This window comes from Salmo salar, chromosome ssa15, assembly GCF_905237065.1.
Source record: "Salmo salar chromosome ssa15, Ssal_v3.1, whole genome shotgun sequence".
In the NCBI taxonomy this organism is placed as follows: domain Eukaryota; kingdom Metazoa; phylum Chordata; class Actinopteri; order Salmoniformes; family Salmonidae; genus Salmo; species Salmo salar.
The window spans coordinates 13,863,300-14,004,952 of record NC_059456.1 but is presented as its reverse complement, the minus strand read 5'-3'; the positions used below and the strand labels follow the sequence as shown (position 1 = coordinate 14,004,952).

Genomic DNA, 141,653 nt, shown 5'->3' with positions numbered 1-141,653 from the left:
TCTATTAGTGGAAAACAGCCCAACCCTAACCCCCGACACTAACCCCCACGCCTAACCCCCACGCCTAACCCCAACACCATTATCAAAGTGACCGCAAATGCAATTATGCATTTAATGCTTTTATTATAAAGGTGAATTTTTATGGTGAAAATTATCTCTCCCCAAACTTGAAACTCACACACTGCTTATGTATGCAGTTAGGCTCTACACACCTTCTAAAGAGGATTAATGTGCTTCATTTTAAGAAGTTATTTGGCCACTTTAGTTGTGATACAAACCTTATTAAAACATATAGGCCTACAGGCTAGGCTACATGAGGTGTGTTCATTCTTTCTTATGCTGGGCATCATTCACAAGTGACAGGCTAATATTGTCACCCATCAGACTATTCTTGATTTAATCTTTACATATACTAAATAATATACAGTACCAGTCAAATGTTTATACAAGTTGAGAAATAAATATAGTAGGCCTAGCCTATAGAAAGCTGATGGGATCCTCCTCTTGTTAATAGAGGCCATCACTCTGTTTTCTCACACAATTGCATAGCCTATAGAAATGTTGTGTAACATGAGCTCATGGGCTCTCATGAAGTGTTTGATTATATTTTCGCTACATTTGCATTGATGTCAGAGTGACTAGAGTGACAATAGAGTGCTGAGTACCAGGCAGTTAGCAAGTTTGATAGGTTACGAATGACCAGCAGCAGCATCAGAGGTAGAGAAACCTAATTACCATAACTAAACGGTCATGTGGAATTTGACTGCCTTCATGACTTGACTGCCGGTGTGGCGGTAATACGATCACTGCAACAGCCCTAGTCACAACTCCTGCAGCATGCTCGTCTATAAATAGTCAATGGTAGGCTTCAAGCGTACTCTTAGGGTAAGTACACCTATAGCTCATCCGTTGGCAGTACTGTACTTTATCACTGACCTCAACCCAGAGTCTCTCAGTGTTCAGTCAGCCTACTGACACCCCCATCAGATCACAATCTACTTGAACAGAGCAATAATCAACCATGAGGCATCGAAGCCAAAGGAACTAGATACTATAAGAGATGCTATAGATGGAAGGAACCTATCAAAAACAATTGGACAACAACAAAACCAATACTTCCGAGACAATTTCCTGGACAAAATTTTCCAAATTAACGTACAACAGACCACGTATTCACCCTGCTCACCCTAATTGACAAACAAACAAACCAAAACAAGGGCAAAGTCTTCTCATGCTTTGTTGATTTAAAAAAAAGCCTTGACTCAATTTGGCATGAGGGTCTGCTATACAAATTGATGGAAAGCGGTGTTGGGGGAAAGCATATGAAATATTAAAATCAATATGCTTAAACAACAAGCAGTTAAATTTGGCAAAAAAACAGACACTTCCTTCCACAGGCCTGTGGGGTGAGACCGGGATGCAGCTTGAGCCCCACCCTCTTCAACATGTATATCAACAAATTGGCGAGAGCACTAAAACAGTCTGCAGCATCTGGCCTCACCCTACTAGAACCTGAAGTCAAATGTCTACTGTTTGCAGATGATCTGTTGCTTCTGTCACCAACCAAGGAGGGCCTACAGCAGCACCTAGATCTTCTGCACAGATTCTGTCAGACCTGGGCCCTGACAGTAAATCTCAATAAGACAAAAATAATGGTGTTCCAAAAAAAGGTCCAGTAGCCAGGACCACAAATACAAATTCAATCTAGACACTGTTGACCTAGAGCACACAAAAACACAGATAATTATACATACACTACCGGGCAAAAGTTTTAGAACACCTACTCTTTCAAGGTTTTTTTTATTTTTACCATTTTCTACATTCAAAACTATGAAATAACACATTGAATCACGTAGTAACCAAAAAAAAGTCTTAAATCAAAATATATTTCATATTTGAGATTCTTTATATAGCCACCCTTATGACAACTTTGCACAATCTTGGCACTCTCTCAACCAGCTTCACCTAGAATGCTTTTCCAACAGTCTTGAAAGAGTTCCCACATATGCCGAGCACTTGTTGGCTGCTTTTCCTTCACTATGTGGTCTGACTCAAACCAAACCATCTCAATTGGGTTGAGGTCGGGTGATTGTGGAGGCCAGGTCATCTGATGCAGCAATCCATCACTCTCTTCTTGGTAAAATAGCCCTTACACAGCCTGGAGGTGTGTTGGGTCATTGTCCTGTTGAAAAACAAATGATAGTGGGACTAAGCCCAAACCAGATGGGATATCGCTGCAGAATCTGTGGTAGCCATACTGGTTAAGTGTGCCTTGAATTCTAAATAAATCAGACAGTATCACCAGCTAAGCACCCTCTCGCCATCACACCTCCTCCTCCATGCTTCACAGTGGGACTCACACATGCGGAGGTCATCCGTTCACCCACACCGCGTCTCATAAAGATACAGCGGTTAGAACCAAAAACTTCAAATTTGGACTCCAGACCAAAGGACAAATTTCCACCGTGTTTCTTGGCCCAAGCAAGTCTCTTCTTCTTATTGGTATCCTTTAGTAGTGGTTTCTTTGCAGCAAATCGACCTCTAGACAGTTGTAGTTGAGATTTGTCTGTTACTTGAACTTTGTGAAGCATTTATTTGGGCTGCAATTTCTGAGGCTGGTAACTCAAATTAACTTGTCCTCTGCAGCAGAGGTAACTCTGGGTCTTCCTTTCCTGTGGTGGTCCTCATGACAGTCAGTTTCATCATAGCGCTTGATGGTTTTTGCAACTGCACTTCAAGAAACTTTCAAAGTTCTTGACATTTTCCGTATTGACTGACCTTCGTGTCTTAAAGTAATGATGGACTGTGGTTTTTCTTTGCTTATTTGAGCTGTTCTTGCCATAATATGGACTTGATCTATTACCAAATAGGGCTATCTTCTGTTTGCCACCCATACCTTGTCACAACACAACTGATTTGCTCAAACGCATTAAGGAAAGAAATTCCAGAAATTAACAAGGCACACCTGTTAATTGAAATACATTCCAGGTGATTACCTCATGAAGCTGGTTGAGAGAATGCCAAGAGTGTGCAAAGCTTTCATCAAGGCAAAGGGTGGCTACTTTTAATAATCTCAAACACTTTCTTGGTTACTACATGATTCCATTTGTGTTAATTCATAGTTTTTCTGTTTTCAATATTATTATACAATGTCGAAAATAGAAAAAAATGTATAAAAAAACCTTGAATGAGTAGGTTTCCCCCATTAACATTGACGGGGCTGTAGTGAAGCGAGTCGAGAGTTTCAAGTTCCTTGGTGTCCACATCACCAACCAACTATCATGGTACAAACACACCAAGACAGTCGTGAAGAGCGCACGACAGAGGGTAGTGTGTACGGCCCAGTACATCACTGAGGCCAAGCTTCCTGCCATCCAGGACCTCTATACCAGGCGGTGTCAGAGGAAAGCCCAAAGAATTGTCAGACTCCAGTCACCCTAGTCATAGACGGTTTTCTCTGCTACCGCACGGCAAGCGGTAACAGAGCACCAATAGGACCAAATGGCTCCTTAACAGCTTCTACCCCCAAGCCATAAAACTGCTGAACAATGAATCAAATGGCCACCGCACTATTTACATTGACAGCCCCCCCCTCCCCATTTGTTTTGTACACTGCTGCTACTCGCTGTTTATTATCTATGAATAGTCACTTCACCCCTACCTACATGTAGAAATTACCTCGACTAACCTGTACCCCCCCACATTGACTCAGTACCACCTCATTATTGTTATTTTTATTGTGTTACTTTAGTTTATTTGGTAAATATTTTCTTCACTCTTCTTGAACTGCACTGTTGGTTACCCGGCGAGGCCTACGCCTGTTGGTTACACGGCCTACACCTGTTGGTTACACGGGCGAGGCCTGTTGGTTACACGGGCGAGGCCTGTTGGTTACACGGCGAGGCCGACGCCTGTTGGTTACACGGCGAGGCCGACGCCTGTTGGTTACACGGCGAGGCCGACGCCTGTTGGTTACACGGCGAGGCCTACGCCTGTTGGTTACACGGCGAGGCCTACGCCTGTTGGTTACACGGCGAGGCCTACGCCTGTTGGTTACACGGCGAGGCCTACGCCTGTTGGTTACACGGCGAGGCCTACGCCTGTTGGTTACACGGCCTACACCTGTTGGTTACACGGGCGAGGCCGACGCCTGTTGGTTACACGGCGAGGCCGACGCCTGTTGGTTACACGGCGAGGCCGACGCCTGTTGGTTACACGGCGAGGCCGACGCCTGTTGGTTACACGGCGAGGCCGACGCCTGTTGGTTACACGGCGAGGCCGACGCCTGTTGGTTACACGGCGAGGCCGACGCCTGTTGGTTACACGGCGAGGCCTACGCCTGTTGGTTACACGGCGAGGCCTACGCCTGTTGGTTACACGGCGAGGCCTACGCCTGTTGGTTACACGGCGAGGCCTACGCCTGTTGGTTACACGGCGAGGCCTACGCCTGTTGGTTACACGGCGAGGCCTACGCCAGTTGGTTACACGGCGAGGCCTACGCCAGTTGGTTATACGGCGAGGCCTACGCCTGTTGATTACACGGCGAGGCCTACGCCTGTTGGTTACACGGCGAGGTCTACGCATGTTGTATTCGGCGCAGGTGACAAAGTTTAATTTGATTTGTTCTAAAACTTTTGACCGGTAGTGTACCTAGGCCTAAACATCAACACCACAGATAACTTCAACAAGGCTGTGAACGTTGAGACAAGGCAAGGGCCTACCATGTCATCAAAAGGAACAGAAAACTCAACATCCAAATTAGGATCTGGCTAAAAATACATCAATCAGTTATCTAACTCATTGTCCTTTATGGTTGTTAGGTCTGGGGTCAACTCACCAACCAAGAATTCACAAAATGGGACAAACACAGACTGCCTATGTTCACAGCCCTCAGAAACTGAGCTGCACTTCCTAACCTCCTGCCAAATGTATGACCATATTAGAGACACATATTTTCCTCAGATTTCACAGATACACATAGAATTACAAAACAAATCAAAACACTGATAAACTTCCATATCTATTGGGTGAAATACCACAGCGTGCCATCACAGCTGCAAGATGTGACCTGTTGCCATGACAAAAGGGTAACCAGTGAAGCACCAACATTGTAAATACAACCCATTTTAATCTGTTTATTTATTTATCTACCTTTCATATTAAAACTACATGCACATTGTTACAACACTGTAAATAGCCAATAATATAACATTTGAAATGTCTATATTTTTTTAAAACTTTTGAGAGTGTAATGTATACTAATGTTTCCCTTGTTTATTTCCCTTTAGTTTATTGTCTATTCCATTTGCTTTGGCAAATTTATAAACATGCGTTTCCGATGCCAATAAAGACCTTTAAATTGAGAGAGAAGGGAAGAGGTAGAGAGAGGGTCAAGGTTATTGTATCTCAGCAGACAGAGGAAACCTCATTAATGATGCAGACAGACCTCATTATCATAATACACACACACACCGTTGTCATAGTCACAATAACCTGTGTGTGTGTGTGTGTGTGTGTGTGTGTCCTCACCTTGACTACAGAGTTCCAGAAGGGGTGCATGACGTAGACTGACAGGGGGTTGGAATCCACCGCACTATACTGAAGAGAGGAGAAAAGAAAAGAGAAAGTGAGGAGCGGAGAGAAGGATGAGAGGAAAGGAGGAAGAGAGTGAATGGAGGATTGTTCCTTCATATTAGTTCTTTGTTTGCCTCATGTTGAACAGAGCCATGTAATGTTCAGTGGACCATACATATACAGTTGAAGTCGGAAGTTTACATTCACTTAGGTTGGAGTCATTAAAACTCGTTTTTCAACCACTCCACAAATTTCTTGTTAACAAACCATAGTTTTGGCAAGTCAGTTAGGACATCTACTTTGTGCATGACAAGTAATTTATTTTTACAACAATTGTTTACAGACAGATTATTTCACTTATAATTCACTGTATCACAATTCCAGTGGGTCAGAAGTTTACATACACTAAGTTGACTGTGCCGTTAAACAGCTTGGAAAATTCCAGAAAATGATGTCATGGCTTTAGAAGCTTCTGATAGGCTAATTGACATCATTTGAGTCAATTGGAGGTGTACCTGTGGATGTATTTCAAGGCCTACCTTCAAACTCAGTGCCTCTTTGACATCATGGAAAATCAAAAGAAATAAGCCAAGACCTCAGAAAAACAATTGTAGACCTCCACAAGTCTGGTTCAACCTTGGGAGCAATTTCCAAACACCTGAAGGTACCACGTTCATCTGTACAAACAATAGTACGCAAGTATAAACACCATGGGACCATGCAGCCGTCATACCGCTCAGGAAGGAGACGCGTTCTGTCTCCTAGAGATGAAGGTACGTTGGTGCGAAAAGTGCAAATCAATCCCAGAACAGCAGCAAAGGACCTTGTGAAGATGCTGGAGGAAACAGGTACAAAAGTATCTATATCCACAGTAAAATAGTCCTATATTGACATAACCTGAAAGGCCGCTCAGCAAGGAAGAAGCCACTTCTCCAAAACCGCCATAAAAAAGCCAGACTACGGTTTGCAACTGCACTTGGGGACAAAGATCGTACTTTTTGGAGAAATGTCCTCGTCTGATGAAACAAAAATAGAACTCTTTGGCCATAATGACCATCGTTATGTTTGGAGGAAAAAGGAGGAGACTTGCAAGCCGAAGAACACCATCCCATCCGTGAAGCACAGGGGGTGGCAGCATCATGTTGTGGGGGTGATTTGCTGCAGGAGGGACTGGTGCACTTCACAAAATAGATGGCATCATGAGAAAGAAAAATTATGTGGATATATTGAAGCAACATCTCAAGACATCAGTCAGGAAGTTAAAGCTTGGTCGCAAATGGACAATGACCCCAAGCATACTTCCAAAGTTGTGGCAAGATGGCTTAAGGACAACAAAGTCAAGGTACTGGAGTGGCCATCACAAAGCGTGTGAAAGGAAGGAGGCCTACAAACCTGACTCAGTTACACCAGCTCTGTCAGGAGGAATGGGCCAAAATTGACCCAACTTATTGTGGGAAGCTTGTGGAAGACTACACGAAACATTTGACCCAAGTTAAACAATTTAAAGGCAATGCAACCAAATACTAATTGAGTGTATGTAAACTTCTGACCCACTGGGAATGTGATGAAAGAAATAAAAGCTGAAATAAATATTTCTCTCTACTATTGTTCTGACATATCACATTCTTAAAATAAAGTGGTGATCCTAACTGACCTAAGACAGGGAATTTTTACTAGGATTAAGTGTCAGGAATTGTGAAAAAAGGAGTTTAAATGTATTTGGCTAAGGTGTATGTAACCTTCCGACTTCAACTGTATATGCACAGGCAGGTGTGCATATACAATACAGACACACACAGGTCGAGGGTGAGAGCCTCAGTGGGAGATCAGATCGGGCTTCTTCCCTCCATCCTATCACCATCTCTGTCACACTCTCTCTATCCCTGGCACAACAAGAGAGTGACTTTGGACCCCATGGGCAAACTAGACCTCATAAACCAGACTACACTATCTAACAGAGTTGTTCCCCTCATAAACCAGACCTCATAAAACAGACAACACTATCTAACAGTCGTTCCCCTCATAAACCAGACCTGTCAGTAACCGATCCTAAGAGATCAACAGTATTAATTTGGACAGCTGGATGTTCAGGGTTGCCACTGACAGCTAGCTGGCTAGTTAGCGTTGGCTACATCAATCACCAACACCAAGGTGTTTTCTACAGGAACCAAACGAGGAGGAACATACCTGATTTTGTCCAATAGACACTCCTGTTTGGACTAATGATTACACCCCATCTACATTCCTGTCTCCCTCCTCATACGCATCCCAGAGAGCTCTGGGGCATATTCATTACCCCATCTACATTCCTGTCTCCCTCCTCATACCCAGCCCAGAGAGTTCTGGGGCATATTGATTACCCCATCTACATTCCTGTCTCCCTCCTCATATGCATCCCAGAGAGCTCAGGGGCATATTCATTATGCAGATTCTGTAAAAAAAATAACGTTTCTTAAATAAGAAAGCAAACTGAAGGAAACAGGGAAAGACCTACCTGAATTTGGCCAATAGAAAGTCTCAGTGACAACTGCTGTTATGACATACAGAGCCTTCAGAAAGTAGCCACACCCCTGGACTTTTAACACATTTTGTTGTGTTACAGTCTGAATTTGAAATGGATTACATTTATATTTTCTGTCACTTGCCTACACACAATACCCCATGATGTGAAAATGAAATTATGTTTTTTCGAAATGTTAAATTCATGAAAAATGAAAAGCTGAAATGTCTTGAGTCAATAAGCATTCAACCCCTTTGTTATGGCAAGCCTAAACAAGTTCAGCAGTAAAAATGTGCTTAACAAGTCACACAATACGTTACATGGACTCACTCTGTGTTCAATAATAGTGTTTAACATGATGTTTGAGTAACTACCTCATCTCTGTACCCCACACATACAACTATCTGTAAGGTCCCTCAGTCGAGCAGTGAATTTCAAACACAGATTCAACCACAAAGACCAGGGAGGTTTTCCAATGCCTCACAAAGAGCACCTATTGGTGGATGGGTAAACATTTTTAAAGCAGACATCGAATATCCCTTTGGGCATGGTGAAGTTATTAATTACACTTTGGACAGGAAGGAAACCGCTCAGGGATTTCACCATAAGGCCAATGGTGACTTTGAAACAGTTACAGAGTTTAATGGCTGTGATAGGAGAAAACTGAGGATGGATCAACAACATTGTAGTTACTCCACAATACTAACCTAAATGACAGAGTGAAAAGAAGGAAGCCCATATAGGATAAAAAAAATATTCAAAAACATGCATCCTGTTTGCAACGAGAAACTAAAGTAATACTGCAAAATAAAGTGTTATGTTTGGGGCAAATCCAATACATTACTGAGTACCACTCCATATTTTCAAGCATAGTGGTGGCTGCATCATGTTATGGGTATGCTTGTAATTGTTAAGGACTGGGGAGTTTTTCGGGATAAAAAAATAAAATGTAGCTAAGCACAGGCAAACAAAATTGTTCATTCTGCTTTCCACCAGACACTGGGAGATTAATTCACCTTCCAGCAGGACAATAACCTGAAACACAAGGCCAAATCTACACTGGAGTTGCTTACCAAGACAGTGAATGTTCCTGAGTGGCCAAATTACAGTTGACTTAAATCTGCTTTGAAATTTAAAGCAAGACTTGAAAAAGGTTGTCTAGCAATGATCAAAAACCAATTTGACAGTTTGAAGAATTTTGAAAATAATGGGCAAATATTGTACAATATAGGTGTGCAAAGCTCTTAGACACTTACTCAGACTCACAGCTATAACCGCGGCTTCATTTTCAATACATTTGCAAAAATAATGGGGCGTCGTCATTATGGGGCGTCCTCATTATGGAGCGTCCTCATTATGGTGTGTTGTGTGTAGCTGGGTGAGAAGAATGTATCTATTTAATCCGTTTTGAATTCAGGCAGTAACACAACAAAATGTGGAATAAGTCAAGGGGTATGAATACTTTCTGAAGGCACTGGACTTTTGAGGAGATGGGAAACTTCACTGGAATCGTATTAACGGCCATTGTGTAAGTGCATCGTCAACGGGCCGCACAGTGCATTCTGGGAGATTCTGGGACAAGGAGCGCTCTCCTTCAAGGAGTCAATTGGGCACTAGCTCAAAAACCTAATATTAGCAGGAATTTGGTCAATAGGAAGTATAGGAGAACATTTAAAAAACATCTCGAGAAGCGAGAAATGAACTTGTTCTCTGTAATAGCTTTGGAATAGTGACATTACGTACTTGAGGAAAATAGGCAGGTTTCTCAACTCACCTATGTTTGTTCTGTACAATTGCGGGCCTCTGAAATTCATACATCTCATTGAATACAACCACTAACCTTGTCCTAACTTGTGTTGCTCGTACTACTTAAACTGAGAATTAATTGGCACGTCCATAGTCACGCTGATCTGAGCAACACAAATTAGGAAAAGGTCTGGTTGTATTCAATAAAAGTTTTAATTGACTGATGGTGACTAAATGTTGTTGCTAGCAAATCTTGCGACCTGTTATGAAAACAACTCGTCATCGATATAGAGTGGTGAGGAGGAGGAGCTCCAGGGACCCTTGGTGACAGGAAGTCATTTAGCCATTCATTGTAGTCATTGCAATCCGTAGAGCTGCCATTTTCTCGTGTCAATTAACTTGTGACGTTCCTGGATTACTCATTATATGAATAAAATCTGATTTAAATCAACAAATACAATTGTCAGTTGAACGAAGATTAAGGGAACAAGACTGTATACATATCTCTGGTGTGTTGGCAAAATCACTACATATCCCATCAAGCCAAGCGGGGAGACCCTGCCCATTTTCATAGTTCCATGACCAGTCAGAAATGTCCAGGTAACCCTACACCAATGACGCTGGTGGATCTCAAAACTGAATTTGGATCCACATTAAGGAGCAATGATGTCCTTCGCCACCAGGGTATGAGCGAGTGGTGTGTCGAAAGCGCTCTGCCATAGGTTAGACCAGTGGTTCCCAAACTGTGGGGCGCAGAGGGTTCGGCAGGGGGGAACGAGGGGGAGCAAGGGGGGAGAGTGAGGGGGAGCAAGAGGGAACGGGGGGAGCAAGGAGGGAGCGAGGGGGAGTAAGGAGGGAACGGGGGGAGCGAGGGTGAGCAAGGGGGGAATGGGGGGGGCTTCCGTTTCTTACCACTGTACCTCGAGAGTTTGGAGTTATGTTTTTAAGCCAGAGATGAGTCAGTCGTATTTGACTGTTTGTTTAAACAGATAATTGTACATTTTCAGTTATAAAATTGAAGATTGTTTATTTTTGATTAAAAGTATTTATCATGGGTGTACTGTTGCTTCATGCATTGCATGCGTGCTTACTGACTGTCACCCTAATATTAGCTACTACTATTAGGTAGCTACTTCCCATGCCGTTGCAGGACAGCAGTGCTTGTCAAGCAGGAGCGAATGTTGCCGTTCATGCCCTCCCCATTGAGTACTAGACTGTATGTAGGCTATGTATCAAGGTGACATCTAGATGGTTATCAATACTAGTTATCAATTTCGCCACGCAAAACGTCCTTCAGTGGCAACAAATTTGCCCAATTTCCCACTCCTTTCGATACACCAGATAACCCATAGTCCGGTCATCACATCGGGCTGCAGATAACCCATACTCCGGTCGTCACATCGGGCTGCAGCTAACCCATACTCCGGTCGTCACATCGGGCTGCAGATACCCATACTCCGGTCGTCACATCGGGCTGCAGATACCCATACTCCGGTCGTCACATCGGGCTGCAGATACCCATACTCCGGTCGTCACATCGGGCTGCAGATACCCATACTCCGGTCATCACATCGGGCTGCAGATACCCCATACTCCGGTCGTCACATCGGGCTGCAGCTAACCCATACTTGGCTAATCAGGAAGTAGCATTCTGGTGGGAAATTGTGTTTTATAAAGAAATTACGCATATTTTCCCCCGCTACTAAATAGAGAGTTAAGTAGGAAATCGTTAAGGAGGTAAAGTCTTTACAGCCTGTATGGAGAATATATGATGTACCCGCTGTGCATATATCAAGCCCACTAGCAGGTGCTTTCCAATTCACGACATACAGAGTACCTAGCTAACTAGTTAGCAGCTGGTTAGCTAACGTTACCTTAGCTAATGTTGACAGGTCGCTTATCGGTCAGATTAAATAATACACAACCGGTTAGTTTATGCCAATTACAATATGAACCCAGTCAGATGAGATGACGTTAACTAAATGAAGGTAATTTCCCAGAATGTTCATCGCCCGATAATGATGGTGTTTGTTACTTAACATCAAACACTAGCTAGCTAGCTAGCTAGCTAACCAGGTTTACATGCTAACAGCTACACGCGTTGTACACCGCTAGCTAGAAGAGCGGTGTTTCTCTAAAACGTTACCTTGTACTTGTCGAAGCCCGACAGTTGGTCCCGAGTGACATATTCGTACAGAGCCATGTTGGTAACTCACAGGATCAACTGTTAACTAACTAGCTATCTGAACATTAGCTATTGGCTTGTCCGAGCTCTGTTCCGCGTATGGCAAAAAAGCGAAGCACCATCTAGCTAGTTAGCTCAGCAGCTACCCCTCACGCCGGCTAGGAGACACGTCTCGGCCACTCCTCTCCCTCCAGTCCCATGCAGCCGGACACCACTACCGCCCTCTCTGGCTTGGACGACCGACTGCATCAAATATACATTATTTATTCACTTTCAATTATTATGAAAATCTAGATTAAGATGTTCTATAAAAAATATTTATAAGGGATTTTGAGTCGTCCCTCTATCACAGTTTTTGTTGGAAATCATAGGGTGTGTTTGTAAATTCATCAGTTATTCTGCGCATCTGGCATATTCAGTGCTGTGAAATCGGAGTCAGAGTGAATGTACGAACGCACCCCATGTTACGTCCTGAGCCGCCGTACGAACGCACCCCATGTTACGTCCTGAGACGCCGTACGAACGCACCCCATGTTACGTCCTGAGCCGCCGTACGAACGCACCCCATGTTACGTCCTGAGCCGCCGTACGAACGCACCCCATGTTACGTCCTGAGCCGCTGTACGAACGCACCCATGTTACGTCCTGAGCCGCCGTATGAACGCACCCCGTGTTACGTCCTGAGCCGCCGTATGAACGCACCCCATGTTACGTCCTGAGCCGCCGTACGAACGCACCCCGTGTTACGTCTTGAGCCGCCGTATGAACGCACCCCATGTTACGTCCTGAGCCGCCGTACGAACGCACCCCGTGTTACGTCTTGAGCCGCCGTATGAACGCACCCCATGTTACGTCCTGAGCCGCCGTATGAACGCACCCCATGTTACGTCCTGAGCCGCTGTATGAACGCACCCCATGTTACGTCCTGAGCCGCCGTATGAACGCACCCCATGTTATGTCCTGAGCCACTGTACGAACGCACCCCATGTTACGTCCTGAGCCGCCGTATGAACGCCTTTGCTGTGGTTCCTCCTCTCTCGACGTTGACGTGGCCCTCTGTGCTGCTCGGAACAGGACTGGAAATCCAGGATAGTATCCTATATCAGAAAGACAAACGGAACCTGCAACCAACTAAAATACAGATAAATAAGGAATAACGTAAGGATTGAATTATCTTGTTTTTGTTGAAATGTCATCGTATTGTTTTGTCATTAGTAGGTGACGCCTTCCTATCCGGTTTCCTATCGAGTTTTTATGTGTGATAATGTTGGCTAAGGATGCAGCTCATACAGTTACTCACCAACGTTAGATAAGAAACTACCTGTGTCTAAAAATTAGGATATCCATAATAATGTTATTGTTTTTTAACTATTCTTAATGTGCCATTGACTAGGCGGCCAACCACCCAGGTGCAGCTCACGTTAGCTAGCCAGTTGTTGTCGGATGTCAATGAATGAATGAATGAATGAATGAATGGCGGGGTGGTAAATAGACAACTAGTTAACTTGTGTTCAGTTCCTTGCCTGTCATGGACGACCAGGGCTGTAATCATTACGCCAATTCTGTTGTAAAAAGTTTCGCAACACAAACAGTTAAACACCAAACTGAAAACGCAAACGAGTTTCTAGAATGAAGATATTACGTGTGTTTCTCCCCCCCTCCTCTCCTACTCCTCCTCCTCCCCTCCTCTGATCCTCTGCCCCCCCTCCTCTCCCCCCTCCTCTGATCCTCTGCCCCCCCCCTCCTGAATGGTTAATCCAGGCCCTGCAGTCCCCAGCACCACTCCCATTCCCCAGGTGCTCTCATTTGTTGACTTCTGTAACCGTAAAAGCCTTAGTTTCATGCATGTTAACATTAGAAGCCTCCTCCCTAAGTTTGTTTTATTCACTGCTTTAGCACACTCTGCCAACCTGGATGTCCTAGCCGTGTCTGAATCCTGGTTTAGGATATAACATTTTCCGACAAGTTAGAACTGCCGAAGGGGGTGGAGTTAGCCTGCAAAGTTCTGTCACGCTATCCAGGTCTGTGGCCAAACAATTCGAGCTTCTACTTTAAAAATCCACCTTTCCAGAAATAAGTCTCTAACTGTTGCCGCTTGTTATAGACCCCCTTCAGCCCCCAGCTCTGCCCTGGACACCATATGTGAATAAAATAAAATCACTGAAGCTGGAGTCTTACATCTCCCCCTCTAACTTTAAGCATCAGCTGTCAGAGCAGCTTACTGATCACTGTACCTGTACATAGCCCATCTGTAAATAGCACACCCAACTACCTCATCCCCATATTATTACTTACCCTCTTGCTCTTTTACCCCCCAGTATCTCTACTTGCACGTCATGATCTGCACATCGATCACTCCAGTGTTAATGCTAAATTGTAATTATTTCGCCTCTATGGCCTATTTATTGCCAACCTCCCTACTCTTCTACATTTGCACACACTGTCCATAGATTTTACCCACCCCCTCCTGAATGGTGGTATAATGTGTTTCTGCCCCCCCCTCCTGAATGGTGGTATAATGTATGTTTTGGTCCCCCCCTCCTGAATGGTGGTATAATGTATGTTTTGGTCCCCCCCTCCTGAATGGTGGTATAATGTTTGTTTCTGCCCCCTCCCTCCTGAATGGTGGTATGTTTGTTTCTCCCCCCCTCCTGAATGGTGGTATAATGTATGTTTCTGCCCCCCGCCTCCTGAATGGTGGGATAATGTATGTTTCTGCCCCCCCCCTCCTGAATGGTGGTATAATGTATGTTTTGGTCCCCCCCTCCTGAATGGTGGTATAATGTATGTTTCTGCCCCCCCCTCCTGAATGGTGGTATAATGTATATTTTGGTCCCCCCCCTCCTGAATGGTGGTATAATGTATATTTTGGTCCCCCCCTCCTGAATGGCTGTATAATGTATGTTTCTGCCCCCCCCCTCCTGAATGGTGGTATAATGTATGTTTCTGTCCCCCCCTCCTGAATGGTGGTATAATGTATGTTTCCCCCCCCTGAATGGTGGTATAATATATGTTTCTGCCCCCCCCCCTCCTGAATGGTGGTATAATGTTTGCTTCTCCCCCCCTCCTGAATGGTGGTATAATGTATGTTTCTGCCCCCGCCCCCTCCTGAATGGTGGTATAATGTATGTTTCTGCCCCCGCCCCCTCCTGAATGGTGGTATAATGTATGTTTCTGCCCCGCCCCCCTCCTGATTGGTGGTATAATGTATGTTTTGGTCCCCCCCCTCCTGAATGGTGGTATAATGTATGTTTCTGCCCCCCCTCCTGAATGGTGGTATAATGTATGTTTTGGTCCCCCCCTCCTGAATGGTGGTATAATGTATGTTTCTGCCCCCCTCCTCCTGAATGGTGGTATAATGTTTGTTTCTCCCCCCCTCCTGAATGGTGGTATAATGTATGTTTCTGCCCCGCCCACCTCCTGAATGGTGGTATAATGTATGTTTCTGCCCCCGCCCACCTCCTGAATGGTGGTATAATGTATGTTTCTGCCCCGCCCCCCTCCTGAATGGTGGTATAATGTATGTTTCTGCCCCCCCCTCCTGAATGGTGGTATAATGTTTGTTTCTCCCCCCCTCCTGAATGGTGGTATAATGTATGTTTCTGCCCCCCCCCTCTTGAATGGTGGTATAATGTATGTTTCTGCCCCCCCCTGCATGGTGGCATAATGTATGTTTTGGTCCCCCCCTCCTTAATGGTGGTATAATGTATGTTTCTGCCCCCGCCCCCCTCCTGAATGGTGGTATAATGTATGTTTCTGCCCCCGCCCCCCCTCCTGAATGGTGGTATAATGTATGTTTCTGCCCCCCCCTGCATGGTGGCATAATGTATGTTTTGGTCCCCCCCTCCTGAATGGTGGTATAATGTGTTTCTGCCCCCCCCTCCTGAATGGTGGTATAATGTATGTTTTGGTCCCCCCCTCCTGAATGGTGGTATGTTTGTTTCTCCCCCCCCTCCTGAATGGTGGTATAATGTATGTTTCTGCCCCCGTCCCGAATGGTGTTATAATGTATGTTTCTGCCCCCGCCCCCCTCCTGAATGGTGGTATAATGTATGTTTCTGCCCCCCGCCTCCTGAATGGTGGTATAATGTATGTTTCTGCCCCCCCCTCCTGAATGGTGGTATAATGTATGTTTCTGCCCCCGCCCCCTCCTGAATGGTGGTATAATGTATGTTTCTGCCCCCGCCCCCTCCTGAATGGTGGTATAATGTATGTTTCTGCCCCCCCCTCCTGAATGGTGGTATAATGTATGTTTCTGCCCCCGCCCCCTCCTGAATGGTGGTATAATGTATGTTTCTGCCCCCGCCCCCTCCTGAATGGTGGTATAATGTATGTTTCTGCCCCCCCTCCTGAATGGTGGTATAATGTATATTTTGGTCCCCCCCTCCTGAATGGTGGTATAATGTATATTTTGGTCCCCCCCTCCTGAATGGCTGTATAATGTATGTTTCTGCCCCCCCTCCTGAATGGTGGTATAATGTATGTTTATGCCCCCTCCCCCCCTCCTGAATGGTGGTATAATGTATGTTTCTGTCCCCCCCTCCTGAATGGTGGTATAATGTATGTTTCTCCCCCCCCTGAATGGTGGTATAATGTATGTTTCTGCCCCCGCCCCCTCCTGAATGGTGGTATAATGTTTGCTTCTCCCCCCCTCCTGAATGGTGGTATAATGTATGTTTTGGTCCCCCCCTCCTGAATGGTGGTATAATGTATGTTTCTGCCCCCCCTCCTGAATGGTGGTATGTTTGTTTCTCCCCCCCTCCTGAATGGTGGTATAATGTATGTTTCTGCCCCCGCCCACCTCCTGAATGGTGGTATAATGTATGTTTCTGCCCCCGCCCCCTCCTGAATGGTGGTATAATGTATGTTTCTGCCCCCCCTCCTGAATGGTGGTATAATGTTTGTTTCTCCCCCCTCCTGAATGGTGGTATAATGTATGTTTCTGCCCCCGCCCCCTCCTGAATGGTGGTATAATGTATGTTTCTGCCCCCCGCCCCTCCTGAATGGTGGTATAATGTATGTTTCTGCCCCCCCCTCCTGAATGGTGGTATAATGTATGTTTTGGTCCCCCCCCTCCTGAATGGTGGTATAATGTATGTTTCTGCCCCCCTCCTGAATGGTGGTATAATGTTTGTTTCTCCCCCCCTCCTGAATGGTGGTATAATGTATGTTTCTGCCCCCCCCCTCTTGAATGGTGGTATAATGTATGTTTCTGCCCCCGCCCCCTCCTGAATGGTGGTATAATGTATGTTTCTGCCCCCCCCTGCATGGTGGCATAATGTATGTTTTGGTCCCCCCCTCCTTAATGGTGGTATAATGTATGTTTCTGCCCCCCCTTTTGAATTGTGGTATAATGTATGTTTCTGCCCCCCCCCCTCCTGAATGGTGGTATAATGTATGTTTCTGCCCCGCCCTTTTGAATTGTGGTATAATGTATGTTTCTGCCCCCGCCCCTCCCGAATGGTGGTATAATGTATGTTTCTGCCCCCCCCTGCATGGTGGCATAATGTATGTTTTGGTCCCCCCCTCCTGAATGGTGGTATAATGTGTTTCTGCCCCCCCCTCCTGAATGGTGGTATAATGTATGTTTTGGTCCCCTCCCTCCTGAATGGTGGTATGTTTGTTTCTCCCCCCCTCCTGAATGGTGGTATAATGTATGTTTCTGCCCCCGTCCCGAATGGTGTTATAATGTATGTTTCTGCCCCCGCCCCCGCCCCCTCCTGAATGGTGGTATAATGTATGTTTCTGCCCCGCCCCCCCTCCTGAATGGTGGTATAATGTATGTTTCTGCCCCCCCCTCCTGAATGGTGGTATAATGTATGTTTCAGCCCCCGCCCCCCTCCTGAATGGTGGTATAATGTATGTTTCTGCCCCCCCTCCTGAATGGTGGTATAATGTATATTTTGGTCCCCCCCTCCTGAATGGTGGTATAATGTATATTTTGGTCCCCCCCCTCCTGAATGGCTGTATAATGTATGTTTCTGCCCCCCCTCCTGAATGGTGGTATAATGTATGTTTCTGCCCCCTCCCCCCCTCCTGAATGGTGGTATAATGTATGTTTCTGTCCCCCCTCCTGAATGGTGGTATAATGTATGTTTCTCCCCCCCCTGAATGGTGGTATAATGTATGTTTCTGCCCCCCCCCCTCCTGAATGGTGGTATAATGTTTGCTTCTCCCCCCCTCCTGAATGGTGGTATAATGTATGTTTCTCCCCCCCTGAATGGTGGTATAATGTATGTTTCTGCCCCCGCCCCCTCCTGAATGGTGGTATAATGTATGTTTCTGCCCCCGCCCCCTCCTGAATGGTGGTATAATGTATGTTTCTGCCCCCGCCCCCTCCTGATTGGTGGTATAATGTATGTTTTGGTCCCCCCCTCCTGAATGGTGGTATAATGTATGTTTCTGCCCCCCCCTCCTGAATGGTGGTATAATGTATGTTTTGGTCCCCCCCCTCCTGAATGGTGGTATAATGTATGTTTCTGCCCCCCCTCCTGAATGGTGGTATGTTTGTTTCTCCCCCCCTCCTGAATGGTGGTATAATGTATGTTTCTGCCCCCGCCCACCTCCTGAATGGTGGTATAATGTATGTTTCTGCCCCCGCCCCCCTCCTGAATGGTGGTATAATGTATGTTTCTGCCCCCCCTCCTGAATGGTGGTATAATGTTTGTTTCTCCCCCCCTCCTGAATGGTGGTATAATGTATGTTTCTGCCCCCCCCTCTTGAATGGTGGTATAATGTATGTTTCTGCCCCCGCCCCCCCTCCTGAATGGTGGTATAATGTATGTTTCTGCCCCCCCTGCATGGTGGCATAATGTATGTTTTGGTCCCCCCCTCCTTAATGGTGGTATAATGTATGTTTCTGCCCCCCCCTTTTGAATTGTGGTATAATGTATGTTTCTGCCCCCGCCCCCTCCTGAATGGTGGTATAATGTATGTTTCTGCCCCCCCCCTCCCGAATGGTGGTATAATGTATGTTTCTGCCCCCGCCCCCCTCCTGAATGGTGGTATAATGTATGTTTCTGCCCCCCCTCCTGAATGGTGGTATAATGTATATTTTTGTCCCCCCCTCCTGAATGGTGGTATAATGTATATTTTGGTCCCCCCCCTCCTGAATGGCTGTATAATGTATGTTTCTGCCCCCCCCTCCTGAATGGTGGTATAATGTATGTTTCTGCCCCCCCCTCCTGAATGGTGGTATAATGTATGTTTCTGTCCCCCCCCTCCTGAATGGTGGTATAATGTATGTTTCTCCCCCCCCTGAATGGTGGTATAATGTATGTTTCTGCCCCCCGCCTCCTGAATGGTGGTATAATGTTTGCTTCTCCCCCCCTCCTGAATGGTGGTATAATGTATGTTTCTGCCCCGCCCCCTCCTGAATGGTGGTATAATGTATGTTTCTGCCCCCCCGCCTCCTGAATGGTGGTATAATGTATGTTTCTGCCCCCCCTCCTGAATGGTGGTATAATGTATGTTTTGGTCCCCCCCTCCTGAATGGTGGTATAATGTATGTTTCTGCCCCCCCTCCTGAATGGTGGTATGTTTGTTTCTCCCCCCCTCCTGAATGGTGGTATAATGTATGTTTTGGTCCCCCCCCTCCTGAATGGTGGTATAATGTATGTTTCTTCCCCCCCTCCTGAATGGTGGTATAATGTATGTTTCTGCCCCCCCCAACCTCCCTACTCTTCTACATTTGCACACACTGTACATAGATTTTACCCACCCCCTCCTGAATGGTGGTATAATGTGTTTCTGCCCCCCCCCCCTCCTGAATGGTGGTGTAATGTATGTTTCTGCCTCCCTCCAGAATGGTGACTGACGTGCAGCTGGCCATCTTTGCCAACATGTTGGGTGTGTCTCTGTTCCTGCTGGTGGTTCTATATCACTACGTAGCTGTCAACAACCCCAAGAAACTGGAGTAGAACTGCTTTGTTCAGAGAGGAGGAGAGATGGAGGTGAGGAGAGGGGGTGGGGTGAGAAAGGGGAGGAGAGGACAGGGGTGTGGGGTGAGAAAGGGGAGGAGTGATGGAGTGGGGAGGAGTGATGGAGGAGAGATGGGGTGTGGGGGAGGAGTGATGGAGGAGAGGGGGGAGGAGGAGAGATGGGGTGTGGGGGGAGGAGTGATGGGTTGTGGGGGAGGAGAGATGGGGTGGGGGAGGACTGATGGGGTGGGGGGGAGGAGTGATGGGGTGAGAAAGAGGAGGAGTGATGGGGTGGGGAGTGATGGGGTGGGGGGAGGAGTGATGGGGTGGGGGGGAGGAGAGATGGGGTGGGGGGAGGAGAGATGGGGTGGGGGGAGGAGGAGTGATGGGGTGGGGGGAGGAGGAGTGATGGGGTGAGAAAGAGGAGGAGTGATGGGGTGTGGGGGGAGGAGAGATGGGAGGGGTGGGGGGAGGAGTGATGGGTGGGGGGAGGAGAGATGGGTGAGAAAGGGGAGGTGAGGGGGTGGGGTGAGAAAGGGGAGGTGAGGACAGGGGTGTGGGGTGAGAAAGGGGAGGAGTGATGGGGTGGGGAGGAGTGATGGAGGAGAGGGGGGAGGAGGCGAGATGGGGTGTGGGGGAGGAGTGATGGAGGAGAGGGGGAGGAGGAGACATGGGGTGTGGGGGAGGAGTGATGGGGTGGGGGGAGTGGGGAGGAGAGATGGGTTGTGGGGGGAGGAGTGATGGGTTGTGGGGAGGAGAGATGGGGTGAGGAGTGGGGGTGGGGTGAGAAAGGGGAGGTGAGGACAGGGGTGTGGGGTGAGAAAGGGGAGGAGTGATGGGGTGGGGAGAAGTGATGGGGGAAAGGGGGGAGGAGGAGAGATGGGGTGGGTGGGGAGGAGAGATGGGTTGTGGGGGGGGAGTGATGAGTTGTGGGGGAGGAGAGATGGGGTGAGGGGAGGAGAGATGGGGTGGGGGGAGGAGTGACGGGGTGGGGGAGGAGTGATGTGGTGTGGGGGGAGGAGAGATGGGTTGTGGGGGAGGAGAGATGGGTTGGGGGAGGAGTGATGGGGTGTGGGTAAGGAGTGATGGGGTGTGGGGGAGGAGTGATGGGGTGTGGGGGAGGAGTGATGGGGTGTGGGGAGGAGTGATGGGGTGTGGGGGAGGAGTGATGGGGTGTGGGGGAGGAGTGATGGGGTGTGGGGGGAGGAGTGATGGGGTGTGGGGGAGGAGTGATGGGGTGTGGGGGAGGAGTGATGGGGTGTGGGGGAGGAGTGATGGGGTGTGGGGAGGAGTGATGGGGAGGAGAGATGGGGTGTGGGGGAGGAGAGATGGGGTGTGGGGGAGGAGTGATGGGGTGTGGGGGAGGAGAGATGGGGTGTGGGGGAGGAGAGATGGGGTGGGGGGAGTGAGGATGAGGTCAGGGGGAGGTAAAGAGGGTCTGAAGAAAGGGATGATTAACCCTGCTGGTCAACCATTGGAGGTTCTGGGAACAGATATTGGTATCAGTCAACCCCAACCAGTTTTCTAACCATCCTGTCAGTCTGTTCTTTCGTCCCAAATGGAATCCTATTTAGTGTTTAGTGCACTACTATAGACCAAAGCCCATAGGGTCAAATATAGGGAATAGGGTGCCATTTGGCCATCAGGATGTGACTCACTTGACTTCTTCTCTCTCCTCACAGGTGGCTGAAGAGGACCATGTCGAGTAGCAGTGAGATGCCGTACCTCTGCTTGCATTAGCGCTGTCTCACTGTGCAGGGGTTTTCTAATAAAATGACTCTACAAACGCCTGTCAGTTTGTGTGGTGATTAATTAGAAAGCTTTGTTTATTTTGACACAAAAATGACATACAAATATGAATATCACCAAATATGAACACTCAGGGATGGAACTTAATGAATTTTTTTAAAGGACTTCTATACCACAATTCCTACTGGCCTGCATCCAAAAATCTGGGCCATGGGATATTTGAAAAGACAAACATGTTCTTCTAGCCTGGTCTGGAAAATGTCAGCTATCTTGATTACCACCACTGTGTACACTATACAGAACATGTCTCAGAGCTGTCTGCCAACATGTATTTAGTAACTATACAGAACAACATGTCTCAGAGCTGTCTGCCAACATGTATTTAGTAACTATACAGAACAACATGTCTCAGAGCTGTCTGTCAACATGTATTTAGTAACTATACAGAACAACATGTCTCAGAGCTGTCTGTCAACATGTATTTAGTAACTATACAGAACATGTCTCGGAGCTGTCTGTCAACATGTATTTAGTAACTATACAGAACATGTCTCGGAGCTGTCTGCTAACATGTATTTAGTAACTATACAGAACATGTCTCAGAGCTGTCTGCCAACATGTATTTAGTAACTATACAGAACATGTCTCGGAGCTGTCTGCTAACATGTATTTAGTAACTATACAGAACATGTCTCAGAGCTGTCTGCCAACATGTATTTAGTAACTATACAGAACATGTCTCAGAGCTGTCTGCCAACATGTATTTAGTAACTATACAGAACATGTCTCAGAGCTGTCTGCTAACAGGTATTCTACGGTCTTACGTCAGATGGCACGTCGGCCATCCGCATGGATAGTTCAGCGTCATCTCTTGAAGACAACTGGTGTCAATGACTTCAGCAGATAGATAGTACAGAAAATTGTCTTCAACAGAATCGTTGTCTTCAACAGAGTAGTAGTACTGAATCGTTGTCTTCAACAGATATAGTAGTAATGAACCGTTGTCTTTAACAGAGTAGTAGTACTGAACCTTTGTCTTCAACAGAGTAGTAGTACTGAATCGTTGTCTTCAACAGATATAGTAGTAAGCTAACCCTTAGAGGTCTATAGAGCCTGTCTGCATTCAGGATTTCTGAAACCATTTGCTTCCCTTTTGTAAAATTCACTTAATTTCAATTTCATTTCAAACATGGTCCTGTTTTATCAATTGCTGTGCTGATCAATGGACAGTTCATTACCTCTGTCAAATGTATATGTAGCTTGAAGTTGTATTTTTATTCATGTTTGCAATAAAGATGATGCTACAATACACATTTACACTGAGCCTATATCTAAAAACACATCCTAATGATAGATCTACACTAATATATACAGTGGCAAGAAAAAGTATGTGAACCCTTTGGAAATACCTGTATTTCTGCATAAATTGGTCATCACATTTGATCTGATCTTCATCTAGGTCTCAACAATAGACAAACACAGTCTGCTAAAACTAATAACACACAAACAATTATACGTTTTCATGTATTTATTAAACACACCAGGTAAACATTCACTGGTTGACCCTCCTTTGGCAGCAATAACCTCAACCAAACGTTTTCTGTAGTTGCGGATCAGACCTGCACAACGGTCAGGAGACATTTTGGACCATACCTCTTTACAAAACTGTTTCAGTTCAGCAATATTCTTTGGATGTCTGGTGTGAACTGCTCTCTAGGTCACGCCACAGCATCTCAATCGGGTTGAGGTCAGGACTCTGACTGGGCCAATCCAGAAGGTGTATTTTCTTCTGTTGAAGCTTTTCGGTTGTTGGTTTTCTTCTGTGTTTTGGGTCGTTGTCCAGTTGCATCACTTAACTTCTGTTGAGCTTCAATTGGCGGACAGATAGCCTAACATTGTCTTGCAAAATGTCTTGATAAACTTGGGAATTCATTTTTCCATCGATAATAGCAAGCTGTCCAGGCCCTGAGGCAACAAAGCAACTCCAAACCATGATGCTCCCTCCACCGTAGTTTACAGTTGGAATGAGGTTTTGATGTTGGTGTGCTGTGCCTTTTTTTCGCCACACATAGTGTTGTGTTTTCCTTCCAAACAACTCAACTGTAGTTTCATCTGTCCACAGAATATTTTGCCAGTAGCGCTGTGGAACATCCAGGTGCACTTTTGCTAACTTTTTTGGACAGCAGTGGCTTCTTCTGTGGTGTCCTCCCGTGAACATCATTCTTGTTTAGTGTTTTACGTATCGTAGACTCGTCAACAGAGATGTTAGCATGTTCCAGAGATTTATGTAAGTCTTTAGCTGACACTCTAGGATTCTTCTTAACCTCATTTAGCATTCTGCGCTGTGCTCTTGCAGTCATCTTTGCAGGACGGCCACTCCTAGGGAGAGTAGCAACAGTGCTGAACTTTCTCCATTTATAGACAATTTGTCTTACCTTGGACTGATGAACATCAAGGCTTTTAGAGATACTTTTGTAACCCTTTCCAGCTTTATACAAGTCAACAATTCTTTATCTTCTGAGATCTCTTTTGTTCGTGGCATGGCTCACATCAGGCAATGATTCTTGTGAATAGCAAACTCAAATTTTGTGAGTGTTTTTTATAGGGCTAGGCAGCTCTAACCAACATCTCCAATCTCGTCTCATTGATTGGATTTCAGGTTAGCTGACCCCTGGGGTGGCAGGTAGCCTAGTGGTTAGAGCGTTGGACTTGTAATTGAAAAGTTGCAAGATCGAATCCCCAAGCTTACAAAATAAAAATCTGTCGTTCTCCCCCCAGGCCGTCATTGAAAATAAGAATTTGTTCTTCACTGACTTGCCTAGTTAAATAGAAGTAAAAAAAAAACAACTCCAATTAGCTTTTGGAGAAGTCATTAGCCTAGGGGTTCACATACTTTTTCCAACCTACACAGTGAATGTTTAAATGATGTATTCATTATAGACAAAAATACAATAATTTGTGTGTAATAGTTTAAGCACACTATGTCTGTCTATTGTTGTGACTTAGATGAAGTTCAGATCAAATTTGATGACCAATTTATGCAGAAATCCAAGGGTTCACATTATTTTCCTATCACATTTACACTGAGCCTGTATCTAAAAACACATCCTAATTATAGATATACAGTATATACATAATTGTTCTATCATTAGGATGTATTTTTAGATACAGTTGAAGTCGGAAGTTTACATACACCTTAGCCAAAAACATTTAAACTCAGTTTTTCACTTTTCCTAACATTTAAATCCTAGTTAAAAATTCCCTGTCTTAGGTCAGTTAGGATTACCACTTTATTTTAAGAATGTGAAATGTCAGAATAATAGTAGAGAGAATGATTTATTTCAGCTTTTATTTCTTTCATCACATTCCCAGTGCGTCAGAAGTTTTCCGTAAACTCAAATAGTATTTGGTAGCAGTGCCTTTAAATTGTTTAACTTGGGTCAAATGTTTTAGGTAGCCTTCCACAAGCTTCCCACAATAAGTTGGGTGAATTTTGGCCCATTCCTCCTGACAGAGCTAGTGTAACTGAGTCAAGTTTGTAGGCCTCCTTGCTCGGACACGCTTTTTCAGTTCTGCCAACAAATCTTCTATAAGATTGAGGTCAGGGCTTTGTGATGGCCACTCCAGTACCTTGACTTTGTTGTTCTTAAGCCATTTTACCACAACTTTGGAAGTATGCTTGGGGTCATTGTCCATTTGGAAGACCAATTTGCGACCAAGCTTTAACTTCCTGACGGATGTCTTGAGAGGTTGCTTCAATATATCCACATAATTTTCCTTCCTCATGATGCCATCTATTTTGTGAAGTGCACCAGTCCCTTCTGCAGCAAAGCACCCCCACAACATGATGCTGCCACCCCCTGTGCTTCACGGTTGGGATGGTGTTCTTCGGCTTGCAAGCCTCCCCCTTTTCCAAACATAATGATGGTCATTATGGCCAAACAGTTCTTTTTTTGTTTCATCAAACCAGACAACATTTCTCCAAAAAGTACGATCTTTGCCCCCATGTGCAGTTGCAATCCGTAGTCTGGCTTTTTTATGGCGGTTTTGGAGCAGTGGCTTCTTCCTTGCTGAGCGGCCTTTCAGGTTATGTCGATATAGGACTCGTTTTACTGTGGATATAGATACTTTTGTATCTGTTTCCTCCAGCATCTTCACAAGATCCTTTGCTGTTGTTCTGGGATTGATTTGCACTTTCGCACCAAAGTATGTTCATCTCTAGGAGACAGAACGCCTCTCCTTCCTGAGCAGTATGACGGCTGCGTGGTCCCATGGTGTTCATACTTCCGTACTATTGTTTGTACAGATGAACGTGGTACCTTCAGGTGTTTGGAAATTGCTCCTAAGGATGAACCAGATTGTGGAGGTCTACAATTTTGGCTTATTTCTTTTGATTTTCCCATGATGTCAAGCAAAGAGGCACTGAGTTTGAAGGTACACCTCCAATTGACTCAAATGATGTCAATTAGCCTATCAGAAGCTTCTAAAGCCATGACATCATTTTCTGGAATTTTCCAAGCTGTTTAAAGGCACCGTCAACTTAGTGTATGTAAACTTCTGACCCACTGGAACTGTGAAACAGTGAATTATAAGTGAAATAATCAGTAAACAATTGCTGGAAAAATGACTTGTGTCATGCACAAAGTAGATGTCCTAACCGACTTGCCAAAACTATAGCTTGTTAACAAGAAATTTGTGGAGTGGTTGAAAAACGAGTTTTAATGACTCCAACCTAAGTGTATGTAAACGTCCGACTTCAACTGTATAAGCCTAGTGTAAATGTGTTAGATATACAGTGTATACATTATTTTCCTATCAGGACACTGTAAAGTCCATTATTCCACTGAATAGTGTGAATTAGGCTGTTTGAGAAGGTTTGAATCCTAAGCAACCTGCCTACACAGTTTGAAGTACAATAGACCAGCATAGCTACTGTAGTAGGTCAAAGCTGTGTACTGGAAACCCTTGGTAGAGCATGGGTGGAGTAGTTTTTGGCTTGCTCCTCAAGAAATGCTGGCGGCCGTAAGTTGGCTTTGAGGGTGTGGTTTGATGTGGGTGTTTCTTCTTGGGTGTGTCCTTGCACCCTCAACATCAGTCAAATGGTGGTGAGGTCTGATCTTCCAACATCGCCACGCCGTACCTTTCTAGCCAACGTTCCGGACTTTACCAACAAATGCACAGTGTTCAATCACCCTATTACGGGCAAGGACATTAAGATTAAGGGCATCGTTACATGTTCCACAAAAAAATGTGATACACCTGATCAAGTGTATTTGTGGTCTATGCTATGTAGGAAGAACAAAATTAGCTCTGAAAACAAGGATAACAGAACACAGGAGTTATTTCTCGACTCTTGACCAGAGAAACCTTGTGGCTGCGCGTTTCATGGAGGCTCGTCACAACATCAGCTCTCTGAGATACGTTGGTATCGAACATGTTCAGACTCCTAGGAGGGGGGAGATACTGATAATCTATTATTGAAAAGAGAAATGTATTGGATTCACCATTTGTGTACCATGTCTCCTAGAGGTCTGAACCAAGAGTTTGAGATCAGACCGTTTCTTACCTGAGTATGTTACTTCACTTTGATTTGTTTTGCCTTCCAGGTTTACCCACTTGGTCATGTGAGGTGAAATGTGTATATTTTGGGATGTGAACACTCAAGTGTGTTTGACCTGATGAAGATCTGTTTGGGATAGAAACGTTGTCAATAAAGCAGTGAATTGGGAGCTTTAACAGTGTGAGTGAGGACCTTCTTGTTCTATACCACCAACCCATCTGTCAGAAAGTTGCTGGCAGCTGTTCCCCTTCCACTTAATCACAGCAAACAAACCTCCTGCAAATTGAGTTCAATAACTACAGGCAGATGTATGGTGAGATGCCGGAGGACGCTTTGAATTGGTCAGTAGCACAGGAGGTTGGAGGCACCTTAATTGGGGAGGACAGGCTCATGGTAATGGGTGGAATGGTATCAAATACATCAAACATGGTTTCCACTGACTCCATTCCAGACATTATTATGAGCCATCCTCCCCTCACCAGCCTCCTCTGGGGCTAACGTATGCCCCAGAGGAGACCAGCTACAATATAGTATTCCATGACGTGCAAATCTGGGATGGTCTGAGAGATACTATAACCCTTCACCAGCCTCTACTGGGATGGTCTGAGAGATACTATAACCCTTCACCAGCCTCTACTGGGATGGTCTGAGAGATACTTTAACCCTTCATCAGCCTCTACTGGGATGGTCTGAGAGATACTATAACCCTTCACCAGCCTCTACTGGGATGGTCTGAGAGATACTTTAACCCTTCACCAGCCTCCTCAGGTCAGTAGCCTACAGAGTAACATGATAAGAATGCAATTGCAGTAATGGGGTTACCATGGTAACATGTCAGAGTGGTCACACCTTCATGTCTGGTGGTAATGGGGTTACCATGGTAACATGTCAGAGTGGTCGTACCTTCCTGTCTGGTGGTAATGGCGTTACCATGGTAACATGTCAGAGTGGTCATACCTTCCTGTCTGGTGGTAATGGGGCTACCATGGTAACATGTCAGAGTGGTCATAACTTCCTGTCTGGTGGTAATGGGGCTACCATCTAATTATTAATTTTGTATCCATTTTATGAGGGGGGGTTAACAGTACAAGGGGAGGGTTCTGGGAAGATATTTGTAACGTTGGGGAGGGGGTGTCATTTTTTTTTAATGACACCTCAAGTTGGACCAGCCCCCCCACCCAGTGGTAAATGTATATCAGTCCCTTACCTGTGTAATATGGACATAAGCTCAGAACCACTTGTTTTTCAAACATGGTCCTGATTTGTCAATTGCTGTGCTGATCAATGGACAGTTCATTACCTCTGTCACATTAATATGTAGCCTAAAGTTGTATTTTTATTTATGTTTGCAATGAAGCTGGTGACGTAACAATAATACACATTTACACTAGGCCTAGATCAAAAAATACATACAGCCTAATTTAATTAAATCTTTATTTAACTAGGCAAGTCAGTTAAGAACAAATTCTTATTTTCAATGATGGCCTAGGAACAGTGGGTTAATTGCCTTGTTCAGGGGCAGAATGACAGATTTGTACCTTGTCAGCTCAGGGATTCAATCTTGCAGCCTTTCGGTTACAAGTGCAAAGCTCTAACCACTAGGCTACCTGCCGGGGTAGCAGGTACCCACCCTGGCTATATACAGTATTAGTGTGTAGCCCAAACCGTTGGGACACTACAGACAGAAATTGGCATAAGAGACTTCAGACGAGTCATGTGAAGCTAGTGGGCGTCCTAGAGCATGTGTACATGAGAGTCTTTCAATAGTGTGGTTATAACCACAGTGGTCATAACATCGGCGGATGTGGGGGATTGAGACACAGCCCATGCAACAAAAAAACAGATACAAACTCTGTCATGACACTATTTAAATAGACAGTCTGGTAAAGACAGGAATCTTTCGTCTCATAATCTTTTTGTTGTTCATTCACTCAGTACCGAATTGCACATTTATTTATCTTGCTTCGTAAAAAAATTAAATAGCCTAAAACAGTCGATGTGTTGAAAACCGTCACATAGCTAGCAAGTTAGCAAGCATGGCGTTTTCTTTTGACCGCTCAAAGGTCGCGCAAGCAAGCAATAAAGTTGGAGTGTTTAACCTGAGTGCACCCCACCCCCCTGGCTACTTTTTACTTGTGGATGGCATCTTCAGATTATCGGAAATATATTTGAAAGTAACTTGTTACTGTATTAAAGGAATGGAAGCTAATATGTAGGCAATCACATCACTTGTAATTGGCTACAATCCACTTGATTTTGCCCTCTGAATGAGAGAAATGCATGAATAAGAGATGTACTGGCCTCTGAGATCAAATCAAATTTTATTAGTCACATGCGCTGAATACTACAGGTGTAAACTGGCTCTGTCATATCCTCACATGGTCTCTCCTATCATTGCTATGCAGACGACACACAATTAATCTTCTCCTTTCCCCCTTCTGATAACCAGGCGGCGAATCGCATCTCTGCATGTCTGTCAGACATATCAGTGTGGATGACGGATCACCAGCTCAAGCTGAACCTCGGCAAGACGGAGCTGCTCTTCCTCCCGGGGAAGGACTGCCCCTTCCATGATCTCACCATCACGGTTGACAACTCCCTTGTGTCCTCCTCCCAGAGTGCTAAGAACCTTGGCGTGATCCTGGACAACACCCTGTCGTTCTCCACTAACATCAAGGCGGTGACCCGATCCTGTAGGTTCATGCTCTACAACATTCGCAGAGTACGACCCTGCCTCACACAGGAAGCGGCGCAGGTCCTAATCCAGGCACTTGTCATCTCCCGTCTGGATTACTGCAACTCGCTGTTGGCTGGGCTCCCTGCCTGTGCCATTAAACCCCTACAACTCATCCAGAACGCCGCAGCCCGTCTGGTGTTCAACCTTCCCAAGTTCTCTCACGTCACCCCGCTCCTCCGCTCTCTCCACTGGCTTCCAGTTGAAGCTCGCATCCGCTACAAGACCATGGTGATTGCCTACGGAGCTGTGAAGGGAACGGCACCTCCATACCTTCAGGCTCTGATCAGGCCCTACACCCAAACAAGGGCACTGCGTTCATCCACCACTGGCCTGCTGGCCCCCTACCTCTGAGGAAGCACAGTTCCCGCTCAGCCCAGTCAAAACTGTTTGCTGCTCTGGCACCACAATGGTGGAACAAGCTCCCTCACGACGCCAGGACAGCGGAGTCAATCACCACCTTCCGGAGACACCTGAAACCCCACCTCTTTAAGGAATACCTAGGATAGGATAAAGTAATCCTTCTAACCCCCCCCCTTAAAAGATTTAGATGCACTATTGTAAAGTGGTTGTTCCACTGGATATCATAAGGTGAATGCACCATTTTGTAAGTCGCTCTGGATAAGAGCGTCTGCTAAATGACTTAAATGTAATGTAATGTAATGTAAACCTTAAAGTGAAATGCTGAATACAACAGGTGTAGTAGACCTCACAGTGAAATGCTGAATACAACAGGTGTAGTAGACCTTACAGTGAAATGCTGAATACAATAGGTGTAGTAGACCTCACAGTGAAATGCTGAATACAACAGGTGTAGTAGACCTTACAGTGAAATGCTGAATACAACAGGTGTAGTAGACCTTACAGTGAAATGCTGAATACAACAGGTGTAGTAGACCTCACAGTGAAATGCTGAATACAACAAGTGTAGTAGACCTTACAGTGAAATGCTGAATACAACAGGTGTAGTAGACCTTACAGTGAAATGCTGAATACAACAGGTGTAGTAGACCTTACAGTGAAATGCTGAATACAACAGGTGTAGACCTCACAGTGAAATGCTTACTTACAAGCCCCTAACCAACAATGCAGTTAAAAAAAATACAGATAACAATAAGAAATGAAAGTAACAAGTAATTAAAGAGCAGCAGTAAAATAACAATAGCGAGACTATATACAGGGGGTACCGGTACAGAGTCAATGTGCAGGGGCACCGGTTAGTTGAGGTGACTATGCATAGATGATAATAACAGAGAGTAGCAGCGGTGTAAAAGAGGAGGGGGAGGGCAATGCAAATAGTCTGAGTAGCCATTTGATTAGCTGTTGAGGAGCCTTATGGCTTGGGGGTAGAAGCTGTTTAGAAGCCTCTTGGACCTAGACTTGGAGCTCTGGTACCGCTTGCTGTGTGGTAGCAGAGAGAACAGTCTATGACTTGGGTAGCTGGAGTCCATGACAATTTTTAGGGCCTTCTTCTGACACCGCCTGGTATAGAGGTCCTGGATGGCAGGAAGCTTGGCCGCAGTTACGTACTTGGCCTTTCACACTACCCTCTGTAGTGCCTTGTGGTCGGAGGCCGAGCAGTTGCCGCCATACCAGACAATGATGCAACCAGTCAGGATGCTCTCGATGGTGCAGCTGTAGAACCTTTTGAGGATCTGAGGACCCATTACAAATCTTGTCAGTCTCCTGAGGGGGAATAGGTTTTGTCGTGCCCTCTTCAGAACTGTCTTGGTGTGCTTGGACCATGTTAGTTTCTTGGTGATGTGGACACCAAGGAACTTGAAGCTCTCAACCTGCTTCACTGCAGCCCCATCGATGAGAATGGGGGCGTGCTCGGTCCTCTTTTTCCTGTAGTCCACAATAACTTCCTTTGTCTTGATCACGTTGAAGGAGATTGTTGTCCTGGCACCACACAGGCAGGTCTCTGACCTCCTCCCTATAGGGTGTCTTGTCGTTGATCAGGCCTACCACTGTTGTGTCATCAGCAAAATTAATGATGGTGTTGGAGTCGTGCCTGGACGTGCAGTCATGAGTGAACAGGGAGTACAGGAGGGGACTGAGCACGCACCCCTGAGGGTCCCCCGTGTTGAGGATCAGTGTGGCAGATGTGTTGTTACTTACCCTTACCACCTGGGGGCAGCCCATCAGGAAGTCCAGGATCCAGTTGCAGAGGGAGGTGTTTAGTCCCAGGGTCCTTAGCTTATTGATGAGCTTTGAGTGCACTATGGTGTTGAACGCTGAGCTGTAGTCAATGAATAGCATTCTCACATAGGTGTTCCTTTTGTCCAGGTGGGAAAGGGCAGTGTGGAGTGCAATAGAGATTGCATCATCTGTGGATCTTTTGGGGCGGTATGCATTTTGGAGTGGGTCTAGGGTTTCTGGGATAATGGTGTTGATGTGAGCCATGACCTGCCTTTCAAAGCACTTCATGGTTACAGACGTGAGTGCTACAGGTCGGTAGTCATTTAGGCAGGTTACCTTAGTGTTCTTGGGCACAGGGACGATGTTGGTCTGCTTAACCCCTGGTCGGGCTCCGTCCCGTATGCGGAACGAAAAATCCTATCGTCATTAGCATAACAAAATGTAATATATATATTTTTTTCAAATATAGGACTATGTTATATCGTTTTATAGATACACCTCTCCTGAATCGAACCACGTTGTCCGATTTCAAAAAGGCTTTACAGCAAAAGCAAAACATTAGATTATGTTAGAGGAGTATATCGTAAAAGTAGCCACATAGCCATTTTCCGACCAACCACATGCATCACAAATAACCAAAAAACTGCTAAATGCAGCGCTAACCTTTGACAATCTTCATCAGATGACACTCCTAGGACATCATGTTACACAATACATGCATTCTTTTGTTCGATAAAGTTCATATTTATATATAAAAACAGCATTTTACATCGGCGTGTGACGTTGACTAACTATTTTCCCTCAAATGCATCCGGTGAATTAGGGCTACAATTTACTAAATTACTATTGGAAAACATTTTTAAAATGTAATATTGTCATTCTAAGATTTATAGATGAATATCTCTTGAAAGCACCTGTAATGCCAGATTTAAAAATAACTTTACTGGGTAATCACACTTTGCGATAAAAGGGGATGCGATACTCAGAAAAATAGGCTACCGTTACAGGTCAGCGCCATCTTGGAACAATCGCATATCAAATCTACTCTTGTATACTATTGTCAATAATCCCTTACCTTTGATTATCTTCATCAGAAAGCACTTCCAGGAATCCCAGGTCCACAACAAATGTATTTTCGTTCGAAAAAGTTAATCCTTTACGTCCCAATAGCTTGTTCTTGTTAGCGCGTTCTGAAGGCTGCTCCAAAACTTCCGTCGTGCGCGGGACTCCTCTTTCAATAAAATGCATTTTTTTAAAAATTTAGGTTCGTTCAAACATGTCAAACGTTGTATAACATAAATCTTTAGGGCCTTTTTCAACCAGAGCTCCAATAAGATTCAAGGGGGACGATTGCATTGTCTTTCAAAACGTTTCGAAAGGGGAGGGTAGCCAGGGGCGCCGGCGTCATAATGGTGATGGCCCTCCTCATGTGACCACTTTCCACAGCGTCTCATTCAGTCAGTTTTCACAGTAGGAGACTCAAACCACTTTGTAAAGACTGGGGACATCTAGTGGAAGCAATAGGAAGTGCTCAATGAACCATTGCTCACGGTGTGATTTATAGGCAAAGTGATGAAGTTGAGTCCGCAATTCAGAATTCCACATCGTGTTACAATCGGTCTCGGGGTTTTTTTTAATTTTTATTTTTTTTATTTTATTTTGACTGCCATATGAGTTCTGTTATACTTACAGACACCATTCAAACAGTTTTAGAAACTTTAGGGTGTTTTCTATCCACAAGTATTAATTATATGCATATCCTAGCTTCTGAGTTTGAGTAGGAGGCCGTTTAAAATGGGCACGATTCTTTTTTCAAAAATCGCTGTAGCACCCCCTATCCTAGGCGACCGTCAAGAGGTTAAAGTCCCAGGCCACTAGGAGCGCCGCCTCTGGATGTGCGTTTTCCTGTTTGCTTATGGCCGTATACAGCTCAATGAGTGCACTCTTTGTACCAGCATCGGTTTGTGGTTGTAAATAGACAGCTACAAAAAGTACACATGAAAACTCTTGGTAAATAGTGTGGTCTACAGTTTATCATCAGATACTCTACCTCAGGCGAGCAAAACCTTAAGACTTCCTTAGATTTCGTGCACCAGTCTACAAATATACATACACTCTCGCCCCTTATCTTACCAGAGGCTGCTGTTCTATCCTGCCGAAAAAACTTCAAACCCACCAGCTGTATGTTACTCATGTTCAGCCATTACTCGGTGAAACATAAGATATTACAGTTTTTAATGTCTTACATTTACATTTTAGTCATTTAGCAGACGCTCTTATCCAGAGCGACTTACAGTAGTGAATGCATAATTATTTTTTGTTGTTGTTGTACTGGTCTTGTTGGTAGGACATATGTGATCATAGTTTGTCTATTTTATTATAGATTGATTGTACGTTGGCTAATAGGACCGATGGTAAAGGTAGATTACCCTCTTGGCAACGAATCCTTGCAAGGCACCCGGACCGTCGTCCAAGATATCTCAGTCTCTTTCTCCTGCGAATAACGGGGATGAGGACCTTGTCAGCGTCTGGAGTAAATCCTTCCCTTCCGACTCGTTGAAGAAAAAGTATTCCTCCAGTACGGGGTGAGTAATCGCTGTCCTGATATCCAGAAGCTCTTTTCGGTCATAAGATACGGTGGCAGAAACATTATGTACAAAATAAGTTACAAATAATGCGGAAAAACATGCACGATTGGTTACGGGATCGTAAAACGGCAGCCATCTCCTTCGGCGTCATTCCATTTTTTTTTTCTCTGCCCCTTTTCTCTGCTCTTGCCAACGCTATTCCTTTCGCTCTATGTGCCCAGTGAGGGCTGGATGTGTTCCAGGAAGCCAGGGTAGACTGTGGAGAGGTCACCCAGAGAGAGGACACCATGGTGGGGCACAGACTATGGGCTAGATTCAATCTGTATGGCGGAAGATCTGACATATACAGCGTTATACCGTGAATGCAGTCTCCGCTAACACGGGAACATGGCCTTTAAACTTCCATCGCACTGTAGCGCAGCTATTCAGCACTACGGATTGAATCTAGGCCTATGTGTGTGTGTGTGTCATAGATGTAAGGTGTGTCTGTCTGTGTGTGTGTGTGTGTGTGTGTGTGTCCACTCCTACAATAAGAGTCGACCAGTCTATTCCTTCGTGTTTTGAACCCATCTCTTTATTCAGCCTCGTAATAAAATGCCAAACAATGCATGTCTATCACAGGGCTGCCATGACAACCAGGGGCAGCTGTCAGTCACCACTAAGCCCTGCTCCCCATCACCATGACAGAGACTGTGGCGTTTTAACGCAGTGCAACATGTCAACAACAACACGTCAACAACCCCAAAAAAATAAACTACAAATCAAAGACAGCAGCTAAAACAATAATCCATATTCACCCATTAGTGTCTATGGTATAGTAGTGTGTTTTTGATAATTCATAGAGTTTAATAATAAAAGCCTTCTCTGGGTAATAAATAGATTCACATTAACCACCTTGTTAACCTGTTAGCCACTCCATGTTTACGTTAACTAACTCCACATTCAAAACAATACAAAAATTGAACCCAGGGTGAATTCAGTGGATAAAACCTACAGAACGTTGCAGACAGAAATGTAAGAAATAGAGCTGACATGATTCTGACATACTGTCTGTTCTACTGTAATCCAGTTCTATCTGAATGCTATGTAACGTTGCTCCCAGCTGAATAGAGACCCCTGCTTCCTGCTGGCCTCACCCAATCATCTTACATGTAGGTTTCTGGATCATTCTGATTGGTTTGTTTTGCTTCCATTGGTGCAAGCTCCTCCACCCTCCCCTATCCAATCCAGAGTTCAGAAGGAACGGAAAATAACCACAGAAATAAAATCATGCTGTCTGGTTAATAGCTTCTTTACAACAGGCTGTTTCCCTGACGACAGGGTGACTTGACGACTGACAACATGGCGGTGCTGCTGAGTCCATATTATTAACGCCGGGACTGATGACTGATATGTGTATGGTAGGTAGATGCCGAGCCCTAATGCTGAACTGGGTCAGTGAGCCAGTGGAGTGAGTCTCTTCCCAATCCGAGAGAAGCAAGACTTGGTTCTGGGTTCAGTGATTATGGAGTTTGATGTGTGACTATCATCTACAGACAGAGGGCTCTATAGATCCATACTTTGTGCTAACAACCTGACATCTCAGTTACACTAGCCATTAGCCTAGCACCCTGCTAACACCTCCCATACTGATGAATAAACTGTTCAGAGCTAGCCATTAGCCTAGCACCCTGCTAACACCTCCCATACAGATTAACCAAAGATTTTCATAACTAACCCAAGATAGACCGGAGTCTGTCATTTCCGATGGGAGCATGAGGTGGGCAGAGCCAAGCATGAGCTAGTGAGATCCTATTGGCACATTCTAGCATTTATTTGCATATTTACATTAGGGAACACCTACTCTGAAGTGCGTGTGTGTAATAACTCAATTCACCCTTACACTCCTTCTAAACAACACAATACCTTGAAACTTTAGTAAAGGATACAGTCTACAAAACGCAGTTCACTCTGTTTGTTACAGATTCTAGTTTGGGAAACAGAAAACTGTATGGAGGTCAAATGTTTCATCGATGAGAAAATTTGCAGAATGTCGGCCAAAATCCTTCTCCCACTGCCGGCCACTGTGCTTCCTCTCATCACCATATTTGGTAGAGCTAGCTATTAGTCTAGTGTCCTGTTAACAACACCCATACAGATGAACTGTTCAGAGCTAGCTATTAGCCTAGCATCATGCTAACAATGCCCATTCAGATTAACTGGTCAGAGCTAGCTATTAGCCTAGCATCCTGTTAACAATGCCCGTTCAGAGCTAGCTATTAGCCTAGCATCCTGTTAACAATGCCCATTCAGATTAACTGTTCAGAGCTAGCTATTAGCCTAGCATCCTGCTAACATCGCCCATACAGATGAACTGGTCAGAGCTAGCTATTAGCCTAGCATCCTGCTAACATCGCCCATTCAGATGAACTGTTCAGAGCTAGCTATGAGCCTAGCATCCTGCTAACATCGCCCATTCAGATGAACTGTTCAGGGCTAGCTATTAGTCTAGTGTCCTGCTAACATCGCCCATTCAGATGAACTGTTCAAAGCTAGCTATTAGCCTAGCATCCTGCTAACATCGCCCATTCAGATGAACTGTCCGGAGCAGACATGTCTTGGGGGGTGGTTGGGAGAGGATGGGAGAAGAGAAGGGAAGGAGGGGGCTGTGCAACAGAACGAAAAATAAAGAGAGAGTAAAAAATGAGGGGAAGGAGATGAGAATCTTGAAGAGGTGATCCAGGGAGGGAAGTGATGAAGAGGAAGGAGGTATGGAGTGATGAAGAGAAAGCAGGTGTAGCGTGATGAAGAGAAAGCAGGTGTGTTTAGTATTCGTCCTGGTCTCCCTGTGGCGCCTCCTCCAACTTGTCGTACTCTGGCGCCATGAAGCCATCCTAAAACACACATGCACACACGCACACAGAGATCAGAGGTCAGGGGCTGGCTGGGGGTGTGTAAGTGTGTGTGTGTGTGTGCGCCTGTGCATGTGAAAAGTTGTGTGAATGGTGTGTGTGTAATTATTAATTCTATTCACCTTTAGTGATCAGGTAAGTTGTCTGAGAAGGTATTCTCTTTCTCAACCTCGCCCTGGGGAAGATTTACAGGGGAGAGGAGAGGTGGAGAGTTACAGAGGATCAGAGAGGTGGGGAGGTGGAGAATTACAGAGGAGAGGAGAGGTGGAGAGTTACAGAGGATCAGAGAGGTGGAGAGTTACGGGGAGAAGAGAGGTGGAGAGTTACAGGGGAGAGGAGAGGTGGGGAGTTACAGGGGAGAGGAGAGGTGGGGAGTTACAGAGGATCAGAGAGGTGGGGAGTTACAGAGGATCAGAGAGGTGGGGAGGTGGAGAGTTACAGAGGAGAGGAGAGGTGGAGAGTTACAGGGGAGAGGAGAGGTGGAGAGTTACAGGGGAGAGGAGAGGTGGGGAGTGACAGGGGAGAGGAGATGTGGGGAGTTACAGGGGAGAGGAGAGGTGGGGAGTTACAGGGGAGAGGAGAGGTGGGGAGTTACAGGGGAGAGGAGAGGTGGGGAGTTACAGGGGAGAAGAGAGGTGGAGAGTTACAGGGGAGAGGAGAGGTGGGGAGTTACAGGGGAGAGGAGAGGTGGGGAGTTACAGAGGATCAGAGAGGTGGGGAGGTGGAGAGTTACAGAGGAGAGGAGAGGTGGAGAGTTACAGGGGAGAGGAGAGGTGGAGAGTTACAGGGGAGAGGAGAGGTGGGGAGTGACAGGGGAGAGGAGAGGTGGGGAGTTACAGGGGAGAGGAGAGGTGGGGAGTTACAGGGGAGAGGAGAGGTGGAGAGTTACAGAGGCGAGGAGAGGTGGAGAGTTACAGGGGAGAAGAGAGGTGGAGAGTTACAGAGGATCAGAGAGGTGGAGAGTTACAGGGGAGAAGAGAGGTGGAGAGTTACAGGGGAGAAGAGAGGTGGAGAGTTACAGAGGTGAGGAGAGGTGGAGAGTTACAGGGGAGAGGAGAGGTGGAGAGTTACAGGGGAGAGGAGAGGTGGAGAGTTACAGAGGATCAGAGAGGTGGAGAGTTACAGAGGAGAGGAGAGGTGGAGAGTTACAGAGGATCAGCGAGGTGGAGAGTTACAGGGGAGAAGAGAGGTGGAGAGTTACAGGGGAGAAGAGAGGTGGAGAGTTACAGAGGAGAGGAGAGGTGGAGAGTTACAGGGGAGAGGAGAGGTGGGGAGGGGAGGTGGAGAGTTACAGAGGATCAGAGAGGTGGAGAGTTACAGGGGAGAGGAGAGGTGGAAAGTTACAGGGGAGAAGAGAGGTGGAGAGTTACAGAGGATCAGATTGGTGGGGAGGTGGAGAATTACAGAGGAGAGGAGCGGTGGAGAGTTACAGGTGGAGAGTTACAGGGGAGAAGAGAGGTGGGGAGGTGGAGAGGAGAAGAGTTAGAGAGGTGGAAAGTTAAAGGGGAGAGGAGAGGACATGAGTGGAGAGGAGAGGGGGAGAGTGAGCCATGGTTAAATGACCATGATGGTTTGGGGTGGGAGTTTAGCCATGGGATGTCAGGTGACCACAGAGAGTCTAACGTCTCAGCTGAAGGACGGTGTTCTATCAAACCAGGCTGCCCATTACAACTGGTGTGATGTCATTACCAGGGCCTGGTACTGTCCCTGGACCTAGCTGGTAACTGGTAACCTAGCTGGTAACCTAGCTGGTAACCTGGTAACCTAGCTGGTAACCTGGTAACCTAGCTGGTAACTGGTAACCTAGCTGGTAACCTAACTGGTAACCTAACTGGTAACCTAGCTGGTAACCTAACTGGTAACCTAGTAACCTGGTAGCTGGTAACCTAGCTTCATACACTTAAAGGGGAACTTAAGTATTTTATAACTTGAGTCTATGGGTGAGTTATAATCCAACGGAAAACAGTTTAGACGACATTGATGGTGAGGAACCTTCTAACGTCAAGTTGTAAAATACTGAACTTCACCTTTAGAACACTCATAAAAAACTAACAGAACAAACAATGGTTAGTATTAAACAGTGTGTTAATATTTGATTAGATTCATTCTACCTCCTATTTTAAACATGACCTTTAGAAGGCTTCTAGTTGGTGTTGGAACAGCAGCTCCTCCTGTCGGACTGTGTGTAATTACAGGACACCGCCCTCTACTGTAGATGGCAATATACAGCGCATTCAGAACGTATTCAGACCCCTTCACTTTTTTTCACATTTTGTTACGTTACAGTCTTATTCTAAAATACATGAAATACATGTTTTTACTCATCAATCTACACACAATACCCCATAATGACAAAGCAAAAAACGTTTTTTTAAAACATTTTTGCAAATGTATTAAAAATAAGAAACAAAAATACCTTATTTACATAAGTATTCAGACGCTTTGCTATGAGACTCAAAATTGAGCTCAGGTACATCCTGTTTCCATTGATCATCCTTGAGATGTTTCTACAACTTGATGGGAGTCCACCTGATATAAATTCAATTGATTGGACGGGATTTGGGCACCTGAGAGGCGCAGTGGCCTAAGGCATTGCATCTCAATGCTAGAGGTGTCACTACAAACCCTGGTTCGATTCCAGGCTGTATTACAACCGGCCGTGATTGGGAGTCCCATAGGGCGGCACACAATTGGCCCAGCATTGTCCGGGTTTGGCCGTCACTATAAATAAGAATTTGTTCTTAACTGACTTGCCTAGTTAAATTAAGGTTAAATAAAAAACACATTTTTGGGAAGGGAACACACCTGTCTATATAAGGTCCCACAGTTGACAGTGCATGTCAGAGCAAAAAAACCAAGCCATGAGGTCAAAGGAATTGTCCGTAGAGCTCCGAGACAGGATTGTGTCGAGGCACAGACCTGGGGAAGGATACCAAAACATTTCTGCAGCATTGAAGGTCCCCAAGAACACAGTGGCCTCCATCATTATTAAATGGAAGAAGTTTGGAACCACCAAGACTCTTCCAAGAACTGGCCGCCCGGCCAAACTGAGGAATCGGGGGAGAAGGGCCTTGGTCAGGGAGGTGGCCAAGAACCCAATGTTCACTCTGACAGAGCTCCAGAGTTCCTCTGTGGAGATAGGATGTCCTTCTGGAAGGTTCTCCATCTCTGCAGCACTCCACCAATCAGGCTTTTATGGTAGAGTAGCCAGACGGAAGCCACTCCTCAGTAAAAGGCACATGACAGCCCACTTGGAGTTTACCAAAAAGCACCTAAAGGACTCTCAGACCATGAGAAACAAGATTCTCTGGTCTGATGAAACCAAGATTCAACTCTTTGGCCTGAATGCCAAGCGTCACGTCTGGAGGAAACCTGGCACCATCCCTACGGTGAAGCATGGTGGTGGCAGCATCATGCTGTGTGAATGTTTTTCAGTGGCAGGGACTGGGAGACTAGTCAGGATGGAGGGAAAGATGAACGGAGCAAAGTACAGAGAGATCCTTGATGAAAACCTGCTCCAGAGCACTCAGGACCTCAGACTGGGGCGAAGGTTCACCTTCCAACAAGACAACGAGGCAAAGCACACAGCCAAGACAACACAGGAGTGGATTCGGGACAAGTCTCTGAATGTCCTTGAGCGGCCCAGCCAGAGCCCGGACTTCAACGCGATTTAACATCTCTGGAGAGACCTGAAAATAGCTGTGCAGCGACGCTCCCCATCCAACCTGACAGAGCTTGAGAGGATCTGCAGAGAAGAATGGGAGAAACTCCCCAAATACAGGTGTGCCAAGCTTGTAACGTCATACCCAGGAAGACTGAAGGCTGTAATCACTGCCAAAGGTGCTTCAACAAAGTGCTAAGTAAAGGGTTTGAATACTTATGTAAATGTGATATTTCAGTTTAATTTTTTTTATAAATTTGCAAAAATGTCTAAACACCTGTTTATGCTTTGTCATTATGGGGTATTGTGATGTCATTATGGGGTACTGTGTGTAGATCGATGAGGGGGGGGGACGACAATCCTATACATTTTAGAATAAGGCTGTGATGTAACAAAATGTGGAAAAAAGTCAAGGGGTCTGAATACTTTCCGAATGCGCTGTATATAATGTGTGTTTCAACATACACTATATATACAGTACCAGTCAAAAGTTTAGAACACCTAATCATTCCAGGGTTTTTCTTTATTTTTACTATTTTCTACATTGTCAAATAATAGTGAAGACATCGAAATTGTCACGCAGCTGTCATCAAGGCAAAGGGTGGCTACTAAATATATTATGATTCGTTTAACACTTTTTTGGTTACTACATGATTCCATGTGTTATTTCATATATGTGTGTGTGTGTGTTTTATCCAGTGTGTGTGTGTGTGTGTGTTTTATCAAGTGTGTGTGTGTGTGTGTGTATTATCCAGTGAGTGTGTGTGTGTGTGTTTTATCCGGTGTGTGTGTGTGTTTTATCAAGTGTGTGTGTGTGTGTGTTTTATCAAGTGTGTGTGTGTGTGTGTGTGTGGTTTATCCAGTGTGTGTGTGTGTGTGTGTGTGTGTGTGTTTTATCCAGTGTGTGTGTGTGTGTGTGTGTGTTTTATCCAGTGTGTGTGTGTGTGTGTGTGTGTGTTTTATCCAGTGTGTGTGTGTGTGTTTTATCCAGTGTGTGTGTGTGTGTGTTTTATCCAGTGTGTGTGTGTGTGTGTGTTTTATCCAGTGTGTGAGTGTGTGTGTTTTATCCAGGTGTGTGTGTTTTATCCAGTGTGTGTGTGTGTTTTATCCATGTGTGTGTGTGTGTGTGTGTGTGTGTGTGTTTTATCCAGTGTGTGTGTGTTTTATCCAGTGTGTGTGTGTGTGTGTGTGTGTGTTTTATCCAGTGTGTTTGTGTGTGTTTTATCCAGTGTGTGTGTGTGTGTGTGTGTTTTATCCAGTGTGTGTGTGTGTGTGTGTGTGTGTTTTATCCAGTGTGTGTGTGTGTGTGTGTGTGTGTTTTATCCAGTGTGTGTGTGTGTGTGTGTGTTTTTATCCAGTGTGTGTGTGTGTGTGTGTGTTTTATCCAGTGTGTGTGTGTGTGTGTGTGTGTGTGTGTGTGTGTTTTATCCAGTGTGTGTGTGTGTGTTTTATCCAGTGTGTGTGAGTGTGTGTTTTATCCAGTGTGTGTGTGTGTGTGTGTGTTTTATCCAGTGTGTGTGTGTGTTTTATCCAGTGTGTGTGTGTGTTTTATCCAGTGTGTGTGCGTGTGAGTTTATCCAGTGTGTGTGTGTGTTTTATCCAGTGTGTGTGTGTGTTTTATCCAGTGTGTGTGTGTGTGTGTGTTTTATCCAGTGTGTGTGTTTTATCCAGTGTGTGTGTGTGTGTGTGTGTGTTTTATCCAGTGTGTGTGTGTGTTTTATCCAGTGTGTGTGTGTGTTTTATCCAGTGTGTGTGTTTTATCCAGTGTGTGTGTGTGTTTTATCCAGTGTGTGTGTGTTTTATCCAGTGTGTGTGTGTGTGTGTTTTATCCAGTGTGTGTGTGTGTGTGTTTTATCCAGTGTGTGTGTGTGTTTTATCCAGTGTGTGTGTGTGTTTTATCCAGTGTGTGTGTGTGTGTTTTATCCAGTGTGTGTGTGTGTTTTATCCAGTGTGTGTGTGTGTGTTTTATCCAGTGTGTGTTTTATCCAGTGTGTGTTTTATCCAGTGTGTGTGTGTGTGTTTTCTCCAGTGTGTGTGTGTTTTATCCAGTGTGTGTGTGTGTGTGTGTGTTTTATCCAGTGTGTGTGTGTGTGTGTTTTATCCAGTGTGTGTGTGTGTGTGTGTGTTTTATCCAGTGTGTGTGTGTGTGTGTTTTATCCAGTGTGTATGTGTGTGTTTTACCCAGTGTGAGTGTGTGTTTTATCCAGTGTGAGTAGGTGTGTTCTATCCAGTGTGTGTGTGTGTGTTTTATCCAGTGTGTGTGTCTGTTTTATCCAGTGTGTTTGCGTATGTTTTATCCAGTGTGTGTGCGTGTGTTTTATCCAGTGTGTGTGCGTGTGTTTTATCCAGTGTGTGTGCGTGTGATTTATCCAGTGTGTGTGCGTGTGTTTTATCCAGTGTGTGCGTGTGTTTTATCCAGTGTGTGTGCGTGTGTTTTATCCAGTGTGTGTGCGTGTGTTTTATCCAATGTGTGTGCGTGTGTTTTATCCAGTGTGTGTGTGTGTTTTATCCAGTGTGTGTGTGTGTGTTTTATCCAGTGTGTGTGTGTGTGTTTTATCCAGTGTGTGTGTGTGTTTTATCCAGTGTGTGTGTGTGTGTGTGTGTGTTTTATCCAGTGTGTGTGTGTGTGTGTGTGTGTTTTATGCAGTGTGTGTGTGTGTTTTATCCAGTGTGTGTGTGTGTGTTTTATCCAGTGTGTGTGTGTGTGTGTGTGTGTTTTATCCAGTGTGTGTGTGTGTTTTATCCAGTGTGTGTGTGTGTGTGTGTGTTTTATCCAGTGTGTGTGTGTGTGTGTGTGTGTGTGTTTTATCCAGTGTGTGTGTGTGTGTGTGTGTTTTATCCAGTGTGTGTGTGTGTGTGTGTTTTATCCAGTGTGTGTGTGTGTGTTTTATCCAGTGTGTGTGTGTTTTATCCAGTGTGTGTGTGTGTGTGTGTGGTTTATCCAGTGTGTGTGTGTGTGTTTTATCCAGTGTGTGTGTGTGTGTGTGTGTGTGTGTTTTATCCAGTGTGAGTGTGTGTGTGTGTGTGTGTGTTTTATCCAGTTTGTGTGTGTGTGTGTGTGTGTGTGTGTGTTTTATCCAGTGTGTGTGTGTGTGTGTGTTTTATCCAGTGTGTGTGTGTGTTTTATCCAGTGTGTGAGTGTGTGTGTGTGTGTGTGTGTGTGTGTGTGTTTTATCCAGTGTGTGTGTGTGTGTGTTTTATCCAGTGTGTGTGTGTGTTTTATCCAGTGTGTGTGTGTGTGTGTTTTATCCAGTGTGTGTGTGTGTGTGTTTTATACAGTGTGTGTGTTTTATCCAGTGTGTGTGTGTGTTTTATCCAGTGTGTGTGTGTGTTTTATCCAGTGTGAGTTTATCCAGTGTGTGTGTGTGTGTGTGTGAGTTTATCCAGTGTGTGTGTGTGTGTGTTTTATCCAGTGTGTGTGTGTGTGTGTGTGTGTGTTTTATCCAGTGTGTGTGTGTGTATTTTATCCAGTGTGTGTGTGTGTGTGTGTTTTATCCAGTGTGTGTGTGTGTGTGTTTTATCCAGTGTGTGTGTGTGTTTTATCCAGTGTGTGTGTGTGTTTTATCCAGTGTGTGTGTGTGTGTGTTTTATCCAGTGTGTGTGTGTGTGTGTGTGTTTTATCCAGTGTGTGTGTGTGTGTTTTATCCAGTGTGTGTGAGTGTGTGTTTTATCCAGTGTGTGTGTGTGTGTGTTTTATCCAGTGTGTGTGTGTGTTTTATCCAGTGTGTGTGTGTGTGTTTTATCCAGTGTGTGTGCGTGTGAGTTTATCCAGTGTGTGTGTGTGTGTGTGTGTGTGTGTGAGAGTTTATCCAGTGTGTGTGTGTGTTTTATCCAGAGTGTGTGTGTGTGTGTGTTTTATCCATGTGTGTGTGTGTGTGTGTATTTTATCCAGTGTGTGTGTGTGTGTGTGTGTGTGTTTTATCCAGTGTGTGTGTGTGTGTGTTTTATCCAGTGTGTGTGTGTGTTTTATCCAGTGTGTGTGTGTGTTTTATCCAGTGTGTGTGTGTGTTTTATCCAGTGTGTGTGTGTTTTATCCAGTGTGTGTGTGTGTGTGTGTTTTATCCAGTGTGTGTGTGTGTGTGTTTTATCCAGTGTGTGTGTGTGTTTTATCCAGTGTGTGTGTGTGTTTTATCCAGTGTGTGTGTGTGTGTGTTTTATCCAGTGTGTGTGTGTGTGTGTGTTTTATCCAGTGTGTGTGTGTGTGTTTTATCCAGTGTGTGTTTTATCCAGTGTGTGTTTTATCCAGTGTGTGTGTGTTTTATCCAGTGTGTGTGTGTGTGTGTTTTATCTAGTGTGTGTGTGTGTGTTTTATCCAGTGTGTGTGTTTTATCCAGTGTGTGTGTGTGTTTTATCCAGTGTGTGTGTGTTTTATCCAGTGTGTGTGTGTGTGTGTTTTATCCAGTGTGTGTGTGTGTGTGTTTTATCCAGTGTGTGTGTGTGTTTTATCCAGTGTGTGTGTGTGTTTTATCCAGTGTGTGTGTGTGTGTGTGTTTTATCCAGTGTGTGTGTGTGTGTGTGTGTTTTATCCAGTGTGTGTGTGTGTGTTTTATCCAGTGTGTGTTTTATCCAGTGTGTGTTTTATCCAGTGTGTGTGTGTGTGTTTTCTCCAGTGTGTGTGTGTTTTATCCAGTGTGTGTGTGTGTGTGTGTGTTTTATCCAGTGTGTGTGTGTGTGTGTGTGTGTTTTATCCAGTGTGTGTGTGTGTGTGTGTTTTATCCAGTGTGTGTGTGTGTGTGTTTTATCCAGTGTGTATGTGTGTGTTTTATCCAGTGTGAGTGTGTGTTTTATCCAGTGTGAGTAGGTGTGTTCTATCCAGTGTGTGTGTGTGTGTTTTATCCAGTGTGTGTGTCTGTTTTATCCAGTGTGTTTGCGTATGTTTTATCCAGTGTGTGTGCGTGTGTTTTATCCAGTGTGTGTGCGTGTGTTTTATCCAGTGTGTGTGCGTGTGATTTATCCAGTGTGTGTGCGTGTGTTTTATCCAGTGTGTGTGCGTGTGTTTTATCCAGTGTGTGTGCGTGTGTTTTATCCAGTGTGTGTGCGTGTGTTTTATCCAGTGTGTGTGCGTGTGTTTTATCCAGTGTGTGTGTGTGTTTTATCCAGTGTGTGTGTGTGTGTTTTATCCAGTGTGTGTGTGTGTGTTTTATCCAGTGTGTGTGTGTGTTTTATCCAGTGTGTGTGTGTGTTTTATCCAGTGTGTGTGTGTGTGTGTGTTTTTATCCAGTGTGTGTGTGTGTGTGTGTGTGTGTTTTATGCAGTGTGTGTGTGTGTTTTATCCAGTGTGTGTGTGTGTGTTTTATCCAGTGTGTGTGTGTGTGTGTGTGTGTTTTATCCAGTGTGTGTGTGTTTTATCCAGTGTGTGTGTGTGTGTGTTTTATCCAGTGTGTGTGTGTGTGTGTGTGTGTTTTATCCAGTGTGTGTGTGTGTGTGTGTGTGTTTTATCCAGTGTGTGTGTGTGTGTGTGTTTTATCCAGTGTGTGTGTGTGTGTTTTATCCAGTGTGTGTGTGTTTTATCCAGTGTGTGTGTGTGTGTGTGTGTGTGTGTTTTATCCAGTGTGAGTGTGTGTGTGTGTGTGTGTGTGTTTTATCCAGTGTGTGTGTGTGTGTGTGTGTGTGTGTGTGTGTTTTATCCAGTGTGTGTGTGTGTGTGTGTTTTATCCAGTGTGTGTGTGTGTTTTATCCAGTGTGTGTGTGTGTGTGTGTGTGTGTGTTTTATCCAGTGTGTGTGTGTGTTTTTATCCAGTGTGTGTGTGTGTTTTATCCAGTGTGTGTGTGTGTGTGTTTTATCCAGTGTGTGTGTGTGTGTGTTTTATACAGTGTGTGTGTGTGTTTTATCCAGTGTGTGTGTGTGTTTTATCCAGTGTGTGTGTGTGTTTTATCCAGTGTGAGTGTGTGTGAGTTTATCCAGTGTGTGTGTGTGTGTGTGTGAGTTTATCCAGTGTGTGTGTGTGTGTGTTTTATCCAGTGTGTGTGTGTGTGTGTGTGTGTGTTTTATCCAGTGTGTGTGCGTGTATTTTATCCAGTGTGTGTGTGTGTGTTTTATCCAGTGTGTGTGTGTGTGTGTTTTATCCAGTGTGTGTGTGTGTGTTTTATCCAGTGTGTGTGTGTGTTTTATCCAGTGTGTGTGTGTGTGTGTGTGTGTTTTATCCAGTGTGTGTGTGTGTGTGTGTGGTTTTATCCAGTGTGTGTGTGTGTTTTTATCCAGTGTGTGTGAGTGTGTGTTTTATCCAGTGTGTGTGTGTGTGTGTTTTATCCAGTGTGTGTGTGTGTTTTATCCAGTGTGTGTGTGTGTGTTTTATCCAGTGTGTGTGCGTGTGAGTTTATCCAGTGTGTGTGTGTGTGTGTGAGAGTTTATCCAGTGTGTGTGTGTGTTTTATCCAGTGTGTGTGTGTGTGTGTGTGTGTGTTTTATCCAGTGTGTGTGTGTGTGTGTGTATTTTATCCAGTGTGTGTGTGTGTGTGTGTTTTATCCAGTGTGTGTGTGTGTGTGTTTTATCCAGTGTGTGTGTGTGTTTTATCCAGTGTGTGTGTGTGTTTTATCCAGTGTGTGTGTTTTATCCAGTGTGTGTGTGTTTTATCCAGTGTGTGTGTGTTTTATCCAGTGTGTGTGTGTGTGTGTTTTATCCAGTGTGTGTGTGTGTGTGTTTTATCCAGTGTGTGTGTGTGTTTTATCCAGTGTGTGTGTGTGTGTTTTATCCAGTGTGTGTGTGTGTGTGTTTTATCCAGTGTGTGTGTGTGTGTTTTATCCAGTGTGTGTTTTATCCAGTGTGTGTTTTATCCAGTGTGTGTGTGTGTGTGTTTTCTCCAGTGTGTGTGTGTTTTATCCAGTATGTGTGTGTGTGTGTGTTTTATCCAGGTGTGTGTGTGTGTGTGTGTGTGTGTGTGTGTGTTTTATCCAGTGTGTGTGTGTGTGTGTGTTTTATCCAGTGTGTGTGTGTGTGTTTTATCCAGTGTGTATGTGTGTGTTTTATCCAGTGTGAGTGTGTGTTTTATCCAGTGTGAGTAGGTGTGTTCTATCCAGTGTGTGTGTGTGTGTTTTATCCAGTGTGTGTGTGTGTTTTATCCAGTGTGTTTGCGTATGTTTTATCCAGTGTGTGTGCATGTGTTTTATCCAGTGTGTGTGCGTGTGTTTTATCCAGTGTGTGTGCGTGTGATTTATCCAGTGTGTGTGCGTGTGTTTTATCCAGTGTGTGCGTGTGTTTTATCCAGTGTGTGTGCGTGTGTTTTATCCAGTGTGTGTGCGTGTGTTTTATCCAGTGTGTGTGTGTGTTTTATCCAGTGTGTGTGTGTGTTTTATCCAGTGTGTGTGTGTGTTTTATCCAGTGTGTGTGTGTGTGTGTGTTTTATCCAGTGTGTGTGTGTGTTTTATCCAGTGTGTGTGTGTGTGTTTTATCCAGTGTGTGTGTGTGTTTTATCCAGTGTGTGTGTGTGTGTTTTATCCAGTGTGTGTGTGTGTGTGTTTTATCCAGTGTGTGTGTGTGTGTGTTTTATCCAGTGTGTGTGTGTGTGTGTGTGTGTTTTATCCAGGTGTGTGTGTGTGTGTGTGTTTTATCCAGTGTGTGTGTGCGTGTTTTATCCAGTGTGTGTGTGTGTGTTTTATCCAGTGTGTGTGTGTGTGTGTGTGTGTGTGTGTGTTTTATCCAGTGTGAGTGTGTGTGTGTGTGTGTTTTATCCAGTGTGTGTGTGTGTGTGTGTGTGTGTGTGTTTTATCCAGTGTGTGTGTGTGTGTGTGTTTTATCCAGTGTGTGTGTGTGTTTTTATCCAGTGTGTGAGTGTATGTGTGTGTGTGTGTTTTATCCAGTGTGTGTGTGTGTGTTTTATCCAGTGTGTGTGTGTGTGTTTTATCCAGTGTGTGTGTGTGTGTTTTATCCAGTGTGTGTGTGTGTGTGTTTTATACAGTGTGTGTGTGTGTGTGTGTTTTATCCAGTGTGTGTGTGTTTTATCCAGTGTGTGTGTGTGTTTTATCCAGTGTGTGTGTGTGTTTTATCCAGTGTGAGTGTGTGTGAGTTTATCCAGTGTGTGTGTGTGTGTGTGAGTTTATCCAGTGTGTGTGTGTGTGTGTTTTATCCAGTGTGTGTGTGTGTGTGTGTTTTATCCAGTGTGTGTGTGTGTGTATTTTATCCAGTGTGTGTGTGTGTGTGTGTGTTTTATCCAGTGTGTGTGTGTGTTTTATCCAGTGTGTGTTTTATCCAGTGTGTGTGTGTTTTATCCAGTGTGTGTGTGTTTTCTCCAGTGTGTGTGTGTGTGTTTTATCCAGTGTGGTGTGTGTGTGTGTTTTATCCAGTGTGTGTGTGTGTGTGTGTGTGTGTGTTTTTATCCAGTGTGTGTGTGTGTGTGTTTTATCCAGTGCTGTGTGTGTGTTTTATCCAGTGTGTGTGTGTGTGTGTGTGTGTGTGTGTTTTATCCAGTGTGTGTGTGTGTTTTATCCAGTGTGTGTGTGTGTGGTTTTATCCAGTGTGTGTGTGTGTGTGTTTTATCCAGTGTGTATGTGTGTGTTTTATCCATGTGTGTGTGTGTGTGTGTTTTATCCAGTGTGTGTGTGTGTTTTATCCAGTGAGTGTGTGTGTGTGTGTTTTATCCGGTGTGTGTGTGTGTGTGTTTTATCAAGTGTGTGTGTGTGTGTGTGTTTTATCAAGTGTGTGTGTGTGTGTGTGGTTTATCCAGTGTGTGTGTGTGTGTGTGGTTTTATCCAGTGTGTGTGTGTGTGTGTGTGTTTTATCCAGGTGTGTGTGTGTGTGTGTGTGTGTTTTATCCAGTGTGTGTGTGTGTGTTTTATCCAGTGTGTGTGTGTGTGTGTGTGTTTTATCCAGAGTGTGTGTGTGTGTTTTATCCAGTGTGTGAGTGTGTGTGTTTTATCCAGTGTGTGTGTGTTTTATCCAGTGTGTGTGTGTGTTTTATCCAGTGTGTGTGTGTGTGTGTTTTATCCAGTGTGTGTGTGTTTTATCCAGTGTGTGTGTGTGTGTGTGTGTTTTATCCAGTGTGTGTGTGTGTGTGTTTTATCCAGTGTGTGTGTGTGTGTGTGTGTTTTTCAGGTGTGTGTGTGTGTGTGTGTGTGTGTGTGTATTATCCAGTGTGTGTGTGCGTGTTTTATCCAGTGTGTGTGTGTGTGTTTTATCCAGTGTGTGTGTGTGTGTGTGTGTGTGTTTTATCCAGTGTGAGTGTGTGTGTGTGTGTGTTTTATCCAGTGTGTGTGTGTGTGTGTGTGTGTGTGTGTGTGTTTTATCCAGTGTGTGTGTGTGTGTTTTATCCAGTGTGTGAGTGTATGTGTGTGTGTGTGTTTTATCCAGTGTGTGTGTGTGTGTGTTTTATCCAGTGTGTGTGTGTGTTTTATCCAGTGTGTGTGTGTGTGTTTTATCCAGTGTGTGTGTGTGTGTGTTTTATACAGTGTGTGTGTGTGTGTGTGTTTTATCCAGTGTGTGTGTGTTTTATCCAGTGTGTGTGTGTGTTTTATCCAGTGTGAGTGTGTGTGAGTTTATCCAGTGTGTGTGTGTGTGTGTGAGTTTATCCAGTGTGTGTGTGTGTGTGTTTTATCCAGTGTGTGTGTGTGTGTGTGTTTTATCCAGTGTGTGTGTGTGTGTATTTTATCCAGTGTGTGTGTGTGTGTGTGTGTTTTATCCAGTGTGTGTGTGTGTTTTATCCAGTGTGTGTTTTATCCAGTGTGTGTGTGTTTTATCCAGTGTGTGTGTGTTTTCTCCAGTGTGTGTGTGTGTTTTATCCATGTGTGTGTTTTCCAGTGTGTGTGTGTGTTTTATCCAGTGTGTGTGTGTGTTTTATCCAGTGTGTGTGTGTGTGTTTTATCCAGTGTCTGTGTGTGTGTTTTATCCAGTGTGTGTGTGTGTGTGTTTTATCCAGTGTGTGTGTGTGTGTTTTATCCAGTGTGTGTGTGTGTGTGTTTTATCCAGTGTGTGTTTTGTCCAGTGTGTGTGTGTGTGTTTTCTCCAGTGTGTGTGTGTGTTTTATCCAGTGTGTGTGTGTGTGTGTGTGTGTGTGTGTGTTTTATCCAGTGTGTGTGTGTGTGTGTTTTATCCAGTGTGTGTGTGTGTTTTATCCATGTGTGTGTGTGTGTGTGTGTGTGTGTGTGTTTTATCCAGGTGTGTGTGTGTGTTTTATCCAGTGTGTGTGTGTGTGTGTTTTATCCAGTGTGTGTGTGTGTGTTTTATCCAGTGTGTATGTGTGTGTTTTATCCAGTGTGTGTGTGTGTGTGTGTTTTATCAAGTGTGTGTGTGTGTGTTTTATCCAGTGAGTGTGTGTGTGTGTGTTTTATCCGGTGTGTGTGTGTGTGTGTTTTATCAAGTGTGTGTGTGTGTGTGTGTTTTATCAAGTGTGTGTGTGTGTGTGTGGTTTATCCAGTGTGTGTGTGTGTGTGTGTGTTTTATCCAGTGTGTGTGTGTGTGTGTGTGTTTTATCCAGTGTGTGTGTGTGTGTGTGTGTGTTTTATCCAGTGTGTGTGTGTGTGTTTTATCCAGTGTGTGTGTGTGTGTGTGTTTTATCCAGAGTGTGTGTGTGTGTTTTATCCAGTGTGTGAGTGTGTGTGTTTTATCCAGTGTGTGTGTGTTTTATCCAGTGTGTGTGTGTGTTTTATCCAGTGTGTGTGTGTGTGTGTTTTATCCAGTGTGTGTGTGTTTTATCCAGGTGTGTGTGTGTGTGTGTGTGTTTTATCCAGTGTGTGTGTGTGTGTGTTTTATCCAGTGTGTGTGTGTGTGTGTGTGTTTTATCCAGTGTGTGTGTGTGTGTGTGTGTGTGTGTGTATTATCCAGTGTGTGTGTGCGTGTTTTATCCAGTGTGTGTGTGTGTGTTTTATCCAGTGTGTGTGTGTGTGTGTGTGTGTGTTTTATCCAGTGTGTGTGTGTGTGTGTGTGTTTTATCCAGTGTGTGTGTGTGTGTGTGTGTGTGTTTTATCCAGTGTGTGTGTGTGTGTTTTATCCAGTGTGTGAGTGTATGTGTGTGTGTGTGTTTTATCCAGTGTGTGTGTGTGTGTGTTTTATCCAGTGTGTGTGTGTGTGTTTTATCCAGTGTGTGTGTGTGTGTTTTATCCAGTGTGTGTGTGTGTGTGTTTTATACAGTGTGTGTGTGTGTGTGTTTTATCCAGTGTGTGTGTGTTTTATCCAGTGTGTGTGTGTTTTTATCCAGTGTGAGTGTGTGTGAGTTTATCCAGTGTGTGTGTGTGTGTGTGAGTTTATCCAGTGTGTGTGTGTGTGTGTTTTATCCAGTGTGTGTGTGTGTGTGTGTTTTATCCAGTGTGTGTGTGTGTGTATTTTATCCAGTGTGTGTGTGTGTGTGTGTTTTATCCAGTGTGTGTGTGTGTTTTATCCAGTGTGTGTTTTATCCAGTGTGTGTGTGTTTTATCCAGTGTGTGTGTGGTTTTCTCCAGTGTGTGTGTGTGTTTTATCCAGTGTGTGTGTGTGTGTTTTATCCAGTGTGTGTGTGTGTTTTATCCAGTGTGTGTGTGTGTTTTTATCCAGTGTGTGTGTGTGTGTTTTATCCAGTGTCGTGTGTGTGTGTGTGTGTTTTATCCAGTGTGTGTGTGTGTGTGTTTTATCCAGTGTGTGTGCGTGTGTTTTATCCAGTGTGTGTGTGTGTGTGTTTTATCCAGTGTGTGTTTTATCCAGTGTGTGTGTGTGTGTGTTTTCTCCAGTGTGTGTGTGTGTTTTATCCAGTGTGTGTGTGTGTGTGTGTGTGTTTTATCCAGTGTGTGTGTGTGTGTGTTTTATCCAGTGTGTGTGTGTGTGTTTTATCCAGTGTGTGTGTGTGTGTGTGTGTTTTATCCAGTGTGTGTGTGTGTGTGTTTTATCCAGTGTGTGTGTGTGTGTGTGTGTGTGTTTTATCCAGTGTGTGTGTGCGTGTTTTATCCAGTGTGTGTGTGTGTGTTTTATCCAGGTGTGTGTGTGTGTGTGTGTGTGTGTGTGTGTGTGTGTGTGTTTTATCCAGTGTGAGTGTGTGTGTGTGTGTGTTTTATCCAGTGTGTGTGTGTGTGTGTGTGTGTGTGTGTGTGTGTGTGTGTGTGTGTTTTATCCAGTGTGTGTGTGTGTGTGTGTTTTATCCAGTGTGTGTGTGTGTGTTTTATCCAGTGTGTGAGTGTGTGTGTGTGTGTGTTTTTATCCAGTGTGTGTGTGTGTTTTATCCAGTGTGAGTGTGTGTGAGTTTATCCAGTGTGTGTGTGTGTGTGTGTGAGTTTATCCAGTGTGTGTGTGTGTGTGTGTTTTATCCAGTGTGTGTGTGTGTGTGTGTGTTTTATCCAGTGTGTGTGTGTGTGTATTTTATCCAGTGTGTGTGTGTGTGTGTGTGTGTGTGTGTGTTTTATCCAGTGTGTGTGTGTGTTTTATCGAGTGTGTGTGTGTGTGTGTTTTATCCAGTGTGTGTGTGTGTGTTTTATAGAGTGTGTTTGTGTGTGTTTTATCGAGTGTGTGTGTGTGTGTGTGTTTTATCAAGTGTGTGTGTGTGTGTGTTTTATCCAGTGAGTGTGTGTGTGTGTGTTTTATCCGGTGTGTGTGTGTGTGTGTTTTATAAAGTGTGTGTGTGTGTGTGTGTTTTATCAAGTGTGTGGGTGTGTGTGTGGTTTATCAAGTGTGTGTGTGTGTGTGTGTTTTATCCAGTGTGTGTGTGTGTGTGTGTGTGTGTGTGTTTTTTATCCAGTGTGTGTGTGTGTGTGTGTGTGTTTTATCCAGTGTGTGTGTGTGTGTTTTATCCAGTGTGTGTGTGTGTGTTTTATCCAGTGTGTGTGTGTGTTTTATCCAGTGTGTGAGTGTGTGTGTTTTATCCAGTGTGTGTGTGTTTTATCCAGTGTGTGTGTGTGTTTTATCCAGTGTGTGTGTGTGTGTTTTATCCAGTGTGTGTGTGTTTTATCCAGTGTGTGTGTGTGTGTGTGTGTTTTATCCAGTGTGTGTGTGTGTGTGTTTTATCCAGTGTGTGTGTGTGTGTGTGTGTTTTATCCAGTGTGTGTGTGTGTGTGTGTGTGTGTATTATCCAGTGTGTGTGTGCGTGTTTTATCCAGTGTGTGTGTGTGTGTTTTATCCAGTGTGTGTGTGTGTGTGTGTGTGTGTGTTTTATCCAGTGTGAGTGTGTGTGTGTGTGTGTTTTATCCAGTGTGTGTGTGTGTGTGTGTGTGTGTGTGTGTGTGTGTGTGTGTGTGTGTGTTTTATCCAGTGTGTGTGTGTGTGTGTTTTATCCAGTGTGTGTGTGTGTTTTATCCAGTGTGTGAGTGTATGTGTGTGTGTGTGTTTTATCCAGTGTGTGTGTGTGTGTTTTATCCAGTGTGTGTGTGTGTTTTATCCAGTGTGTGTGTGTGTGTTTTATCCAGTGTGTGTGTGTGTGTTTTATACAGTGTGTGTGTGTGTGTGTGTTTTATCCAGTGTGTGTGTGTTTTATCCAGTGTGTGTGTGTGTGTTTTATCCAGTGTGAGTGTGTGTGAGTTTATCCAGTGTGTGTGTGTGTGTGTGAGTTTATCCAGTGTGTGTGTGTGTGTGTGTTTTATCCAGTGTTTTCTGTGTGTGTGTGTTTTATCCAGTGTGTGTGTGTGTATTTTATCCAGTGTGTGTGTGTGTGTGTGTGTGTTTTATCCAGTGTGTGTGTGTGTTTTATCCAGTGTGTGTTTTATCCAGTGTGTGTGTGTTTTATCCAGTGTGTGTGTGTTTTCTCCAGTGTGTGTGTGTGTTTTATCCAGTGTGTGTGTGTGTGTTTTATCCAGTGTGTGTGTGTGTTTTATCCAGTGTGTGTGTGTGTTTTATCCAGTGTGTGTGTGTGTGTTTTATCCAGTGTCTGTGTGTGTGTGTGTGTTTTATCCAGTGTGTGTGTGTGTGTGTTTTATCCAGTGTGTGTGCGTGTGTTTTATCCAGTGTGTGTGTGTGTGTGTTTTATCCAGTATGTGTTTTATCCAGTGTGTGTGTGTGTGTGTTTTCTCCAGTGTGTGTGTGTGTTTTATCCAGGTGTGTGTGTGTGTGTGTGTGTTTTATTCAGTGTGTGTGTGTGTGTGTTTTATCCAGTGTGTGTGTGTGTTTTTCAGTGTGTGTGTGTGTTTTATCCAGTGTGTGTGTGTGTTTTATCCAGTGTGTGTGTGTGTTTTATCCAGTGTGTGTGTGTGTGTTTTATCCAGTGTGTATGTGTGTGTTTTATCCAGTGTGTGTGTGTGTGTGTGTTTTATCAAGTGTGTGTGTGTGTGTGTTTTATCCAGTGAGTGTGTGTGTGTGTGTGTTTTATCCGGTGTGTGTGTGTGTGTGTTTTATCAAGTGTGTGTGTGTGTGTGTGTTTTATCAAGTGTGTGTGTGTGTGTGTTGTTTATCCAGTGTGTGTGTGTGTGTGTGTTTTATCCATGTGTGTGTGTGTGTGTGTGTGTGTGTGTTTTATCCATGTGTGTGTGTGTGTGTGTGTGTGTGTGTTTTATCCAGTGTGTGTGTGTGTGTTTTATCCAGTGTGTGTGTGTGTGTTTTATCCAGAGTGTGTGTGTGTGTTTTATCCAGTGTGTGAGTGTGTGTGTTTTATCCAGTGTGTGTGTGTTTGCTCCAGTGTGTGTGTGTGTTTTATCCAGTGTGTGTGTGTGTGTTTTATCCAGTGTGTGTGTGTTTTATCCAGTGTGTGTGTGTGTGTGTGTGTTTTATCCAGTGTGTGTGTGTGTGTGTTTTATCCAGTGTGTGTGTGTGTGTGTGTGTGTGTGTTTTTATCCAGTGTGTGTGTGTGTGTGTGTGTGTTTTATCCAGTGTGTGTGTGTGTGTGTGTGTGTGTGTGTGTGTTTTTATCCAGTGTGTGTGTGTGTGTATGTTTTATCCAGTGTGTGTGTGTGTGTGTGTGTGTGTGTGTGTTTTATCCAGGTGTGTGTGTGTGTGTGTTTTATCCAGTGTGTGTGTGTGTGTGTGTGTGTTTTATCCAGTGTGTGTGTGTGTGTGTTTTATCCAGTGTGTGTGTGTGTGTTTTATCCAGTGTGTGTGTGTGTGTTTTATCCAGTGTGTGTGCGTGTGAGTTTATCCAGTGTGTGTGTGTGGGTGTGTGAGAGTTTATCCAGTGTGTGTGTGTGTTTTATCCAGTGTGTGTGTGTGTGTGTGTGTGTGTTTTATCCAGTGTGTGTGTGTGTGTGTGTATTTTATCCAGTGTGTGTGTGTGTGTGTGTGTGTGTTTTATCCAGTGTGTGTGTGTGTGTTTTATCCAGTGTGTGTGTGTGTTTTATCCAGTGTGTGTGTGTTTTATCCAGTGTGTGTGTGTGTTTTATCCAGTGTGTGTGTTTTATCCAGTGTGTGTGTGTTTTATCCAGTGTGTGTGTGTGTGTGTTTTATCCAGTGTGTGTGTGTGTGTGTTTTATCCAGTGTGTGTGTGTGTGTGTTTTATCCAGTGTGTGTGTGTGTTTTATCCAGTGTGTGTGTGTGTGTTTTATCCAGTGTGTGTGTGTGTGTGTGTGTTTTATCCAGTGTGTGTGTGTGTGTGTTTTATCCAGTGTGTGTGCGTGTGTTTTATCCAGTGTGTGTGTGTGTTTTATCCAGTGTGTGTTTTATCCAGTGTGTGTTTTATCCAGTGTGTGTGTGTGTTTTCTCCAGTGTGTGTGTGTGTTTTATCCAGTGTGTGTGTGTGTGTGTGTGTGTTTTATCCAGTGTGTGTGTGTGTGTGTGTTTTATCCAGTGTGTGTGTGTGTGTGTGTGTTTTATCCAGTGTGTGTGTGTGTGTTTTATCCAGTGTGTATGTGTGTGTTTTATCCAGTGTGAGTGTGTGTTTTATCCAGTGTGAGTAGGTGTGTTCTATCCAGTGTGTGTGTGTGTGTTTTATCCAGTGTGTGTTTTATCCAGTGTGTGTTTTATCCAGTGTGTGTGTGTGTGTTTTCTCCAGTGTGTGTGTGTGTTTTATCCAGTGTGTGTGTGTGTGTTTTATCCAGTGTGTGTGTGTGTGTGTTTTTATCCAGTGTGTGTGTGTGTGTTTTATCCAGTGTGTATGTGTGTGTTTTATCCAGTGTGAGTGTGTGTTTTATCCAGTGTGAGTAGGTGTGTTTTATCCAGTGTGTTTGCGTATGTTTTATCCAGTTTGTGTGCGTGTGTTTTATCCAGTGTGTGTGCGTGTGTTTTATCCAGTGTGTGTGCGTGTGATTTATCCAGTGTGTGTGCGTGTGTTTTATCCAGTGTGTGTGCGTGTGTTTTATCCAGTGTGTGTGCGTGTGTTTTATCCAGTGTGTGTGCGTGTGTTTTATCCAGTGTGTGTGCGTGTGTTTTATCCAGTGTGTGTGTGTGTTTTATCCAGTGTGTGTGTGTGTGTGTTTTATCCAGTGTGTGTGTGTGTGTGTGTTTTATCCAGTGTGTGTGTGTGTGTATTTTATCCAGTGTGTGTGTGTGTTTTATCCAGTGTGTGTGTGTTTTATCCAGTGTGTGTGTGTGTGTGTGTGTGTGTTTTATCCAGTGTGTGTGTGTGTGTGTTATCCAGTGTGTGTGTGTGTGTGTGTGTTTTATCCAGTGTGAGTGTGTGTGTGTGTGTGTGTTTTATCCAGTGTGTGTGTGTGTGTGTGTGTGTTTTATCCAGTGTGTGTGTGTGTGTGTGTGTTTTATCCAGTGTGTGTGTGTGTGTTTTATCCAGTGTGTGAGTGTGTGTGTGTGTGTGTGTGTGTGTGTGTGTTTTATCCAGTGTGTGTGTGTGTGTTTTATCCAGTGTGTGTGTGTGTTTTATCCAGTGTGTGTGTGTGTGTTTTATCCAGTGTGTGTGTGTGTGTGTGTTTTATCCAGTGTGTGTGTGTGTGTGTGTGTGTGTGTTTTATCCAGTGTGTGTGTGTGTTTTATCCAGTGTGTGTGTGTGTTTTATCCAGTGTGAGTGTGTGTGAGTTTATCCAGTGTGTGTGTGTGTGTGTGTGAGTTTATCCAGTGTGTGTGTGTGTGTTTTATCCAGTGTGTGTGTGTGTGTGTGTGTTTTATCCATGTGTGTGTGTGTGTGTATTTTATCCAGTGTGTGTGTGTGTGTGTGTTTTATCCAGTGTGTGTGTGTGTTTTATCCAGTGTGTGTGTGTGTGTTTTATCCAGTGTGTGTGTGTGTGTGTTTTATCCAGTGTGTGTGTGTGTTTTATCCAGTGTGTGTGTGTGTTTTATCCAGTGTGTGTTTTATCCAGTGTGTGTGTGTTTTATCCAGTGTGTGTGTGTGTTTTCTTCAGTGTGTGTGTGTGTTTTTTCCAGTGTGTGTGTGTGTGTGTGTTTTATCCAGTGTGTGTGTGTGTTTTATCCAGTCTGTGTGTGTGTTTTATCCAGTGTGTGTGTGTGTGTTTTATCCAGTGTGTGTGTGTGTGTGTGTGTTTTATCCAGTGTGTGTGTGTGTTTTATCCAGTGTGTGTGCGTGTGTTTTATCCAGTGTGTGTGTGTGTTTTATCCAGTGTGTGTTTTATCCAGTGTGTGTGTGTGTGTTTTCTCCAGTGTGTGTGTGTGTGTGTTTTATCCAGTGTGTGTGTGTGTGTGTGTTTTATCCAGTGTGTGTGTGTGTTTTATCCAGTGTGTGTGTGTGTTTTATCCAGTGTGTGTGTGTGTGTGTGTGTGTGTTTTATCCAGTGTGTGTGTGTGTGTGTGTGTTTTATCCAGTGTGTGTGTGTGTGTGTTTTTATCCAGTGTGTGTGTGTGTGTGTTTTATCCAGTGTGTGTGTGTGTGTTCTATCCAGTTTGTGTGTGTGTGTGTTTTATCCAGTGTGTTTGCGTGTATTTTATCCAGTGTGTTTGCGTGTGTTTTATCCAGTGTGTGTGCGTGTGTTTTATCCAGTGTGTGTGCGTGTGATTTATCCAGTGTGTGTGCGTGTGTTTTATCCAGTGTGTGCGTGTGTTTTATCCAGTGTGTGTGCGTGTGTTTTATCCAGTGTGTGTGCGTGTGTTTTATCCAGTGTGTGTGCGTGTGTTTTATCCAGTGTGTGTGTGTGTTTTATCCAGTGTGTGTGTGTGTGTTTTATCCAGTGTGTGTGTGTGTGTTTTATCCAGTGTGTGTGTGTTTTATCCAGTGTGTGTGTGTGTGTGTGTGGTTTTATCCAGTGTGTGTGTGTGTTTTATCCAGTGTGTGTGTGTGTGTTTTATCCAGTGTGTGTGTGTTTTATCCAGTGTGTGTGTGTGTGTGTGTGTGTGTTTTATCCAGTGTGTGTGTTTTTATCCAGTGTGTGTGTGTTTTATCCAGTGTGTGTGTCTGTGTTTTATCCAGTGTGTGTGTGTTTTATCCAGTGTGTGTGTGTGTGTGTGTGTGTGTTTTATCCAGTGTGTGTGTGTGTGTTTTATCCAGTGTGTGTGTGTGTGTGTGTGTTTTATCCATGGTGTGTGTGTGTGTGTGTGTGTGTTTTATCCAGTGTGTGTGTGTGTGTGTGTGTTTTATCCAGTGTGTGTGTGTGTTTTATCCAGTGTGTGTGTGTGTGTGTGTGTGTGTTTTATCCAGTGTGTGTGTGTGTGTGGTTTTATCCAGTGTGTGTGTGTGTTTTATCCAGTGTGTGTGTGTGTGTTTTATCCAGTGTGTGTGTGTCTGTGTTTTATCCAGTGTGTGTGTGTGTGTGTGTGTGTGTGTTTTATCCAGTGTGTATGTGTGTGTTTTATCCAGTGTGTGTGTGTGTGTGTGTTTTATCAAGTGTGTGTGTGTGTGTTTTATCCAGTGAGTGTGTGTGTGTGTGTTTTATCCGGTGTGTGTGTGTGTGTTTTATCAAGTGTGTGTGTGTGTGTGTGTTTTATCAAGTGTGTGTGTGTGTGTGTGGTTTATCCAGTGTGTGTGTGTGTGTGTGTGTTTTATCCAGTGTGTGTGTGTGTGTGTGTTTTATCCAGTGTGTGTGTGTGTGTGTGTGTGTGTTTTATCCAGTGTGTGTGTGTGTGTTTTATCCAGTGTGTGTGTGTGTGTGTGTGTTTTATCCAGAGTGTGTGTGTGTGTTTTATCCAGTGTGTGAGTGTGTGTGTTTTATCCAGTGTGTGTGTGTTTTATCCAGTGTGTGTGTGTGTTTTATCCAGTGTGTGTGTGTGTGTGTTTTATCCAGTGTGTGTGTGTTTTATCCAGTGTGTGTGTGTGTGTGTGTGTGTTTTATCCAGTGTGTGTGTGTGTGTGTTTTATCCAGTGTGTGTGTGTGTGTGTGTGTTTTATCCAGTGTGTGTGTGTGTGTGTGTGTGTGTGTGTGTATTATCCAGTGTGTGTGTGCGTGTTTTATCCAGTGTGTGTGTGTGTGTTTTATCGAGTGTGTGTGTGTGTGTGTGTGTGTGTTTTATCCAGTGTGTGTGTGTGTGTGTGTGTTTTATCCAGTGTGTGTGTGTGTGTGTGTGTGTGTGTGTGTGTTTTATCCAGTGTGTGTGTGTGTGTTTTATCCAGTGTGTGAGTGTATGTGTGTGTGTGTGTTTTATCCAGTGTGTGTGTGTGTGTGTTTTATCCAGTGTGTGTGTGTGTTTTATCCAGTGTGTGTGTGTGTGTTTTATCCAGTGTGTGTGTGTGTGTGTTTTATACAGTGTGTGTGTGTGTGTGTGTTTTATCCAGTGTGTGTGTGTTTTATCCAGTGTGTGTGTGTGTTTTATCCAGTGTGAGTGTGTGTGAGTTTATCCATGTGTGTGTGTGTGTGTGAGTTTATCCAGTGTGTGTGTGTGTGTGTTTTATCCAGTGTGTGTGTGTGTGTGTGTTTTATCCAGTGTGTGTGTGTGTGTATTTTATCCAGTGTGTGTGTGTGTGTGTGTGTGTTTTATCCAGTGTGTGTGTGTGTTTTATCCAGTGTGTGTTTTATCCAGTGTGTGTGTGTTTTATCCAGTGTGTGTGTGTTTTCTCCAGTGTGTGTGTGTGTTTTATCCAGTGTGTGTGTGTGTGTTTTATCCAGTGTGTGTGTGTGTTTTATCCAGTGTGTGTGTGTGTTTTATCCAGTGTGTGTGTGTGTGTTTTATCCAGTGTCTGTGTGTGTGTGTTTTATCCAGTGTGTGTGTGTGTGTGTTTTATCCAGTGTGTGTGCGTGTGTTTTATCCAGTGTGTGTGTGTGTGTGTTTTATCCAGTGTGTGTTTTGTCCAGTGTGTGTGTGTGTGTGTTTTCTCCAGTGTGTGTGTGTGTTTTATCCAGTGTGTGTGTGTGTGTGTGTGTGTGTGTGTGTTTTATCCAGTGTGTGTGTGTGTGTGTTTTATCCAGTGTGTGTGTGTGTTTTATCCAGTGTGTGTGTGTGTGTGTGTGTGTGTGTGTTTTATCCAGTGTGTGTGTGTGTTTTATCCAGTGTGTGTGTGTGTGTTTTATCCAGTGTGTGTGTGTGTGTTTTATCCAGTGTGTATGTGTGTGTTTTATCCAGTGTGTGTGTGTGTGTGTGTTTTATCAAGTGTGTGTGTGTGTGTTTTATCCAGTGAGTGTGTGTGTGTGTGTTTTATCCGGTGTGTGTGTGTGTGTGTTTTATCAAGTGTGTGTGTGTGTGTGTTTTATCAAGTGTGTGTGTGTGTGTGTGGTTTATCCAGTGTGTGTGTGTGTGTGTGTGTTTTATCCAGGTGTGTGTGTGTGTGTGTTTTATCCAGTGTGTGTGTGTGTGTGTGTGTGTTTTATCCAGTGTGTGTGTGTGTGTTTTATCCAGTGTGTGTGTGTGTGTGTGTTTTATCCAGAGTGTGTGTGTGTGTTTTATCCAGTGTGTGAGTGTGTGTGTTTTATCCAGTGTGTGTGTGTTTTATCCAGTGTGTGTGTGTGTTTTATCCAGTGTGTGTGTGTGTGTGTTTTATCCAGTGTGTGTGTGTTTTATCCAGTGTGTGTGTGTGTGTGTGTGTGTTTTATCCAGTGTGTGTGTGTGTGTGTTTTATCCAGTGTGTGTGTGTGTGTGTGTGTTTTATACAGTGTGTGTGTGTGTGTGTGTGTGTGTGTGTATTATCCAGTGTGTGTGTGCGTGTTTTATCCAGTGTGTGTGTGTGTGTTTTATCCAGTGTGTGTGTGTGTGTGTGTGTGTGTGTTTTATCCAGTGTGAGTGTGTGTGTGTGTGTGTTTTATCCAGTGTGTGTGTGTGTGTGTGTGTGTGTGTTTTATCCAGTGTGTGTGTGTGTGTTTTATCCAGTGTGTGAGTGTATGTGTGTGTGTGTGTTTTATCCAGTGTGTGTGTGTGTTTTATCCAGTGTGTGTGTGTGTGTGTTTTATCCAGTGTGTGTGTGTGTGTGTGTGTGTGTGTTTTATCCAGTGTGAGTGTGTGTGTGTGTGTGTTTTATCCAGTGTGTGTGTGTGTGTGTGTGTGTGTGTTTTATCCAGTGTGTGTGTGTGTGTTTTATCCAGTGTGTGAGTGTATGTGTGTGTGTGTGTTTTATCCAGTGTGTGTGTGTGTGTGTTTTATCCAGTGTGTGTGTGTGTGTTTTATCCAGTGTGTGTGTGTGTGTTTTATCCAGTGTGTGTGTGTGTGTGTTTTATACAGTGTGTGTGTGTGTGTGTTTTATCCAGTGTGTGTGTGTTTTATCCAGTGTGTGTGTGTGTTTTATCCAGTGTGAGTGTGTGTGAGTTTATCCAGTGTGTGTGTGTGTGTGTGAGTTTATCCAGTGTGTGTGTGTGTGTGTTTTATCCAGTGTGTGTGTGTGTGTGTGTTTTATCCAGTGTGTGTGTGTGTGTATTTTATCCAGTGTGTGTGTGTGTGTGTGTGTGTTTTATCCAGTGTGTGTGTGTGTTTTATCCAGTGTGTGTTTTATCCAGTGTGTGTGTGTTTTATCCAGTGTGTGTGTGTTTTATCCAGTGTGTGTGTGTGTTTTATCCAGTGTGTGTGTGTGTGTTTTATCCAGTGTGTGTGTGTGTTTTATCCAGTGTGTGTGTGTGTTTTATCCAGTGTGTGTGTGTGTGTTTTATCCAGTGTCTGTGTGTGTGTGTGTGTTTTTATCCAGTGTGTGTGTGTGTGTGTTTTATCCAGTGTGTGTGCGTGTGTTTTATCCAGTGTGTGTGTGTGTGTGTTTTATCCAGTGTGTGTTTTATCCAGTGTGTGTGTGTGTGTGTTTTCTCCAGTGTGTGTGTGTGTTTTATCCAGTGTGTGTGTGTGTGTGTGTGTGTTTTATCCAGTGTGTGTGTGTGTGTGTTTTTATCCAGTGTGTGTGTGTGTGTTTTATCCAGTGTGTGTGTGTGTGTGTGTGTTTTATCCAGTGTGTGTGTGTGTGTGTTTTATCCAGTGTGTGTGTGTGTGTGTGTGTGTGTGTGTTTTATCCAGTGTGTGTGTGCGTGTTTTATCCAGTGTGTGTGTGTGTGTTTTATCCAGTGTGTGTGTGTGTGTGTGTGTGTGTGTGTGTGTGTGTGTGTTTTATCCAGTGTGAGTGTGTGTGTGTGTGTGTTTTATCCAGTGTGTGTGTGTGTGTGTGTGTGTGTGTGTGTGTGTGTGTGTGTGTGTTTTATCCAGTGTGTGTGTGTGTGTGTGTTTTATCCAGTGTGTGTGTGTGTGTTTTATCCAGTGTGTGAGTGTATGTGTGTGTGTGTGTTTTATCCAGTGTGTGTGTGTGTTTTATCCAGTGTGAGTGTGTGTGAGTTTATCCAGTGTGTGTGTGTGTGTGTGTGAGTTTATCCAGTGTGTGTGTGTGTGTGTGTTTTATCCAGTGTGTGTGTGTGTGTGTGTGTTTTATCCAGTGTGTGTGTGTGTGTATTTTATCCAGTGTGTGTGTGTGTGTGTGTGTGTTTTATCCAGTGTGTGTGTGTGTTTTATCCAGTGTGTGTGTGTGTGTGTTTTATCCAGTGTGTGTGTGTGTGTTTTATCCAGTGTGTATGTGTGTGTTTTATCCAGTGTGTGTGTGTGTGTGTGTTTTATCAAGTGTGTGTGTGTGTGTGTTTTATCCAGTGAGTGTGTGTGTGTGTGTTTTATCCGGTGTGTGTGTGTGTGTGTTTTATCAAGTGTGTGTGTGTGTGTGTGTTTTATCAAGTGTGTGGGTGTGTGTGTGGTTTATCAAGTGTGTGTGTGTGTGTGTGTGTTTTATCCAGTGTGTGTGTGTGTGTGTGTGTGTGTGTGTGTGTTTTATCCAGTGTGTGTGTGTGTGTGTGTGTGTTTTATCCAGTGTGTGTGTGTGTGTTTTATCCAGTGTGTGTGTGTGTGTTTTATCCGTGTGTGTGTGTGTTTTATCCAGTGTGTGAGTGTGTGTGTTTTATCCAGTGTGTGTGTGTTTTATCCAGTGTGTGTGTGTGTTTTATCCAGTGTGTGTGTGTGTGTTTTATCCAGTGTGTGTGTGTTTTATCCAGTGTGTGTGTGTGTGTGTGTGTTTTATCCAGTGTGTGTGTGTGTGTGTTTTATCCAGTGTGTGTGTGTGTGTGTGTGTTTTATCCAGTGTGTGTGTGTGTGTGTGTGTGTGTGTGTATTATCCAGTGTGTGTGTGCGTGTTTTATCCAGTGTGTGTGTGTGTGTTTTATCCAGTGTGTGTGTGTGTGTGTGTGTGTGTGTTTTATCCAGTGTGAGTGTGTGTGTGTGTGTGTTTTATCCAGTGTGTGTGTGTGTGTGTGTGTGTGTGTGTGTGTGTGTGTGTGTGTGTGTGTGTTTTATCCAGTGTGTGTGTGTGTGTGTTTTATCCAGTGTGTGTGTGTGTTTTATCCAGTGTGTGAGTGTTTGTGTGTGTGTGTGTTTTATCCAGTGTGTGTGTGTGTGTTTTATCCAGTGTGTGTGTGTGTTTTATCCAGTGTGTATGTGTGTGTTTTATCCAGTGTGTGTGTGTGTGTTTTATACAGTGTGTGTGTGTGTGTGTGTTTTATCCAGTGTGTGTGTGTTTTATCCAGTGTGTGTGTGTGTGTTTTATCCAGTGTGAGTGTGTGTGAGTTTATCCAGTGTGTGTGTGTGTGTGTGAGTTTATCCAGTGTGTGTGTGTGTGTGTGTTTTATCCAGTGTTTTCTGTGTGTGTGTGTTTTATCCAGTGTGTGTGTGTGTATTTTATCCAGGTGTGTGTGTGTGTGTGTGTGTTTTATCCAGTGTGTGTGTGTGTTTTATCCAGTGTGTGTTTTATCCAGTGTGTGTGTGTTTTATCCAGTGTGTGTGTGTTTTCTCCAGTGTGTGTGTGTGTTTTATCCAGTGTGTGTGTGTGTGTTTTATCCAGTGTGTGTGTGTGTTTTATCCAGTGTGTGTGTGTGTTTTATCCAGTGTGTGTGTGTGTGTTTTATCCAGTGTCTGTGTGTGTGTGTGTGTTTTATCCAGTGTGTGTGTGTGTGTGTTTTATCCAGTGTGTGTGCGTGTGTTTTATCCAGTGTGTGTGTGTGTGTGTTTTATCCAGTATGTGTTTTATCCAGTGTGTGTGTGTGTGTGTTTTCTCCAGTGTGTGTGTGTGTTTTATCCAGTGTGTGTGTGTGTGTGTGTGTGTGTGTTTTATTCAGTGTGTGTGTGTGTGTGTTTTATCCAGTGTGTGTGTGTGTTTTATCCAGTGTGTGTGTGTGTGTGTGTGTGTTTTATCCAGTGTGTGTGTGTGTTTTATCCAGTGTGTGTGTGTTTTATCCAGTGTGTGTGTGTGTGTTTTATCCAGTGTGTATGTGTGTGTTTTATCCAGTGTGTGTGTGTGTGTGTGTTTTATCAAGTGTGTGTGTGTGTGTGTTTTATCCAGTGAGTGTGTGTGTGTGTGTGTTTTATCCGGTGTGTGTGTGTGTGTGTTTTATCAAGTGTGTGTGTGTGTGTGTGTTTTATCAAGTGTGTGTGTGTGTGTGTGTGGTTTATCCAGTGTGTGTGTGTGTGTGTGTTTTATCCAGTGTGTGTGTGTGTGTGTGTGTGTGTGTGTTTTATCCAGTGTGTGTGTGTGTGTGTGTGTGTGTGTGTTTTATCCAGTGTGTGTGTGTGTGTTTTATCCAGTGTGTGTGTGTGTGTGTTTTATCCAGAGTGTGTGTGTGTGTTTTATCCAGTGTGTGAGTGTGTGTGTTTTATCCAGTGTGTGTGTGTTTTATCCAGTGTGTGTGTGTGTTTTATCCAGTGTGTGTGTGTGTGTTTTATCCAGTGTGTGTGTGTTTTATCCAGTGTGTGTGTGTGTGTGTGTGTTTTATCCAGTGTGTGTGTGTGTGTGTTTTATCCAGTGTGTGTGTGTGTGTGTGTGTGTGTGTGTTTTATCCAGGTGTGTGTGTGTGTGTGTGTGTTTTATCCAGTGTGTGTGTGTGTGTGTGTGTGTGTGTGTGTGTGTTTTTATCCAGTGTGTGTGTGTGTGTATGTTTTATCCAGTGTGTGTGTGTGTGTGTGTGTGTGTGTGTGTTTTATCCAGTGTGTGTGTGTGTGTGTGTTTTATCCAGTGTGTGTGTGTGTGTGTGTGTTTTTATCCAGTGTGTGTGTGTGTGTGTTTTATCCAGTGTGTGTGTGTGTGTTTTATCCAGTGTGTGTGTGTGTGTTTTATCCAGTGTGTGTGCGTGTGAGTTTATCCAGTGTGTGTGTGTGGGTGTGTGAGAGTTTATCCAGTGTGTGTGTGTGTTTTATCCAGTGTGTGTGTGTGTGTGTGTGTGTGTGTTTTATCCAGTGTGTGTGTGTGTGTGTGTGTATTTTATCCAGTGTGTGTGTGTGTGTGTGTGTTTTATCCAGTGTGTGTGTGTGTGTTTTATCCAGTGTGTGTGTGTGTTTTATCCAGTGTGTGTGTGTTTTATCCAGTGTGTGTGTGTGTTTTATCCAGTGTGTGTGTTTTATCCAGTGTGTGTGTGTTTTATCCAGTGTGTGTGTGTGTGTGTTTTATCCAGTGTGTGTGTGTGTGTGTTTTATCCAGTGTGTGTGTGTGTGTGTGTTTTATCCAGTGTGTGTGTGTGTTTTATCCAGTGTGTGTGTGTGTGTTTTATCCAGTGTGTGTGTGTGTGTGTGTGTTTTATCCAGTGTGTGTGTGTGTGTGTTTTATCCAGTGTGTGTGCGTGTGTTTTATCCAGTGTGTGTGTGTGTTTTATCCAGTGTGTGTTTTATCCAGTGTGTGTTTTATCCAGTGTGTGTGTGTGTTTTCTCCAGTGTGTGTGTGTGTTTTATCCAGTGTGTGTGTGTGTGTGTGTGTTTTATCCAGTGTGTGTGTGTGTGTGTGTTTTATCCAGTGTGTGTGTGTGTGTGTGTGTTTTATCCAGTGTGTGTGTGTGTGTTTTATCCAGTGTGTATGTGTGTGTTTTATCCAGTGTGAGTGTGTGTTTTATCCAGTGTGAGTAGGTGTGTTCTATCCAGTGTGTGTGTGTGTGTTTTATCCAGTGTGTGTTTTATCCAGTGTGTGTTTTATCCAGTGTGTGTGTGTGTGTTTTCTCCAGTGTGTGTGTGTGTTTTATCCAGTGTGTGTGTGTGTGTTTTATCCAGTGTGTGTGTGTGTGTGTGTTTTATCCAGTGTGTGTGTGTGTGTTTTATCCAGTGTGTATGTGTGTGTTTTATCCAGTGTGAGTGTGTGTTTTATCCAGTGTGGTAGGTGTGTTTTATCCAGTGTGTTTGCGTATGTTTTATCCAGTTTGTGTGCGTGTGTTTTATCCAGTGTGTGTGCGTGTGTTTTATCCAGTGTGTGTGCGTGTGATTTATCCAGTGTGTGTGCGTGTGTTTTATCCAGTGTGTGTGCGTGTGTTTTATCCAGTGTGTGTGCGTGTGTTTTATCCAGTGTGTGTGCGTGTGTTTTATCCAGTGTGTGTGCGTGTGTTTTATCCAGTGTGTGTGTGTGTTTTATCCAGTGTGTGTGTGTGTGTTTTATCCAGTGTGTGTGTGTGTGTGTGTTTTATCCAGTGTGTGTGTGTGTGTATTTTATCCAGTGTGTGTGTGTGTTTTATCCAGTGTGTGTGTGTTTTTTATCCATGTGTGTGTGTGTGTGTGTGTGTGTTTTATCCAGTGTGTGTGTGTGTGTGTTATCCAGTGTGTGTGTGTGTGTGTGTGTTTTATCCAGTGTGAGTGTGTGTGTGTGTGTGTGTTTTATCCAGTGTGTGTGTGTGTGTGTGTGGGTTTTATCCAGTGTGTGTGTGTGTGTGTGTGTTTTATCCAGTGTGTGTGTGTGTGTTTTATCCAGTGTGTGAGTGTGTGTGTGTGTGTGTGTGTGTGTGTGTGTGTGTTTTATCCAGTGTGTGTGTGTGTGTTTTATCCAGTGTGTGTGTGTGTTTTATCCAGTGTGTGTGTGTGTGTTTTATCCAGTGTGTGTGTGTGTGTGTGTTTTATCCAGTGTGTGTGTGTGTGTGTGTGTGTGTTTTTATCCAGTGTGTGTGTGTGTTTTATCCAGTGTGTGTGTGTGTTTTATCCAGTGTGAGTGTGTGTGAGTTTATCCAGTGTGTGTGTGTGTGTGTGTGAGTTTATCCAGTGTGTGTGTGTGTGTTTTATCCAGTGTGTGTGTGTGTGTGTGTGTGTTTTATCCAGTGTGTGTGTGTGTGTGTATTTTATCCAGTGTGTGTGTGTGTGTGTGTTTTATCCAGTGTGTGTGTGTGTTTTATCCAGTGTGTGTGTGTGTGTTTTATCCAGTGTGTGTGTGTGTGTGTTTTATCCAGGTGTGTGTGTGTGTTTTATCCAGTGTGTGTGTGTGTTTTATCCAGTGTGTGTTTTATCCAGTGTGTGTGTGTTTTATCCAGTGTGTGTGTGTGTTTTCTTCAGTGTGTGTGTGTGTTTTTTCCAGTGTGTGTGTGTGTGTGTGTTTTATCCAGTGTGTGTGTGTGTTTTATCCAGTCTGTGTGTGTGTTTTATCCAGTGTGTGTGTGTGTGTTTTATCCAGTGTGTGTGTGTGTGTGTGTGTTTTATCCAGTGTGTGTGTGTGTTTTATCCAGTGTGTGTGCGTGTGTTTTATCCAGTGTGTGTGTGTGTTTTATCCAGTGTGTGTTTTATCCAGTGTGTGTGTGTGTGTTTTCTCCAGTGTGTGTGTGTGTGTGTTTTATCCAGTGTGTGTGTGTGTGTGTGTTTTATCCAGTGTGTGTGTGTGTTTTATCCAGTGTGTGTGTGTGTTTTATCCAGTGTGTGTGTGTGTGTGTGTGTGTGTGTTTTATCCAGTGTGTGTGTGTGTGTGTGTGTTTTATCCAGTGTGTGTGTGTGTGTGTGTTTTATCCAGTGTGTGTGTGTGTGTGTTTTATCCAGTGTGTGTGTGTGTGTTCTATCCAGTTTGTGTGTGTGTGTGTTTTATCCAGTGTGTTTGCGTGTATTTTATCCAGTGTGTTTGCGTGTGTTTTATCCAGTGTGTGTGCGTGTGTTTTATCCAGTGTGTGTGCGTGTGATTTATCCAGTGTGTGTGCGTGTGTTTTATCCAGTGTGTGCGTGTGTTTTATCCAGTGTGTGTGCGTGTGTTTTATCCAGTGTGTGTGCGTGTGTTTTATCCAGTGTGTGTGCGTGTGTTTTATCCAGTGTGTGTGTGTGTTTTATCCAGTGTGTGTGTGTGTGTTTTATCCAGTGTGTGTGTGTGTGTTTTATCCAGTGTGTGTGTGTTTTATCCAGTGTGTGTGTGTGTGTGTGTGTGTTTTATCCAGTGTGTGTGTGTGTTTTATCCAGTGTGTGTGTGTGTGTTTTATCCAGTGTGTGTGTGTTTTATCCAGTGTGTGTGTGTGTGTGTGTGTGTGTGTTTTATCCAGTGTGTGTGTTTTATCCAGTGTGTGTGTGTTTTATCCAGTGTGTGTGTCTGTGTTTTATCCAGTGTGTGTGTGTTTTATCCAGTGTGTGTGTGTGTGTGTGTGTGTGTTTTATCCAGTGTGTGTGTGTGTGTTTTATCCAGTGTGTGTGTGTGTGTGTGTGTGTTTTATCCAGTGTGTGTGTGTGTGTGTGTGTGTGTGTTTTATCCAGTGTGTGTGTGTGTGTGTGTGTTTTATCCAGTGTGTGTGTGTGTTTTATCCAGTGTGTGTGTGTGTGTGTGTGTGTGTTTTATCCAGTGTGTGTGTGTGTGTGTGTTTTATCCAGTGTGTGTGTGTGTTTTATCCAGTGTGTGTGTGTGTGTTTTATCCAGTGTGTGTGTGTGTGTGTTTTATCCAGTGTGTGTGTGTGTGTGTGTGTGTGTGTGTGTTTTATCCAGTGTGTGTGTGTGTGTTTTATCCAGTGTGTGAGTGTATGTGTGTGTGTGTGTTTTATCCAGTGTGTGTGTGTGTGTTTTATCCAGTGTGTGTGTGTGTTTTATCCAGTGTGTGTGTGTGTGTTTTATCCAGTGTGTGTGTGTGTGTGTTTTATACAGTGTGTGTGTGTGTGTGTGTTTTATCCAGTGTGTGTGTGTTTTATCCAGTGTGTGTGTGTGTTTTATCCAGTGTGAGTGTGTGTGAGTTTATCCAGTGTGTGTGTGTGTGTGAGTTTATCCAGTGTGTGTGTGTGTGTGTTTTATCCAGTGTGTGTGTGTGTGTGTGTTTTATCCAGTGTGTGTGTGTGTGTATTTTATCCAGTGTGTGTGTGTGTGTGTGTGTGTGTTTTATCCAGTGTGTGTGTGTGTTTTATCCAGTGTGTGTTTTATCCAGTGTGTGTGTGTTTTATCCAGTGTGTGTGTGTTTTCTCCAGTGTGTGTGTGTGTTTTATCCAGGTGTGTGTGTGTGTGTTTTATCCAGTGTGTGTGTGTGTTTTATCCAGTGTGTGTGTGTGTTTTATCCAGTGTGTGTGTGTGTGTTTTATCCAGTGTCTGTGTGTGTGTGTGTGTGTTTTATCCAGTGTGTGTGTGTGTGTGTTTTATCCAGTGTGTGTGCGTGTGTTTTATCCACTGTGTGTGTGTGTGTGTTTTATCCAGTGTGTGTTTTATCCAGTGTGTGTGTGTGTGTGTTTTCTCCAGTGTGTGTGTGTGTTTTATCCAGTGTGTGTGTGTGTGTGTGTGTTTTATCCAGTGTGTGTGTGTGTGTGTGTGTGTTTTATACAGTGTGTGTGTGTGTGTTTTATCCAGTGTGTGTGTGTGTGTGTGTGTTTTATCCAGTGTGTGTGTGTGTGTTTTATCCAGTGTGTGTGTGTGTGTGTGTGTGTGTGTTTTATCCAGTGTGTGTGTGCGTGTTTTATCCAGTGTGTGTGTGTGTGTTTTATCCAGTGTGTGTGTGTGTGTGTGTGTGTGTGTGTGTGTGTGTGTGTGTTTTATCCAGTGTGAGTGTGTGTGTGTGTGTGTTTTATCCAGTGTGTGTGTGTGTGTGTGTGTGTGTGTGTGTGTGTGTGTTTTATCCAGTGTGTGTGTGTGTGTGTGTTTTATCCAGTGTGTGTGTGTGTGTTTTATCCAGTGTGTGAGTGTATGTGTGTGTGTGTGTTTTATCCAGTGTGTGTGTGTGTTTTATCCAGTGTGAGTGTGTGTGAGTTTATCCAGTGTGTGTGTGTGTGTGTGTGAGTTTATCCAGTGTGTGTGTGTGTGTGTGTTTTATCCAGTGTGTGTGTGTGTGTGTGTGTGTTTTATCCAGTGTGTGTGTGTGTGTATTTTATCCAGTGTGTGTGTGTGTGTGTGTGTGTGTGTGTGTTTTATCCAGTGTGTGTGTGTGTTTTATCCAGTGTGTGTGTGTGTGTGTTTTATCCAGTGTGTGTGTGTGTGTTTTATCCAGTGTGTATGTGTGTGTTTTATCCAGTGTGTGTGTGTGTGTGTGTTTTATCAAGTGTGTGTGTGTGTGTGTTTTATCCAGTGAGTGTGTGTGTGTGTGTTTTATCCGGTGTGTGTGTGTGTGTGTTTTATCAAGTGTGTGTGTGTGTGTGTGTTTTATCAAGTGTGTGGGTGTGTGTGTGGTTTTATCAAGTGTGTGTGTGTGTGTGTGTGTTTTATCCAGTGTGTGTGTGTGTGTTTTATCCAGTGTGTGTGTGTGTGTGTGTGTGTGTGTGTTTTATCCAGTGTGTGTGTGCGTGTTTTATCCAGTGTGTGTGTGTGTGTTTTATCCAGTGTGTGTGTGTGTGTGTGTGTGTGTGTGTGTGTGTGGTTTTATCCAGTGTGAGTGTGTGTGTGTGTGTGTTTTATCCAGTGTGTGTGTGTGTGTGTGTGTGTGTGTGTGTGTGTGTGTGTGTTTTATCCAGTGTGTGTGTGTGTGTGTGTTTTATCCAGTGTGTGTGTGTGTGTTTTATCCAGTGTGTGAGTGTGTGTGTGTGTGTGTTTTATCCAGTGTGTGTGTGTGTTTTATCCAGTGTGAGTGTGTGTGAGTTTATCCAGTGTGTGTGTGTGTGTGTGTGAGTTTATCCAGTGTGTGTGTGTGTGTGTGTTTTATCCAGTGTGTGTGTGTGTGTGTGTGTGTGTTTTATCCAGTGTGTGTGTGTGTGTATTTTATCCAGTGTGTGTGTGTGTGTGTGTGTGTGTGTGTGTTTTATCCAGTGTGTGTGTGTGTTTTATCCAGTGTGTGTGTGTGTGTGTTTTATCCAGTGTGTGTGTGTGTGTTTTATCCAGTGTGTTGTGTGTGTTTTATATGTGTGTGTGTGTGTGTGTGTTTTATCAAGTGTGTGTGTGTGTGTGTTTTATCCAGTGAGTGTGTGTGTGTGTGTTTTATCCGGTGTGTGTGTGTGTGTGTTTTATCAAGTGTGTGTGTGTGTGTGTGTTTTATCAAGTGTGTGGGTGTGTGTGTGGTTTATCAAGTGTGTGTGTGTGTGTGTGTTTTATCCAGTGTGTGTGTGTGTGTGTGTGTGTGTGTGTGTTTTATCCAGTGTGTGTGTGTGTGTGTGTGTGTTTTATCCAGTGTGTGTGTGTGTGTTTTATCCAGTGTGTGTGTGTGTGTTTTATCCAGAGTGTGTGTGTGTGTTTTATCCAGTGTGTGAGTGTGTGTGTTTTATCCAGTGTGTGTGTGTTTTATCCAGTGTGTGTGTGTGTTTTATCCAGTGTGTGTGTGTGTGTTTTATCCAGTGTGTGTGTGTTTTATCCAGTGTGTGTGTGTGTGTGTGTGTTTTATCCAGTGTGTGTGTGTGTGTGTGTGTGTGTGTATTATCCAGTGTGTGTGTGCGTGTTTTATCCAGTGTGTGTGTGTGTGTTTTATCCAGTGTGTGTGTGTGTGTGTGTGTGTGTTTTATCCAGTGTGAGTGTGTGTGTGTGTGTGTTTTATCCAGTGTGTGTGTGTGTGTGTGTGTGTGTGTGTGTGTGTGTGTGTGTGTGTGTGTGTGTGTTTTATCCAGTGTGTGTGTGTGTGTGTGTGTTTTATCCAGTGTGTGTGTGTGTTTTATCCAGTGTGTGAGTGTATGTGTGTGTGTGTGTTTTATCCAGTGTGTGTGTGTGTGTTTTATCCAGTGTGTGTGTGTGTTTTATCCAGTGTGTGTGTGTGTGTTTTATCCAGTGTGTGTGTGTGTGTGTTTTTATACAGTGTGTGTGTGTGTGTGTGTTTTATCCAGTGTGTGTGTGTTTTATCCAGTGTGTGTGTGTGTGTTTTATCCAGTGTGAGTGTGTGTGAGTTTATCCAGTGTGTGTGTGTGTGTGTGAGTTTATCCAGTGTGTGTGTGTGTGTGTGTGTGTTTTATCCAGTGTTTTCTGTGTGTGTGTGTTTTATCCAGTGTGTGTGTGTGTGTATTTTATCCAGTGTGTGTGTGTGTGTGTGTGTGTTTTATCCATGTGTGTGTGTGTGTTTTATCCAGTGTGTGTTTTATCCAGTGTGTGTGTGTTTTATCCAGTGTGTGTGTGTTTTCTCCAGTGTGTGTGTGTGTTTTATCCAGTGTGTGTGTGTGTGTTTTATCCAGTGTGTGTGTGTGTGTTTTATCCAGTGTGTGTGTGTGTTTTATCCAGTGTGTGTGTGTGTGCAGTGTTGTGTGTGTGTGTGTGTTTTATCCAGTGTGTGTGTGTGTGTGTTTTATCCAGTGTGTGTGCGTGTGTTTTATCCAGTGTGTGTGTGTGTGTGTTTTATCCAGTATGTGTTTTATCCGTGTGTGTGTGTGTGTGTTTTATCCAGTGTGTGTGTGTGTTTTATCCAGTGTGTGTGTGTGTGTGTGTGTGTGTGTTTTATCCAGTGTGTGTGTGTGTGTGGTTTTATCCAGTGTGTGTGTGTGTTTTATCCAGTGTGTGTGTGTGTGTGTGTGTGTGTGTGTGTGTTTTATCCAGTGTGTGTGTGTGTGTTTTATCCAGTGTGTGTGTGTGTGTGTGTTTTATCCAGTGTGTGTGTGTTTTATCCAGTGTGTATGTGTGTGTTTTATCCAGTGTGTGTGTGTGTGTGTGTTTTATCCAGTGTGTGTGTGTGTGTTTTATCCAGTGAGTGTGTGTGTGTGTGTGTTTTATCCGGTGTGTGTGTGTGTGTGTTTTATCAAGTGTGTGTGTGTGTGTGTGTTTTATCAAGTGTGTGTGTGTGTGTGTGGTTTATCCAGTGTGTGTGTGTGTGTGTGTTTTATCCAGTGTGTGTGTGTGTGTGTGTGTGTGTGTTTTATCCAGTGTGTGTGTGTGTGTGTGTGTGTGTTTTATCCAGTGTGTGTGTGTGTGTTTTATCCAGTGTGTGTGTGTGTGTGTTTTATCCAGAGTGTGTGTGTGTGTTTTATCCAGTGTGTGAGTGTGTGTGTTTTATCCAGTGTGTGTGTGTTTTATCCGTGTGTGTGTGTGTTTTTCGTGTGTGTGTGTGTGTTTTATCCAGTGTGTGTGTGTGTGTGTGTGTTTTTATCCAGTGTGTGTGTGTGTGTGTGTGTGTTTTTTATCCAGTGTGTGTGTGTGTGTATGTTTTATCCAGTGTGTGTGTGTGTGTGTGTGTGTGTGTGGTTTTATCCAGTGTGTGTGTGTGTGTGTTTTATCCAGTGTGTGTGTGTGTGTGTGTGTGTGTTTTATCCAGTGTGTGTGTGTGTGTGTTTTATCCATGTGTGTGTGTGTGTGTTTTATCCAGTGTGTGTGTGTGTGTTTTATCCAGTGTGTGTGCGTGTGAGTTTATCCAGTGTGTGTGTGTGGGTGTGTGAGAGTTTATCCAGTGTGTGTGTGTGTTTTATCCAGGTGTGTGTGTGTGTGTGTGTGTGTGTGTTTTATCCAGTGTGTGTGTGTGTGTGTGTGTATTTTATCCAGGTGTGTGTGTGTGTGTGTGTGTTTTATCCAGTGTGTGTGTGTGTGTTTTATCCAGTGTGTGTGTGTGTTTTATCCAGTGTGTGTGTTTTTATCCAGTGTGTGTGTGTTTTATCCAGTGTGTGTGTGTGTGTGTTTTATCCAGTGTGTGTGTGTGTGTGTTTTATCCAGTGTGTGTGTGTGTGTGTTTTATCCAGGTGTGTGTGTGTGTGTTTTATCCAGTGTGTGTGTGTGTGTTTTATCCAGTGTGTGTGTGTGTGTGTGGTTTTATCCAGTGTGTGTGTGTGTGTGTTTTATCCAGTGTGTGTGCGTGTGTTTTATCCAGTGTGTGTGTGTGTTTTATCCAGTGTGTGTTTTATCCAGTGTGTGTTTTATCCAGTGTGTGTGTGTGTTTTCTCCAGTGTGTGTGTGTGTTTTATCCAGTGTGTGTGTGTGTGTGTGTGTGTTTTATCCAGTGTGTGTGTGTGTGTGTGTGTTTTATCCAGTGTGTGTGTGTGTGTGTGTTTTATCCAGTGTGTGTGTGTGTGTTTTATCCAGTGTGTATGTGTGTGTTTTATCCAGTGTGAGTGTGTGTTTTATCCAGTGTGAGTAGGTGTGTTCTATCCAGTGTGTGTGTGTGTGTTTTATCCAGTGTGTGTTTTATCCAGTGTGTGTTTTATCCAGTGTGTGTGTGTGTTTTCTCCAGTGTGTGTGTGTGTTTTATCCAGTGTGTGTGTGTGTGTGTGTTTTATCCAGTGTGTGTGTGTGTGTGTGTTTTATCCAGTGTGTGTGTGTGTGTTTTATCCAGTGTGTATGTGTGTGTTTTATCCAGTGTGAGTGTGTGTTTTATCCAGTGTGAGTAGGTGTGTTTTATCCAGTGTGTTTGCGTATGTTTTATCCAGTTTGTGTGCGTGTGTTTTATCCAGTGTGTGTGCGTGTGTTTTATCCAGTGTGTGTGCGTGTGATTTATCCAGTGTGTGTGCGTGTTTTATCCAGTGTGTGCGTGTGTTTTTTCCAGTGTGTGTGCGTGTGTTTTATCCAGTGTGTGTGCGTGTGTTTTATCCAGTGTGTGTGCGTGTGTTTTATCCAGTGTGTGTGCGTGTGTTTTATCCAGTGTGTGTGTGTGTTTTATCCAGTGTGTGTGTGTGTGTTTTATCCAGTGTGTGTGTGTGTGTGTGTGTGTGTGTGTGTGTGTTTTATCCAGTGTGTGTGTGTGTGTGTTTCAGTGTGTGTGTGTGTGTGTGTGTGTGTGTTTTATCCAGTGTGTGTGTGTGTGTTTTATCCAGTGTGTGTGTGTGTGTGTTTTATCCAGAGTGTGTGTGTGTGTGTGTTTTATCCAGTGTGTGAGTGTGTGTGTTTTATCCAGTGTGTGTGTGTTTTATCCAGTGTGTGTGTGTGTTTTATCCAGTGTGTGTGTGTGTTTTATCCAGTGTGTGTGTGTTTTATCCAGTGTGTGTGTGTGTGTGTGTGTGTGTGTTTTATCCAGTGTGTGTGTGTGTGTGTGTGTGTGTGTGTGTGTTTTATCCAGTGTGTGTGTGTGTGTGTGTGTGTGTGGTGTGTTTTATCCAGGTGTGTGTGTGTGTGTGTGTGTGTGTGTTTTATCCAGTGTGTGTGTGTGTGTATGTTTTATCCAGTGTGTGTGTGTGTGTGTGTGTGTGTGTGTGTTTTATCCAGTGTGTGTGTGTGTGTTTTATCCAGTGTGTGTGTGTGTGTGTGTGTGTTTTATCCAGTGTGTGTGTGTGTGTGTTTTATCCTGTGTGTGTGTGTGTGTTTTATCCAGTGTGTGTGTGTGTGTTTTATCCAGTGTGTGTGCGTGTGAGTTTATCCAGTGTGTGTGTGTGGGTGTGTGAGAGTTTATCCAGTGTGTGTGTGTGTTTTATCCAGTGTGTGTGTGTGTGTGTGTGTGTGTGTGTGTGTGTTTTATCCAGTGTGTGTGTGTGTGTGTGTATTTTATCCAGTGTGTGTGTGTGTGTGTGTTTTATCCAGTGTGTGTGTGTGTGTTTTATCCAGTGTGTGTGTGTGTTTTATCCAGTGTGTGTGTGTGTTTTATCCAGTGTGTGTGTGTGTTTTATCCAGTGTGTGTGTTTTATCCAGTGTGTGTGTGTTTTATCCAGTGTGTGTGTGTTTTATCCAGTGTGTGTGTGTGTGTGTTTTATCCAGTGTGTGTGTGTGTGTGTTTTATCCAGTGTGTGTGTGTGTGTGTTTTATCCAGTGTGTGTGTGTGTTTTATCCAGTGTGTGTGTGTGTTTTTTATCCAGTGTGTGTGTGTGTGTGTGTTTTATCCAGTGTGTGTGTGTGTGTGTTTTATCCAGTGTGTGTGCGTGTGTTTTATCCAGTGTGTGTGTGTGTTTTATCCAGTGTGTGTTTTATCCAGTGTGTGTTTTATCCAGTGTGTGTGTGTGTTTTCTCCAGTGTGTGTGTGTGTTTTATCCAGTGTGTGTGTGTGTGTGTGTGTTTTATCCAGTGTGTGTGTGTGTGTGTGTTTTATCCAGTGTGTGTGTGTGTGTGTGTGTTTTATCCAGTGTGTGTGTGTGTGTTTTATCCAGTGTGTGTGTGTGTGTTTTATCCAGTGTGAGTGTGTGTTTTATCCAGTGTGAGTAGGTGTGTTCTATCCAGTGTGTGTGTGTGTGTTTTATCCAGTGTGTGTTTTATCCAGTGTGTGTTTTATCCAGTGTGTGTGTGTGTGTTTTATCCAGTGTGTGTGTGTGTTTTATCCAGTGTGTGTGTGTGTGTTTTATCCAGTGTGTGTGTGTGTGTGTGTTTTATCCAGTGTGTGTGTGTGTGTTTTATCCAGTGTGTATGTGTGTGTTTTATCCAGTGTGAGTGTGTGTTTTATCCAGTGTGAGTAGGTGTGTTTTATCCAGTGTGTTTGAGTATGTTTTATCCAGTTTGTGTGCGTGTGTTTTATCCAGTGTGTGTGCGTGTGTTTTATCCAGTGTGTGTGCGTGTGATTTATCCAGTGTGTGTGCGTGTGTTTTATCCAGTGTGTGCGTGTGTTTTATCCAGTGTGTGTGCGTGTGTTTTATCCAGTGTGTGTGCGTGTGTTTTATCCAGTGTGTGTGCGTGTGTTTTATCCAGTGTGTGTGCGTGTGTTTTATCCAGTGTGTGTGTGTGTTTTATCCAGTGTGTGTGTGTGTGTGTTTTATCCAGTGTGTGTGTGTGTGTGTGTTTTATCCAGTGTGTGTGTGTGTGTATTTTATCCAGTGTGTGTGTGTGTTTTATCCAGTGTGTGTGTGTTTTATCCAGTGTGTGTGTGTGTGTGTGTGTGTGTGTGTTTTATCCAGTGTGTGTGTGTGTGTGTGTTATCCAGTGTGTGTGTGTGTGTGTGTGTTTTATCCAGTGTGAGTGTGTGTGTGTGTGTGTGTTCTATCCAGTGTGTGTGTGTGTGTGTGTGTTTTATCCAGTGTGTGTGTGTGTGTGTGTGTTTTATCCAGTGTGTGTGTGTGTGTTTTATCCAGTGTGTGAGTGTGTGTGTGTGTGTGTGTGTGTGTTTTTATCCAGTGTGTGTGTGTGTGTTTTATCCAGTGTGTGTGTGTGTTTTATCCAGTGTGTGTGTGTGTGTTTTATCCAGTGTGTGTGTGTGTGTGTTTTATCCAGTGTGTGTGTGTGTGTGTGTGTGTGTGTTTTATCCAGTGTGTGTGTGTGTTTTATCCAGTGTGTGTGTGTGTTTTATCCAGTGTGAGTGTGTGTGAGTTTATCCAGTGTGTGTGTGTGTGTGTGTGAGTTTATCCAGTGTGTGTGTGTGTGTTTTATCCAGTGTGTGTGTGTGTGTGTGTGTGTTTTATCCAGTGTGTGTGTGTGTGTGTATTTTATCCAGTGTGTGTGTGTGTGTGTGTTTTATCCAGTGTGTGTGTGTGTTTTATCCAGTGTGTGTGTGTGTGTTTTATCCAGTGTGTGTGTGTGTGTGTTTTATCCAGTGTGTGTGTGTGTTTTATCCAGTGTGTGTGTGTGTTTTATCCAGTGTGTGTTTTATCCAGTGTGTGTGTGTTTTATCCAGTGTGTGTGTGTGTTTTCTTCAGTGTGTGTGTGTGTTTTATCCAGTGTGTGTGTGTGTGTGTGTTTTATCCAGTGTGTGTGTGTGTTTTATCCAGTCTGTGTGTGTGTTTTATCCAGTGTGTGTGTGTGTGTTTTATCCAGTGTGTGTGTGTGTGTGTGTGTTTTATCCAGTGTGTGTGTGTGTTTTATCCAGTGTGTGTGCGTGTGTTTTATCCAGTGTGTGTGTGTGTTTTATCCAGTGTGTGTTTTATCCAGTGTGTGTGTGTGTGTTTTCTCCAGTGTGTGTGTGTGTTTTATCCAGTGTGTGTGTGTGTGTGTTTTATCCAGTGTGTGTGTGTGTGTGTGTTTTATCCAGTGTGTGTGTGTGTTTTATCCAGTGTGTGTGTGTGTTTTATCCAGTGTGTGTGTGTGTGTGTGTGTGTGTGTTTTATCCAGTGTGTGTGTGTGTGTGTGTGTGTTTTATCCAGTGTGTGTGTGTGTGTGTGTTTTATCCAGTGTGTGTGTGTGTGTGTTTTTATCCAGTGTGTGTGTGTGTGTTCTATCCAGTTTGTGTGTGTGTGTGTTTTATCCAGTGTGTTTGCGTGTATTTTATCCAGTGTGTTTGCGTGTGTTTTATCCAGTGTGTGTGCGTGTGTTTTATCCAGTGTGTGTGCGTGTGATTTATCCAGTGTGTGTGCGTGTGTTTTATCCAGTGTGTGCGTGTGTTTTATCCAGTGTGTGTGCGTGTGTTTTATCCAGTGTGTGTGCGTGTGTTTTATCCAGTGTGTGTGCGTGTGTTTTATCCAGTGTGTGTGCGTGTAATTTATCCAGTGTGTGTGTGTGTTTTATCCAGTGTGTGTGTGTGTGTTTTATCCAGTGTGTGTGTGTGTGTTTTATCCAGTGTGTGTGTGTTTTATCCAGTGTGTGTGTGTGTGTGTGTGTGTTTTATCCAGTGTGTGTGTGTGTTTTATCCAGTGTGTGTGTGTGTGTTTTATCCAGTGTGTGTGTGTTTTATCCAGTGTGTGTGTGTGTGTGTGTGTGTGTTTTATCCAGTGTGTGTGTCTGTGTTTTATCCAGTGTGTGTGTGTTTTATCCAGTGTGTGTGTGTGTGTGTGTGTGTTTTATCCAGTGTGTGTGTGTGTGTTTTATCCAGTGTGTGTGTGTGTGTGTGTGTGTTTTATCCAGTGTGTGTGTGTGTGTGTGTGTGTGTTTTATCCAGTGTGTGTGTGTGTGTGTGTGTGTGTGTTTGTTTTATCCAGTGTGTGTGTGTGTTTTATCCAGTGTGTGTGTGTGTGTGTGTGTGTGTTTTATCCAGTGTGTGTGTGTGTGTGTTTTATCCAGTGTGTGTGTGTGTTTTATCCAGTGTGTGTGTGTGTGTTTTATCCAGTGTGTGTGTGTCTGTGTTTTATCCAGTGTGTGTGTGTGTGTGTGTGTGTGTGTTTTATCCAGTGTGTGTGTGTGTTTTATCAAGTGTGTGTGTGTGTTTTATCCAGTGTGAGTGTGTGTGAGTTTATCCAGTGTGTGTGTGTGTGTGTGTGTTTTATCCAGTGTGTGTGTGTGTGTGTGTGTTTTATCCAGTGTGTGAGTGTGTGTGTTTTATCCAGTGTGTGTGTGTGTGTTTTATCCAGTGTTTGTGTGTGTTTTATCCAGTGTGTGTGTGTGTTTTATCCAGTGTGTGTGTGTGTTTTATCCAGTGTGTGTGTGTTTTATCCAGTGTGTGTGTGTTTTATCCAGTGTGTGTGTGTGTGTGTTTTATCCAGTGTGTGTGTGTGTGTATTTTATCCAGTGTTTGTGTGTGTTTTATCCAGTGTGTGTGTGTGTGTGTTTTATCCAGTGTGTGTGTGTTTTATCCAGTGTGTGTGTTTTATCCAGTGTGTGTGTGTGTGTGTTTTCTCCAGTGTGTGTGTGTTTGTGTTTTATCCAGTGTGTGTGTGTTTTATCCAGTGTGTGTGTGTGTTTTATCTAGTGTGTGTGTGTGTTTTATCCAGTGTGTGTGTGTTTTATCCAGTGTGTGTGTGTGTTTTATCCAGTGTGTGTGTGTGTGTGTGTGTTTTATCCAGTGTGTGTGTGTGTTTGTTTTATCCAGTGTGTGTGTGTGTTTTATCCAGTGTGTGTGCGTGTGTTTTATCCAGTGTGTGTGTGTGTTTTATCCAGTGTGTGTTTTATCCAGTGTGTGTGTGTGTGTGTGTTTTCTCCAGTGTGTGTGTGTGTTTTATCCAGTGTGTGTGTGTGTGTGTGTGTGTTTTATCCAGTGTGTGTGTGTGTGTGTGTGTTTTATCCAGTGTGTGTGTGTGTGTGTGTGTGTTTTATCCAGTGTGTGTGTGTTTTATACAGTGTGCGTGTGTGTGTGTTTTATCCAGTGTGTGTGTATGTGTTTTATCCAGTGTGTGTGTGTGTGTGTGTGTGTGTGTTTTATACAGTGTGCGTGTGTGTGTGTTTTATCCAGTGTGTGTGTGTGTGTTTTATCCAGTGTGTTTGCGTGTGTTTCATCCAGTGTGTGTGCGTGTGTTTTATCCAGTGTGTGTGCGTGTGTTTTATCCAGTGTGTGTGCGTGTGTTTTATCCAGTGTGTGTGCGTGTGTTTTATCCAGTGTGTGTGCGTGTGTTTTATCCAGTGTGTGTGCGTGTGTTTTATCCAGTGTGTGTGTGTGTGTTTTATCCAGTGTGTGTGTGTGTGTGTTTTATCCAGTGTGTGTGTGTGTGTGTGTGTTTTATCCAGTGTGTGTGTGTGTGTGTTTTATCCAGTGTGTGTGTGTGTGTTTTATCCAGTGAGTGTGTGTGTGTGTGTGTGTGTGTGTGTGTGTGTTTTATCCAGTGTGTGTGTGTGTGTGTGTGTGTGTGTGTTTTATCAAGTGTGTGTGTGTGTGGTTTATCCAGTGTGTGTGTGTGTGTGTTTTCTCCAGTGTGTGTGTGTGTTTTATCCAGTGTGTGTGTGTGTGTGTGTGTGTTTTATCCAGTGTGTGTGTGTGTGTGTGTGTTTTATCCAGTGTGTGTGTGTGTGTGTGTGTGTGTGTTTTATCCAGTGTGTGTGTGTTTTATACAGTGTGCGTGTGTGTGTGTTTTATCCAGTGTGTGTGTATGTGTTTTATCCAGTGTGTGTGTGTGTGTGTGTGTGTGTTTTATACAGTGTGCGTGTGTGTGTGTTTTATCCAGTGTGTGTGTGTGTGTTTTATCCAGTGTGTTTGCGTGTGTTTCATCCAGTGTGTGTGCGTGTGTTTTATCCAGTGTGTGTGCGTGTGTTTTATCCAGTGTGTGTGCGTGTGTTTTATCCAGTGTGTGTGCGTGTGTTTTATCCAGTGTGTGTGCGTGTGTTTTATCCAGTGTGTGTGCGTGTGTTTTATCCAGTGTGTGTGTGTGTGTTTTATCCAGTGTGTGTGTGTGTGTGTTTTATCCAGTGTGTGTGTGTGTTGTTGTGTGTGTGTGTGTGTTTTATCCAGGTGTGTGTGTGTGTGTGTGTTTTATCCAGTGTGTGTGTGTGTGTTTTATCCAGTGAGTGTGTGTGTGTGTGTGTGTGTTTTATCCAGTGTGTGTGTGTGTGTGTTTTATCAAGTGTGTGTGTTTTATCAAGTGTGTGTGTGTGTGGTTTATCCAGTGTGTGTGTGTGTGTGTTTTATCCAGTGTGTGTGTGTGTGTGTTTTATCCAGTGTGTGTGTGTGTGTGTGTTTTATCCAGTGTGTGTGTGTGTGTTTTATCCAGTGTGTGTGTGTGTTTTATCCAGTGTGTGTGTGTTTTATCCAGTGTGAGTGTGTGTGAGTTTATCCAGTGTGTGTGTGTGTGTGTGTTTTATCCAGTGTGTGTGTGTGTGTGTGTTTTATCCAGTGTGTGAGTGTGTGTGTTTTATCCAGTGTGTGTGTGTGTTTTATCCAGTGTTTGTGTGTGTTTTATCTAGTGTGTGTGTGTGTTTTATCCAGTGTTTGTGTGTGTTTTATCCAGTGTGTGTGTGTTTTATCCAGTGTGTGTGTGTTTTATCCAGTGTGTGTGTGTGTGTGTGTTTTATCCAGTGTGTGTGTGTGTGTGTGTGTTTTTCTCCAGTGTGTGTGTGTGTGTTTTATCCAGTGTGTGTGTGTGTTTTATCCAGTGTTTGTGTGTGTTTTATCCAGTGTGTGTGTGTTTTTATCCAGTGTGTGTGTGTGTTTTATCCAGTGTGTGTGTGTTTTATCCAGTGTGTGTGTGTTTTATCCAGTGTGTGTGTGTGTGTGTGTGTTTTTTCCAGTGTGTGTGTGTGTGTGTTTTCTCCAGTGTGTGTGTGTGTGTTTTATCCAGTGTGTGTGTGTTTTATCCAGTGTGTGTGTGTGTTTTATCCAGTGTGTGTGTGTGTTTTATCCAGTGTGTGTGTGTGTGTTTTATCCAGTGTGTGTGTGTGTGTGTTTTATCCAGTGTGTGTGTGTGTGTGTGTGAGTTTTATCCAGTGTGTGTGTGTGTTTTATCCAGTGTGTGTGCGTGTGTTTTATCCAGTGTGTGTGTGTGTTTTATCCAGTGTGTGTTTTATCCAGTGTGTGTGTGTGTGTGTTTTCTCCAGTGTGTGTGTGTGTTTTATCCAGTGTGTGTGTGTGTGTGTTTTATCCAGTGTGTGTGTGTGTGTGTGTGTGTGTGTGTGTTTTATCCAGTGTGTGTGTGTGTTTTATCCAGTGTGTGTGTGTGTGTTTTATCCAGTGTGTGTGTATGTGTTTTATCCAGTGTGTGTGTGTGTGTGTGTTTTATACAGTGTGCGTGTGTGTGTGTTTTATCCAGTGTGTGTGTGTGTGTTTTATCCAGTGTGTTTGCGTGTGTTTCATCCAGTGTGTGTGCGTGTGTTTTATCCAGTGTGTGTGTGTGTGTTTTATCCAGTGTGTGCGTGTGTTTTATCCAGTGTGTGTGCGTGTGTTTTATCCAGTGTGTGTGCGTGTGTTTTATCCAGTGTGTGTGCGTGTGTTTTATCCAGTGTGTGTGCGTGTGTTTTATCCAGTGTGTGTGTGTGTGTGTTTTATCCAGTGTGTGTGTGTGTGTGTGTGTGTTTTATCCAGGTGTGTGTGTGTGTGTGTTTTATCCAGTGTGTGTGTGTGTGTGTGTGTGTGTGTGTGTTTTATCCAGTGAGTGTGTGTGTGTGTGTGTGTGTGTGTTTTATCTAGTGTGTTTGTGTGTGTGTTTTATCAAGTGTGTGTGTTTTATCAAGTGTGTGTGTGTGTGTGTGTGTGTGTGTGTGTGGTTTTATCCAGTGTGTGTGTGTGTGTGTGTGTGTGTGTGTGTGTGTGTTTTATCCAGTGTGTGTGTGTGTGTGTTTTATCCAGTGTGTGTGTGTGTGTGTGTTTTATCCAGTGTGTGTGTGTGTGTGTTTTATCCAGTGTGTGTGTGTGTGTGTTTTATCCAGTGTGTGTGTGTGTGTGTGTGTTTTATCCAGTGTGTGTGTGTGTGTGTGTGTTTTATCCAGTGTGTGTGTGTGTGTGTGTGTGTGTGTGTTTTATCCAGTGTGTGTGTGTGTGTGTTTTATCCAGTGTGTGTGTGTTTTATCCAGTGTGTGTGTGTGTGTGTGTGTGTGTGTGTTTTATCCAGTGTGTGTGTGTTTTCTCCAGTGTGTGTGTGTGTGTGTGTGTGTGTGTGTGTGTGTTTTATCCAGTGTGTGTGTGTGTGTGTGTGGTTTTATCCAGTGTGTGTGTGTGTGTGTGTGTGTGTGTTTTATCCAGTGTGTGTGTGTGTGTGTGTGTGTGTTTTATCCAGTGTGTGTGTGTTTTATCCAGTGTGTGTGTGTGTGTGTTTATCCAGTGTGTGTGTGTGTGTTTTATCCAGTGTGTGTGTGTGTGTTTTATCCAGTGTGTGTGTGTGTGTGTGTGTGTTTTATCCAGTGTGTGTGTGTGTGTGTGTGTGTGTGTGTTTTTTATCCAGTGTGTGTGTGTGTGTGTGTTGTATCCAGTGTGTGTGTGTGAGTGAGTTTTATCCAGTGTGTGTGTGTGTGTGTTTTATCCAGTGTGTGTGTGTGTGTTTTATCCAGTGTGTGTGTGTGTGTTTTATCCAGTATGTGTGTGTGTTTTATCCAGTGTGTGTGTGTGTGTTTTATCCAGTGTGTGTTTTATCCAGTGTGTGTGTGTGTGGGTGTTTTATCCAGTGTGTGTGTGTGTGTGTGTGTTTTATCCAGTGTGTGTGTGTGTTTTATCCAGTGTGTGTGTGTGTGTTTTATCCAGTGTGTGTGTGTGTGTGTGTGTTTTATCCAGTGTGTGTGTGTGTTTTATCCAGTGTGTATGTGTGTGTTTTATCCAGTGTGTATGCGTGTGTTTTATCTAGTGTGTGTGCGTGTGTTTTATCCAGTGTGTGTGTGTGTGTTTTATCCAGTGTGTGTGTGTGTTTTATCCAGTGTGTGTGTGTGTGTGGGTGTTTTATCCAGTGTGTGTGTGTGTGTGTGTGTGTTTTATCCATGTGTGTGTGTTTTATCCAGTGTGTGTGTGTGTGTGTGTGTTTTATCCAGTGTGTGTGTGTGTGTGTGTTTTATCCAGTGTGTGTGTGTGTTTTATCCAGTGTGTATGTGTGTGTTTTATCCAGTGTGTATGCGTGTGTTTTATCCAGTGTGTGTGTGTGTGTTTTATCCAGTGTGTGTGTGTGTGTTTTATCCAGTGTGTGTGTGTGTTTTATCCAGTGTGTGTGTGTGTTTTATCCAGTGTGTATGTGTGTTTTATCCAGTGTGTATGTGTGTGTTTTATCCAGTGTGAGTGTGTGTTTTATCCAGTGGGAGTGTGTGTTTTATCCAGTGTGTGTAGGTGTGTTCTATCCAGTGTGTGTGTGTGTGTTCTATCCAGTGTGTGTGTGTGTGTGTGTGTTTTATCCAGTGTGTGTGTGTGTGTTTTATCCAGTGTGTGTGTTTGTGTGTGTGTGTGTGTTTTATCCAGTGTGTGTGTGTGTGTGTGTGTGTGTTTTATCCAGTGTGTGTGTGTGTGTTTTATCCAGTGTGTGTGTGTGTGTGTGTTTTATCCAGTGTGTGTGTGTGTGTTTTATCCAGTGTGTGTGCGTGTGTTTTATCCAGTGTGTGTGCATGTGTTTTATCCAGTGTGTGTGTGTGTTTTATCCAGTGTGTGTGCGTGTGTTTTATCCAGTGTGTGTGTGTGTGTGTGTGTTTTATCCAGTGTGTGTGTGTGTGTGTGTTTTATCCAGTGTGTGTGTGTGTTTTATCCAGTGTGTGTGCGTGTGTTTTATCCAGTGTGTGTGTGTGTGTGTGTGTTTTATCCAGTGTGTGTGTTTTATCCAGAGTGTGTGTGTGTGTGTGTGTGTGTTTTATCCAGTGTGTGTGTGTGTATGTGTTTTATCCAGTGTGTGTGTGTGTGTATGTGTTTTATCCAGTGTGTGTGTGTGTGTGTTTTATCCAGTGTGTGTGTGTGTGTGTTTTATCCAGTGTGTGTGTGTGTGTGTGTTTTATCCAGGTGTGTGTGTGTGTGTGTGTGTTTTATCCAGTGTGTGTGTGTGTGTGTGTTTTATCCAGTGTGTGTGTGTGTGTATGTGTTTTATCCAGTGTGTGTGTGTGTGTGTTTTATCCAGTGTGTGTGTGTGTGTGTTTTATCCAGTGTGTGTGTGTGTGTGTGTGTTTTATCCAGTGTGTGTGTGTGTGTGTGTGTTTTATCCAGTGTGTGTGTGTGTGTGTGTTTTATCCAGTGTGTGTGTGTGTGTTTTATCCAGTGTGTGTGTGTGTGTGTGTGTGTGTGTGTGTGTGTGTGTTTTTATTTATTATGTGTGTGTGTGTTTTTTATCCACTGTGTGTGTGTGTGTGTGTGTGTGTGTGTGTGTGTGTGTGTGTGTTTTATCCAGTGTGTGTGTGTGTGTTTTATCCAGTGTGTGTGTGCCTTCCCTGTGGCTCAGTTGGTAGAGCATGGTGTTTGCAACGCCAGGGTTGTGGGTTCGATTCCCACGGGGGGCCAGTACAAAAAAAAAATAACAATTGCATGAAATGAAAATGAAATGTATGAAATCTATGAAATGTATGCATTCACTACTGTAAGTCGCTCTGGATAAGAACGTCTGCTAAATGACTAAAATGTAAATATGTGTGTGTGTGTTTTATCCAGTGTGTGTGTGTGTGTTTTATCCACTGTGTGTGTGTGTTCTATCCAGTGTGTGTGTGTGTGTCCTACCTCAGTAGCGTACAGTACCTCCAATGCCACTACCACCAGCATCTAGTCTGTGTGTGTATTTATATAGTCTGTATGCGTCTGTGTGTCCTACCTCAGTAGCGTACAGTATATCCATGTGTCTATCCAGTGTGTGTGTGTGTGTTTCATCCACTGTGTGTGTGTGTTTTATCCAGTGTGTGTGTGTTCTATCCAGTGTGTGTGTGTGTTTCATCCACTGTGTGTGTGTGTTTTATCCAGTGTGTGTGTGTGTGTTCTATCCAGTGTGTGTGTGTGTGTGTGTGTGTGTGTGTGTGTGTGTTTTATCCACTGTGTGTGTGTGTGTGTGTTTTATCCAGTGTGTGTGTCCTACCTCAGTAGCGTACAGTATATCCATGATCTTGGAGAGTGTTGGGCTGGCGTTGGTCTCATTCTCCTGACAGATCAGCTCGATGTCTCTCAGCTTACTGAAGTAGAAATCTCTCTCTTTCTCCAGACCATCAACCGTCAGCTTCAGATCTAACATCTACACACACACACACACACACACACACACACACACACACACACACACACACACACACACACACACACACACGAAGAGGTAGAGAGAGAGAAGGGGGAGGCAGAGGTAAGAGCACCTCCTCCCAGCTGCCCACTGCACTGAGGCTAGGAAACACTGTTACCACCGATAAATCCACTATAATTGAGAATTTCAATAAGGTTTTTCTACGGCTGGCCATGCTTTCCACCTGGCTACCCCCTACCCCAATCAACAGCCCTGCACTCCCCACAGCAACTCGCACAAGCCTGGTTCACCAACTACTTCTCTGATAGAGTTCAGTGTGTCAAATCAGAGGGCCTGTTGTCCGGACCTATGGGGTTCAATCCTCGGGCCGACTCCATTACTGTCCTGGTTAGTGATTACTGTCTTATTTCACTGTAGAGCCTCTTGCCCTGCTCAATATGCCTTAACCAACCATGTTTTTCCACCTCCTACATATGCGATGACATCACCTGGTTTAAACGTATCTCTCTCTTCATTACTCAATGTCTAGGTTTACCTCCAATGTACTCACATCCTACCTTACCTTTGTCTGTACACTATGCCTTGAATCTATGTTATCGTGCCCAGAAACCTGCTCCCTTTACTCTCTGTTCCGAATGTGCTAGACGGCCAGTTCATATAGCCTTTAGCCGTACCCTTATCCTACCCCTCCTCTGATCCTCTGGTGATGTAGAGGTTAATCCAGGACCTGCAGTGCCTAGCTCCACTCCCACTCCCCAGGTGCTCTCATTTGTTGACTTCTGTAACCGTAAAAACCTTGGCTAGGGGGCAGTATTTGCACGGCCGGATAAAAAAACGTACCCGATTTAATCTCGTTACTACTCCTGCCCAGTAATATGCATACAATTAGTAGATTTGGATAGAAAACACTCTAAAGTTTCTAAAACTGTTTGAATGGTGTCTGTGAGTATAACAGAACTCATATGGCAGGCAAAAACCTGATTAGATTCCATGCAGGAAGTGGAAATCTGATTTGTGGAATCACCTTCAACACTTTGCCTATGAAACACACCGTGAGTTAGGATTCATTTAGCACTTCCTAAGGCTTCCACTAGATGTCAACAGTCTTTACAAAGTGGTTTGAGTCTTCTCCGGTAAAAACTGACTGAACGAGAGGCCTGGAAAGTTTGTCATAGGGGGAGGACCATTACTACTATGACGCGGGTGCCCGTGGGTACCCTTTCGTTCAGTAAGACAATGCAATCGTCCGCCTTGAATATTATTGAAGCTCTGATTGAAAAAGGCCCTAAAGATTTATGTTATACAACGTTTGACATGTTTGAACGAACGTAAATATATATTTTTTGCACATTCGTGACGACAAGTCCCGCGCGCCTCGTACATTATGAGTAGCCTTCGGAACGCGATAACAAGAAGGAGCTATTGGGACATAAATTATTAACTTTTTCGAACAAAACTACATTTGTTGTGGACCTGGGATTCCTGGAAGTGCTTTCTGATGAAGATAATCAAAGGTAAGGGAATATTTACAATAGTATATTTGATTTTAGATGGTTCCAAGATGGCGCTAACCTGTATCGCCTAGTCTATTTTTTCTGAGCATAGCACCTCGTTTATTGCAAAGTGTGATTTCCCAGTAAAGTTATTTTTAAATCTGGCAATGCGGTTGCATTCACGAGATGTTAATCTATAATTCTTTGAATGACAATATTACATTTTAACCATGTTTTCGAATAGTAATTTTGTAAACTGTAGCGCTGATTCACCGGAAGCATTTGAGGGAAAATATTTTCTGAATGTCACACGCCGATGTAAAATGCTGTTTTTATATATAAATATGAACTTTATCGAACAAAAAATGCATGTATTGTTTAACATGATGTCCTAGGAGTGTCATCTGATGAAGATTGTCAAAGGTTAGTGCTGCATTTAGCTGTGTTTTGGGTATTTGTGATGCATGCTAGTTGCTTTGAAAATGGCAGTGTGATTATTTTTGGCAGGGTACTCTCCTAACATAATCTAATGTTTTGCTTTTGCTGTAAAGCCTTTTTGAAATCGGACAACGTGGTTCGATTCAGGAGAGGTGTATCTATAAAATGGTGTAAAATAGTCATATGTTTGAGAAATTGAAGTTATAGCATTTATGAGGTATTTGTATTTCGCGCGACGCGATTCCAATGGCTGTTGACGAGGGTGGGACGCAAACGTCCCACGTTCCCAGACAGGTTAACATTAGAAGCCTACTCCCTAAGTTTGTTTTACACACTGCTTTAGCACACTCTGCCAACCTGGATGTCTTCGCTGTGTCTGAATCCTGGCTTAGGAAGGCCACCAAAAACTCAGAAATTTCCATCCCTAACTATAACATTTTCCGCCAAGATAGAACTGCCAAAGGGGGCGGTGTTGCAATCTACTGCAGAGATAGCCTGCAGAATTCTGTCTTACTATCCAGGTCTGTACCCAAACAATTCGAGCTTCTACTTCTAAAAATTCACCTATCCAGAAACAAGTCTCTCACTGTTGCCGCTTGCTGTAGACCTCCCTCTGCCCCCAGCTGTGCCCTCGATACCATATGTGAATTGATTGCCCCCCCATCTATCTTCAGAGCTCGTGCTACTAGGTGACCTAAACTGGGACATGCTTAACACCCCGGCCATCCTACAATCTAAGCTTGATGCCCTCAATCTCACACTAAAAGGTACAACCCCAAATCCGTAAACACTGGCACCCTCAAAGATGTCATCCTAACTAACTCACACCTCTGCTGTAGTCAATCAAGATCTCAGCGATCACTGCCTCATTGACTGCATCCGTAATGGGTCTGCGACCAAACGATCACCCCTCGTCACTGTCAAACGCTCCCTAAAACACTTCTGCGAGCAGGCCTTTCTAATCGACCTGGCCGGGGTATCCTGGAATGACAGTGACCTCATCCCATCACAAGAGGATGCCTGGCTATTCTTTAAAAGTGCCTTCCTCACCATCTTAAATAAGCATGCCCCATTCAAAAAATGTAGAACTAGGAATAGATATAGTCCTTGGTTCACTCCAGACCTGTCTGCCCTTGACCAGCACAAAAACATCCTGTGGCATTCTGCATTAGCATCGAACAGCCCCCGTGATATGCAACTTTTCAGGGAAGTTAGGAACAAATATACACAGGCAGTTAAGAAAGCTAAGGCTAGCTTTTTCAAGCAGAAATTTCCATCCTGTAGCACAAACTTCCAAAAGTTCTGGGACACTGTAAAGTCCATGGAGAATAAGAGCACCTCCTCCCAGCTGCCCACTGCACTGAGGATAGGAAACTCTGTCACCACCGATAAATCCACTATAATTGAGAATTTCAATAAGCATTTCTCTACGGCTGGCCATGCTTTCCACCTGGCTACCCCTACCCCGGTCAACTGCCCGGCACCCTCCACAGCATCCCGCCAAAGCCCCCACCATTTCTCCTTCACCCAAATCTAGATAGCTGATGTTCTGAAAGAGCTGCAAAATCTGGACCCCTACAAATCAGCCGGGCTAGACAATCTGGACCCTCTCTTTCTAAAATTATCTGCAGAAATTGTCGCAACCCATATTACTAGCTTGTTCAACCTCTCTTCGTATCGTCTGAGATTCCCAAAGATTGGAAAGCTGCCGCGGTCATCCCCCTCTTCAAAGGGGGTGACACTCTAGACCCAAACTGCTACAGACCAATATCTATCCTACCCTGTCTTTCTAAGGTCTTCGAAAGCCAAATTAACAAAAAGATTACCGACCATTTCGAATCCCACCGTACCTTCTCCGCTATGCAATCTGGTTTCAGAGCTGGTCATGAGTGCACCTCAGCCACTCTCAAGGTCCTAAACGACATCATAACCGCCATCGATGAGAGACATTACTGTGCAGCCGTATTCATCAACCTGGCCAAGGCTTTCGACTCTGTCAATCACCACATTCTTATTGGCAGGCTCGACCGCCTTGGTTACTCAAATGATTGCCTCGCCAGGTTTACCAACTACTTCTCTGATAGAGATCAGTATGTCAAATCGGAGGGCCTGTTGTCTGGACCTCTGGCAGTCTCTATGGGGGTGCCACAGGGTTCAATTCTCGGGCTGACTCTCTTCTCTGTATACATCAATGATGTTGCTCTTGCTGCTGGTGATTCTCTGATCCACCTCTACGCAGACGACACCATTCTGTATACTTCTGGCCCCTCTTTGGACACTGTGTTAACTACCCTCCAGACGAGCTTCAATGCCATACAACTCTCCTTCCGTGGCCTCCAACTGCTCTTAAAACGCAAGTAAAACTAAATGCATGCTATTCAATCGATCGCTGCCCGAACCCGCCCGCCCGCCCAGCATCACTACTCTGCACGGTTCTAACTTAGAATATGTAGACAACTACAAATACCTAAAGGTTTGGCTAGACTGTAAACTCTCCTTCCCGACTCACATCAAACATCTCCAATCCAAAGTTACATCTACAATTGGCTTCCTATTTCGCAACAAAGCATCCTTCACTCATGCTGCCAAACATACCCTCGTAAAACTGACCATCCTACCGATCCTCGACTTCGGCGATGTCATTTACAAAATAGTCTCCAATACCACGCGCTCCAGCAGGTATATCTCTCTGGTCGCGCCCAAAGCCAATTCCTCCTTTGGCCGTCTCTCCTTCCAGTTCTCTGCTGCCAGTGACTGGAACAAACTACAAAAATCTCTAAAACTGGAAAACACTTATCTCCCTCACTAGCTTTAAGCACCAGCTGTCAGAGCAGCTCACAGATTACTGCACCTGTACATAGCCCATCTATAATTTAGCCCAAACAACTACCTCTTCCCCTACTGTATTTATTTATTTATTTTGCACCTTTGCGCCCCATTATTTCTATTTCTACTTTGCACTTTCTTCCACTGCAAATCTTCAAATCCAGCTTTACTTGCTATATTGTATTTACTTTGCCACCATGGCCTTTTTTTGCCTTTACCTCCTTTATCTCACCTCATTTGCTCACATTGTATATAGACTTATTTTTCTACTGTATTATTGACTGTATGTTTTGTTTATTCCATGTGTAACTCTATGTTGTTATATGTGTCGAACTGCTTTGCTTTATCTTGGCCAGGTCACAGTTGTAAATGAGAACTTGTTCTCAACTTGCCTACCTGGTTAAATAAAGGTGAAATAAATAAAAAAATAGAGTGTGTGTGAGAGTGAGAGTGTGTGTGAGAGAGAGTGAGAGTGTGTGTGTGAGAGAGTGTAAGAGAGTGTGTGTGTGTGAGAGAGTGTGTGTGAGAGTGTGTGTGAGAGAGAGTGAGTGTGTGTGTGTGTAAGAGAGAGTGTGAGAGTGTGTGTGTGTGAGAGCGTGTGTGAGAGTGTGTGTGTGTGTGTGTGTGTGTGAGTGTATATGACTGAGTGTGTGTGTGTGTGTGTGTGTGTGTGTGTGTGTGTGTGTGTGTGTGTGTGTGTGTGTGTGTGTGTGTGTGTGTGTGTGTGTGTGTGTGTGTGTGTGTGTGTGTGTGTGAGAGAGAGAGTGAGTGTGAGAGAGAGTGAGTGTATATATGTGTGTGTTTGTGTGTGTGTGTGTGTGTGTGTGTGTGTGTGTGTGTGTGTGTGTGTGTGTGTGTGTGTGTGTGTGTGTGTGTATACCTGCTGGTTCAGTTCTAGTATCTCAGCGTCTGACGGTCTGGTTGCTCTAGTGGGCGTCGCCCTGCGGATGGGGGCAGAGTTTATCTGCCTGGAGGGGGCTGTCTTGGTCACCGTGGGAGATGTCCTCTGGGGGCCTGGAAACACAGCCAATCAGAACCAAGCTTCTCAGCGCCACCCAATCAACAGCTAGCAACATCACTGCCAGGACATTCATCAGCCAACCAGATTCATCGACCCTGATTTCAATTGGGGGCCATGTCGGGAGTCTGTTAGAGGCCGTCTGTTGCAATTCTGTTACACTGTTACCTCATTAGGTTAGGGGAGACTGGGGCCACTGTTACCTCATTAGGTTAGGGGAGACTGGGGCCACTGTTACCTCATTAGGTTAGGGGAGACTGGGGTCTCTGTTACCTCATTAGGTTAGGGGAGACTGGGGTCACTGTTACCTCATTAGGTTAGGGGAGACTGGGGTCACTGTTACCTCATTAGGTTAGGGGAGACTGGGGTTACTGTTAACTCATTAGGTTAGGGGAGACTGGGGTCACTGTTACCTCATTAGTATAGGAGAGACTGGGGTCACACTGTTACCTCATTAGGTTAGGGGAGACTGGGGTCACTGTTACCTCATTAGGTTAGGGGAGACTGTGGCCACACTGTTACCTCATTAGGTTAGGGGAGACTGTGGCCACACTGTTACCTCATTAGGTTAGGGGAGACTGGGGTCACACTGTTACCTCATTAGGTTAGGGGAGACTGGGGTCACACTGTTACCTCATTAGGTTAGGGGAGACTGGGGTCACACTGTTACCTCATTAGGTTAGGGGAGACTGGGGTCACACTGTTACCTCATTAGGTTAGGGGAGACTGGGGTCACTGTTACCTCATTAGGTTAGGGGAGACTGGGGCCACTGTTACCTCATTAGGTTAGGGGAGACTGGGGTCACTGTTACCTCATTAGGTTAGGGGAGACTGGGGTCACTGTTACCTCATTAGGTTAGGGGAGACTGGGGTCACTTACCTCATTAGGTTAGGGGAGACTGGGGTCACTGTTACCTCATTAGGTTAGGGGAGACTGGGGTCACTGTTAACTCATTAGGTTAGGGGAGACTGGGGTCACTGTTACCTCATTAGTTTAGGAGAGACTGGGGTCACACTGTTACCTCATTAGGTTAGGGGAGACTGGGGTCACTTACCTCATTAGGTTAGGGGAGACTGGGGCCACACTGTTACCTCATTAGGTTAGGGGAGACTGGGGCCACTGTTACCTCATTAGGTTAGGGGAGACTGGGGTCACTGTTAACTCATTAGGTTAGGGGAGACTGGGGTCACACTGTTACCTCATTAGGTTAGGGTAGACTGGGGTCACACTGTTACCTCATTAGGTTAGGGGAGACTGGGGCCACTGTTACCTCATTAGGTTAGGGGAGACTGGGGTCACTGTTACCTCATTAGGTTAGGGGAGACTGGGGTCACTGTTAACTCATTCGGTTAGGGGAGACTGGGGCCACTGTTACCTCATTAGGTTAGGGGAGACTGGGGTCACTGTTACCTCATTAGGTTAGGGGAGACTGGGGTCACTGTTAACTCATTAGGTTAGGGGAGACTGGGGCCACTGTTACCTCATTAGGTTAGGGGAGACTGGGGTCACTGTTACCTCATTAGGTTAGGGGAGACTGGGGCTGTTATACTGTTAACTCCAAAGTATTTAGGTCTATAGGTTATCTGATAAGGTGTATATCTCAACGGATGTGGCAGGGCTTGCAAACTATTACAGACTACAAAGGGAGCTTCCCAGTGACACGAGCCAACCAGACGAGATAAATAATTTCTATGCTCGCTTCAAGGCAAGTAACTCTGAAGCATGCATGAGAGCATCAGATGTTCCGGATGACTGTGTGATCATGCTAACCGGAGCCGATGTGAGTAAGACCCTTAAACAGGTGAACATTCACAAGGCCGCAGGGCCAGACGGATTACCAGGACGTGTACTCTGAGCATGCGCTGACTAACTGGCAAGTGTCTTCACTGACATTTTCAACTTCTCCCTCTCCGAGTCTGTAATACCAACATGTTTTAAGCAGAGCACCATAGTCCCTGAGCCCAAGAACACTAAGGTAACCTGCCTAAATGACTTCCAACCCGTAGCACTCACGTCTGTAGCCATGAAGTGCTTTGAAAGGCTGGTCATGGTTCACATCAACACCATTATTCCAGGAACCCTAGAAACACTCCAATTTGCATACCACCCAAACAGATCCACAGATGATGCAATCTCTATTGCACTCCACACTGCCCTTTCCCGCCTGGACAAAAGGAACACCTATGTGAGAATGCTATTAAGTGCCTACAGCTCAGCGTTCAACACCATAGTGCCCTCAAAGCTCATCACTAAGCTAAGGATCCTGGAACTAAACACCTCCCTCTGCAACTGGATCCTGGACTTCCTTACTGGCCACCCCAGGTGGTAAGGGTAGGTAACAACACATCCGCCACGCTGATCCTCAACACAGGGGCGACTCAGGGGTGTGTGCTCAGTCCCCTCCTGTACTCCCTGTTCTCTCATGACTGCACGTCCAGACACGACTCCAACACCATCATTAAGTTTGCTGATGACACAACAGTGGTAGGCCTGATCACCGACAATGAGACAGCCTGTAGGGAGGAGGTCAGAGACCTGGCCATGTGGTGCCAGAATGACAACCTCTCCCTCAACGTGATCAAGACAAAGGAAATTATTGTGGACTACAGGAAAAGGAGGACCGAGCACGCCCCCATTCTCATCGACGGGGCTGCAGTGGAGCAGGTTGAGAGCTTCAAGTTCCTTGGTGTCCACATCACCAACAAACTAACATGGTCCAAGTACACCAAGACAGTCGTGAAGAGGGCATGACAAAACCTATTCCCCCTCAGGAGACTGACAAGATTTGTCATGGGTGCTCAGATCCTCAAAAGGTTATACAGCTGCACCATTGAGAGCATCCTGACCGGTTGCATCACTGCCTGATATGGCAAATACTCGGCCTCCGACCGCAAGGTATTACAGAGGGTAGTGCGTACGACCCAGTACATTACAGGGGCCAAGCTTCCTGCCATCCAGGACCTCTATACCAGGCAGTGTCAGAGGAAGGCCCTAAACATTGTCAAAGACTCAGGACCACCCTAGTCATAGACTGTTCTCTCTGCTACCCCATGACAAGCGGTACCAGAGCGCCAAGTCTAGGTCTAAGAGGCTTCAAAACAGCTTCTACCCCCAAGCCATAAGACTCCTGAACATCTAATCAAATGGCTACCCAGACTTTTACACTGCTGCTTCTCTCTGTTTATTATCTATGCGTAGTCACTTTAATAACTCTACCTACTTGTACATATTACCTCGACTAACCGGTGCCCCCACACATTGACTCTGTACCGGTACCCCCTGTATATAGCCTCCATATTGACTCTGTACCGGTACCCCCTGTATATAGTCTCGCTATTGTTATTTTACTGCTGCTCTTTAATTACTTGTTACTTTTATTTCTTCTTGTTATTATTTGGGGGTATTGTTGGTTAAGCGCTTGTAAGTAACATTTCACTGTATTAGGTGCATGTGACTAATAACATTTGATTTGATCTATGGACAAAGTTCTCCCAATGCAATATTTTCCAGAATAGTACCTAAAACAACATATTCACCAATAAGGATTCACCTGGGCGTGGTCTGGCACATACAGTAAATGTATATAAATCAGTTATGGATATTTGTATTGTAACAAAACTTGGTACACATTAGAGGTCGACCGATTCTGATTTTTCAACGCCGATGCCGATTATTGGAGGGCCAAAAAAGCCGATACCGATTAATCGGCCCATTTTTTTCTTATTTATTTGTAATAATGACAATTACAACAATACTGAATGAACACTTATTTTAACTTAATATAATACATCAATAAAATCAATTTAGCCTCAAATAAATAATGAAACATGTTCAATTTGGTTTAAATAATGCAAAAACAAAGTGTTGGAGAAGAAAGTAAAAGTGCATTATGTGCCATGTAAGAAAGCTAACGTTTAAGTTCCTTGCTCAGAACATGAGAACATATGAAAGCTGGTGGTTCCTTTTAACATGAGTCTTCAATATTCCCAGGTAAGAAGTTTTAGGTTGTAGTTATTATAGGAATTATAGGACTATTTCTCTCTATACGATATCTATTTCATATACCTTTGACTATTGGATGTTCTTATAGGCACTTTAGTATTGCCAGTGTAACAGTATAGCTTCCGTCCCTCTCCTCGCTCCTACCTGGGCTCAAACCAGGAACACATCGACAAGAGCCACCCTCGAAGCAGCATTACCCATGTAGAGCAAGGGAAACAACTACTCCAAGTCTCAGAGCGAGTGACGTTTGAAACGCTATCAGCGTGCACCCGCTAACTAGCTAGCCATTTCACATCGGTTACACCAGCCTAATCTTGGGAGTTGACAGGCTTGAAGTCATAAACAGCGCAATGCATTGCGAAGAGCTGCTGGCAAAACGCAGTAAAGTGCTGTTTTGAATGAATGCTTACGAGCCTGCTGTTTCCTACCATCGCTCAGTCAGACTGCTCTATCAAATCATAAACTTAATTATAACATAATAACACACAGAAACACGAGCCTTAGGTCATTAATATGGTCGAATCCTGAAACTATCACGTTTATTCTTTCAGTGTAATACGGAACCGTTCCGTATTTTATCTAACGGGTGGCATCCATAAGTCTAAATATTCCTGTTACATTGCACAACCTTCAATGTTGTCATTATTACGTAAAATTCTGGCAAATTAGTTCGCAACGAGCCAGGCGGCCCAAACTGTTGCATATACCCTGACTCTGCGTGCAATGAATGGAAGAGAAGTGACACAATTTCACCTGGTTAATATTGCCTGCTAACCTGGATTTCTTTTAGCTAAATATGCAGGTTTAAAAATATATACTTATGTGTATTGATTTTAAGAAAGACATTGATGTTTATGGTTAGGTACAGTCGTGCAACGATTGTGCTTTTTTCGCAAATGCGCTTTTGTTAAATAGTCCCCTGTTTTGTGAAGTCGGCTGTCTTTGTTAGGAAGAAATAGTCTTCACACAGTTCGCAACGAGCCAGCCGGCCCAAACTGCTGCATATACCCTGACTCTGTTGCAAGAGAAGTGACACATTTTCCCTAGTTAAAATAAATTCATGTTAGCAGGCAATATTAACTAAATATGTAGGTTTAAAAATATATACTTGTGTATTGATTTTAAGAAAGACATTGATGTTTATGGTTAGGTACAAGTTGGAGCAACCTTTTTCGTGAATGCGCACCGCATCGATTATATGCAACGCAGGACAGGCTAGATAAACTAGTAATATCATCAACCATGTGTAGTTAACTAGTGATTATGATTGATTGATTGTTGTTTATAAGATAAGTTTAATGCTAGCTAGCAACTTACCTTGGCTTCTTACTGCATTCGCGTAACAGGCAGGCTCCTCGTGGAGTGCAATGTAAAGCAGGTGGTTAGAGCGTTGGACTAATTAACCGTAAGGTTGCAAGATTGAATCCCCAAGCTGACAAGGTAAAAATCTGTCGTTCTGCCCCTGAACAAGGCAGTTAACCCACCATTCCTAGGCCGTCATTGAAAATAAGAATGTGTTCTTAACTGACTTTCCTAGTTAAAAAATATTTAAAAATAAATAAATAATATATATATTTTTTTTTATATTTATATATATATATATATATAAAAATAAATATGTTTTAATATATATATTCAAATAGATATATATAAAAAAAAAAACATCGGCAAATTACCGATTGTTATGAAAACTGGAAATCGGCCCTAATTAATCGGCCATTCCGATTATTTGGTCGACCTCTAGTACACATGTTCCAAACACTGTCAAAAGTCAACATCTGAAAGCACATTCGGTGGCACTATAATGGGTACATGTTTACATCTCTTGTTATGTTTGACTCAGTGATGAAATTTGGCACACATGCTCAGGGATATGAGTCTGGCTAATCTGTAAAGTAAGGTTCAGTTTGACCGCAGGGGGTGCTGTTGGACAGGAAAAATCGTTCATGCAAGCTCATTGGCTTATTGCCGACATATTGTTTGAGCAAAAGTCTTCGAAAATATTTGAAGATGTGCATCCATATACGAAATTGGTGCCGATCGGTCCAGCAGTTCTGGAGAAGCGGTTTAAAATGTTATGGATAGGGGGCAGTATTTTCACGGCTGGATAAAAAACGTACCCGATTTAATCTGATTATTACTCCTGCCCAGAAACTAGAATATGCATATAATTATTAGCTTTGGATAGAAAACACTCCAAAGTTTCTAAAACTGTTTGAATGGTGTCTGTGAGTATAACAGAACTCATTTGGCAGGCCAAAACCTGAGAAGATTCCAAACAGGAAGCGCCCTCTCTGACCATTTTTTGGCCTTCTTGATCATCTCTAACCAAAACAGGGGATCTCTGCTGTAACGTGACACTTCCTACGGCTCCCATAGGCTCTCAGAAGGCGGCAAAAAGCTGAATGGTGGCTTTGCAGGCCCTGGCTGAAAAACATTAGCGCATTTTGATAGTGGTCGATCAGAGAACAGAGACTGGAGGCGCGTGCACGAGGCGCCCCGATGTTTTTATTCTTTCGTCTTTGAACAAAAACAACGACTCCCGGTCGGAATATTATCACTTTTTTACGAGAAAAATAGCATAAAAATTGATTTTAAACAGCTTTTGACATGCTTCGAAGTACGGTAATGGAATATTTCGAAATTCTTTGTCACGAAACGCGTCAGGCGCGTAACCCTTCGTCACCCTTGGATAGTGTCTTGAACGCACAAACAAAACGCCGCTATTTGGATATAACTATGGATTATTTTGAACCAAACCAACATTTGTTATTGAAGTAGAAGTCCTGGGAGTGCATTCTGACGAAGAACAGCAAAGGTAATACAATTTTTCTTATAGTAAATCTGACTTTGGTGAGGGTCAAACTTGGTGGGTGTCAAAATAGCTAGCCTGTGATGCCGGGCTATCTACTCAGAATATTACAAAATGTGCTTTCACCGAAAAGCTATTTTAAAATCGGACACCTCGATTGCATAAAGGAGTTCTGTATCTATAATTCTTAAAATAATTGTTATGTTTTTTGTGAACGTTTATCGTGAGTAATTTAGTAAATTCACCAGAAGTGTTCGGTGGGAATGCTAGTTCTGAACGTCACATGCTAATGTAAAAAGCTGGTTTTTGATATAAATATGAACTTGATTGAACAAAACATGCATGTATTGTATAACATAATGTCCTAGGCGTGTCATCTGAAGAAGATCATCAAAGGTTAGTGCTGCATTTAGCTGTGGTTTGGGTTTATGTGACATTATATGCTAGCTTGAAAAATGGGTGTCTGATTATTTCTGGCTGGGTACTCTGCTGACATAATCTAATGTTTTGCTTTCGCTGTAAAGCTTTTTTGAAATCGGACAGTGTGGTTAGATAAAGGAGAGTCTTGTCTTTAAAATGGTGTAAAATAGTCATATGTTTGAAAAATTGACGTTTTTGGATTTTTGAGGAATTTGTAATTCGCGCCACGCCCATCATTGGATATTGGAGCAGGTGTTCCGCTAGCGGAACGTCTAGATGTAAGAGGTTAAAATGGTCAACATCATTAAAAATAGTTCACAATATGCATATTGCATGATCTGTTTAATTATGAGTTCTGATATTTGGCAAGGAGTACATAAGTAGCTCATTCTAGGGCGATGTGTCCAATTTGTCCTGATGGTGGCAAAGTGGCCCCACATCTTGAACCCCGGCATTGCTGCTTGCAGCTATATTTATTTAATTACATTTCGCAGTAGCTTGGTGGTAGTTTAACTCAATTCAGAGTTCCTCTGTCCAGTGTCTGTGTTCTTTTGCCCATCTTAATCTTTTATTTTTATTGGCCAGTCTAAGATATGGCTTTTTCTTTGCAACTCTGCCTAGAAGGCCAGCATCCCGGAGTCGCCTCTTCACTGTTGACGTTGAGACTGGTGTTTTGCAGGTACTATTTAATGAAGCAGCCAGTTAAAGGACTTGTGAGGCGTCTGTTTCTCAAACTAGACACTCTAAAGTACTTGTCCTCTTGCTCAGTTGTGCACCGGGCCTCCCACTCCTCTTTCTATTCTGTTAGGGCCAGTTTGTGCTGTTCTGTGAAGGGAGTAGTACACAGTGTTGTACGAGATCTTCAGTTTCTTGGCAATTTCTCGCATGGAATAGCTTTCATTTCTCAGAACAAGAATAGACTGATGAGTTTCAGAAGAAAGGTCTTTGTTTCTGGCCATTTTGAGCCTGTAATCGAACCCGCAAATGCTGACGATCCAGATACTCAACTAGTCTAAAGAAGGCCAGTTTTATTGCTTCTTTATCAGAACAACAGTTTTCAGCTGTGCTAACATAATTGCAAAAGGGTTTTTTAATGATCAATTAGCCTTTTAAAATGATAAATGTGGATTAGCTAACACAACATGCCATTGTAACACAGGAGTGATGGTTGCTGATAATGGGCCTCTGTACGCCTATGTAGATATTCCATAAAAATCTGCCATTTCCAGCTACAATAGTCATTTACAACATTAACAATGTCTACACTGTATTTCTGATCAATTTGATGTTATTTTAATGGATTTTTTTTTTTGCTTTTCTTTAAAAAAACAAGACGCAGAGACGCAGCCAACGCAAACAAACAGATGGTATCAAACACATCAAGTACGTGGTTTCCGTTCCACTGACTCCATTACAGACATTATTATGAGCCATCCTCCCCTCACCAGCCTCCTCTGGGGCTAACGTATGCCAGGTTATCTGATGGGACCAGCTACAATATAGTATTCCATGACGTGCAAGTCTGGGATGGTCTGAGAGATACTTTAACCCTTCACCAGCCTCTACTGGGATGGTCTGAGAGATACTTTAACCCTTCACCAGCCTCTACTGGGATGGTCTGAGAGATACTTTAACCCTTCACCAGCCTCTACTGGGATGGTCTGAGAGATACTTTAACCCTTCACCAGCCTCTACTGGGATGGTCTGAGAGATACTTTAACCCTTCACCAGCCTCTACTGGGATGGTCTGAGAGATACTTTAACCCTTCACCAGCCTCTACTGGGATGGTCTGAGAGATACTTTAACCCTTCACCAGCCTCTACTGGGATGGTCTGAGAGATACTTTAACCCTTCACCAGCCTCTACTGGGATGGTCTGAGAGATACTTTAACCCTTCACCAGCCACTACTAGGATGGTCTGAGAGATACTTTAACCCTTCACCAGCCTCTACTGGGATGGTCTGAGAGATACTTTAACCCTTCACCAGCCTCTCTACTGGGATGGTCTGAGAGATACTTTAACCCTTCACCAGCCTCTACTGGGATGGTCTGAGAGATACTTTAACCCTTCACCAGCCTCTCTACTGGGATGGTCTGAGAGATACTTTAACCCTTCACCAGCCTCTACTGGGATGGTCTGAGAGATACTTTAACCCTTCACCAGCCTCTCTACTGGGATGGTCTGAGAGATACTTTAACCCTTCATCAGCCTCTACTGGGATGGTCTGAGAGATACTTTAACCCTTCACCAGCCTCTCTACTGGGATGGTATGAGACAAGCGCATATTGAGAAACTTACCCACACACACAGGATGGAGAGGTATTACCTGGGGTGCAGGAGGAGGAGGGTCGTTTGGGTTTGTGGATAATGAGTTGACCTGGTTAGAGGCGTTAGAGGAGGACATGGTGATATGATAACAGAGGGTGTGTGTGTACCTGGGTTGGGCAAGGGGGTGCCCTCCTGCCCCTGGCGTGTGGCCACAGGGTCATACTCCTTCCCGTCGTAGTTGGCATCAAAAAATTTCTTAAACCACTGGATGAACTCAAAGTTATCCTGAAACCTCCCTTTCACCAGCCTCTCTACTGGGATGATCTGAGAGAGAGAGAGAGAGAGAAAGAGAGAGAGAGAGAGAGAGAGAGACTTTATTAACCCTTTACCAGCCTCTCTACTGGGATGGTTGAGAAAGAGCGAGAGGGGGACACAGAGAGAGAGAAAGAAAGAGGGAGACACAGAGAGAGAGAGTGAGACACAGAGAGAGAGAGACACACAGAGAGAGGGGGGACACAGAGAGAGAGACACACAGAGACAGAGGGGGGGACAGAGAGAGGGACACAGAGAGACAGAGGGGGGACGCAGAGAGACAGAGGGGGGACGCAGAGAGAGGGACACAGAGAGACAGAGAGAGGGACACAGAGAGACAGAGGGAGGGACACACAGAGAGAAGACTGGCTATGTGCACACTGCCCACAAAATGAGGTGGAAACTGAGCTGCACTTCCTAACCTCCTGCCAAATGTATGACCATGTTAGAGACACATATTTCCCTCAGATTACCCAGACTCACAAAGAATTAGAAAACAAATCAAATGTTGCTAAACTCCCATATCTACTGGGTGAAATACCACAGCGTGCCATCACAGCAGCAAGATGTGTGACCTGTTGCCACAAGGTCAACCAGTGAAGAACAAACCTCATTGTAAATACATCCCATATTCATGTTTATTTATTTTCCCTTTTGTACTTTAACTATTTGCACATAATATGACATTTGAAATGTCTTTATTCTTTTGGAATGTTTACTGTTAATTTGTATTGTTTATTTCACTTTTGTTTATTATCTACTTCATTTGCTTTGGCAACGTCAACATATGTTTCCCGCGCCAATAAAGCCCCTTGAATTGAATTGAGAGATTTAACCATCATGTTATACAGTGTCTGTTTACAACAATGGAGGAGTAAAACAAACTTATACTGTGTGTACCTACATTCAGGTCCAAATCATGCGAATAAAAGAAGCCGTTTTTATCTCAATATCAAATCATTTTGGGTAACGATAAAGTACCATGCATTATATGGTATACAGTCAGAAAGTATTCAGACCCATAATTTATCAAACATAAAAACCAGATACCTTATTTACATAATCAGACCCTTTGCTATGAGACTGGAAACTGAACTCAGGTGCATCCTGTTTCCATTGATCATCCTTGAGATGTTTCCACAACTTGATTGGAGTCCACTTGTGATAAATTAAATTGACTGGACATGATTTGGAAAGGCACACACCTGTCTATACAAGGTCCCACAGTGTGTCAGAGTAAAAACCAAGCCATGAAGTCGAAGGAATTGTCCGTAGAGCTCCGAGACAGGATTGTGTCGAGGCAAAGATCTGGGGAAGAGTACCAACACATTTCTTCTGGTCTGATGAAACCATGATAAAACTCTTTGGCCTGAACGCGAAGCATCACGTCTGGAGGAAACCTGGCACCATCTCTACAGTGAAGCATGGTGGTGGCAGCATCATGCTGTGAGGATGTTTTTCAGCGGCAGGGACTGGGAGACTAGTCAGGATCGAGGGAAAGCTGAACGGAGCAAAGTCCAGAGACGTCCTTGATGAAAACCTGCTCCAGAGTGCTCACGAGACAAAGGTTCACCTTCCAACAGGACAACGACCCTAAGCACACAGCCAAGACAACGCAGGAGTGGCTTCGGGACAAGTCTCTGAATGTCCTTGAGTGGCCCAGCCAGAGCCCGGACTTCAACCCTATCGAACATCTCTGGAGAGATCTGAAAATAGCTGTGCAGCGACGCTCCCCATCAAACCTGAGAGAGCATCTGCAGAGAAGAATAGTAGAAACTCCCCAAATACAGGTGTGCCAAGCTTGTAACGTCATACCCAAGAAGACTCGAGGCTGTAATCACTGCCAAAGGTGCTTCAACAAAGTACCGAGTAAAAGGGCTGAATACTAATGTAAATGTGATATTTCACGTTTGACAAGGACAGGGTGCCGCCGAGCCTTGACAAGGACAGGGTGCCGCCGAGCCTTGACAAGGACAGGGTGCCGCCGAGCCTTGACAAGGACATGGTGCCGCCGAGCCTTCACAAGGACAGGGTGCCGCCGAGCCTTGACAAGGACAGGGTGCCGCCGAGCCTTGACAAGGACAGGGTGCCGCCGAGCCTTGACAAGGACAGGGTGCCGCCGAGCCTTGATAAGGACAGGGTGCCGCCGAGCCTTGACAAGGACAGGCAATGCCAATTAAGGGGGTCATCAGTTACAGCTTGGAGAGAGCTGAGGCTGCTGGTTGGTTTGGTGGCCATGAGGCCTTTGGTTTGAGTTTGAAGCTTTGTTTTTTTTGGTTTTTTTCACCTTTATTTAACCAGGTAGGCTAGTTGAGAACAAGTTCTCATTTACAACTGCGACCTGGCCAAGATAAAGCAAAGCAGTGCCACACAAACAACAACACAGAGTTACACATGGAATAAACAAACGTACAGTCAATAACACAATAGAAAAGGCTATATACAGTGAGTGCAAATTAAGTAAGATTAGGGAGGTAAGGCAATAAATAGGCCATGGTGGCGAAGTAAATACAATATAGCAATTAAACACTGGAGTGATAGATGTGCAGAAGATTCATGTTCAAGTAGAGATACTGGGGTGCAAAGGAGCAAAAAAATAAATAACAATATGGGGATGAGGTATTTATTTACAGATGGGCTGTGTACAGGTGCAGTGATCTGTGAGCTGCTCTGACAGCTGATGCTGAAAGTAGGTGAGGGAGATATGAGTCTCCAGCTTCAGTGATTTTTGTAATTCGTTCCAGTCATTGGCAACAGAGAACTGGAAGGAAAAGCGGAGGAGGTGTTGGCTTTGGGGGTGACCAGTGAAATATACCTGCTGGAGCGCTTGCTACGGGTGGGTGCTGCTATGGTGACCAGTGATAAGGCGGGGCTTTACCTAGCAAAGACTTATATATGACCTGGAGCCAGTGGGTTTGGTGACGAATATGAAGCGAGGGCCAGCCAACGAGAGCATACAGGTCACAGTGGTGGGTAGTATATGGGGCTTTGGTGACAATACGGATGGCACTGTGATAGACTGCATCCAATTTGCTGAGTAGAGTGTTGGAGGCTATTTTGTAAATGACATCGCCGAAGTCAAGGATCGGTAGGATAGTCAGTTTTACAAGGGTATGTTTGGCAGCATGATGAAGTTGGCTTTGTTGCGAAATAGGAAGCCGATTCTCGATTTCATTTTGGATTGGAGATGCTTGATGTGAGTCTGGAAGGAGAGTTTACAGTCTAGCCAGACACCTAGGTATTTGTAGTTGTCCACAAATTCTAAGTCAAAACCGTCCAGAGTAGTGATGCTAGTCGGATGGGAGGGTGCGGGCAGCGATCGGTTGAAGAGCATGCATTTAGTTTTACTTGCATTTATGAGCAGTTGGAGGCCACGGAAGGATAGTTGTATGGTATTGAAGCTCGTCTGGAGGTTTGTTAACACTGTGTCCAAAGAAGGGGCAGAAGTATACAGAATGGTGTCGTCTGCGTACATCATTGATGTATACAGAGAAAAGAGTCGGCCCGAGAATTGAACCCTGTGGAACCACCATAGAGACTGCCAGAGGTCTGGACAACAGGCCCTCCGATTTGACACACTGAACTCTGTCTGAGAAGTAGTTGGTGTACCAGGTGAGGCAATCATTTGAGAAACCAAGGCTGTCGAGTCTGCCGATAAGAATGCGGTGATTGACAGAGTCGAAAGCCTTGGCTAGGTCAATGAATACGGCTGCACAGTATTGTCTTTTATCGATGGCGGTTATGATATCGTTTAAGACCTTGAGCGTGGCTGAGGTGCACCCATGACCAGCTCGGTAACCAGACTGCATAACGGAGAAGGTACGGTGGGATTTGAAATGGTCGGTGATCTGTTTTCGAAGACTTTAGAAAGGCAGGGTAGGATGGATATAGGTCTGTAGCAGTTTGGGTCTAGAGTGTGTCCCCCTTTGAAGACGGGGATGACCGTGGCAGCTTTCCAATATTTAGGGATCTCAGACAATATGGAAGAACAGGCCAGTAATAGGGGTTGCAACAATTTCGGCGGATAATTTTAGAAAGAGAGGGTCCAGATTGTCTAGGGTAGTCAGGTCTGGAGTGAACCAAGGGCTTATCCGGAGCGACTTACAAATTGGTGCATTCACCTTATGATATCCAGTGGAACAACCACTTTACAATAGTGCATCTAAATCTTTTAAGCGGGGGGGTTAGAAGGATTACTTTATCCTATCCTAGGTATTCCTTAAAGAGGTGGGGTTTCAGGTGTCTCTGGAAGGTGGTGATTGACTCCGCTGTCCTGGCGTCGTGAGGGAGCTTGTTCCACCATTGGCAACAGAGAACTGGAAGGAAAAGCGGAGGAGGTGTTGGCTTTGGGGGTGACCAGTGAAATATACCTGCTGGAGTCTCCGGAAGGTTCTTATATCTGTTCTTAGTTCTACATTTTTTGAATGGGGCATGCTTATTTAAGAAGGTGATTTAGGGTTGTACCTGGTAGGTTCCATGATAATTTGTGTGAGATTGAGGGCATCTATTTTAGATTGTCGGTTGGCTTTGATGTTAAGCATATCCCAGTTTAGGTCACCTAACAGTACAAACTCTGAAGATAAATGGGGGGCGATTCAATCACATAAGGTGTCCAGGGCACATTTTAGGCAAGCCGGTTTGTAGTTCCCTTTTCTATATATACTGCTCAAAAAAATAAAGGGAACACTTAAACAACACAATGTAACTCCAAGTCAATCACACTTCTGTGAAATCAAACTGTCCACTTAGGAAGCAACACTGATTGACAATACATTTCACATGCTGTTGTGCAAATGGAATAGACAACAGGTGGAAATTATAGGCAACAAGCAAGACACCCCCAATAAAGGAGTGGTTCTGCAGGTAGTAACCACAGACCACTTCTCAGTTCCTATGCTTCCTGGCTGATGTTTTGGTCACTTTTGAATGCTGGCGGTGCTTTCACTCTAGTGGTAGCATGAGACGGAGTCTACAACCCACACAAGTGGCTCAGGTAGTGCAGCTCATCCAGGATGGCACATCAATGCGAGCTGTGGCAAGAAGGTTTGCTGTGTCTGTCAGCGTAGTGTCCAGAGCATGGAGGCGCTACCAGGAGACAGGCCAGTACATCAGGAGACGTGGAGGAGGCCGTAGGAGGTCAACAACCCAGTAGCAGGACCGCTACCTCCGCCTTTGTGCAAGGAGGAGCAGGAGGAGCACTACCAGAGCCCTGCAAAATGACCTCCAGCAGGCCACAAATGTGCATGTGTCTGCTCAAACGGTCAGAAACAGACTCCATGAGGGTGGTATGAGGGCCCGACGTCCACAGGTGGGGGTTGTGCTTACAGCCCAACACCGTGCAGGACGTTTGGCATTTGCCAGAGAACACCAAGATTGGCAAATTCGCCACTGGCGCCCTGTGCTCTTCACAGATGAAAGCAGGTTCACACTGAGCACATGTGACAGACGTGACAGTCTGGAGACGCCGTGGAGAACGTTCTGCTGCCTGCAACATCCTCCAGCATGACCGGTTTGGTGGTGGGTCAGTCATGGTGTAGGGTGACATTTCTTTGGGGGCCCGCACAGCCCTCCATGTGCTCGCCAGAGGTAGCCTGACTGCCATTAGGTACCGAGAGGAGATCCTCAGACCCCTTGTGAGACCATTTGCTGGTGCGGTTGGCCCTGGGTTCCTCCTAATGCAAGACAATGCTAGACCTCATGTGGCTGGAGTGTGTCAGCAGTTCCTGCAAGAGGAAGGCATTGATGCTATGGACTGGCCCGCCCATTCCCCAGACCTGAATCCAATTGAGCACATCTGGGTCATCATGTCTCGCTCCATCCACCAACGCCACGTTTCACCACAGACTGTCCAGGAGTTGGCGGATGCTTTAGTCCAGGTCTGGGAGGAGATCCCTCAGGAGACCATCCGCCACCTCATCAGGAGCATGCCCAGGCGTTGTAGGGAGGTCATACAGGCACGTGGAGGCCACACACACTACTGAGCCTCATTTTGACTTGTTTTAAGGACATTACATCAAAGTTGGATCAGCCTGTAGTGTGGTTTTCCACTTTAATTTTGAGTGTGACTCCAAATCCAGACCTCCATGGGTTGATAAATTGGATTTCCATTGATTATTTTTGTGTGATTTTGTTGTCAGCACATTCAACTATGTAAAGAAAAAGGTATTTAATAAGATTATTTCATTCATTCAGATCTAGGATGTGTTGTTTAAGTGTTCCCTTTATTTTTTTGAGCAGTGTATTTATGTTGGACACCATTTTGAACAATCCATAATCCGCTTGGACTGGCCGACTGAGATGTCAAGAGAGACAGAGCTGGCCCTGGTCAAGTTAAATGTAAGGTATCTCCTGGGTACATGCAGTCAACACCTGGACAAGTTAAGGTGTCTCCTGGGTACATGCAGTCAACACCTCAACATATAGGCTTGCTTCTCCCGTCTACACACATGGAGTCAGGTTACAGAACACTTAGACAAGCCTAGAACCTCTAGACTTAGCGAGTACAGTGTTAACAGTAGGACTAATAGTTTTCCATTAATATTGTCAAAAAGCTACAAAAAAGAATTGAGAATTTGAGTCATGAATTTAGCGAGGACTGTGTGGGAGTGGTCTGAGTGAGAGGTGTAATTGGAGGGATATGTAACCTGAAAACTAGCTGTTATTGGTCCTTTTGCATGGCCCGGTGTAGCAGGTGGGGTTCACTTAAGTATCAATGGAATGGTCTAAAATGTGCAGACTGCAAAATGAACTCGCCCAGAGAGGTTTGGAATTCTTTGTTATTGGTCTATTAACCTCTCTTGGGTAGGGGGCAGTATTTTCACGGCCGGATGAAAAACGTACCCAAATTAAACGGCCTACTACTCGGGCCCAGGAACTAGAATATGCATATTATTAGTAGATTTAGATAGAAAACACTCTGAAGTTTCTAAAACTGTTTGAATGATGTCTGTGAGTTTAACAGAATTCATATGGCAGGCAAAAACCTGAGAAAAATCCAACCAGGAAGTGGGAAATCTGGTTCTTGTAGTCTTTTCAAGTCATTGCCTATCTAACACACAGTGACTTAGGGTTCATTTTGCACTTCCCAAGGCTTCCACTAGATGTCAACAGTGTTTAGAAAGTTGTTTGAGGCGTCTATGGTGAACAGAGAGCGAACAAAGGAAGTTGTAAGTTGTTGACTCAGGAAAGCACATGAGTTCATTGGCGCGCATTCACGTGAGGGGTAGCTGTGTTCCAAAACGTTTTTCAAGACATTGGAATCGTCCGGTTGGAATATTATTGAAGTTCTAAGTTAAAAAGGCCCTAAAGATTGATGCTATACAACATTTGACATGTTAGAACGAACGTAAATAGAACCTTTTTTTATTTTTTTGTCGGGACATTTTGGCCGGCTTTCTACACTTGGAGTAGCTTACTGAACGCGCAAACAACAAGGAGGTCTTTGGAAATAAATGATGGACTTTATCGAACAAAACAACATTTATTGTGGACCTGGGATTCCTGAAAGTGCCTTGTGATGAAGATCATCAAAGGTAAGTGAATATTTCTAATGCTATTTATGATTTTTGATGACTCCAAAATGGCGGGTATCTGTATTGCTTGATGTCTTTTTCTGAGCGCAGTACTCAGATTATTGCAAAGTGTGCTTTCCCCGTGAAGCTTTTTTTAAATCTGTCACAGCGGTTGCATAAAGGAGATGTTCATCTATAATTCTTTGAATAACAGTTTAATATTTTATCAACGTTTATGATGAGTATTTTTGTAAATTGTAGTGCTGATTCACCGGCAATATTGGAGGAAAAATATTTTCTGAACATCACGCGCCAATGTAAAATGCTGTTTTTGGATATAAATATCAACTTGATCAAACAAAAAAATGTATGTATTGTGTAACATGATGTCCTAGGAGTGTCATCTGATGAAATTCGTCAAAGGTTAGTGCATAATTCTAGCTGGTTTTCTGGTTTTTGTGTCGCCTGTCCTTGCTAGGAAAATGGCTGTGTGGTTTTTCTTGTGTTGGAACTGTCCTAACATAATCTAACTTTATGCTTTCGCCGTAAAGCCTTTTTGAAATCGGACAATGTGGTTGCATTAAGGAGACGTGTATCTTTAAAATGGTGTAAAATTGTCGTATGTCTGATAACTTTGAATTATGACACTTTGTTGTTTTGAATTTGGCGCTCTGATTTTTCACTGGCTGTTGAATAGCGTGTCCCGCTCTGATTTTTCACTGGCTGTTGAATAGTGTGAACTGTGGGTGGGACAGGTTAACTTATACCGCCTGATGATGTCACCAGGCAAGCCAAAACTCCCCCCATGTAAAACCTGCTGATCAGAAGGTCCTGTGTAGACTGTATTTTCAACCAGAAACTATCAGGAAATAACACTGATCACATTTTTTGGCTTCAAACATTTGCAGTGTTAGTTTCATCAGCTGTTGTACAAGATGAGACAAAAAAAAGAAAAACAGAATTTGGACTGCACTGGGCCTTTCATTGATGATGAACCTTGTCTACGCCCGTCCTCTTGAAGGAGGGCTTGTTTTGTGTGTGTGTGTGTGTGTGTGTGTGTGTGTGTGGTGTACCTTGTCTACGCCCATTCTCTTGAAGGAGGCCTGTAGGACCTTGAAGTTGTTGATGAACTCATGTTCCAGCCGGGCTGAGAACTTCACCTTCTTCAGCAGGACACAGCCAGGGAACAACATGTCCATGAACTGACAATACACTGCACCTACAAACACACAACAGTTATATATTAGCATATAATTCATTATGACATTCATGTCAATGATTGAAATGTTTGTGTGTTACCTGAACACAGCTGTTCTATCTTGGTGTAGGTGAGCTGTAGCGAGTCGTTGACCCAGGACAGCATCTCATGACGACTCAGGTTCTCCAGAGCCGAAGAGATGGAGAATACATTCACCGCCATCACCCTGCAACACGCACGCAGACAGGCAGGCAGGCAGGCAGGCAGGCAGGCAGGCAGGCAGGCAGACAGACAGACAGACAGACAGACAGACAGACAGACAGACAGACAGACAGACAGACAGACAGACAGACAGACAGACAGACAGACAGACAGACAGACAGACAGACAGACAGACAGACAGACAGACAGACAGACAGACAGACAGACAGACAGACAGACAGAGAGTTTGAGATTATATTACATCATTAGTCATGAATGGTTAAAAACATAATTATTTGAAGTTAAATCTCATGTTTACAAAAACAGTGTTCATGTTTGAGAACAAGGTTAAACATAATCGAATTACAAACACCTAAGGGCGTGACACACACACACACACACACACACACACACACACACACACACACACACACACACACACACACACACACACACACACACTAGGCTCTTAGAGACACGAGAGAGAGACAGAGGGGTGGAAAGAGAGAGAGGGGGACTTTTGCACACTAGTATTTCTACTTGCACATCACCATCTGCTCATCTATCACTCCAGTGTTAATTTGCTAAATTGTAATTACTTCGCTACTATGGCCTATTTACTGCCTTACCTCCTCACGCCATTTGCGCACACTGTATATAGACTTTTTTGTCTTTTTTCTATTGTGTTATTGACTGTACGCTTGTTTATCCCATGTGTAACTCTGTGTTGTTGTTTGTGCCGCACTGCTTTGCTTTGTGTGAAAATTATTGAGTCCAACAATGGCAGGACAGTTTACTATCTCATCTCATACAAGATCAGAGGTCATCTGCCTTTGGCCTAAAGAGCTGGAACCTGGACTTCATCAAAGACAATTGGAAATACAGACATTGTCATCCTACCAGAAACATGGAATAGAGGAGACAGACCCACTGGTTGTCCTCTAGGTTACAGAGAGCTGGTAGTCCCATCCACCAAACTACCAGGTGTGAAACAGGGAAGGGACTCAGGGGGTATGCTAATTTGGTATAGAGCAGACCTAACCCACTCTATTAAATTAGTCAAAACAGGAACATTTTACATCTGGCTAGAAATTAATAAGGAAATGATCTCAACAGAGAAAAATGTCCTCCTGTGTGCTACCTATATCCCCCCACTAGAATCCCCATACTTTAATGAAGACAGCTTCTCCATCCTACCTATATCCCCCCACAAGAATCCCCATACTTTAATGAAGACAGCTTCTCCATCCTAGAGGGGAAAATCAATCATTTCCAGGTCAAGGGACATGTACTAGTCTGTGGCGACCTAAATGCCAGAACTGGACAAGAACCTGACACCCTCAGCACACAGGGGGATAAACACCTGCCTGGAGGTGACAGCATTCCCTCCCCCATATACCCCCCTAGACACAACTACGACAACATAACCAACAAAAACAGGTCACAACTCCTGCAGCCCTGTCGCACGCTGGGTATGTACATAGTCAATGGTAGGCTTCAAGAGGACTCCTATTGTAGGTACACCTATAGCTCATCTCTTGGCAGTAGTACTGTAGACTACTTTATCACTGACCTCAACCCAGAGTCTCTCAACCGTTTCCTGTCATGGATGATGTTGGCTTTCGCCGACTGGTCGAGCACCTCGGGCCCCGGTACACACTAGCAAGTAGGCAATATTTTTCTGATGTTGCCATACCGGAGTTACACAGTATTGTTGAAACGCACATCCATGAGCTACTAGCTATGGGCGTCACTGCCATTAGCTTCACGACTGACATTTGGACCAACGATGTCAGCCTCATGAGTATGCTAAGTTTGACAGCACAGTGGGTCAACAAGGATTTCCTACTGAGGTAAGCCGTATTGCATGCTCAAGAATGTGCTGGTTCTCATACAGCTGCTGCCATTTCAATGGCATTTGAGAACATGTTTGAAACTTGGAAACATGAACACACTCCTAACTCCATTCGAACAACTGACTGGACAAATAAGCTCATCAACTGTGTCTGCAGCAGATGTGATACCCTCTGTCATGGCATAGAAACTCCTGCTCAACAAAACTGCTGACACAGACCGTGGGGTTAGAACTTGGAAAAGTACTCTAGAGGCTGTGAACAAGCGATTTGGTGGCATTCTCTCTGAGCCTCTTTACGGTGTCGCCACCATGCGCGATGCTAGGTACAGGGACCGCTACTTCGAAGCAGACAAGAAACAGGGTTTACGTGAAATGTTACAGACACAGCTGGACAAAATGGAAACGGACACAGTGACAGTGCGCACCGAGGAAGAGAGGCCACAGACAGACAGAGCTGAAACTTCACTGCTTGACATGTATGATGAAATCCTGGTTGAGAATGAACAAATGAACAATTGAACAACGAAACAGCACAGCAAGTAAGTGAAAGAAATAGGTTTTGATTATGTTTTACTGGTAATAGGGACATAAACGTAAACAAAATAACTTTTTGGTCAGTGTGTGTGTGTGTGTGTGTGTGTGTGTGTGTGTGTGTGTGTGTGTGTGTGTGTGTGTGTGTGTGTTTCAGCTATTTAACGATACTAGAATTACTTAAAAAGCCGGTAAAAAAAAACTATATTGGGTTTTTTGAAAAGGAAAATATCATATACTGCTCAAAAAAATAAAGGGAACACTTAAACAACACATCCTAGATCTGAATGAAAGAAATAATCTTATTAAATACTTTTTTCTTTACATAGTTGAATGCGCTGACAACAAAATCACACAAAAATAATCAATGGAAATCCAATGTATCAACCCATGGAGGTCTGGATTTGGAGTCACACTCAAAATTAAAGTGGAAAACCACACTACAGGCTGATCCAACTTTGATGTAATGTCCTTAAAACAAGTCAAAATGAGGCTCAGTAGTGTGTGTGGCCTCCACGTGCCTGTATGACCTCCCTACAACGCCTGGGCATGCTCCTGATGAGGTGGCGGATGGTCTCCTGAGGGATCTCCTCCCAGACCTGGACTAAAGCATCCTCCAACTCCTGGACAGTCTGTGGTGCAACGTGGCGTTGGTGTATGGAGCGAGACATGATGTCCCAGATGTGCTCAATTGGATTCAGGTCTGGGGAACGGGCGGGCCAGTCCATAGCATCAATGCCTTCCTCTTGCAGGACCTGCTGACACACTCCAGCCACATGAGGTCTAGCATTGTCTTGCATTAGGAGGAACCCAGGGCCAACCGCACCAGCAAATGGTCTCACAAGGGGTCTGAGGATCTCATCTCGGTACCTAATGGCAGTCAGGCTACCTCTGGCGAGCACATGGAGGGCTGTGCGGCCCCCCAAAGAAATGCCACCCCACACCATCACTGACCCACCGCCAAACCGGTCATGCTGGAGGATGTTGCAGGCAGCAGAACGTTCTCCACGGCGTCTCCAGATTCTGTCACGTCTGTCACGTGCTCAGTGTGAACCTGCTTTCATCTGTGAAGAGCACAGGGTGCCAGTGGCGAATTTGCCAATCTTGGTGTTCTCTGGCAAATGCCAAACGTCCTGCACGGTGTTGGGTTGTAAGCACAACCCCCACCTGTGGACGTCGGGCCCTCATACCACCCTCATGGAGTCTGTTTCTGACCGTTTGAGCAGACACATGCACATTTGTGGCCTGCTGGAGGTTATTTTGCAGGGCTCTGGCAGTGCTTCTCCTGCTCCTCCTTGCACAAAGGCGGAGGTAGCGGTCCTGCTGCTGGGTTGTTGCCCTCCTACGGCCTCCTCCACATCTCCTGATGTACTGGCCTGTCTCCTGGTAGCGCCTCCATGCTCTGGACACTACACTGACAGACACAGCAAACCTTCTTGCCACAGCTCGCATTGATGTGCCATCCTGGATGAGCTGCACTACCTGAGCCACTTGTGTGGGTTGTAGACTCCGTCTCATGCTACCACTAGAGTGAAAGCACCGCCAGCATTCAAAAGTGACCAAAACATCAGCCAGGAAGCATAGGAACTGAGAAGTGGTCTGTGGTCCCCACCTGCAGAACCACTCCTTTATTGGGGGTGTCTTACTAATTGCCTATAATTTCCACCTGTTGTCTATTCCATTTGCACAACAGCATGTGACATTTATTGTCAATCAGTGTTGCTTCCTAAGTGGACAGTTTGATTTCACAGAAGTGTGATTGACTTGGAGTTACATTGTGTTGTTTAAGTGTTCCCTTTATTTTTTTGAGCAGTGTATATCGGTATCGGCCAAAAATGTAATATCGGTGCCAAAGGAACTGAATAATATTAAGAAATGCTATAGATGGACAGGAAATAGTGTGGAAATCTAACAAAAAACAATTAGGCAACAACAAATTCAATCCCTTCTAGACAATTTCCTGGACAAAAGGTTCCACTGTAATAGTGAAGTTGTAAATTTGGCAGTAGAAAACCTAAACAGTATATTTGACCTCTCAGCTTCCCTATCAAATCTAACAATTAGATTAACAACAATGACAAATGGTTTGATGAAGAATGAAAAAAGCTAAGAAAGAAATCAAGAAACCTATCCAACCAAAAACATAGAGACCCAGAAAACCTGAGACCAGGCCTTCATTATGGTGAATCACTAAAACAATACAGAAATACACTACGGAAAAAGAAGGAACAGCACGTCAGAAATCAGCTCAATGTAATTGAAGAATCCATAGACTCTAACCTTTTACAGCTGTACCAGCGAGAGCATCCTGACTTGCTGTATTACCGTCTGGTATGGCAACTGCACCGCCCTCGACCGGAAGGCCCTACAGAGGGAGGGGCGGACGGCTCAGCGCATCACTGGGGGTGAGTTTCCAGCTATCCAGGACATACATGCTAGGTGTCTGAGAAAGGCCCGAAGAAATGCCAAAACCTCCAGCTACCCGAGACATGGACTGTTCTCCATGCTTCCGTCTGGCAGGTGGTACCGGTGCATCAAGTCTCAACAGACTTCAAAACAGCTTCTATCCCCTGGCCATAATACTGTAACATGAGTTACCAAAAAAGCATAACGTGAAAATGAAATGAAACGTTGCCCCTAAAAGAAATGAAATAATGAATAATTGAAAATAATGTTTTGAGGTATATACTGGGCCAAGACTACACTAACACACTATTTGTGAAGATAGTTACCTATTATGCAGTAAGTCTTTAAGGTTGCAGGTAAGGGGGCGGTGTGGGGTGTGTCCAAGCCACAGGGGCCATCTTCAATCGACGGCAAGTCCATGGTGGGGGAAGGCATGTTTTTGATGTATGCTAAGAGGGATTTTAGGCCTCTTTAGTTTCCCAAACCAATGTTTTGGTGGTAATATAGTTGAATAGTTGAGAGCCATCCTCTTCACTTGGACCTTTATATTTTGTGTTGGATTATTGACTTTCATCCGGATTCCTTCGGCGTTTCCTTTTTGTTGGCTTCTTTGATCATTTTTTGGGGGGGATAACAAATATTTTCTTTGGACTTGGACTTCCATTCACGGACATAAAGGCTCAACCAGAGGTTCTAATAGGACTAAGATTTCCTAATTGAGATGCTAACTCTGACAGGACTATTCATTTGTTGATGATTAATTGAAATATTACTTTGTTGTTTATGCTAAGCCCCATATGATACTTCCTATCAATACACCATTGCACTGAACAAGTTTCCCAATTCTTATTTCTGACAAGGTTGTGTGGTATATGCAGGTTTGTTAACCTCACTAGGGTAGGGGGCACTATTTTCACCTCCGGATGAAAAGCATGCCCAAAGTAAACTGCCTTTTACTCAGGCCCAGAAGCTAGGATATGCATATAATTAGTAGATTTGGATAGCAAACACTCCAAAGTTTCTAAAACTGTTAAAATAATGTCTGTGAGTATAACAGAACTGAAATGGCAGGCGAAAACCTGAGGAAAATCCATCCAGGAAGTGCCATTATTTTGAAATGTCTGTTTTTCCAATGAAAGCCTATTCACCATTTAAAGGGATAGGACCCAGATTCCGTTCCCTATGGCTTCCACTAGTTGTGAACAGTCTTTAGACATTGTTTCAAGCTTTTATTCTGAAAAATTAGGGAGAATGACAACTTTGAGAGAGTGGATAGTGGGATGTCCCCAGAGCTGTTTCCTGCGTGCAACCGAGAGCGCGCCTTGCTTGTTTTTCTTTTATATTGACAACGTTATTGTCTGGTTGAAATATTATCGATTATTTAGGCTAAAAACAACCTGAGGATTGATTATAAACATTGTTTGACATGTTTCTACGAACTTTACCGGTACTATTTGGAATTTTCGTCTGCCTGTTGTGACCGCATTTGAGCCATTGGATTACTGAACAAAACACGCCAACAAAATGTAGGTTTTTGGATATAAAGAGGGACTTTATCGAACAAAACTAACATTTATTGTGTAACTGGGAGTCTTGTGAGTGCAACCATATGAAGATCATAGGTAAGTGATTAATTTTATTTCTGACTTTAGTGACTAATCTACTTGGCTGGTAACTAACTGTATGTAATGTTTTGTGTGCTGAGCGCTGTCCTCAGATAAGCATATGGTTTGCTTTCGCCGTAAAGCCTTTTTGAAATCTGACATGGCGGCTGGATCAACAACAAGTTAAGCTTTATTTTGATGTATTACACTTGTGATTTCATGAAAAGTTAAATATTTATAGTAACATTTTGCTACGTTACAGCCTTAATAAAAAAATTTAAAAAAAGGTATTTAGAAATCTTTGCACATTTATAAACAAAAACGAACAGAAATAACTTATTTACATAAGTATTCAGACCCTTTGTTATGAGACTCGAAATTGAGCTCAGGTGCATCCTGTTTCCATTGATCATCCTTGAAATGTTTCTACAACTTGATTGGATTCCACCTGTGGTAAATTCAATTGATTGGAAATTATTTGGAAAGGCACACACCTGTCTATATTAGGTCTCACAGTTGACAGTGCATGTCAGAGCAAAAACCAAGCCATAAGGTCAAAGGAATTGTCAGTAGAGCTCTGAGACAGCATTGTGTCGAGTCACAGATCTGGGGAAGGGTACCTAAAAATTTCTGCAGCATTGAAGGTCCCCAAGAACACAGTGGCCTCCATCATTCTTAAATGGACGAAGTTTGGAACAACCAAGACTCTTCCTAGGGCTGGCCACCCGGCCAAACTGAGCAATCGAGGGAGAAGGGCCTTGGTCAGGGAGGTGACCAAGAACCCAATGGTCACTCTGACAGAGCTCCAGAGTTCCTCTGTGGACATGGGAGAACCTTCCAGAAGGACAACCATCTCTGCAGCACTCCACCAATCACACCCTTATGGTAGAGTAGCCAGACGGAAGCCACTCCTCAGAAAAAGGCACATGACAGCCTGCTTGGAGTTTGCAAAAAGGCATCTAAAGGACTCTCAGACCTAGGAAACAAGATTATCTGGTCTGATGAAACCAAGATTAAACTCTTTGGACTGAATGCCAAACGTCACGTCTGGAGGAAACCTGGCACCATCCAAATGGTGAAGCACAGTGGTGGCAGCATCATACTGTGGGGACATTTTTCAGCGGCAGGGACTGGAAGACTAGTCAGGATGGAGGGAAAGATGAATGGAGCAAAGTACAGAGAGATCCTTGATGAAAACCTGCTCCAGAGCACTCAGGACCTCAGACTGGGGCGAAGGTTCACCTTTCAACAGGACAACGACCCTAAGCACACAGCCAAGACAACGCATGAGTGGCTTTGGGACAAGTCTTTGAATGTCCTTGAGTGGCCTAGACAGAGCCTGGAGTTGAACATCTCTGGAGAGACCTGAAAATAGCTGTGCAGTGACACTCCTCGTCCAATCTGACAGAGCTTGAGAGGATCTGCAGAGAAGAATGGGAGAAACTCCCCAAATACAGGTGTGCCAAGCTTGTAGCGTCATACCCAAGAAGACTTGAGGCTGTAATCGCTGGCAAAGGTGCTCCAACAAAGTAGTGAGTAAAGGGTCTGAATACTAATGTAAATGTGATATTTTTGCAAAAAACAAATTACAAAATTGTCTTAAAACCTGTTTTTTATTTGTCATTATGGGGTATTGTGTGTAGATTGATGAAAAAAAAGACTATTTAATACATTTTAGAATAAGGATGTAATGTAGCAAAATGTGGAAAAAGTCAAGGGGTCTGAATACTTTCCAAATGCACTGTATGTAGATGAAGGCAGGGTTAAGTGGCTAGGCATCAGAATAGATATTATTATTATTATGAAGACTATTTCTTCCTAACAAAGACAGCAGACTTCACCAAACGGGGGATGATTTAACAAAAGCACAATCGTTGCACGACTGTACCTAACCATAAACATCAATGCCTTTCTTAAAATCAATACACAGAAGTATATATTTTTAAACCTGCATATTTAGCTAAAAGAAATCCAGGTTAGCAGGCAATATTAACCAGGTGAAATTGTGTCACTTCTCTTACGTTCATTGCACGCAGAGTCAGGGTATATGCAACAGTTTGTGCCGCCTGGCTCGTTGCGAACTAATTTGCCAGAATTTTACGTAATAATGACAACATTGAAGGTTGTGCAATGTAACAGGAATATTTAGACTTATGGATGCCACCCGTTAGAAAAAAATACGGAACGGTTCCGTATGTCACTGAAAAAATAAACGTTATGTTTTCGAGATGATAGTTTCCGGATTTGACCATATTAACCTGTTAGGGCTAGGTGGCAGTATTGACACGGCCGGATAAAAAACGTACCCGATTTAATCTGGTTACTACTCCTGCCCAGTAACTAGAATATGCATATAATTATTGGCTTTGGATAGAAAACACCCTAAAGTTTCTAAAACTGTTTGAATGGTGTCTGTGAGTATAACAGAACTCAAATGGCAGGCCAAAACCTGAGAAGATTCCATGCAGGAAGTGGCCTGTCTGACAAGTTGTGTTTCATCTTGGCTCTTTTTATTGAAGACTGAGGATCTTTGCTCTAACGTGACACTTCCTACGGCTCCCATAGGCTCTCAGAGCCCGGGAAAAAGCTGAACGATATTGAGGCAACCTCTGGCTGAAACACATTATCGCTTTTGGCAAGTGGCCGATCAGAGTACTATGGGCTTAGGCGCGTGCCCGAGTCGACCCCATGCTTTATTTTCTTTCGTCTGTTTACCTAAACGCAGATTCCCGGTCGGAATATTATCGCTTTTTTATGAGAAAAATGGCATAAAAATTGATTTTAAACAGCGGTTGACATGCTTCGAAGTACGGTAATGGAATATTTAGATTTTTTTTGTCACGAATTGCGCCATGCTCGTCACCCTTATTTACCCTTTCGGATAGTGTCTTGAACGCACGAACAAAACGCCGCTGTTTGGATATAACTATGGATTATTTTGAACCAAACCAACATTTGTTATTGAAGTAGAAGTCCTGGGAGTGCATTCTGACGAAGACAGCAAAGGTAATAACATTTTTCTTATAGTAAAGCTGACTTTGGTGAGTGCTAAACTTGCTGGGTGTCTAAATAGCTAGCCCTGTGATGCCGGGCTATCTACTGAGAATATTGCAAAATGTGCTTTCACCGAAAAGCTATTTTAAAATCGGACATAGAGTGCATAGAGGAGTTCTGTATCTATAATTCTTAAAATAATTGTTATGCTTTTTGTGAACGTTTATCGTGAGTAATTTAGTAAATTCACCGGCAGTGTTCGGTGGGAATGCTAGTCACATGCTAGTCACATGTAAAAAGCTGGTTTTTACATTTTTACATTTTAGTCATTTAGCAGACGCTCTTATCCAGAGCGACTTACAGTAGTGAATACATACATTTCATTTTGATTTCATGCATTTTTTTTTTTTGTACTGGCCCCCCGTGGGAATCGAACCCACAACCCTGGCGTTGCACACACCATGCTCTACCAACTGAGCCACAGGGAAGGCTTTTTGATATAAATATGAACTTGATTGAACAAAACATGCATGTATTGTATAACATAATGTCCTAGGGTTGTCATCTGATGAAGATCATCAAAGGTTAGTGCTGCATTTAGCTGTCTTTTGGGTTTATGTGACATTATATGCTAGCTTGAAAAATGGGTGTCTGATTATTTCTGGCTGGGTACTCTGCTGACATAATCTAATGTTTTGCTTTCGTTGTAAAGCTTTTTTGAAATCAGACAGTGTGGTTAGATTAACGAGAGTCTTGTCTTTAAAATGGTGTAAAATAGTCATATGTTTGAAAAATTGAAGTTTTTGCATTTTTGAGGTTTTTGAATAACGCGCCACGGGATTACACTGGCTGTTGAGTAGGTGGGACGTCCCACCTAGCCCATAGAGGTTAATGACCTAAGGCTCGTATTTCTGTGTGTTTATTATATTATAATTAAGTCTATGATTTGATAGAGCAGTCTGACTGAGCGGTGGTAGGCAGCAGCATGCTCGTAAGCATTCATTCAAACAGCACTTTCGTGCGTTTTGCCAGCAGCCCTTCGCAATTCTTCAAGCATTGCGCTGTTTATGACTTCAAGCCTATCAACTCCCAAGATTAGGCTGGTGTAACCGATGTGAAATGGCTAGCTAGTTAGCCGGGTGCGCGCTAATAGCGTTTCAAACGTCACTCGCTCTGAGACTTGGAGTAGTTGTTCCCCTTCCTCTACATGGGTAACGCTGCTTCGAGGGTGGCTGTTGTCGATGTGTTCCTGGTTCAAGCCCAGGTAGGAGCGAGGAGAGGGACGGAAGCTATACTGTTACACTGGCAATACTAAAGTGCCTATAAGAACATCCAATAGTCAAAAGGTATATGAAATACAAATTGTATAGAGAGAAATAGTCCTATAATTCCTATAATAACTACAACCTAAAACTTCTTACCTGGGAATATTGAAGACTCATGTTAAAAGGAACCACCAGCTTTCATATGTTCTCATGTTCTGAGCAAGGAAGGAACTTAAACCTTAGCTTTTTTACATGGCACATATTGCACTTTTACTTTCTTCTCCAACACTTTGTTTTTGCATTATTTAAACCAAATTGAACATGTTTCATTATTTATTTGAGGCTAAATTGATAGTATTTATGTATTATATTAAGTTAAAATAAGTGTTCATTCAGTATTGTTGTAATTGTCATTATTACAAATATATCATCTTTTTAATTACAATTATAATTTGATATATTTGTATTTTTTGTATGTATTATTATGATTTTTTTTTTTTTTTTTATATATATATATATATTTTTTTTATTAAATCGGCTGATTAATCGGCATCGTTTTTTTTTTGGTCCTCCAATAATCGGTATCGACGTTGAAAAATCATTAATCGGTCGACCTCTAGTGGCGGTACTCTGCTCCAGTGAGCTCCTGCCCAAGTCAAGCACTGAATGTAGTTCACTACTCCCCACCACTGGCCTTTACAACTTGCCTAAAGGCGTCCGCATGCTTCCCAGCCAAAACAGTTCGGAAGAGTTCGTACATATATTATGACAACATTTTGTGACGTTTTTTCAGTAAGGTTTTTTTGGGGGGGCCATTCGGGCACACAAGACGTTTTCTCGAAGCAAGCCGAGGTCGGTAGCCGAGGGGTCGGTGGTAGCCGAGGGGTCGGTAGCCTAGGGGTCGGTGGTAGCCGAGGGGTCGGTGGTAGCCGAGGTCGTTGGTAGCCGAGGGGTCGGTAGCCGAGGGGTCGGTAGCCGAGGTCGTCGGTAGCCGAGGGGTCTACGCCCCTTCGTCAGTGATTGGTAAACAGTAGGGATTCTTCAATAAAGTCTTTGTTGTCATTCAACGAGAGACGACTTGTTTTTTAAAATAATTGAGCAGCAAACATCAGATGTAAAATTGCGCGACAGATCTCCTCGTGCAAAAACGCCAAAATGTACAGGTCTCCCCATAATATTTAAATTGATGAAGTGTGATCATAATGTTAACGATCCATCATCGATGTCCTTCCTGATAACAATGCCCCCCATCCTGATGATTTGAGTTGTTGAACCATATTTGCACTCGACTGTGTTTATGGATGAGAAAGCGAACTTGCCATTTCCAAAAAGTTTAGCAGGGATTCTGCTTTGCAATCTATTGCCTAGGACAGGGCTCTCCAACCCCTGATTGTGTAGAGCTACCCTATCCTGTAGGTTTTCACTCCAACCCTAATCTAGTGTACCTGATTAAATAATTAGCTGGTTGATAAACTGAATCAGGTTAGTTATAACTGCAGTTGGAGTGAAAACCTACAGGAAGGTAGCTCACCAGGAACAGGGTTGGAGAGCTCTGACCTAGGACATCAACAGCCAGCCAGGGTTTCATTAAATAAGCTATAGGCAATGATTTTTACTGACCTTTTAGGCCAAATTGAACTGATGCATTTGGTGATGTTCAACGTCAATTCACTGCAGGGCCTGGCACGCCCTACCGTACCTCCTTGCCCGTCCAAATAAAATACACTGCTCAAAAAAATAAAGGGAACACTTAAACAACACAATGTAACTCCAAGTCAATCACACTTCTGTGAAATCAAACTGTCCACTTAGGAAGCAACACTGATTGACAATAAATTTCACATGCTGTTGTGCAAATGGAATAGACAACAGGTGGAAATTATAGGCAATTAGCAAGACACCCCCAATAAAGGAGTGGTTCTGCAGGTGGGGACCACAGACCACTTCTCAGTTCCTATGCTTCCTGGCTGATGTTTTGGTCACTTTTGAATGCTGGCGGTGCTTTCACTCTAGTGGTAGCATGAGACGGAGTCTACAACCCACACAAGTGGCTCAGGTAGTGCAGCTCATCCAGGATGGCACATCAATGCGAGCTGTGGCAAGAAGGTTTGCTGTGTCTGTCAGCGTAGTGTCCAGAGTATGGAGGCGCTACCAGGAGACAGGCTAGTACATCAGGAGACGTGGAGGAGGCCGTAGGAGGGCAACAACCCAGCAGCAGGACCGCTACCTCCGCCTTTGTGAAAGGAGGAGCAGGAGGAGCACTGCCAGAGCCCTGCAAAATAACCTCCAGCAGGCCACAAATGTGCATGTGTCTGCTCAAACGGTCAGAAACAGACTCCATGAGGGTGGTATGAGGGCCCGACGTCCACAGGTGGGGGTTGTGCTTACAGCCCAACACCGTGCAGGACGTTTGGCATTTGCCAGAGAACACCAAGATTGGCAAATTCGCCACTGTGCTCTTCACAGATGAAAGCAGGTTCACACTGAGCACGTGACAGACGTGACAGAGTCTGGAGACGCCGTGGAGAATGTTTTGCTGCCTGCAACATTCTCCAGCATGACCGGTTTGGCGGTGCGTCAGTCATGGTGTGGGGTGGCATTTCTTTGGGGGGCCGCACAGCCCTCCATGTGCTCGCCAGAGGTAGCCTGACTGCCATTAGGTACCGAGATGAGATCCTCAGACCCCTTGTGAGGTCATATGCTGGTGCGGTTGGCCCTGGGTTCCTCCTAATGCAAGACAATGCTAGACCTCATGTGGCTGGAGTGTGTCAGCAGTTCCTGCAAGAGGAAGGCATTGATGCTATGGACTGGCCCCCCGTTCCCCAGACCTGAATCCAATTGAGCACATCTGGGACATCATGTCTCGATCCATCCACCAACGCCACGTTTCACCAGACTGTCCAGGAGTTGGCGGATGCTTTAGTCCAGGTCTGGGAGGAGATCCCTCAGGAGACCATCCGCCACCTCATCAGGAGCATGCCCAGGCATTGTAGGGAGGTCATACAGGCACGTGGAGGCCACACACACTACTGAGCCTCATTTTGACTTGTTTTAAGGACATTAAATCAAAGTTGGATCAGCCTGTAGTGTGGTTTTCCACTAGAGGTCGACCGATTATGATTTTTCAACGCCGGTACCGATTATTTGGAGGACCAGAAAAGCCGATACCGATTAATCGGCCGATTTATTATTACGATTTTTAGACACACACACACACACACACACACACACACACACACACACACACACACACACACACACACACACACACACACACACACACACACACACACCTCTGAAGTGACAATGATACTGAAGAGTCTGCTTAGGAGACAAATACTCTCAACTGTTTGAATAATAAAAATAGAGTTTAAGTTACCTGTGATGAATGCTGAAAACAAAAACTGTAATTTCTATATGCAGGAAATCCTATTTTAATAATGGGCATGGTAAGAATTGACTACCAAAGTGCGAGTCATAACTCCCATGACACCTTCTAGCAAAATCTGAAAAGCGGTTCCTTCATTTATTCCATAGGATATTTTTAGATGAACTTAAAATAAGGACTGTGTTTGGTTTAGGCTTACACCACCTTGCCAATTTTATAACTGTGTAGACATCCATAGGATATAACTCTGATCAATATAAGCGAAGATAAAAAATTTGTAGAGTGGATTTATGAAAATGTGTTGACAAACGTTACCTAGTGAGATTTACACGGGTATCAAAACGCCGAGGCGGTTTAAGCACAAAACACAGACCTTATTTGAAGTAGATCAAGACATTCTCTATGGAAGACATGAACGGTAAAATAACGAAGGAACCCCTTTCAAGTTCAGCCGCAAGTTATTACAGGAATTATGACGCGTCGACTATTTCTCTCTAAACCATATACCTTTGACTATTACGAGCCTGCTGCTGCCTACCACCGCTCAGTCAGACTGCTCTATCAAATATCAAATCATATACTTAACTATAATATAATAATAAATAATATGGTCAAATCCGGAAACCATCATCTCGAAAACATTATTCTTTCAGTGACATACGGAACCGTTCCGTATTTTATCTAACGGGTGGCATCCATAAGTCTAAATATTCCTGTTACATCGCACAACCTACAATGTTATTTCATAGTTCCGTAAAATTCTGGCAAATTAGTTTGCAACGAGCCAGATTCTGTATACCCTGATTCTGCGTGCAACGAACGCAAGAGAACTGACACAATTTCACCTGGTTAATATTGCCTGCTAACCTGGATTTCTTTTAGCTAAATATGCAGGTTTAAAAATATATACTTCTGTGTATTGATTTTAAGAAAGGCATTGATGTTTATGGTTATGTACAGTCGTGCAACGATTGTGCTTTTTTCGCAAATGCGCTTTTATTAAATAATCCCCTGTTTGGCGAAGCCGGCTGTCTTTGTTAGGAAGAAATAGTCTTCACAGTTCGCAACAAGCCAGGCGGCCCAAACTGCTGCATATACCCTGACTCTGTTTGCAAGAGAAGTGACACATTTTCCCTAGTTAAAATAAATGTATGTTAGCAGGCAATATTAACTAAATATGCAGGTTTAAAAATATATACTTGTGTATTGATTTTAAGAAAGACATTGATGTTTATGGTTTGGTACACGTCGGAGCAAAGACAGTCCTTTTTCGCGAATGCGCACCACATCGATTATATGCAAAGCAGGACAGGCTAGATAAACTAGTAATATCATCAACCATTTGTAGTCAACTAGTGTTTATGATTGATTGATTGTTTTTTTATAAGATAAGTTTAATGCTAGCTAGCAACTTACCTTGGCAACGTAAAGCAGGTGGTTAGAGCGTTGGGCTAGTTAACGTAAGGTTGCATCCCCAAGCTGACAAGGTAAAAATCTGTCGTTCTGCCCCTGAACAAGGCAGTTAACCCACCGTTCCTAGGCCGTCATTGAAAATAAGAATGTGTTCTTTAACTGACTTGCCTAGTTAAATAAAGGTTTTACTTTTTCTTTTTTTATAAAAAAAAGAGAGAAAAAAAATTGGTGGCCAAAAATACCGATTACCGATTGTTATGAAAACTTGAAATCGGCACTAATTAAATCGGCCATTCCGATTAATCGGTCGACCTCTATTTTCCACTTTAATTTTGAGTGTGACTCCAAATCCAGACCTCCATGGGTTGATAAATTGGATTTCCATTGATTATTTTTGTGTGATTTTGTTGTCAGCACATTCAACTATGTAAAGAAAAAAGTATTTAATAAGATTATTTCATTCATTCAGATCTAGGATGTGTTATTTTAGTGTTCCCTTTATTTTTTTGAGCAGTGTATATAAATATTGATAATTTATTTGACAGAGACGCGCACCAACTGAAAGACGTATTAAGTCTCAGTTAAAGCAAACAAGCGAGCAAAACATCTCCTCTCTGTCTCAGTATGTGTAGACCATGTATCTGATGCTGTCTGGACAGCGAAACAGCACCTCTCTGTTTCAGTATGTGTAGACCATGTATCTGATGCTGTCTGGACAGCGAAACAGCACCTCTCTGTCTCAGTATGTGTAGACCATGTATCTGATGCTGTCTGGACAGCGAAACAGCACCTCTCTGTCTCAGTATGTGTAGACCATGTATCTGATGCTGTCTGGACAGCGAAACAGCACCTCTCTGTCTCAGTATGTGTAGACCATGTATCTGATGCTGTCTGGACAGCGAAACAGCACCTCTCTGTCTCAGTATGTGTAGACCATGTATCTGATGCTGTCTGGACAGTGAAACAGCACCTCTCTGTCTCAGTATGTGTAGACCATGTATCTGATGCTGTCTGGACAGCGAAACAGCACCTCTCTGTTTCAGTATGTGTAGACCATGTATCTGATGCTGTCTGGACAGTGAAACAGCACCTCTCTGTCTCAGTATGTGTAGACCATGTATCTGATGCTGTCTGGACAGCGAAACACCACCTCTCTGTCTCAGTATGTGTAGACCATGTATCTGATGCTGTCTGGACAGTGAAACAGCACCTCTCTGTCTCAGTATGTGTAGACCATGTATCTGATGCTGTCTGGACAGTGAAACAGCACCTCTCTGTCTCAGTATGTGTAGACCATGTATCTGATGCTGTGTGGACAAAAGGAGTATGGCATTGCATACTATTTCTAGCCAGACAGCATCAGATACAGAGCATTCGAGAAGTATTCAGACTGATTGACTTTTGTTACAGCCTTATTGTAAATGTTTTTTTTAATCCTCAACAATCTACACACAATACCACATAATGACTAAGCAAAAATCATTTTTTAGACATTTTTGACAAAAGTATAAAAAATAAAAAACTCAAACATACATTTACATAAGTATTCAGACCCTTTACTCGGTACTTTGTTGAAGCACCTTTGTCAGCGATTACAGCCTCGAATCTAACTGGGTATGACGGTACAAGCTTGGCACACATGTTTTGGGGAGTTTCTCCCATTCTTCTCTGCAGATCCTCTCAAGCTCTGTCAGGTTGGATGCAATAGGTTGCAATAAACTAGACGAGGTACGATCACGAATATCCTACCAACGGGACATCAAAAACTGTTTCACGGAATCGTGGCTGAATGACGACACGGATATTCCGCTAGCGGGATATACGCTGCACCGGCTAGATACACACCGGTAAGACGAGGGGGGGCGGTCTGTGCATATTTGTAAACAACAGATGGTGCACGAAATCTAAGGAAGTCTCTAGATTTTGCTCGCCTGAGGTAGAGAATCTTATGGTAAACTGCAGACCACACTATTTGCCAAGAGAGATTTCATCAATACTTTTCGTGGCTGTTTATTTACCACCACAGACAGATGCTGGCACTAAGACTGCACTCAGTCAGCTGTATAAGGAAATAAGCAAACAGGAAACCGCTCACCCAGAGGCGGCATTCCTAGTGGCCGGAGACTTTAACGCAGGGAAACTTAAATCAGTTAAATGTGCAACCAGAGAGGAAAAACTTCTAGATCACCTGTACTCCACACAGAGACGCGTACAAAGCTCTCCCTCACCCTCCATTTGGTAAATCTGACCACAATGCTATCCTCCTGATTCCTGCTTACAAGGAAAAATTAAAGCAGGAAGCACCACTGACTCGGTCTATAAAAAGGTGGTCAGATGAAGCAGATGCTAAGCTACAGGACAGTTTGCTATCACAGACTGGAACATGTTCCGGGATTCTTCCGATGGCATTGAGGAGTACACCACATCAGTCACTGGCTTTATCAATAACTGCATCGAGGACATCGTCCCCACAGTGACTGTACGTACATACCCCAACCAGAAGCCATGGATTACAGGCAACATCCGCACTAAGCTAAAGGGTAGAGCTGCCGCTTTCAAGGTGCGGGACTCTAACCCGGAACCTTAAAAGAAATTCTGCTATGCCCTCCGACAAACCATCTAACAGGCAAAGCTTCAATACAGGACTAAGATTGAATCGTACTACACCGGCTCCGACGCTCGTCTTATGTGGCAGGGCTTGCAAACTATTACAGACTACAAAGGGAAGCACAGCCGCGAGCTGCCCAGTGACACGAGCCTACCAGATGAGATGAATCACTTCTATGCTCGCTTCAAGGCAAGCAACACTGAGGCATGCATGAGAGCATCAGCTGTTCCGGACGACTGTGATCATGCTCTCCGTGCCGACGTGAGTAAGACCTTTAAACAGGTCAACATTCACAAGGCTGCGGGGCCAGACGGATTAGCAGGACGTGTGCTCCGGGCATGCGCTGACCTACTGGCAGGTGTCTTCACTGACATTTTTAACATGTCCCTGATTGAGTCTGTAATACCAACATGTTTCAAGCAGACCACCATAGTCCCTGCGCCAAAGAACACTAAGGCAACCAGCCTAAATGACTACAGACCTGTAGCACTCACGTCCGTAACCATGAAGTGCTTTGAAAGGCTGGTAATGGCTCACATCAACACCATTATCCCAGAAACACTATACCCACTCCAATTTGCATACCACCCAAACAATGCAATCTCTATTGCACTCCACACTGCCCTTTCCCACCTGGAAAAAAGGAACACCTACGTGAGGATGCTATTCATTGACTACAGCTCAGCGTTCAACACCATAGTACCCTCAAAGTTCATCACTAAGAAAAGGATCCTGGGACTAAACACCTCCCTCTGCAACTGGATCCTGGACTTTCTGACGGGCCACCCCCAGGTGGTGAGGGTAGGTAGCAACACATCTGCCACACTGATCCTCAACACTGGAGCCCCTCAGGGGTGCATGCTCAGTCCCCTCCTGTACTCCCTGTTCACCCATGACTGCGTGGCCAGGCACGACTCCAACACCATCATTAAGTTTGCTGATGACAACAGTGGTAGGCCTGATCACCGACAACGACGAGACAGCCTATAGGGAGGAGATCTGAGACCTGGCCGTGTGGTGCCAGGACAACAACCTCTCCCCAACGTAACCAAGACAAAGGAGATAATTGTGGACTACAGGAAAAGGAGGAACGAGCACGTCCCCATTCTCATCGACGAGGCTGTAGTGGAGCAGGTTGACAGCTTCAAGTTCCTTGGTGTCCACATCACCAACAAACTAGAATGGTCCAAACACACCAAGACAGTTGTGAAGAGGGCACGACAAAACCTATTCCCCCTTAGGAGACTGAAAAGATTTGGCATGCGTCCTCAGATCCTCAAAAGGTTCTACAGCTGCAACATCAAGAGCATCCTGACTGGTTGCATCACTGCCTGGTACGGCAACCGCTCGGGCCTCCGACCGCAAGGCACTACAGAGGGTAGTGCGTACGGCCCAGTACATCACTGTGTCTAAGCTGCCTGCCATCCAGGACCTCTACACCAGGCGGTGTCAGAGGAAGGCCCTAAAAATTGTCAAAGACCCCAGCCACCCCAGTCATAGACTGTTCACTCTACTACTGCATGGCAAGTGGTACCGGAGTGCCAAGTCTAGGACAAAAAAGGCTTCTCAACAGTTTTTACCCCCAAGCCATAAGACTCCTGAACAAGTAATCAAATGGCTACCCAGACTATTTGCATTGTGTGCCCCCAAACCCCTCTTTTACGCTGCTGCTACTCTTTGTTTATCATATATGCATAGTCACTTTAACTATACATTCATGTATAGGGGCGGCAGAGTAGCCTAGTGGTTAGAGCGTTGGATTAGTAACCGAAAGGCTGCAAGATCGAATCCCTGAGCTGACAAGGTAAAAATCTGTCATTCTGCCCCTGAACAAGGCAGTTAACCCACTGTTCCTATGCCGTCATTTAAAATAAGAATTTGTCCTTAACTGACTTGCCTAGTTAAAATAAAAGAAAAAAAATTTACATACCACCTCAATTAGCCAGACTAACCGGTGCCCCGCACATTGGCTACCCGGACTATCTGCATTGTCCCGCCAACCCCTCTTTTATGCTACTGCTACTCTGTTCATCATATATGCATAGTCACTTTAACCATATCTACATGTACATACTACCTCAATCAGCCTGACTAACCGGTGTCTGTATGTAGCCTCGCTACTTTTATAGCCTCGCTACTGTTATTTTTCACTGTTGTTTTCATTTCTTATCTATTGTTCACCTAATACCTTTTTTTACCTCCAGACCGGAGGGGGGCCTCCGTCCAAGGGAACTGATCCCCAGCAGTTTGCCCCTCTCCTTAACCCCAATGATGACGATGGACAACTCGACCCACCAATATTTAGTAAGCATAAATAACTGGTAAATATCAATGACTATAATGCACGGTAAAACTAACGTTAATGCTACTTCACTACAATGTTACCGTTATCAGGTCCGTTACAGCATGTTACATAACATCCTCATTAACACCAAGGCTGCTCATATCGTAAACCCCAATTCAATTGTTGTACAAAATGGGCACGTAAATAGCCAAATAAAGAGTTACTTTTCTTTAATGATTTTCTTTCCTAGAGTTGAACTGACACCCTGTGCTGTGGAGAAGCAGCAGTGCCTGGATCTTGCACCAGCAACAAAAACAGCAGACGGGCCAAGCAAACGCCCCAGAACTGACATGAACCAAGCTCAGATTGATGTTTCGGAGCTGGGGAGAGACAAAAATCGACTGCAGATTGAGGTCCTGAATTTACAAAAAGAGCTACAGCAAATTCAGAAACAGAAACTCCTTCAGGGAAACAAATGCCCACTGTGTAAAGAATACTGATCTTTTTATTTATTAAAACAATTATTTATTAAAACAATGTTTTCCCAAGCAGTTTGGTGTCCTCTAGTCTTGTCCCCACTCTTGTGTTCTGGTGCTTCCAGTTCCACCCTGTATGGTATTGAGAATAACAAAGTCTTAACAATACATTTGAATACAGATAGCCTAATTAGGAATTGTACGTGTCGATCAAAATATAATATTGCTTTTTACATGTTACCAATGTTACATTATACACACACACACCTTAGGCTGCAAAATGGTTCTCAATCAAGGTTCTCCTCACAGCATTCCCATTGGCAGCACGGTCCTCCTCAGTCTCCTCAGGTAGGTCCTCCTCGGCCTCTTCAGGTAGGTCCTCCTCGGCCTCTTCAGGTAGATCCTCCTCGGCCTCTTCAGGTAGGTCCTCCTCAGTCTCCTCAGGTAGGTCCTCCTCAGGTAGGTCCTCCTCGGCCTCCTCAGGTAGGTCATCCTCAGGTAGGTCCTCCTCAGATAGGTCCTCCTCAGCCTCCTCAGGTAGGTCATCCTCAGTCTACTCAGGTAGGTCCACTCAGCCTCCTCAGGTAGGTCCTCCTCGGCCTCCTCAGGTAGGTCCTCCTCGGCCTCCTCAGGTAGGTCCTCCTCGGCCTCCTCAGGTAGGTCCTCCTCAGGTAGGTCCTCCTCAGGTAGGTCATCCTCAGTCTACTCAGGTAGGTCCACTCAGCCTCCTCAGGTAGGTCCTCCTCAGGCTCCTCAGGTAGGTCCTCCTCAGTCTCCTCAGGTAGGTCCTCCTCAGGTAGGTCCACCTCAGGTAGGTCCACTCAGCCTCCTCAGGTAGGTCCTCCTCAGGTAGGTCCTCCTCAGGTAGGTCCACTCAGTCTCCTCAGGTAGGTCCTCCTCAGGTAGGTCCTCCTCAGGTATGTCCACTCAGTCTCCTCAGGTATGTCCTCCTCAGCCTCCTCAGGTAGGTCCTCCTCAGCCTCCTCAGGTAGGTCCTCCTCAGCCTCCTCAGGTAGGTCCTCCTCAGCCTCCTCAGGTAGGTCCTCCTCAGCCTCCTCAGGTAGGTCCTCCTCAGTCTCCTCAGGTAGGTCCTCCTCAGGTAGGTCCTCCTCAGCCTCCTCAAGTAGGTCCTCCTCAGGTAGGTCCTCCTCAGGTAAGTCCTCCTCAGGTAGGTCCTCCTCAGGTAGGTCCTCCTCAGGTAGGTCCACTCAGCCTCCTCAGGTAGGTCCTCCTCAGTCTCCTCAGGTAGGTCCTCCTCAGTCTCCTCAGGTAGGTCCTCCTCGGCCTCCTCAGGTAGGTCCTCCTCGGCCTCCTCAGGTAGGTCCTCCTCGGCCTCCTCAGGTAGGTCCTCCTCAGGTAGGTCCTCCTCGGCCTCCTCAGGTAGGTCATCCTCAGCCTCCTCAGGTAGGTCCTCCTCAGCCTCCTCAGGTAGGTCCTCCTCAGTCTCCTCAGGTAGGTCCTCCTCAGGTAGGTCCTCCTCAGCCAGGTCCTCCTCAGGTAGGTCCTCCTCAGCCAGGTCCTCCTCAGCCAGGTCCTCCTCAGGTAGGTCCTCCTCAGCCTCCTCAGGTAGGTCCTCCTCAGCCTCCTCAGGTAGGTCCTCCTCAGCCTCCTCAGGTAGGTCCTCCTCAGTCTCCTCAGGTAAGTCCTCCTCAGCCTCCTCAGGTAGGTCCTCCTCAGGTAGGTCCTCCTCAGGTAGGTCCTCCTCAGGTAGGTCCTCAGTCTCCTCAGGTAGGTCCTCCTCAGGTAGGTCCTCCTCAGGTAGGTCCTCAGCCTCCTCAGGTAGGTCCTCCTCAGGTAGGTCCTCAGGTAGGTCCTCCTCAGCCTCAGGTAGGTCCTCCTCAGGTAGGTCCTCCTCAGGTAGGTCCTCCTCAATCTCCTCAGGTAGGTCCTCCTCAGGTAGGTCCTCCTCAGTCTCCTCAGGTAGGTCCTCCTCAGGTAGGTCCTCCTCAGCCTCCTCAGGTAGGTCCTCCTCGGCCTCCTCAGGTAGGTCCTCCTCGGCCTCCTCAGGTAGGTCCTCCTCGGCCTCCTCAGGTAGGTCCTCCTCAGGTAGGTCCTCCTCGGCCTCCTCAGCCTCCTCAGGTAGGTCATCCTCAGCCTCCTCAGGTAGGTCCTCCTCAGTCTCCTCAGGTAGGTCATCCTCAGTCTCCTCAGGTAGGTCCTCCTCAGCCAGGTCCTCCTCAGGTAGGTCCTCCTCAGCCTCCTCAGGTAGGTCCTCCTCAGTCTCCTCAGGTAGGTCATCCTCAGCCTCCTCAGGTCGGTCATCCTCAGCCTCCTCAGGTAGGTCCTCCTCAGGTAGGTCCTCCTCAGGTAAGTCCTCCTCAGGTAAGTCCTCCTCAGCCTCCTCAGGTAGGTCCTCCTCAGGTAGGTCCTCCTCAGGTAGGTCCTCCTCAGTCAGGTCCTCCTCAGGTATGTCCTCCTCAGGTAGGTCCTCCTCAGTCTCCTCAGGTAGGTCCTCCTCAGCCTCCTCAGGTAGGTCCTCCTCAGGTAGGTCCTCCTCAGGTAGGTCCTCCTCAGGTAGGTCCTCCTCAGTCTCCTCAGGTAGGTCCTCCTCAGGTAGGTCCTCCTCAGCCTCCTCAGGTAGGTCATCCTCAGCCTCCTCAGGTAGGTCCTCCTCAGCCTCCTCAGGTAGGTCCTCCTCAGTCTCCTCAGTCTCCTCAGGTAGGTCCTCCTCAGGTAGGTCCTCCTCAGCCTCCTCAGGTAGATTGTCTCCTTGTCTCTTGCCAAAGTTATACAGAACCACCACTGCAATAATGATTGTCAGTTTATTGTCCATCTTCGTGCAGAACCCCTCCTTTAGGCATGGGAGAAAAAAAAATCCACACTCCAAAAACTCTCTCTATGAGACCTCCTGCCAGGATATGAGAGGTGTTGTATTCTCTCTCTATGAGACCTCCTGCCAGGATATGAGAGGTGTTGTATTCTCTCTCTATGAGACCTCCTGCCAGGATATGAGAGGTGTTGTATTCTCTCTCTATGAGACCTCCTGCCAGGATATGAGAGGTGTTGTATTCTCTCTCTATGAGACCTCCTGCCAGGATATGAGAGGTGTTGTATTCTCTCTCTATGAGACCTCCTGCCAGGATATGAGAGGTGTTGTATTCTCTTTCTATGAGACCTCCTGCCAGGATATGAGAGGTGTTGTATTCTCTCTCTATGAGACCTCCTGCCAGGATATGAGAGGTGTTGTATTCTCTCTCTATGAGACCTCCTGCCAGGATATGAGAGGTGTTGTATTCTCTCTCTATGAGACCTCCTGCCAGGATATGAGAGGTGTTGTATTCTCTCTCTTCAGGTGTCTGGGGGTTTAAAAGAGGAGTAAAAAAATATGCCTGTTGTGAATGTGTGAACAGTCTATTGCCCCTAGTACACCTGGGAATCTCGCTTTCCTGTAAAATCCAGCTTCTGTTTCCTCTGTAGGACTGAACCTGATGTACTGATTCTTCAGACCGGCAATAGCACTGGACACTGACTACAATCCTGTAGACGGGTTGACTTGTGGAGTCCAGAAAGGTCCCCATCCACCATCTGGGTCCATCCAGTTACGTAGAACCGTAGAACCACCAGGAGCTGAAGAAGTGGGGGGTACAGCTGATCCTTTCACTCCCACGCTTGGTCCAACCTTTCTTTACAGTTGCATTACAGAGTCCTTGGAGAAGCGGTATCTCCTTGAAAACCCATCATTATCATAAAACTCAACAGGATTCAACCGGTCTCTAATTGTTCTCGGAGGAACTCCGTCGTTTTGGTCTCTCCACAGTTGATATGCTGCCATTTGATCAGATAAACCACCTCAAGTGGCAGTTTAGAATTCATCTCCAATCTAAAACAAAATTGTATTCATTGAGCAACAGGCTTAAAATGAATCTAGGTTTAAAGTGAAAACTAAACTTAGATTAGAGGAAGGATTTAATTTAAATTGGATTAATTTAAAACTAAATTTAAAATTTGGTGCAAAAAGATTAGATAAATCTTGATTTAACCCAGTTTAAGAGTTAATCCATGTTGGTGCAACCCACCCTGAGGTAAATAGTTTCCTCCGTTGCAAAAATACTGAATCTTAGGAGTTGATTCATAGCGGAAATGAGTCTTGACATCCAGAAATGGGAGTCGACGGGAATCGATTTTTTTGGAGTCGACTCCCCACCACTACCTGTGGGAAAACAACCTGTGGTTACTTAGGTTACCCAATCGGTTCACAGCAAAAAAACATTACCCTTTTCAAATGCAATTTTCTTGTTGTCTGCTTGTTTTAGACCAACATTACAAACAAATGGATGATACAGCTACAAGTCGTGAGTGGAGCTACAAATGGACTCTACTAAACAAGGTAAATGTCTTAGCTGTGAATAAATGTTTTCCAAACACAAAGAAACGTGTAGCCTAGCCTACTTGGGGTGCGTTCGTAAATTCACTCTGGCTATTTTCTCAGATTTCAGAGCAGTCTCGTCTGAGTGTGCCAGAGCGCAGAATAACTGATGAATTTAAGTACGCTCCGTCGGTCAGGTTTTTTAAAGCCACCAGGGCTCTATTTCCCTATGTGGGAGCATTGTGATCCGTCGGTCGGGTTTTTTAAAGCCACCAGGGCTCTATTTCCCTATGTGGCAGCATTGTGATCCGTCGGTCGGGTTTTTTAAAGCCACCAGGGCTCTATTTCCCTATGTGGGAGCATTGTGATCCGTCGGTCGGGTTTTTTAAAGCCACCAGGGCTCTATTTCCCTATGTGGGAGCATTGGGATCCGTTGGTCGTTTTTTTTAAAGTCACCAGGGCTCTATTTCCCTATGTGGGAGCATTGGGATTCGTCGGTTGGGTTTTTTGACCTGGTTACATGTAATGGTGACTAACCCCATTCTGTACAAATTTGTGCAACTGTGGCATTCAAACAAGGCTGCAATGAAAACTTTTACTTTTTTTTTTATTTAACCTTTATTTAACTAGGCAAGTCAGTTAAGAACATATTCTTATTTACAATAACGGCCTACACCGGACGACGGTGGGGAAATTATGCGCTGCCCAATCATGGCCGGTTGTGATACAGCCTGGATTCGAACAGGGTGTCTGTAGTGACGCCTGTAGCACTGAGATGCAGTGCCTTAGACCGCTGAACCAGGGTCTGTAGTGACGCCTGTAGCACTGAGGTGCAGTGCCTTAGACCGCTGACCCAGGGTCTGTAGTGACGCTTCCAGCACTGAGATGCAGTGCCTTAGACCGCTGAACCAGGGTCTGTAGTGACGCCTCCAGCACTGAGATGCAGTGACTTAGACCGCTGAACCAGGGTCTGTAGTGACACCTCCAGCACTGAGATGCAGTACCTTAGACCGCTGAACCAGGGTCTGTAGTGACGCCTCCAGCACTGAGATGCAGGGCCTTAGGCCGCTGAACCAGGGTCTGTAGTGACGCCTCCAGCACTGAGATGCAGTGCCTTAGACCGCTGAACCAGGGTCTGTAGTGACACCTCCAGCACTGAGATGCAGTGCCTTAGACCGCTGAACCACTCGGGAGCCCTAACGGGACTGTAGCGACTGTGTTGACGTCAAAATCAGGGGTGTGAACTACGTTTCTATTCAAGCGTCGATTGACATGGTAATAGCCAGATAGTATCGGAGTAAAGTTATAGAAAACTGACCCCTCTGACGCTGTACGTTAAATTGTGACGTGTCATGATGTAACGTATAGCACCCATAATGCAACTGATTCTGTGTCGTACAGCCTCTCTCCACCAGGTGTAGAGCTTCTCTCAGTTTAAAACAAGAAAGGGACAGGGTGGGGGGGTGCCTAGTCAATTGTACAACTGAATGCATTCATCTTTTGCATCATCACTGCCAGCCATCATGACTCTCAAAAGCAGCGACAGCCGCTGTTATCTTCTGAACTTTAGAGTCGCCCTAAATATCTGATTCACATCTGATGCAAACCTTCAAATAGGTATGTAATGACACATTATATAAACTCTTTATAGTGCTTTATTTACATTTTAGAGGTGATAATGAAAAGACGTTTCCCCACACGGCTCATCTCCCCCTTTCACTATCACGCAATAGATTTCGCTTCCCCACTCGCCATTTTTAAAAAGACCCGACGGAGCTCATTGACTTCTTCAATCATGCAGACGGGCATCATGAAGGTCTCGTCATAGATTTTGCTGGAAAGGGGAGAAATTGTGCTTTACAATGATATTCATAATACAGTTGACCTGGAAGTATTACGTTTTTTGGGGCACTAAAATAAGGTCACTTGTACAGAACAGTGCAATGTACAAAAGTTTGTTAGCTACCGTTACATTGAACAACACAGCAGCTGTTCGGCATGTTTTTTTTTTTTTTTTACATTATTATTATTATTTTTCGAACTAGGCAAGTCAGTTAAGAACATACTTATTTACAATGACGGCCTACCCTGGCCAAGCCCTAACCTAGACGACGCTAGGGACAATTTTACGCCGCTCTATGGGACTCCGAATCACGGCCAGTTGTGATACAGCCTGGAATCAAACCGGAGTCTGTAGTGACGCCTCTAGCACTGAGATGCAGTGCCTTAGACCGCTGCGCCACTCGGGAGCCCCATCAAATCAAATTGTATTTTACACGCTGAATACAACAGGTGTAGATCTTACTGTGAAATGCTTACTTACAAGCCCAATGCTTTAAGAAGTTAAGAAAAATATAAAAATAAGTGTTAAGTAAAAAATAGATAAGTAGACAACAGAAAATAAAAGTAACCAATAATTAAACAGCAGCAGTAAAATAACAATCAAGGCTATATACAGGTACCATACAGAGTCAATGTGCGAGGTCACCGTTAGTTGAGGTAGAGTTAAAGTGACTATGCATACACAGTAAACAGAGAGTTGCAGCAGGGTAACAGAGGGGTCTGGGTAGCCCAACAGGGGTGAATGTGAAAGAATGTTTAGCTTCTCCAAGCTGTGAGCGTGGTCGAGGGGAATTCCTTATCATTACATGATACCGACTCCACCCAGGAGTTTAGAAATCAATTACCAGGGTTACAGCTTCCAAGCACGTTCCATTATTAATTATTATTTATATGTTACTGTCAGCTTGTTGACGGGGGGAATAGTTGTTTTATATCAGTTAACTAACTACTAGGTAAATAATAACATCGTAACGTTATCTATATAGATAAAGGAATTATTCAAACTAGGACAACAGTCAAACACTATCTAGCTAGATAACCTTACAACCATAGTAACGTGACTTCGTCAGTGGCTAGCTTAACTACTGAGTTACTGCGACAGGCTAGCTAAAAGAGTTAGCTAAAGCTGCTAGCCTACGTACTTACTAGTCGAGGGATATAGCTAACGTTAACTAAACATAACGGTCAGTCTGGCCAACCGGTCCAGCAGCATTGAACTGTACTGTTATTTATATGATGCTGTCATTCTGAAACGGTAGTTTTCAGCCAACCCCCTCTGGGGGCCTCCGTTATAATCACACACATACGCACTCACTCACTCACTGCGCCGCTAACGCTTTGACTGCGGTGGTACTCGAGGAGTGTCTACCTGCAGAACAGTTAGCTAACTAGCTATTAAAACATAACTAGTTGTCATGAAGTCCGCTTCTAAATTGTTTATATCGTAGTGATAATAGTTAGTGACATTTACTGACTGTCTCGTGTGAAGAGCCTCTATTTGATCCGTTGTTTCCGAGCCTGTCCGGTCTGTGATAGCTGCGTTGCTACGGTCTGTTCACTGTGGTAACTGTTGACCAGCTCTGCTGCGTGCCCAACCGCGCCTGCGCGGCACCCCTGCGGTCCCAGTGGCGAGGTTTGACCTGCGTCACAGCGAAACTGCATCACCTCGGATCCCACAGGTGCCATGGTGGATCTATATCACTTGGGGTTTATTCATTCCGCCTAATTTGTTGCAAAACCTTTCTTAAACGAAGGCAAAACGGAACGAAACGAGGGACTTTGGGATAGTTCGAAATGTTACTGTTACTGTTTATTATATATCCTGTTGCCTAGTAACTTTATCCCTACCTAGCCACCTCATTTTCGAACGTTGCTATGGGTACAGCCAAACAACGGAAGTGATGGTTCCGATTTCCGGTGTAATGCCCTACTGCGTCACAACATCGGCAAACTTCAAATCAAATTGCATTTGTCACATGAGCTGAATACAACAGGTGTAATCTTACCGTGAAATGCTTACTTACAAGCCCTTAATCAACAATGCAGTTCAAGAAATAGAGTTAAAGAACATATTTACTAAATAAACTAAAGTAAAAAATAAAAAGTAGCATAATAAAATTACATAATAATAACGAGGCAATAAACAAGGGGTCATTTTCAGTTGGCTGCAGCTAGCGTCTGGAACGAGCTGCAAAAAAACAAAAACTGGACAGTTTTATCTCCATCTCTTAATTCAAAGACTCAATCATGGACACTCTTACTGACAGTTGTGGCTGCTTTGTGTGATGTATTGGTATCTCTACCTTCTTACCCTTTGTCCTGTTGTCTGGGCCCAATAATGTTTGTACCCTGTTTTGTGCTGCTACTGTGATGTTCTGCTGCCATGTTGTGTTGCTACCATGCTATGTTGTTGTCTTAGGTCTCTCTTTATGTATAGTTGTGTTGTCTCTCTTGTCGTGATGCGTGTTTTGCCCTGTATTTTTTTTAATCCCAGCCCCCGTCCCCGCACAAAGCCTTTTGGTAGGTCGTCATTGTAAATAAGAATTTGTTCTTAACTGACTTGCCTAGTTAAATAAAGGTTAAATTAAATAAAACATGGACACTAATCACTTGAGGGGATTTGGCCACAAACATTGAACTTTGTCAAATTTCACCCATAACCCATGTAGTTGTTTTGTTAGCCACCTGACTATAAGGTGTAAACAACTTAACAAACCCTTTAACTTCTTACATTTCTTGAATTGAAATTGATCCCA

General features: G+C 44.2%; 3 protein-coding genes across 8 annotated transcripts in view; 1 reads left to right on the top strand and 2 right to left on the bottom strand.

Moving 5' to 3' along the window:
* selenoi (selenoprotein I) overlaps window positions 1-13,182 on the bottom strand; it is a 96,291-nt gene extending 83,109 nt beyond the window's left edge. For 2 of the 3 annotated variants that reach the window (XM_045695483.1, XM_045695484.1), the window contains exons 1-2: window positions 11,967-12,236; window positions 5,530-5,598 (exon numbers count right to left, since the gene is read on the bottom strand). In XM_045695483.1, the coding sequence (XP_045551439.1) occupies window positions 5,530-5,598; window positions 11,967-12,023 (126 nt within the window). In that variant the 5' untranslated portion in view covers window positions 12,024-12,236. Of the gene's footprint in view, window positions 1-5,529; window positions 5,599-11,966; window positions 12,237-12,987 lie in introns of those variants that run through there. The other variant, XM_045695485.1, reaches the window with a different exon arrangement.
* LOC106571077 (oligosaccharyltransferase complex subunit 4 (non-catalytic)) lies at window positions 13,038-21,714 on the top strand. 2 transcript variants are annotated; one of them, XM_014143741.2, is made up of 3 exons: window positions 13,038-13,163; window positions 19,810-19,957; window positions 21,607-21,714. In XM_014143741.2, exon 2 carries the CDS (start codon window positions 19,811-19,813, stop codon window positions 19,922-19,924), a length of 114 nt encoding a protein of 37 aa, XP_013999216.1. In that variant the 5' UTR covers window positions 13,038-13,163; window position 19,810; the 3' UTR covers window positions 19,925-19,957; window positions 21,607-21,714. The 2 variants fall into 2 exon arrangements, with proteins under 2 accessions (XP_013999216.1, XP_045551442.1); XM_045695486.1 differs by lacking the exon at window positions 13,038-13,163 and adding an exon at window positions 13,783-13,801.
* A 13,535-nt stretch (window positions 21,715-35,249) lies between these two features.
* Window positions 35,250-140,773, bottom strand: LOC106591799 (microtubule-associated protein RP/EB family member 3). Of its 3 annotated transcripts, XM_045695482.1 has the most exons (8): window positions 140,373-140,772; window positions 111,826-111,950; window positions 111,600-111,745; window positions 102,871-103,027; window positions 93,061-93,194; window positions 87,268-87,420; window positions 37,711-37,763; window positions 35,250-37,570 (listed from the first exon to the last, which is right to left on the bottom strand). In XM_045695482.1, the coding sequence occupies exons 2-7, from the start codon at window positions 111,944-111,946 to the stop codon at window positions 37,713-37,715; spliced, it is 762 nt and encodes a 253-aa protein (XP_045551438.1). In that variant the 5' UTR covers window positions 111,947-111,950; window positions 140,373-140,772; the 3' UTR covers window positions 35,250-37,570; window positions 37,711-37,712. The 3 variants fall into 3 exon arrangements, with proteins under 3 accessions (XP_045551438.1, XP_045551436.1, XP_045551437.1); XM_045695480.1 differs by lacking the exon at window positions 37,711-37,763 and having other exon boundaries at window positions 140,373-140,773; XM_045695481.1 differs by lacking the exons at window positions 37,711-37,763; window positions 140,373-140,772 and adding an exon at window positions 116,592-117,652.
* Between the last annotated feature and the right edge of the window lie 880 nt (window positions 140,774-141,653).

Bases quoted from the DNA above. Each gene is read 5' to 3' on its own strand.
- LOC106571077 (XM_014143741.2), top strand. From the start codon at position 19,811: ATGGTGACTGACGTGCAGCTGGCCATCTTTGCCAACATGTTGGGTGTG.
- LOC106591799 (XM_045695480.1), bottom strand. From the start codon at position 111,946: ATGGCGGTGAATGTATTCTCCATCTCTTCGGCTCTGGAGAACCTGAGT. The intron at 103,028-111,599 runs GTACACCACACA...TCTCTCTCTCAG, and splicing joins AGAGAATGGGCGTAGACAAG to ATCATCCCAGTAGAGAGGCT. The intron at 87,421-93,060 runs GTATACACACAC...GTGTGTGTGTAG, and splicing joins TACTAGAACTGAACCAGCAG to ATGTTAGATCTGAAGCTGAC.